General features: G+C 46.5%; 10 protein-coding genes and 1 long non-coding RNA gene across 13 annotated transcripts; 5 read left to right on the top strand and 6 right to left on the bottom strand.

Annotated features, from left to right (window-relative positions):
• Positions 1-34,642: 34,642 nt before the first annotated feature.
• THNSL2 (threonine synthase like 2) lies at positions 34,643-43,136 on the bottom strand. 2 transcript variants are annotated; one of them, XM_085223719.1, is made up of 9 exons: positions 42,985-43,136; positions 41,893-42,140; positions 41,018-41,212; positions 40,598-40,750; positions 39,874-40,104; positions 38,876-39,024; positions 36,410-36,535; positions 35,242-35,384; positions 34,643-35,114 (listed from the first exon to the last, which is right to left on the bottom strand). In XM_085223719.1, exons 2-9 carry the CDS (start codon positions 42,113-42,115, stop codon positions 34,859-34,861), a joined length of 1,476 nt encoding a protein of 491 aa, XP_085079845.1. In that variant the 5' UTR covers positions 42,116-42,140; positions 42,985-43,136; the 3' UTR covers positions 34,643-34,858. The 2 variants fall into 2 exon arrangements, with proteins under 2 accessions (XP_085079845.1, XP_085079846.1); XM_085223720.1 differs by having other exon boundaries at positions 41,893-42,131; positions 42,985-43,123.
• Positions 43,137-51,384: 8,248 nt separating this feature from the next.
• FABP1 (fatty acid binding protein 1) lies at positions 51,385-55,483 on the top strand. The gene is made up of 4 exons (XM_010710589.3): positions 51,385-51,517; positions 52,490-52,662; positions 54,339-54,431; positions 55,327-55,483. Exons 1-4 carry the CDS (start codon positions 51,451-51,453, stop codon positions 55,375-55,377), a joined length of 384 nt encoding a protein of 127 aa, XP_010708891.2. The 5' UTR covers positions 51,385-51,450; the 3' UTR covers positions 55,378-55,483.
• A 1,125-nt stretch (positions 55,484-56,608) lies between these two features.
• SMYD1 (SET and MYND domain containing 1) lies at positions 56,609-79,742 on the bottom strand. 2 transcript variants are annotated; one of them, XM_003206020.5, is made up of 10 exons: positions 79,364-79,742; positions 69,714-69,890; positions 68,818-69,031; positions 67,776-67,906; positions 65,792-65,830; positions 63,008-63,200; positions 60,703-60,795; positions 60,018-60,181; positions 59,109-59,277; positions 56,609-57,833 (listed from the first exon to the last, which is right to left on the bottom strand). In XM_003206020.5, the coding sequence occupies exons 1-10, from the start codon at positions 79,498-79,500 to the stop codon at positions 57,675-57,677; spliced, it is 1,476 nt and encodes a 491-aa protein (XP_003206068.2). In that variant the 5' UTR covers positions 79,501-79,742; the 3' UTR covers positions 56,609-57,674. The 2 variants fall into 2 exon arrangements, with proteins under 2 accessions (XP_003206068.2, XP_003206069.1); XM_003206021.5 differs by lacking the exon at positions 65,792-65,830.
• Positions 79,743-81,558: 1,816 nt separating this feature from the next.
• LOC104910895 (uncharacterized) lies at positions 81,559-96,775 on the top strand. The gene is made up of 7 exons (XM_085223718.1): positions 81,559-81,723; positions 88,788-88,903; positions 90,090-90,200; positions 90,290-90,461; positions 90,972-91,166; positions 93,375-93,489; positions 94,418-96,775. The coding sequence occupies exons 1-7, from the start codon at positions 81,603-81,605 to the stop codon at positions 95,166-95,168; spliced, it is 1,581 nt and encodes a 526-aa protein (XP_085079844.1). The 5' UTR covers positions 81,559-81,602; the 3' UTR covers positions 95,169-96,775.
• On the bottom strand, positions 83,700-99,705 carry LOC146544549 (uncharacterized). The gene is made up of 3 exons (XR_014883263.1): positions 99,570-99,705; positions 86,173-86,276; positions 83,700-84,638 (listed from the first exon to the last, which is right to left on the bottom strand). It is a non-coding gene; the product is annotated as an uncharacterized LOC146544549 (long non-coding RNA).
• A 1,716-nt stretch (positions 99,706-101,421) lies between these two features.
• LOC104910896 (uncharacterized) lies at positions 101,422-111,513 on the bottom strand. Its single transcript, XM_010710593.3, has 2 exons — positions 110,549-111,513; positions 101,422-104,877 (listed from the first exon to the last, which is right to left on the bottom strand). Exon 2 carries the CDS (start codon positions 104,865-104,867, stop codon positions 102,246-102,248), a length of 2,622 nt encoding a protein of 873 aa, XP_010708895.2. The 5' UTR covers positions 104,868-104,877; positions 110,549-111,513; the 3' UTR covers positions 101,422-102,245.
• LOC146544548 (protein NYNRIN-like) lies at positions 104,914-108,234 on the bottom strand. Its single transcript, XM_085223427.1, has one exon. The coding sequence runs from the start codon at positions 108,232-108,234 to the stop codon at positions 104,914-104,916; it is 3,321 nt and encodes a 1,106-aa protein (XP_085079553.1).
• LOC146544547 (uncharacterized) lies at positions 108,571-110,555 on the bottom strand. The gene has a single exon (XM_085223717.1). The coding sequence runs from the start codon at positions 110,272-110,274 to the stop codon at positions 108,577-108,579; it is 1,698 nt and encodes a 565-aa protein (XP_085079843.1). The 5' UTR covers positions 110,275-110,555; the 3' UTR covers positions 108,571-108,576.
• Positions 111,514-111,990: 477 nt separating the features above from the next.
• Positions 111,991-119,213, top strand: CD8B (CD8 subunit beta). Its single transcript, XM_010710592.4, has 5 exons — positions 111,991-114,563; positions 116,600-116,950; positions 118,198-118,293; positions 118,685-118,774; positions 118,869-119,213. Exons 1-5 carry the CDS (start codon positions 114,494-114,496, stop codon positions 118,907-118,909), a joined length of 648 nt encoding a protein of 215 aa, XP_010708894.1. The 5' UTR covers positions 111,991-114,493; the 3' UTR covers positions 118,910-119,213.
• A 7,482-nt stretch (positions 119,214-126,695) lies between these two features.
• On the top strand, positions 126,696-129,814 carry LOC146544546 (T-cell surface glycoprotein CD8 alpha chain-like). Its single transcript, XM_085223714.1, has 5 exons — positions 126,696-127,296; positions 127,758-128,126; positions 128,656-128,748; positions 128,903-129,022; positions 129,499-129,814. Exons 1-5 carry the CDS (start codon positions 127,251-127,253, stop codon positions 129,513-129,515), a joined length of 645 nt encoding a protein of 214 aa, XP_085079840.1. The 5' UTR covers positions 126,696-127,250; the 3' UTR covers positions 129,516-129,814.
• A 3,190-nt stretch (positions 129,815-133,004) lies between these two features.
• LOC100550742 (T-cell surface glycoprotein CD8 alpha chain-like) lies at positions 133,005-135,706 on the top strand. Its single transcript, XM_085223716.1, has 5 exons — positions 133,005-133,171; positions 133,637-133,999; positions 134,529-134,621; positions 134,779-134,895; positions 135,380-135,706. Exons 1-5 carry the CDS (start codon positions 133,126-133,128, stop codon positions 135,394-135,396), a joined length of 636 nt encoding a protein of 211 aa, XP_085079842.1. The 5' UTR covers positions 133,005-133,125; the 3' UTR covers positions 135,397-135,706.
• Positions 135,707-139,759: the final 4,053 nt, after the last annotated feature.

The raw sequence follows: 139,759 nt of genomic DNA, 5'->3' as shown, positions 1-139,759 counted from the left end.
AGAGGGACTCTGAGGTGCCTCCAGCCTCAGCCATGCTGTGGTTCTGTGAATGGATTGCATCACCTTGGAAAGATGTGAACTGTTTGTGGGGTGGATCTGAGTGTGGGTACCCTTCAAACCAGGGCTCTGCTTCAATAACAGCCCTCACAGCAAAGACTCACAAAGGATGTATGGGATAATTTGGAGAATCATAGAATCATAGAATGCCTTGGATTGAAAGAACCTTGAAAATCATCCAGTTCCAATCTTCTGCCAGAGGCTGGTTGACCCCTCACTAGACCAAGCAGTCCAGGGTGCCTTGAGCACCTCTGAGGATGGGACAACCACAACTCTCTGAGCACCCCGTGCCTGTGCCTCACTGACCTCCCATATTCTCTGAGCCTGGTGCTTTGGGGCTTTGCACTTCACAGCACTGCAGGCCATGCTCTGCATGGCTGTGCTCCACCCCATAATCTGGGGCCCTGGATTCACATGCTTACCCCCAGGGTTCCAACCGGGCCCAACATCAGGGGGTGGGCAGACTCATCCATATGCAAAGTTCAGCCGAGGCACCTCCACCACTCCTCCAGCCCCCCAGATTCTGCCACTCATCCCAAAGTTTATTTGCATTTTGGAGCCACTAAATCCATTTTAAAACACCTTTTAAGACACGTTCCCAAACACCAATTTTCTGTACCTTCTCCAGTTAGGCTCATTGGGAACACTTGTGACAAAAGGAACCCATGTGTGTTTGGCTTCTGGTGGAAACAATGAAGGATCCTAAAACACCACATCTCACAAGGGGACAGCAGCTCCCATGTAGTCAGAGAAAGGTGCCAACATACACCATGTCCCAGCACCAGGTTCTTCCCCATCACGATCAGCTCAGGACAACCCACCACAAAACAAGATGAGGCTTCAAGGTTTCTGGCCGAGAAAATGTGCTGCCCATCCTGTGAAAATCCCTTTTCCTGTAGCAGGGCTCTGGGCAGGTGCTCAGCCCCGTGCAGGGTGCAGGATGCAGCCTCTGGCTCCTCCAGCTGCTGCTGAGGTATGCACAGCTGGGACCACGCAGTATTGGGGAGTTCCCCGAGGTTCAAAGCACCGCTGCTCACTTTGTACCCCGCTGGAAGACGCTTCCCCTCACCGCCTTCCGGGTGTGATTTCATAGCTGCGGGAGAGAGAGCTTTTCATCCTCTGGCCTCAGCCTTCTTTTTCTTTCTTTCTTTCTTTTCTTTTTTTTTTTTTTTCTTTTTTTGGTAACAATATCCTATATAGAAAGGAAACAAACAAGTTAACCACTCAGTCTCCAGGCTTAGCAGCCTCATCCACACCCAGCAGCCATCTCCCTTGATCCCCCAAAGCACTCATCCCTTGCTGACATGCAAACATGCCTCTTTCCCACTCTCCTTCTGCACAGTTTCTCTTCTGAGCACAGAAAGTATCGGGTACTTTTACCAGCGAAAGGGAAGCAGCAATGCTAAGGTATATCCATATGGTTCTTTCGGTAATGGTCACGCCTCACGTCTGCCTTTGGTGCCTTCCATCTTTCTGCCCACCCTGTTCATCAGCAATCCATCCCACAAGGCTTTGCCAACACCACCTCCATTATCTTGAGAGCCCCCTGGGAGCCCTCAGCCCCTCTCCAGGCGTTGCCATGGTGTTGCCTTGGAAGTCCATCATCAGGGATCTTCCTGATGGCACCACAGAGGGCTCCAGTTAGGGTGTAAACCAGATGCTGTGAAGAAAAGGTGAGTCCTTAGGGAGAAATAATACTGCAGAAGATGGATGATCTGCTCCAGAAATGTGCCTTTCTGATTGATATCACCTGATGATACCTACCAGTGCATCCATTCCTTTGTGTCTGTCACCCCAGTAGGGCAATTGGACTTGGCCAGGATAGCGTCCTGGCTGGTGGGGCTCAGCAAATGCCCATGAACAAAGGTAAAGGCAGTGAGAAAGAGGAGGAAATCCGTGCAAGAATTTAAGCACTGGGATTTGGGAATTTGCCTATTTTTCTTCTTCATCAGCCACTGTAACATAAAGCCTTCAACAAAGCAGAAAATGTAGCTCAGCTCTGGAGAGGGGAGCAGAGGGGAAGCAATTGGTTCGGTATGACCAGAGCAGTGTAGGATCATGGACTGAGGAGTCAGTATGTTTTTAAAGGGGAAAATGAAGCAGTGCTGGCACTGATGCACTGGGTGTGAAGTAAGGCAAAGTCATTTGAACACCAAGTCTCCTTTGGGTACAGTTGCATTGACATTATTTCAAGATCATATTTTGGCAATTACACACTGGATGACCAAGATCCACTTCCTGATTTCCAAGCAATGTAAATCTAATATTGAACCAACAGCATGAAGCAGCCTAACTTTATCACAGGGCACACAGTCATGTGAACAGCTTACAGTAAATATGAAAGTCAGACAGCTGAGTGGATAACGATCACGTTCAGGGTCAGGGTATTGTTAGGAGCTGTTCTGCACAGATAAGATTTCTGACATCCATCATTGCTTCTGTCAGACCAGAGAGGCTGTGAGCTCGATAAGACGTGGTTTCACTTTGTTAGAAGGCTTTCCTGAGCATAGTGAAGAAGCTTTAGCAATGATTTGTTCTTCAGTGTTGGTAATTCTGTGCAAGCATGTAACAGGCCCTACAGCATCTTAAACTGCTGTCACACAACTACTTCAAGAGGCAGTTCTGAGAAATATTACACTACTTCTATAATCTATTTTTTATCTATTATCTATCTATTTTTATATAATTTATCCAAAACCACCTCTCAGCCCAGAAACTTGACCCAGGGAAATGGTGGAGTCACCGTTCTGGAGATGCTGAAGGAAAGGGTAAATATAGTGCTTAGGGACACGGCTTAGTGAGCAATATTGGTGGTAGGTGGATGGTTGAACTAGGTCTTAGTCCAACTTTTATGTTCCTATGATTCTTTTATAATTCAACTTGTTTATAATTCAACTTTTATAATTCTATGATTCATGGGCAGCAGCATTACAGGCATTTAACACATGACTGCTTGTCAGTCCAGCTGCATTGATTTGCCATAAACAGGGTTATTCACCCCAAATCTCCTTCACTGAGGTTTTCCCCTCATTGGGGCAGCTCTGCATGGCAGAGGAGCAAACCTCCCTATCCCAGCAGCTCAGACCACAGGAGAAAACCACAGAAAGGGATTTCAGTGTGTAGACATGCGGTGCATCTTCAAAGCCCCAGCATAGAATCTGTTTATACTGTAAATAAACAGACACAAATAGCGGGTGGAATCCTTTTCCTTCTCACTATCTCCTCTGGAGGAGAAGAGCAGCTCAAGAGCTGCTGTGTTTGAGTGCCACAGCAGTAAAACTCTCCTTATTCCTTTTTTTTTCTTGTGGGATAGAAGGGGACCTATAAAATGACTTGAGGCAAACAAGCTGAGATGGCTGGAAATGGTGAAATAGCAGGACCTTACTGTAAGGAGCATGTGGTGGTGGATTTGCTTCTATAACCCCAGATGGATGCTGGAGTTGCTCTCCAAGAACATCCTGCTCTTCCATAAACATGGTCTGCACTGGGAAACAGTGGAAATCTGAATCTGATCCCATCAATCCCTCCTGAAATGCAGGTCTGATGCTGGTTTCCAAGAGGGAAAAACAGGCTTTTGATGAGCAAGATGTGAATCATTCACTACAGTCTGATTATTAAAAGAAAACCTAGGATGACAGGTTTAGTGAGAAGGAGAGCTCCTGCCGATGGTACCACGGCACAGCTCAGGCATGGCATTCCTCTGGCATTGCTGCAGGCTGACAGGGTCCTGCATGTAGGAGCTACAGAAATGAGCCACAAAAGCAGCCGAGGGAGAGCTACAGTAAGGGGGGAGAGGGGGAGGAAAGGCTGGGTAGGGAGGGGAAAAAGGCTGGGAAGAAAAAGGCCATGGCACAAGACGGATGTGACATGAAGAGCCACAGGACATTTCTTGAGGCTTTCAGATCTATTGCTCCCTTTGGATTGGCCATGCAGCACCCTGACATCAGGCCTTGGAGGAAGAGAGCAGAGCAGGGTTGCTGTAAGCGTGGCCGTGCAAGAAGCATGTGATTTGATATAGCAGCCGTAAGAGCTCTGTGCCCAGAAGAAGGCGTTCTGCAGGGTCCTGGTGGATTGGGTAGCATTGGGTGGACCAGCAATTTTGCAGCACATCTTGGCTTTTGGCCACTAAACGCACTTTCTTCTCCTGTCTGGCCCTGTGGGATTAAACTTTCTTCACCAGGTGCTCTGTGGTTGGTACAGAACTTGGTTAGGCTGGGTAATGGTAGGCGAGAGAGCTTTAAAATAACATAGGGTGTGGACATCTTCCTGGCAGTTGTGTTCTTAAGGGCCTCACTTGCCCAAACAGGTCTAGCCCTGTGTCCTCAGCCCTCAGCAGTGGGCATCTCCACTACGGTGGAGTCAGCAGTGGGTTCACTCACAGTGGCCTGAGTGAACAGTTCCACTATTGGGAAGGATCAATAGTGTTCATGGTGCACACCAAAATCATCTTTTAGGGGTCTTCAAATAGCACAGCTTTGAGTCTGGTTGACTCAGGGCTTGCTTCCAAGCCTAGAAGAGCTGAGAATGGGCTAGATCATATTTGGAGGACCTGTTTCACCTGAATTATACTGCAGGAGAGGCTGCTCTGTGCTATGCGTACATTACATGCTCTGTGATGAAGTTATAGGTGAAATTTCTTCAGATATTTCTTGAGTCATACTGTCTCTTGTTATGATGGTGCTACCATCCCAACAAGGGCTACAGGAGCCTCTCATAACACGTTACATAATGGAGGTATGGGAAAGTGAATGCCCAGGTCCAGGGATGGGACTCCACCAGAAATCAGTCATTGTTGTCTGCAGGGTAAGAACCCAGTTCCATACATCCTGAGAGTGTACAGCCAAGCCAATAGAACACGTGCATGGTACCTGGTCTTCAAATGAAGCTCCAGCCATGGCCATCCCCCCTTTTGGGCGTTCATTTCCATCTTGACTCTTGTCACTTAATTTCCTACTCTTGTCCCAAACAATTTCTACCATGGAGTTGGTTCAAAGTATCTCATCTAGTCAGCCAAAATTGGTGAGAGCACGAGGTGAGCTGAAGCACCTGCTTCAGCTATGGGAAGAAGGGAGACAAGGCAGGAGGATACTGGGACAGCTGGAAGCCTGGGGCTGGCTGCTCCTGCTGTTCTGAATGGATGAGAGACGTAAGGATAGGAGATGAGAGCTGCTGATGGAGGGGGTCCCCAGCCTTCCTGCTGCCAGCACAGCACCACAGGCCCTGCAACTGCCTAATGGGGGCTTTTCAACATCCAACTCCTCACTGCACCAAGGTCCCTGCATCCCCAGTGCCATCTTTGCTGTTGATGAGAAAACACTAATGATGAGATCCCATGTGTTTGTATTTGTGCTGGATTTGCTGAGATAATTGACGGCAAACACTGTAGCTTGATAAGCAAAACATTGGCAAGCTGCAATTTCTAAAGCATCTTTAGCTAAATTTGTAGTGGTTGTCTCCAATTTGCAGTCCTGTTTGTGTCTGTGAAGAAGACACACACTTTCTCAGCTCCCGTCTCATGTTCTCACTTGCCTCTCACAGCCATGGAGGTAGAAGGAGGATTCCCCTTGCTTTATGCAGCTTGGCTTTGACTGAATAGCTTCCAGTTACCTTGAAACCTAATCTTCTTTTGAACTCATTTTAAGTCAGTTGCATTCTTGGAAGGAGATGAGCCTGCGAACTTGTATCATCAGATGAGAGAGATAACAACCCTGCAGAACCTACGCCCGGTGGCAGACACAAGCCAGAAAATATCTGCACCTGCTCACATGGAAAAAGCACTCAGGTATTAGAGGAGGCAATTTGCCTTTCATGAGTTTTGGGATGTTTATTCCATCAGGGAGCTTCTCATATGTGTCCTGGCTGCCTGCATTTGGGCAACCTCCCACCAGTCCTACGTGAGATTTGGGATGTGATGCAAGATGAACCTGAACTCCTCCAGATGAAGACGAGGTTCACAGTTTGGGTTCTTGGGGGCGGTTTGGTGCTGGTTCTCAGCTGGGAAAATCAGTATGGGACAAAGCTGAGAGCTCAGCCCTTCCTTAGATCTGGGTTTCATAGACTTTTCTGTTCCCAAAATAGGGATTGAGCAACAAGATATGTACAAAAGCAGACTGCTCCTTGACAGCAGTGAACCATGGCTACCAGCGACCATGGAGGGAGTCCAAGAACCATGTAATTTGTAACATTAATAGGCTGGTCACCCCTTTCCTTACTGAGTCTATGGAGATGCTCCCATGTTTTGTCCCAGCCCCTACTCCTTGGGTTAAGATATGACATTTGGGTAGTCAGTCTGGTTTCTTGCACCTAGGTGCTTCCCTCTAACATCCAAGATTCTCTGACACATATCTGAGCTTTCTCTTGCAGGAGCATGGGTTTGACATTCAGCAATTCTTCATGTGGAGACAGCCTTTCTGCCATCAACTTTGCATTGGTAAAGATATGACTGCTAAACAATGAACTTGAGGAAGCAAGGTATGAGAGGCAGTCTACATGAGAGAGGGAACCAGCTCTGTTTGTTTTTGCCCATTCCTCCAGCCAAACTGGTCGTGAGACAAAATGGCAGCCACAGTCTTTGGTCTCATTATGGAGCATCAAAAGAAAGGAGGGCTAGAGAGAGGGACAAAAGCTGCTGTGTTTAACATCAGGAGGCAAGGCTGGGCACTGAACACAAAGCAACCAACAGCCTATTGCAAGGCGAAGACCTGGGCCCTGGGGACTCCCTCAGGGAGTAGGGATTACACCATTTTTTGGTGTGCCTTTTGTATTCCTTCATGGCTCCTTGGATCCTCAGCTTCAAACACAGCTGCTTATCTTCCTACATTACTCAGTGTTTCCCTACCTGTGCTCTAATGTAGCTTCAAAGCACAGCACTTACCACAGTGAACAGACCGGTTGATTACATTAGAGCAACACCTTCTAATCATCAATGGTAGCGACTGCAAATCTGGAGAGATGTTTTGGGGTATCTGGAAATAAAGTCGCCCTAAAAGTGCTGATTTCATTCTGAGGCAAGACCCACACTGACTCAGGAGCAATGTGTAAGGTCTCACCCTTAGAGGAACCTTTGCAAGAGCAGACGTGCTCTGATGGGTTTTCCCTTTTTAGTAGTGTTATCCCCATCAGGACATTAAAGAGTTCCCAGAGCATCTGGGCAAAATGCTTCTTCCCCCAAAACCCAGGGCAGTTCACCAGCCCAATCCATTTGCTCTGAGTTGTTCTCAACACTTTGAATTACCAGTACAGGTTTCAAACTGTAACAAGTGAGAGGAGACAGCCGTGCCGTTTTCCTTCTTGGAATTCCTCTGTTCGTTAAAAAGAAAGTAAAAAAGATGTAAGTCTGAAGATTGGATCCAGGGTGTGTGTGAACCCTTGACAAAAGCTTTTGCTCCCAAGAACCTCCTGGCCATCCATGGTGTCAGGAAGGAGGATTTTCTTTTGACATATCTATAGTTTTTTGCCATGGCGTTGCTGTTTATTTTCAGTTTCCTCCAAGATGGCAGTGATTGCACTCTCCAACAAGATGGGACAATGTCGGTACTCCCCAGATAACTGGAGAGCACCTCATCTTCGGGTAACCCAGCTGGAGTCCTCCCAGTAGGTGATGGTCACATGATGGTTGTGAGGCTATGGGAAAGAAGGCAAGTGGGAGTGGGACCGCCGGCTGCCAGAACAGTTCATACAGCCCACAGCGTGCTCCTGCCCACATCTAAGGAGCTGTCGGGAAGGTGAGTGAGAAGGAGTGAGTTGTGGACCAGATGGATTGCTCTGGTGGGCCGTATCCAGCCTGCAGGCCATCGGGAAGGCACGCCTGCACCAACGCTCCTGGCAGCTCTTCTTTGATAGGTGCTGTGGAGAGAAATCGTGCATTGGAGGGAGCGGTGGAGTGATCCAGTCCGGGAAGTCTTGTCTATCTTTGTTCTCCTCCTACCTGATTGTGGGATGACTCATCCCCTTCAAACCAGCGAGGCTATTTCTGACACGAGGTGCTACTTGGCGTGAGTAAAGATGGAAAAGCCTGCCCCATAACTTGGATGATAAAAAGGATAATAATTATGCTTTATATAGCAGACTTACAAATAATGGCTTGCTTCTTTGGCTGTTCAAGACCACACACGCTTTTTTTTTTTTTTTTTTTTTTTCAGGGGGAGAGGTGTGGGGGGTTAATTTGGGACTTTTTTAGCTGGAACGGGAGATCTGTGTGGTCCCGTAGGCTCCTGTATAATAATTCTTTTAGCTTAATATCTTTTGATCTCCTCTAAGTTATTCATCAGCCCTGAATAACATACTGCTTGACAGTCAGAACATTTTATTGGTGAAATGGTGCTTCATTTCACCTTCAAACAAAAGCAGGCTCAATGCTGCACCTCCCCAGTTACTGCAGGAACCCATGGACAGGTGTCAGTGCTTTAGGAGAAATGGGATATTAAGTGGAGACAGGAAGGAAGGGCACGAAAAAAGGGAGTGAGGTCAACAAAGAAAAGTACAGCTTAAAGGAACAAAAGGAAAAGAAAGAATAGGCAAAAGCATAAGGGCTGCTGGAAAGGTAACAGCCAGTAGCAGTATTTGTTCATTCACTTTAATGAAAAGAGCAAAGGTCTGAAATGAGGGACAGGTAAAGAGGATGGTTCAAGACTTCACAGTCTTGCCAGACAGAGCAAGGAAGTTCCTGCAGAGGAGATGGGAGATACCATATGCAAGCAATCAGCAAGCTGTATGGAAAGTGATAGCTGAAGGGAAGGGAGATCATTAATGGGGATCCGCAAGTATCAGCTTTGAAACTCTTCTCACGTCCTCACTGGTGACTTCAACACAAAAAGCAGCAGTATGGAGATAAACCAACTGATGGCAAAAAATGAGGGAGGGAGGAAAAATATCATCATTCTGGAAAAGAATATGAAGTCCAGAAAAATTGTCTACCTCCGAGGACAGGGACAGGAGGAATAGGGTGGCAAGGAAAGAAAGGCACAGAAGGTAGGTCACACATTTAGAAGGGCATTCATTCTGACCTTGCATTGGCTGTCTGAAAGCAGACCAAGCCCATTCTACATCCAGTGCAGAGAGAAAGGCAGGTCCTGAGGATTGTTTGCCCCACCTAAGCTGTCTGACTTTTCTGTGGCTGAAATTAATGGCAGAAATGAAAGAAGAATGGCTGTTTTTCCATACATGCACCATGTATGAGAGCATCATGCAAGCCTAGATAGGAGGAAAAAAAATGGTGCTTGCTCTAATATGTGGTTTTCCCTATGGAGAGCCACACAGGACAAGGCGCAGGGCAGGGTGCAAACACAAAGACACTGAGCCCTGCAGTCACCACCAGTGTCACTGCAACATCTGCTTTAGGAAGTGATGGTCACACAACGGTGCTGGAAGATGGAAGTGGGAGACCACAGCAGTATGGAGAGCAGTTGGCTATCCCAGGTGGCTGCAAGGATGGCTAACCAGCTTGGGGTTGGCTGCTGGCACATCCCCAGCTCACAGTAGTAGGGATTTGAAGTTTCATCATCAACTCTAGTTGGGACAGTGATAATCCATCCTCAGATTTCTGGTAGTGCTGCTTTAAAGACGGGGCATTTGTTTCCTGGCAAATATGGAAGAGGGGATGACTCTTCCAAGGCCTTTGAAGCTCATGATTATTGTGGTACCCATTTCACCTGTCCCAGCCAGGAGAGATTTCAACATCATCAATTGCTGGAGGATGGTATTTCTCTTCCTTCCCCTCTAGCTATCTATCTCTATCTTTTTGGGTACAAAGAGTTCAAAAGAAAGTGAAATGGACAGCCTGGTCTAATGGAAGGTGCTCCTGCCCATGGAAGAGTGCTGGAATTAGATAGTCTTTAAGGTCCCTTTCAAACTAAGCCATATGATTGATTCTATGAAATGAAGGCCATCTCAAGACATCCATAACAGGGCTACCATGCTTCTGCGCTGGGAGACCTGCTACTGCTGGCAGCATATATTGGGAAGCACCTCTATGCTTTGGCACCCAACGTATGTTCCTGTGCTGCGACCACTCTCCAGATAGAGCCCTGGGCCAAGAGCAGAAAAGAGTTAGTAACTTCTAATGCCTGGGAATCAAGGGAATAGGTGCAGCGGTCAGTTTCTCTCTCCAGGTTTTAACTCCATCTTTCCAGCACAATAGACAGGTCAAAGCCTGCTTTAAAGCGAAACTCAGTCTGTAACCTGTATGCCCAGACAGGCGGACAGCCAGGTTCATACTGAGCATTAACCCAAGCTCACAGGGCTTGTGTGTGGACAGTCTGGGCTGAATGCTTTGGTGGTAGGGTCAAAGCTGCGTGGGAAGGGTTGTCCTCAGGAAAGGGGCCAGTGGTGCAAAGGCTGCAGTGTAGCTGGCTGTTGAATGGTAGTGATTGAATGGGTGAGAGTGAAAGCAGGGCTGCAGCTGCTCAAGAGATGAGAGATGCAGCTGAGGATGAGATCTTGCAACCTCAGAGACACCCGAAGCCTTTAGGAAAGGGCTGGGAGGGGGAATGCAGAAAGGCAGAGCTGCTAATGCACAGTCTGAATCTGGAAAACCTGCAACGTTGTGAGCAGTATTAATATTTTGGTTTGGTTTATTAAAGTCGAAGAGTAAAGCATGGTGTTTAGGCACAGATTAGAAAGGAACAGTAAATACTGGGCAAGAATAACCAGGAACTGGATAATTTACTGTGACAAAGGCAGGAGCTACAAGGTCAGGACTGAGCAGCAGAAGGAAGGATGCAAAGTAAACTGGAGCTTAGCAGGGTGCTGGTGAATGTGTTTGTGCCCCTCAAACACTGCAATCCTCAGCCGAGATCCTGGTGCTGGCTTTCTATGGGGAGCTGCTTGAGCATCGTGTTGGTGTACAGGAGGGTTGAGCTGGGCTTTTCTGCAGGTGGAAGTTGAAGTGAGTGATGGACTCATGTCAACTGTCCTGGCTAAGCATCCCTGAGTCTGCTCTAAATGGAGTAGACACAAGCACAGAGAAAGTTGAAGGTATGGGGCTGAAATCAGCTCCTCCTGTCATATCAAAGAAAGCAGGAAAGTCATTTTAGTCTTAGCTGAGAGGCAGGCTGGCTAAAAATCTCCTATATTAAGAGAAGTGTTGAGGTGCCATCAAATACATCCACAGCCACTGCTCCAGAAGAGCATCAGTCCTCCTGCAGACACATGAGACAGTCCTTGGGGATGTCCCAGACACCTCAGCACCTCTCAAATGGCCACAGGTGCCCACATGTGGTCGAACAAATTCAGCTCCTGGAGTCAGCTGGGGTGCCAGAAAGGCAGCTCACACGGCCCAGACAACTCTGCTCTAGAAATGTCTCAAAATTCAGGGATTTATTCTTCAGTTTGGAGTCTGGTCCTAAAGCAGGATCAGAGTAATCATAGATTCACCAAGATTGAAAAAGACCTACAAGTTCATCCAATCCAACCATCTACCTTATCACCAGTAGTTCTCACTAAACCATGTCCCTCAACACAATGTCTAACATTGAACACCCTCCAGAGTCGGTGACTGCAACACCTCCCTGGGCAGCCCATTCCAGTGCCTGACCACTCTTTCAGAGAAGTAGTATTTCCTAACGTCCAGCCTGAATCTCCTTTGATGCAACTTGAAGCCATTCCCTCTAGTCCTATCACTAATTGCACAAGAGAAGGGGCTGACCCTCAGCTCACTACAACCTCCCTTTATGCCCCACTTCAGCCAGGGAATTTCTTTCTTGCTCACTTCTGAGCTGCCAGCTTTCTTGGCTGTAACAACAGTTACCATCAACTGACTCTTGCAAAAGCAAGACTCAAGGAGTCTAAGCAAAGCAAAATTTGTACATGCAACACTGATAAACTCACTGATGAACAACAAAGTCAGTGTGCTAGGGACGTAGCTCAGTGGGTATGGTAGTGATGGGTCAATGGTTGGATGGATTATCTTAGCGGGCTTTTCCAACCTTAATGATTCTACCATTCTATGGATGGGTTTCATTTCCATAATGCTCAAATCATCTTTGCTATATGTAGATGAAGGTAGTCAGATCAATTTATACCTGCTGGAGATGTGGACCTAAGAAATTTGAGAGGAACTTCATCTATCATGACTCCACTTTGCAAAGCAGGTAGCGAGGCCACTGGTTGAGTGAAATGTTCAGATGCAATATGATAGGGCACTTCTATGCCCAGAAGAAAAACTTGTCTAGAAAGATTTTAATAATGAAAGGGTCGTACTGTTGGGCAGCAAACGTCCTCATTGAGTCTGTTGAAGAAGATCTGCTGTTCATCCTGGTGCGCAAGTTTTCCTGTTAAACCTGACTCCTAGGAAAGACTAATGCGGAAGGAGATGCAATCAAGGCAAGCCAGTGGAAAGATAACCCATCAATTACCCAGCGGCTTGGGATATTCCTTCAAAGGCCCATTCAATCAGACATCTGATTTGCATGTCTTTCCCATTTGCTGCAGGTACTCATTAGGAGCATTTAAATACAACCCTGACTGCAGCCCCACAAAGCTTTGGGTGGATACTTTCGAGAACCTCATTTTAGTTTATCAGGGTTGTCAGAAGTTGCAATTACTGTAGAGCATGAAACAAAGTCCTTTATCATCCCTTTGAATCTGCTGGGATTAACATCTCCCCCTTGCAAAAATAAGTGTCTTTGCAGTATTTAGAGATCCCAAAGATCAGCATCTCTTCCTTTAAGTCCTATCAGAAAAACAGCCACAGTGATCCCCAAACACTGGACTGATATGATGTTCAGCTCAATGGCACCATCTTTTCCTCATTTTTTTAATAGCTTTGTGCCCAAGAGATTGGTTGCCAACCTGGTCTGTATCTACTCATACCCATGTTCAGACTAAACCAGGGACAGCCTATTTCCCTTCAGCAAGAGACCAGAGCTGGGTCCTGCCTATCCTCAGTTGCAGTATCTTGTGTTTTTTTGGCCACGGGAATGGGACTGCCCTGCCACAGGTCAGGCCTGTCCGTCTTCCTCCTTGCCCCTCACTGCCCAGTCTCAGCCTTGCACACTATGTCCCCACTTCGCAATCTCAACTGCTATTTCAACATCTCCAGAGCTGGACTGGGACCACAGTGCCATTTGGACTTCTGTCCAGCTACAGATAGATGTTCAGCCAAGAGTTTGGATTCTTGGACATCTAATAAACTGTACCCCATCAAGCTTGAGCCATGGTTGGGATGTTTGTGCTGTCTCTCTCCTGTATGTGCAGGTGGTGATCTCTACCAAGGTCAAATCTACCTGGAAACTGCCCAGGAGTCTATTTTCATGTAAGATGTAGGAACTGAATGTCCTCCAGCCTGCCTTCCCCCTGAAAATTTGCTTGAAGTCAGCCCAAAGCTTCAAAGGTTACTGTGGAAGGAGAAGGTTGAGAGATGATAGACCCTTGAGGAAAACAGTTAAAAAATCACCCCTCCCTTTCTCCTTCCCCCCTTTGGCAGAGCAACACAAGCAGACGTGGTGTAGACACAGCTGTACCCGCACACGAGGGCTTCGGTCAGCATAGTGTATGTTATTGTGGGAGGCAGCACAGCAAAACACGCTCTGGCAGGAGAAATCCTTGCAGCATTGGCCCAGCCTTGGTCAATATTTGTCCTGAGTTTGCTTGGAGTCAATTCTGTGGTTGGCGAGGACAGCTGCACTGCCTCACGCATGTGTGAGTTGGTAGCCTCCAAATGCAGAGATGGTGCCAGATGGGCACTTCAGGAGGTACTGGAGAGGAACCAATAACCCCAACACCAAAATCCAAACCAACTTGGTCCCACTGAACCCTTTGTGCCCCTCTCCTGCACCAGCATCCCAAACACCAGCAAGAAAGATTTTAAACAAGAAAACCATGTTAGCCTTACGCCAGCCTTTGATTTCTCTCTTTGGATGCTCTTGTACAAAGTATAAAGGTAGTGTCTCTAATGAGATTACATATTATAGTCAGTTGGGAGCTGTTAAAAAGCTGTTTCTAATGGGATTAAAATGTATAGCACCCAGTTATAGCCGTAATTGCATTACACCCGTAAGGAGAGCCTGCAGTGTAAACCGAAGGCAGGTCAGGGATTCGGCGCGCTTCGCTTCAGCATCTCCCAAGATGCTTCCCTGTTTTCCCCTTTTTTCTCCCCCCTGTCTTGGATGAAGAACAAAGAGGGAGAAGATTTAGCAGAGTGTCAGGAAGTGACTGGAGGCTAATCCCTCGCTGACACTCCCCAGCACCAGGGGGAAGTAACTGAGATCAGCCAAATTGGCATATCAAAAGCCTTCTAATTATGTCACTGGTGGCTTGAGCCAATTCCTAACATTCTTATTCATGGAGTTTCCAGCACAAGAAAACCCTCCTTAATCCAAGCTGCTGTTGTGCAGAATGTAATGTCATGGATGGGGTTCCCTTTGTCAGTGCTGGAGGGCCACCGGCATGGCTCCTGCTCTATGCAGTGCTCTGAGTGCACCCAAAAAAACTCCCACTCTTCCTCACTTGCCCGTTGTTCATGGAGTGCTGTGGTGAGCTCGGCTCACTTTTTTTTCCAAAAATAGGATGGTGTGAGAGTAGAGATCCTGCCACCAACCACCATGCCACTAAGCCCCAAGTGTGCACAATGCCTGTGTGGTGATCTGATGCTGTTAAACCCACTGGGACAAGGATTTTAGTAGCTCCAGTCCTTAAAAAATTGTTCCATGCCAAGTTTGTGCTCCTTACTGCAACCCCAGCTAGCAATGTCCTCATATGGGATGGTGAGCAAGCGCATGATGCCATGGCCACTGAATACTCAGCGGTGAGGATGAGTCTCGGACCCAGTGCATATAATTATTGAATAATTTGAGTTGGAAGGGGCCCTTAAAGGCCGTCTAATCCAACTCCCATGCAGTGAAAAGGGACATCTGCACCTTGATCAGGGGGCTCATAGCCTGGTCTGATCTGACCTTGAGCGACTCCAAGGACATCCACCAAATGGGACAGGGCATCTTGGCAGCAGAAGTCAGTCCTACCTGTTGAGCCACACGCTCCCTTCCAACAGGGCTGGGCAGCTGGCTGGGAGGGTGTGAGTTAAGCAGTAACAGCGCCGGGTCTGTAGGTAGCACTTTTCATCTGCAGTCTCCAATCTCTTGACTAATATTGCTCGCAGTAGTGAAGATCTGAGAAGAACAAAAGGATTGGGTCTGTGCCCATCTTTCTTCTTTGTAATATGCAAAGAGGGCTTTGTTCATGTTAGATTTTGTTTTTTTGTTGTGTTATTTTTTTTTTCCTAAGGTATTAGAAATGCAGATCTTTATTGCTCAAGAGAAAACAGCACATTCATATTGTGAACATACACTGAGCAGGTGACACTCTAGCAAACAAGGAAGTGATTTGTTCTCAAGCTATTTAAATCTCCTATCTTTTGTGTCTTACTGTTGTTGTTGTTACAACTCAAGAGTCAGCAAAACACTTGGGAGCAAAGAGACTTCGGGCAGGACACTGTCATGATGCTCATTGCGTCTGCCAGCCTGGGCTTTGTGTCCACAATTGAACGTAGCTGGTTTAATTTTCTGGCAAACTCCTTTTTTTCTGTAGAGCCCAAGGGGCTAATTCCCAGGGGGAAAAGCCAAACGTGACCTGAATGACAGAAAATGGGGACAGGCACCTCACCCTGCCAACTCCCCTGGTAGTGCATCATTCCTATCCTAGAGCCACCCTCCTTCAGCACCCTCGAGACAACCCATTGTACAAACTACTTCTCCAGGCTCCCTCTGCGCTCCCCGGGACACAGAATCTCTCCCAGCCCACACAAGCCAAGGCAAAAATCTGACACCCACTCACCACCCCAAAGCTTTCCATCAAAGGGAAATGTGCAGAATGGAGTTGGGTGGCCAGGGGGCTCCTGGGGAGCGTGGGGTGAAGCAAGGTGTGCTGGTTGGTCTTCCATGGGATGTTTGGATTGAGAGGGTCCCCTCTTCCGCAGCAGTGGCAGAGCGGATGGAGTGGTTGGTTGCAGTGGCCAGAGCTCTCCTATGGGAGAGCAGTGGGAGACAAAGGTCTCCCAAAACTATTGTGAGGTGCTCAGTGCAAGGACCTGGACCCTGTTTTTAGCAGAGAAAAGCACTGTGGCCCCACACATTCACCTGTCTGCCATCTCTATGTCACCATCTCCAGGACAGAGAGAGCACCCCCCCCCCCCCAGCCCCAGCACAAGCCCTTTCTTGGCCCTGCACTGGAGATGCTCAGGGCTGGGGGACCCATTTCCAGCTTTCTTCCTGGCCAAACTGCAACAGAAAAGAGTCACCCAGCTGCCAAAACCCCACAGTGCTGATGGCAGAACGGGGCTAGGGGTGAGCGTGCCAGATGCATGCTCCATCCCCTACCTCAGGCGCCTGGTCCGACTCGCCTCCCCCAGCTCCAGCATCACCTGCCTGTTTATACGGGAGATTTGAAAGCTGTTACCTCCAACTCTTTTTATACCCTGGTCTAATCTAGATACTGCTAATGATATTTACTTTCAAGACGCTCACCTTAGATTGGCTTTTCAACATCTAAATTAAGTGTTCCATCTCAGTCTTTGATATCATGACGGCACTTCAGCTACCTTTGATCATATCTACTAAGTATTCTCATTAGTAATCAACATTACTTACTTAAAATAAACACATGTTTTCTTGAAGCTTTGTGGTTACGCTTAATCAGCCGCAAAAATTCCCCTTAAGACGGTTTGTATCATTCAAGGGCATTTGCGTCCATAACCCCATAAATAGCTGTTGTTTTCCGTGCGCTCTCCCAAACGCTGTCGTTGAGATCTGGCTTTCCACTAAAAGGACATGATAGTCGTAACATCCCCCCCTGCCTAACCCATCCAGAAATTACAGTGGATGTCCCCCTGACGTGCAGAAAATGATGAGAAATCATTGTGTTTTAGATTAGCTGTTTGTGATTGGAGTCACACCGCAGTTTGGTGTATCAGATCTATACTAAGTCCTGTCTTGGTCAGAGCTCTGCATACGGCACATATGAGCATCCCTGCATACATCCAAGGAAGCCACCAGGGGAGGCAAATAGGTGCCTCTCACCTTCCAGCCCTGAAAATGTCCCCGTACCCCCTTCTCTGAGCTCCTCCTCCCTTGTGATCTCCATGCTGGTGACCCACATCTCAGGATCTCAGACCACCCCAGCCTGGGGATGCCAGATGGCAGAGAGGAGGTGACCCTTTAGAAACAGTAGCAGTGATGCTGGGCTCCCACAGGGACTTCTCCGTCCAGTGGGACGGACCAAGGCACCTCCCTGCCTCCTGGCCATGGAGGGATTAGGGACACTAAGCCCCTGCCAGGGAGGGATTTGGCAGAGTTTAAGTCTTTCCTGCTGCTGATAACGTTTCCTCCAGCTTCACCCCATCTCCTCCGCCCTTTGATGTCAACTGGAGGCACCAGGTCTAAAACAGCCACTGCTGTTGATTAGACCTAATTAGTCCCTAATGCCCTCTTAAATCCCATTTAAAAAGGGAGCCATTCAGCATGCCCAGGGCCAAAGGAAACGGTAAGGTGTCCATGATCAAAAGCAGGGAGAGTGCTCTCCAGGTAATTTAAGATGAGCAGGGTGCTTACGGTGGGCACCAGCCCTTCTAGCAAAGGCTCATGCAGACTGAGGGCAGAGAGCATCCTCCAGTGCTGGGGACATCCCAAAGCCAAGTGTCCTCCTCCCCAAGCCAATGAGACCTTTCTGCTCAACCCAATATTCTCCACTGGGGCAAGAGGCTGATTTCCAATGCAAGAAGCTGCATCAGCGAGAGGAGGAGGAGGAAAAGGGATGAAGGCTCCAGGATTCCAAGAATAGTGGTTGTGTTCTCTTTTTTTTTTTTTCCTCTAGATGTCATTTTAGCAAGGAGTTACACCATCCAATCCTCTGAATTGATAATCCTTGGGGGCCTCCCCTTGGGTGGGGAGAGATGAGCAACCTCTCTTCACCCACCTCCTCCTTCACCAACACAGAAGATAACAATACAGCCAGGACTGAGAGATTAGGGCATCAGTTTAGGAAGACACAACAGGGATGAAGTCCCATTTATCACATGCTTGAGTCCCACTAACCTCAGCGGCTCCTTGCCGCTCCATTCTCATCCCGTCTCCTCCATGAGGCTCAAGAGCTGGGAATGAGATACTCCCCAGCCTGGGTCTTTGCCTCAGCCACACGACCAACCTCCCGCCTTTAGGTCCAACTTTCTCTAGAAACCAGGCCTGCATCCAAATTAATTTTCTGTATGTGTTGTTGGAGCGATTAGATCTGCAAATCAACATAGCCACAAACTGAATAATGCACCGGCGCTTAGCGCTGTCGGGGCAAAGCCCCAAGTTCCTCATCAAGTTCAGTCCTGCAGAGCCTGTAACTAATGATTTTTCTCTCTTGGCCAGGATTCAGCACAGTATCTCTCACATGCACATACAAACATTGTACGTGTGCCTTGTTAGCATAGAGTGATCTGCAGATAAAGGGCAGCAGAGTGGAGCACCATGGGCACTGGGACACTCACACGGCACCTCACCCCCAGCTCTGCTGGGCATGCTGAGCCTGGGAGCGCCAGCTGAGGGCAGGAGAAACATCTCACCACCCACAGCTCTTCGTGTTGGGATGGTTATCTCTTGCTGGGAAGTTCTGAATGTCTCTTTTTAGTCCCAGTACTAAGAGCTGGCACAAAGCCCACTGATGTCACTGAAAGCCAAGGATGAGTTCAGTCTTACACAGCAGAGTCATCGTGAACCCAAGCAAATTGCTGTTGGCCTGGCAGGCCCCACCTGCAGATACCACCACCCTGACCACACCAGCATGGAAGCAGACAGGGACTGCAGCTCCCAGGAACTCCCCAAGCATCACCTGTTTGGATCCAGAGAGAGAGGCAAGAGATGCAAAAGGCCTTCTCCCACGACCATGTGCTGGTCCCTAAGCATTCTTTGCTGGACATACTGGACCCCAATCTGATCCCTCCCACCAAGTTCAGGGAGTCCCTGGATGTGTTGGTAGGGCACAGGGAACGGGCAGAGGGCACGGGGCAGGAAGCTAACATCAGGCCCTGGCCTGCCCTGCCTCACAGTGGGCCTATGCTTATGAGCCTCCCAGCAGCCTGGTGGGAGGATGCTCCTCCCTGACCTACCTCCTAGAAACTATTTGTGGCATTTCTACAGCCTACAGCAGGAGACAGGCGAGCCCTGAGGAACACCCTGCTTCATATTCTGAGATGTCCAGGGCAAGGACACTGAATTGCCCTGGGGATGTGTGTATTTTGTTCCACTCACTACTGATGGAGCACCCAGATGGGACCAGGGTGCCATTCACATCACTCACCAGTCAGTCTCTGCAGTGCTAACTACTGGAGCTGAGCAGGTAACTCAGCAACCTCTGTAGCCACCAAAGGCCCTATAGAAGTGCAACTCACCCCACGTGCTTTCAATTGCTTTAAGACTGGCTGTACGCTGGCTGTACACATTAGATCTTCATCAGCTACAAAGGGAGTATATCAAGACCCCTATGCCTTTTACATACCTGCGTTTAGATATATCGTTCCCACTGTTGGTGATTGAAGCTGGGTGAGATAAAGATTTTCATTTCTGCATTAAAAACAAAGATAACTGAGGCCCAGATGGAACTAGGGTGAAAGTCCCATAAAATGAGTTTGAGGAGTGGAAAAAAAAAAAAAAAGATAATCACCATAGGGACATCCCTGCCTGTGCTGGTGACAGTTCAGGGCAGAAGGGACAGCAGTGGTGAATAACATCTCCCAGAACAAGGTGGGTGTTTAGTCTAAGTTCCTCACCCTAACCTAAAGCCCAAGAGAGATGTCACTTTTCAGAACTACCTCGATATTTTGTGGAGAAGCTTCTTTGTGACTGGCTTGATCTCCCAGCCTGGTACCTCTCTGTCTCGGTCATTATGTTTAATGCAAAGCACCACAGCAAACTTCACCCTTGTTGCTGAATAGGATGCATCTGGGCTCAACTAGAGCTTTATCCATGAGCATGGAAGAATAGAATAGAATAGAATAGAATAGAATAGAATAGAATAGAATAGAATAGAATAGAATAGAATAGAATAGAATAGAATAATAAAATCATTAAGGTTGGAAAAGACTTCTAACATCACCTAGTCCAACCATCAACCCATTCCCACCATGCCCACTGAACTATGTAATTGCAACAGTCATTTTCTTGAATCAGTTGGATTACCCTGTTACCCATTTAATTTCCTTATAATAAAATTGGTGTTTATCCAAATGATCATTTATGCTGTAAATCAACTGTGATACCTGTTATTCTTTGTATTGTACCTACTAAAAGCAATGGTGTTTCCAAACTGACAGCAGGACCCAATCTACCTCCATCAATCCCTTGCTCCTCTCCTACGAGTTGGCCAAAACTGAAAAGGAGGGGGGCATCTCTTAACTCTGCTGCTTGTTGTGCAGCACCTATAAACACACTCTTTCAAGGCTTGTTCAAAGGATATTGCCTTACCATGAGCACGGAGATTGATGGTGTTTGCTCACACCAAGCCTGTTTCTCAGAACTGATCTCTTGATGTAGCCCCAGCTCAAGCCAGCAGGAAGAGAAAGAAGTCCTGCTCATGGGGCTTGTGCTGGCTTGCCAAGCAAAAATCAGTGCAAAAGAATGTACCTACAATTATAACAACTTCATGCATTCACTATAGGGCCTCTGACATTGTAGAACTATCGGCCCAGCTCACAGATGTTGACAAAGCAAGGGCTTGGGGTGAAGTCATCCTCTGGAGAGAAGAAGCCAAGAGACTTCTGCCTTGGCCTGGTTTCGCACTGCTTGCATAGCCACAGGAGGGACAGCCATGGCTAACAGCAGACATCAGCCAGCCCACCCCAGGGCCTCTGTTGGACATGTTCTGGTGGAGATCTCTTTCCTTTCTTTTGGGATGGAGCAGGCCAGATGGGAACAGAATATCCCAGAGACCATGGCTTGCACCCACCATTCAGTTTGAGTGTGTTCACGGACAGTGGGGTGAAATCCAGCAGCTATGCTTGCACAGACAGCCATCGAGAGAAATGGTAACCCTATGTGGCTCTCATCTCCTCTTGGGTGGCACCTGAGTGGCAGTGGGCATGTGCTCATGATGTGGGATGGACACTAGGACAAGAGGACAAAGAGGACATAAAAATGATGCTTCCCATCTCTTCCATGGATTGGACCCAGCACAGGGATCTTGGCATGGGAAAAGCATCCTGGAGCTGGGCTAAGCCACCTACTCGTGGTGTGGTGGGAGCTCAGCATCTCCTGGTACCCCATCACCCCATCATGCGGCTTCTCCTCACAGTGCCTTTGCTCTGCAGTGAGATCAAAAGGCATCCAGCCCACTGATGGCTCCGTTTGTGTCGAAAGGCTCCCTGATTACCTCACCATTAGCTGCACCCATTAAACAAAATCTGAAAGGTTTTAGACAAAGCTGAGGTTTCAGATGAGAGGGCGAAGGAATGACTCAGTGCCTTTAAACGCCAAAGTCTTCTCCTCCGTCCTGTTTGTACAGCACCTAACACGAGGGGTCCAGGTGCATGCCTAGGGCTCTGAAACACCGCCACAATTAAATAATAAGTGTAATAGCAGCTGTACTCCCACCAGCAGGGTTTCGTTTCATTATTTAAATATTCAGTTGTGCTTGGTAGCACCTCTCAGAGATGCAGTCTGTTTCAATAAGGAGGAGGGTGACCCCCACCCAGCCATTGGCATGTAATAGGTAGGGCCAGAGCCCATGGGGCAGGAAGCAGTGACCCCAGGGTCCTGACCTTCCCCAAGGGCTGGACGATGAGTTTCCAACTGATATTAGCTACCCATAGAGTCTGTAAGGGTGGTGAGCCACAGCTTGGGTCATCTCCAAATAACCCATGGATGGAGGTATCTCTGCAGCCAAGAGCATCCGGGGGTGACAATCACAGAGATGTCAACGTGAAGCTGAGTGCAGGTGAAGAGAAGCAGGCAGAGGCACAGAAGCTGTTCTCTCCTCCATTTCCACCTGTAGAATTAGCAATAAACACCAAATTTCAATGCTAAAAAAAAAACTGATAGATAGAAAGCAAGCAGTGTCGTGGTTTGGAAGCAGTGCCTGAGGTTTGGGCTGGGGATTGTTCACTCCCCATTGGGCACCAAACCCAACATGAAAGCAGCCTTCAGGAGGACAGGTCTCTGCAGAAAATCCCGGAGACCCTCTGACTGGCTCCTGGCATTGGTTGACCATTGCCCACCCCAGATCCCACCACAAGGCTCTTCCCAGGGCTGAGGGGGCTCCTGGGAAGCAGACTGCCTCCAGCCTGGTCCTTCTCCTCAACATGGTGCAGGGCATTCTACTCTGGGTGGTCCTGCTTGAGCATGGGGCTGAACCAGACAGACCCCGAGGTCCCAGTTCTTCTCCTGCCAGGTCCAGCTCACGGTTCAGATTCCTGGTGGGAAACAGGAATAAACTGCATTTATCACAGAAGAAATAGTGCCATCTACTGACATTTATAACCTTATTCCTAGAAAGCAAAGGGTGGATCGTTATCTCTCTTATGCCAATGAACATTCAGCATTATTTCAGCTTGAGAAACACCCATGGAGTCAAAGTGGTGGTCATGTAAGTGACCCACATGCTAGGTTGGTATGCACTGGCAGCCTGAGACCCCCATAGACATCCAGGGTAACCCTGCTGGTTGCAGACTGCAGTTGGAGTGGCCACAGCACCAGGGACAGACCCCAAGCACCCCTGGGAAAAGGGCTGGAGGTGAACACACTGCCCAATGCCGAATTTAATTGATCCTTACTCTCTTCACTGCAATTAATGAACAGAGCTAAACCCTTCCAACAGGCTGCCCTTCAAGGTTTATCCCCTATGCCATTCGATTTCTTGATATAGTTTTTCAACCCTGATCTGTGGTCTGCTTCCTCTGATGCTGACAGCTGTTGGAGTTACTGGAGCACTCAGAGGATTATGGGAGAAAGTACCTTGGCCTGGGTGATAAGGGCTGAGATTATCTCTTAGTGGTCCTTCTTGACGTCATGAAAGCTTCAGTTCTCATGCAAATATCCAAGAGGTAACAGCACTCAGCATGATGCCTCCTATGTGAGCTCAGAAATGAAATAAAGCTCAACTTCCTGTTATGTTCTTTATTCTATACATTACATGTATTATATATGGTAAATACTTTATTATACTGTATTCTGTTACATTATCATATGAGACAACAGCCCCACCTGCTTGGTCCAGCACTGGAGCCACCTTCCTATGCAAGGACCATGATAGAAGACATCACAGGTCTCAGATTCTGGTAATGCAAAAAAAAGCACTCCACCAAAAATTGGTCCAAAACCACTGGGAGAAACCATCCAATCCTCCTGTCCCAGGAAAAGCCCAGCATCCCAGTTTGAGGAAGCCCCATGATGAGGAAATTGTCCCACCCCCAACCTGGGGACGTGTGAGTCACAGAGAACAGGTTGAGAGCAAGTCAACGTGAGAGTCAACAAAGCATGGTGGATCTCAGCTTGGGAACTGACCGTGGAAAGCAAAGCTCCTGATTTTCTGATTTTCCAAGCTGACCTACCAATAGTGAAACCATCAAAGCAGGAGGCGCATTCTTGAGGCTTGACCCAGCACAGCAAAGTCAATGAAAGGTTCCCACTCAACGGACACTGGACCACAGCCACAGAACTTACAGGTAGCCAAGATTTATTTATTTTTCTCTTCGAGGTTTTGTCCAAGGCTTCATCCTGCTAGGGCTCTGTCTCATCCTGCAACAAGGAAGTCGAGTTTCTCCTACAGAGGTATTTTAACACGGCAGATAACCAAATAAATACAGTTAGAAACATTACCAACTATGTATGTATAACTTATATTTTGTATATACATACAAATAACCTCCTAAGTGAGAGGCCAGCATAAAAGACAATCAGAGTAAACACTGTAATCATTCTAATTATGCAACATATTCTGCTTAACATATTTATTTTTAATGGTAGTCATTTTAATAACTCTAAGGCCCTGAATTAGTCCAATATGTTCTTAACTACGTTCACTTTAAATACAAATGATAATGACTTTTCCAGAGGGTCCAGCACCGTGGATGGGCTTGCTGCGCACCAGTCTATTCTGATTAACGTGCTTACTTTTAATAACAGGCTTAATGATGCACTCAGTGCCTAATAACCATGTTTAGTCACAAAGAAAAAAACCAACTACAAAATACTTTCTTTAAAAACCAGGCTAGAGGGGATCGTTGGCCACCCTTTAACGCACCTTGATATGTTTCAGCTCTGCCAGCACCCAGGCAGGGTGCTGGGATTTTCAGGGAGGGCTTTGGGGTGACCAAGAAGAATAGGGTGCTGCAGGGAACTCATGTTACCTAATCTGGCTTTGCTTCCTCCCACCCCCGGAGCTCAGTGGATGGCTCTGGGGAGATGAACGGGGAGGGCTTCAAAGGGAGGCTTTTGCGGGCATCATGGAGCTCTTGATGATGGAGATGCACCAGAGAAAAGTTTGCTTGAAAATCACACCCACTACACATTAAAAAAATAATAATAATAACACAAAACCAACACCACCAAAACCTCAACTCCTACCTTCAGCTTTAAGCAGATCCCCAAGAACTAGAAAGGCAATTAAAATCAAGCAGCAGCTGCTCTCTGCTCTCATGCCTGAATCAAGTAATCTTCCCCAGCCCAATTCTATGGACAGGTGGGACCTCTTGGGCACATCCAACCTGGCACAAAGCTTCTTTTCCTACCTGAGCACTAGATCTCCAAAATATGCTGCCAGGCTTCTCAGTGTGTTGTATCCAGACTTGTCCAAGCCCAGAGCCATGTCCAGACCTGTGCAATATCACACTGCAAGGAGATGCTTGGAGCCACATCCTGCATAGGATCATCCTTTCCTGTGCCTGATTTGACACCCATTGGGTATCACATAAATCCCCAGTGCATGGCAATGTTTTTATTTAGTCATGGAATCATCTAGGTTGGAAATGACCTTCAAGATCTCCAAGTCCAACCATCAATCTGACCTACTGAATGCCATCACTAACCGTGTCCCTTAGTGCCACATCCACACATCTTAAATACTTCTAGGGATGGGGACCCCACCACTTCTCTGGGCAGTCTGTTCCAATGCCTGTCCACCTGTTTAATTTAAGAAATCCTTTCTAATATCCACTCTAAACTTGCCCTGTTACAACCTGAGGCTGTTTTCTCACGTTCTGTAACTTGTCACTTTCTGGCAAAGCCAAAACTCCTCTGGACATCACGATTCTCTCCCCAGCCCTTGAGCATCCCATGGGACCCAACATGCACCAAAACACTTCCAAATGATCCTAAATATAACTGCCACAGATCTCACCAAACTTCAACCCTGGTTACATGAAAAACACTTGTAAGGCTTGAACCCGTTCTAATTTGTATGCCTTCTGCCCCAGGGCTCACGCAAAATGGGAGGGTGGAATCCAATAGAGTGTTGTGCATAAAAAGATGATGCAAAAGATAACCTTATTGCTAATAATAACTGTGGAATCCGTCCCTGTGAACAGGCCCCCATTCAATGCCCAAACATAAGCATTCCTTGGTTAGGTTTTTCTGCCTACAAATATTTCGTTGGAGTCTTTAAATACTAATCACAGAACTCGGGTGAATGCTTTTTATCTTCAAAGTGCTGCAGAAAAAAAAAAAAAAAAAAAAATTAATTCATTAATCAAAGATAATTATAGGGCACAAAATATGCCTTGCCAAGAGCGAGCGTCAGCCAGCAGCCCTACAGAACGCCATCGTGAGGACTCCAAGCACCGCTTCGATGCGGAGGTGATTTTCCCAGAGCACTGCCCGAGCCGGATCCCTCTTGTTACTGCTCAAGCTGTCCGCCTGACATGTGTTAGGCTGTGTGTCTGCCGTGCAGGAAATAGGGTTTGAAGCTCACAGCCAGGAGCAAAAGCTCCGATTGAGGCTTTAATGAAGCTGGGATTGAGTGGCGAGGGTGGTTCAGTGAAGCAGTAAATGCAAACACATTATCACCTGAGAACTTGCTCCAATTTCACACCAATTAAGTAGGAATGAGAGAGGGCTGGGGCTGGCTGCAGAGATGGCTGATAATCCCATGAATGGGCAGAAATGGCTCCTGCACAAGAGGCTGTGCCAAAATGAGTTTGTTAGATAACGGCAGGCCCGGCAATTTTGTCTTGGGGAGTAAGCATGTCGTTACTAGAGCTGCTTTTATTAGCAAATGCTACAGACGTGCTCAGAAATACAGATGCCTGTGAGGGAAACAGGGATAGAAGGCAATAAAGCATTAGCTGATTATCTCAGCCTCTGCCAATGCAATGTATGGCAGAAGAAAGCAAGGATGCATGGGGAACCGAGTTTGGGATGCGTGGGGAATGGCCTCTGGGATACCAGGAGTTGCTTTTGGGTGGGTTTGGGTCCAATAAATGCAGTCTGCAAGTGCTAAGTGGGTCTGTAGAACTTGACCAGGGGTCACAAATCTTCATCCCCTCTGCCTGCACCATTTTCATCATGTTTTAATGTTTGAGTAATTTCCCTGTTTTCCCACTGGGTTTACTTGCAGGTTAGGAGCTAGGGAGAGAAAAGGGAGGCAGTTGAAGGAAAGTGCTCTTTAAAGGAATTTTATGGGTTAAACACTAAACCAAATCACGCACTCAGTGTGCAGAGCCCTCCCTTACCCCTTCGTTAACTGCTGGGCTCAATGCCTGCAGCCAGCCTGACCCTCGCATGCCACGAGGTTTTCTGCAACCAGCAGCATGAATGAGAGCAAATTCTAGTCTTTGAATGAATATTTGAAGCTTCATCTTCATTTTAAAATACACAGTCTACTGCAAATGAACGTGCAAGGATCCCTTGCTGAGTATCACACTGGCTGTAGATCTCAAGAACAAGTGGATATTGGGGGTGGTTTCCATTTGGGCAGGAAATATTTCAGGCTTGATGGAGTTAGGGAAGGTGCTAGGATGATGAGGAGATTGCTCCTCATCTCCTGCTCCAGCTGCTCAATCCATCAGAGCAGCAGTCATGGGCTTCTCCCAGGTCCTTTAAGCATGAGCCATAGCCCACCACTGATCCTTCTGCTTTAGGAGGGACTGGGATGTCTGCTTAAAATTCAGGAAGATGTTTTCTCTGAATGTGGAGAATGAATAGCCAGAGACCAGGATATATCATAATTTCCTTAAAAAGCCCACAAGTATTATTCACTCTGATGAGTTCTGGGGTTGTGTGCTGGTGCCCTTGGCCCTTACCACAGCCCACCCTAACTGGTCAGTGGGCTGGGAAACAATAGATTGGATATCAGGAAAAAATTCTTCTCAGAAAGATTGGTCAGGTATTGGGATAGGTTACCTAGGGAATAGGTTACCTAGTAGTGAAGTCACTGTCCCTGGAGGTGTTCAAGAAATTGAAGAAACATGGCACTTAAGAACATGGTTAGTGGGCATGCTGGGAATGGGTTGGACTAGATGATTTTAGAGGTCTTTTTCAACTTGAATGACTCTGTGATTCTACGATAAAAGAGGGGAGATTTAGATTGGATATAAGAAAAGAAGCTTTTTACAATAAGGGTAAAAAAGCTCTGGAACAGGTTGTCTAGAGATATGGTGGAGATCCCATCCCTGGAGACACTCAAGGTGAGGCTGGAGGGGCTCTGAGCACCTGATGGAGCTGTAGGTTTCCCTGTTCATTGCAGGAGAGTTGGACCAGATGATCCTTAGTGGTCCCTTTCAACTCAAATGATTCTATGATTCTAACAGTTTGGGTTGGTGTCCAACCTGCTAAGCCATTTAACCCTACAGCCCCGGCCAGGAGATGCTCTCTGCAGGGTACCCCACTCACTCTGGGGTAAATCTCCTGTACTGTGCACAAGACCCAGTGTGAATCAGCAGGACTCTTCCTGCTCACTGCCCCTGGCCTGTAATTATCTTAAAGATAACAACTAAACCATCGAATGCATGTGAGGGGTTGAGGGAGCACAGTGCCTAATCCCTGCTAGCATCCCGGAGCTGGGATGGTTGCACTCCACAGGGAAGTGGGGATAGGGATGGGCTGAGGGTGAGCAGTGCCCACGGGCAGCAGGAGACCCTCAAAAGTCTGCAGCTGCAAAGGGTCCCATTCTGAGCAGCTGATGGAGCTGCAGGTGTCCCTGTTCATTGCACGGGAATTGGACTAGATGGCCTCTTCCAATTCAAATGATTATATGAATCTGTAATTCTATGATTTCTCCTCACATCACTTCCTCCTCCATTCAGACATTGCAAATTTGAGGAGGAGGGAATCCTTCACAGTAATGCACCATTTTCACTGGACGTGGTGCTTTAAAGAGTTTCAAATTTCCCAAATTTTTGTAATAATCCCTTTAGCTCCCTTTGTCCTACATTAAATACGATTTCAGCCATTTTGAGTAAAACTAAATCCTTTGGGTTTAAAAGTATGTATCTACATTTAACTCAAAATAGGTTTTGAAGTATCTGGTCAAAACCAGCTCATTATGGTGGAACAAATTATTTTATTATAACCCAAACAAGCCCAAATCCCTTTTCAATTAAGTATATAGTTTCCAAACACAGACAGCTTTTCTTTCTTTCCTTCTTTTTTTTTTTTCTTTTTTTTTTTTTTCTTCCCTTTTCTCTTTCCTTTCTAAAACAGAAATAATTGGGGAAAATCCCCACCTGGCACCTTTGTGCTGCTGGACCAGCCACTGCTCTAAATAATGCAGCATCCCTTTGTGCATATGTCAGTGGGCAGCAGCTTTTCAGGTAAGTGAAGCTAGGATATCTTTAAGTCAGGAGTAGCGTTGGGTGTAGGTGCCACTCTGCATCACAAAGAATTTCATTTAAGGGGTTGCTTTCCATCCTGTGAGCATCTGACTTTTTAATTTACATTTCTAGAGGGCGTTTGTGCTGAGTTTCTGTTGGAAGGCAGAGAGGTGAGGGCAGCTCACCCCACACCTTCAGTACTGACCGCAGGAGCAGCACTGGGATGGGCACTCACAGTACAGCCAGTTAGAAAAAGCCCAAAGAAGTGAGTAGGAGGGATGGACACTTATCTGTAGATCTTCACATCAAAACATTCACCAGCCAACAAGTTGCTGGGCTCGATGAACACGGCAGTGTTGTACACAACAGCCTGCCTCGCACTGGAGATCAAGCAAAGTAATCTCCTCCACCTTTAAAATGCATGAAGCTGAAAAATCTTAAGGGCATAGAAACTTACTTTGATTGCAGGGCTGGTATCTTGGAAGTTGCATTCCTTTAATTTCCTTTGGCTGCTTGCTCTCCCCATGAAGGACATGCACAGGGTGGTGAGTTTGCAGTGGAAACTGGTTTTGCCTCATTTTCCACTTCTCCTGCTACAAGGAAAGAAGAGCAGCGCTTCGGAGGCCTTCCTGCCTCTTTCTATGCAGACAGAAAGGGCTGGGTGTCTGTGTTTAATTACAGCCTGAAAGAACTGCATTTAAAAGACAACAGCAAGCTATTTAATTAATACTTATCATTAGCACACATAGGAATGCCTAGCAGCAAATTGCAACAACAAAGCAATTCCTTTTTGTTTTTTTTTTAACTTGCGCTTGGGATAAATTAATTAAAAAAAAAACAAAAAGTAAACAAACAATTTGAACCATATTTGGGATGACTTTTTGTGTAATGGGAGCATAGGGATAGTAGCTCTGACCCTAGCACAGCTCAGATCTATAGAAGCTTTCCAATCTCCAGCTCTACTGGCCAAAGAGCTTATCTCCATCTATCCAACTATCTATCTCTCTATCTCGGCATTCACACTGGTCTCATACCCATGTCTGAGCGCCTACTTGTCTTCATACCTGTCCATAAATTACACAGTGCCCCCGGGGCATTATAAATAATAATTCAACTCCAAACCTTCAGAACACTGTTTTAAAGAATTGGCTTTTAATTCACTGTGCTGTGGACTCCTCCTTCCGGCCCATAAAGGCAGTGCTGGAGGAGGACGTGACGCCATGGGCAGCTGATGAAATGCCCCAAAATCGTCCCTGTGCGTAGGAGAGACAGGGTAGGTGCCCATGGGGTAGATGGGTGAGGATGAAGGGAGGCTGAGCTGCTCTGCTGGAGGGAAATAGCATCCTCATCCTCAGCCTTTTTGAGATTTGTAGAACTGCCCATATTTCATTTCAGCTAGCCCTGCAAACATCCTGTTGTTCTATCCTTCCCTTTAATTAAGGGAAGCATTTTTAATGACACTATTAATGATTGGAGTGATGAATTGCAGTGTGGCACTGGTATCCACATCTCCATGGGGCACGGCATGAGGCAATGACCTCTAACTTGGAAACAGATGCTTAAAGGGCAGACCTCCATGTTTAGCTAGGCTGATTCAACCCATACTGGGACAGGTGTCCCAGATCGCAAATCCCAAATTTCTACACCAGAAATGCCCACAGGACAGCAAGATGTTGTGGAATGCATGAACTGTGGGGTAGAAAACTCCAGCTGAGCAATGTGAGACTGCACTGTGTCCCAACACATTGTATCTCCATCCCAATGCATCTTCTAAACACACTGTCTTCATCCCATCACACTGTATCTCCATCCCAACACACTACAGCTCCAACCCAAAATATTGTATCTCCATCCCAACACACTACAGTTGCATCCCAACACACAACAGTTCCATCCCAACACAATGTGTCTCCATCCCAATGCATCTTCTAAACACTTTGTCTTCATCCCATCACACTGTATCTCCATCCCAACACACTACAACTCCATCCCAACACATTGTATCTCCATCTTAACACACTACATCTTCATCCCAACACACTGTATCTTCATCCCAATACACTACAGCTCCAACCCAAAATATTGTATCTCCATCCCAACACACTACAGCTTCATCCCAACAAGCTACAGCTACATCCCAATACATTGTATCTCCATCTTAACACACTACATCTTCATCCCAACACGCTACAGCTACATCCCAATACATTGTATCTCCATCCCAACACACTACAACTCCATCCCAACACACTGTATCTCCATCTCAACACACTACAGCTACATCCTAACGCACTACAACTCCATCCCAACACGCTACAGCTACATCCCAATACATTGTATCTCCATCCCAACACACTACAACTCCATCCCAACACACTGTATCTCCATCTCAATACACTACAGCTACATCCTAACGCACTACAACTCCATCCCAACACATTGTATCTCCATCCCAACACACTACAGCTCCAACCCAACACCCTACATCTTCATCCCTACACAATGTGACTCCATCCCAACATGTTGCATCTCCATCCCCACACACCACAGCTCCATCCCAATATACTTTTTCTCATTAAATACATGGGGTAAGGAGTAGCTGCCCCAGCCATATTATCCCTTAGTGTGAAAAGTGTCCCAATCTCTAGGGAATATGCCTGGTGAGATACATGGTCCCCACGAAGGATGACTGGAGACTGTGGGCATCACCTGTTTCCTGGGATGCATCAGACCTACTCAGGGGAAGGAGACTGGAGTTTTTGCTGGAGAAAAGGGTAAGCAGCTGATGTTGAAATGAATTATTCATATGGCCTGGATGTGTGCGCATCTCTGGAAGGCACAGAAAAAATATTGCACGTTGATCTGCCAGAGCCCTCAGCCACCTGTTAAGGTGCCAGATTCAGAGGTACCACCAGCAACCCCCTTTCCACATGTCTTTCCTCCTCACATCTTCCATCTTCCCATCAAATAAAAGTTGTTCCTCTCCACTCAGCCTGTGTGGAAGCTCTGAGCACCCATTCTGGGGATGAATTGAGTCCCTGAGTCTCTCGTGGGACCTGCTGGGAGATGTCCCCAGGCCTGTCCCCACAGCAGGGCTGGGTTGTGTGGCAGTGCATTGCCCTCTGCAGGGCACAGCAATCCTACAGCATCTATGCCTTCCCCTCCATCCACCAGGAAACATGGAATCACAGAATATCCCAAGTTGGAAGGAACCCATAAGGATCACTGAGTCCAACTCCTGGCTCCACACAAACCAAACAGGCTTTTCCTGCCTGGAGAACACCAAAAGAGGTTTCATAGTGCCTTAGATTTGTCCACCTTATAGGATATTTAGGAATGTAACCCTCTTCTACCTCCTGCACAGGACGCCATCCCCAGCAGGATGCTTCAAGGGCGATATAGGAGCAAAGGGACCTGTTCAGCATTCATTGTTCCCTTTCTTTTTGCAAACAAAGCTCAGTGGAACCCCTCACCCATGCATCCTGCTGCTCCTGGCCAGCCGGATTTGCAACCTTTCTCTTGGATGTGGAACTGCCTGCAATTTCAGGCCTCTCCCCCCTCACAGGGTGGCTTCAGTTATGATTAAGAGCTAAATTACAGCAGGGCAGTTGGCCCTGTCTGAGAACCACAAGGTTTGGGGAGGCGGCTATTAGAGGTGGTGGAGTTCAACCCATATATAACATGCTGCAAAATGAAAGGACCTGCTGATGGTGGGATCAAATGGCATTGGAGGGTGGGAGGGGGGAAATCTCACCATCACTGCCATCATTAATTAAAAAAAGAAAGCCATCACAAAGAGGGTGGTGAAGCACTGGAACAGGTTGCCCAAGGAGGCTGTGGATGCCCCATCCCTGGAGGCATTCAAGGCCAGGCTGGATGTGGCTCTGGGCAGCCTGGTCTGCTGGTTGGCGACCCCGCACATAGTAGAGGATTGAAACTAGATGATCTTTGAGGTCCTTTTCAACCCAGGCCATTCTATGATTCTATGAAAAAGCCAGCTCTAGGAGCAAATTACTGCCAAGGAAAGGGCTGCACTGTTACTCCAATACGAGGCCTTTAGCTGCATTTGTTGCATCATTTTTCAACACCTCATTGTGGGGATGGAGGCTGCCTCGCTGGAGGCACAGTTCCGTTCTCTCCCACTGACTTTGGATGGGAAGCAAGCAGAGAGTGGTGAAGAGATGAGAGAAAGGCTGCCTGGGTGCTGGGCATGGCAGCTTGCAGCCCAGGCAATGCTCCGTGCTCTCCCTGCACACTCTGCAAACCCCCATGCTGATTTACTTCACAGCATTTTCTTTTACCCCGTTAAATGCCACAAAACCTTCACATTACCCTCCCATTTTTTACCGTTCCTTTGATGTCAATAGGGAATTTTTTTATTTTTATTTTTTTTTATGGCAAAAGGGGATTTTTCCCCCCCGGTGTAATTATTTCCATTTTTTTCTTTCCCTTTTTAGGCACAAAAGAATCCTGCCAGATGCATGGCTTGTGGAGGCAGCTCCCACATGAGGTATTTATGTATTTATATGTATATGATGGGAACGTGGTATTGAAAGTCCTGAAGTTTCAGTCTGAAGATAAGGGGAATTTCCCATTTCCTATTTCTTTCAGTGGAAATTGCCCTGGAAGAGCCTGCAGCAAGACTTGGACCAAAAGCTACGAGATACAGCACCACAACATAGTTCCAGAGGCTGGCACCCCTCTAATAACCATACCCAGGGGACACATCCACTATTTAATACTAACACTGAGCAAGTTTTAGTAGCTGGGATGATTCCTAAAAGCAGATTCACTCCAGCCCAGGGTTCATTTCCAGCAGTTATGGAACAGAGGCATTTACTGCTTTGAACATTCTGGGCTATTAAACATGACTTAACCCAAGGGCAGTACGTTGCTTTGAAAGGTGTGCACCGCTGTGAGGTCGATTCCAGCTCAGATCCCTGATCCCATATGCTGGTTTTTCTCATCCACTTTACAAAAGAAAAAAAAAAAAAACCACCCATTTCTGTCCTTCATGTTTGTAACGAGCATTTAAATCTTCGCGTGAGCTCTGGGAAGTGGAAAAGCTCTGTGAGCAGCACATGAACCTCCTCTCCAAAGTGCAAACAAGCACCTCGTAATCCAGCACAGCACAACTTTACTGGATACAGCTCCCACGTCCCCAAAGTGCCCAGTCCCTATCTTGGTACCCAAAGATGGGATGTCACAAGTCCTTGCAATGGCAATTCTGCTTCCCAGAATGCTTTCAGCCAGCCCTGAAGCTCCATCCTTGCCTGCACATGCACCACAGGCATCTCAATCCCCATCTGCGCATCCCCCAGAACCTAGTAGGCACCACAGACCTCTTGGGGTGATCCCATTCTCAGGGAGGTCTGGGAACCCCTTCTCCTCACACCGCCCTCATGCTGAGGCTGCTTTAAGATATATCTTCAACTGCTAACTGCCATCCATGCAGACAAAATAAAACCAAACACAGGAATCAATGCAACGGAATCATGGAATGGCTTGGCTTGGGAGGGACCTTAAAGCCCATGCAGTCCCAACCGCTGCCACAGGCTGGCTGCCACCCAACCAGCTCAGGCTGCCCATGGCCCCATTCAACCTGGCCTTGAGCACCTCCAGGGATGGGGCACCCACAAACCCTCAGGGCAGTGTTCCTATGTCTCAGCAACCTCTGAGCAAAGAATTTCCTCTTAATACCTAACCACAATGGCTCGACAGTGACACCCAGCATTACTCTTTCTGGTAGGTCTGGTACAAGATGCTCAGGGACAGAATCACTAAATGATGCACAGGTAGGTGATGACTGCGGATAATTTTAAGGGAGCTTTTTGTGACGGCTAACAATGATGAGACAAACATGTTCTTTCAGCATTTCTATCAGCATTCATAACTTTATAGGAAAAAAAATACAATTGCAGAGTTCTTTTGTGAAAAAATTATTAAAGAGTCTAATAATTCAGAGTCAAAATATGTTCCAACTAATAATTAATTGCACAGAAAGTGTAGGTTTCTATCCCAGTGTAACAAAGGGCTCTCTGGTAAAGGAAAACGAGCCCTGGGGGTATCATCCAGCCACATCCCTAAAGCTCAGGCCTTTCCATTGACACCCTGCAGTCCTGGGGAGGTCAGAGCAGCACCCCCTTTCCCCCACCGTTGCTCCACAGCAGTGATGTGGTCCCGGAGCACTCGTGCCCAATCCTCGCCTTGCTGTAGGACAGTGGACCGGGTCTCCATCGCTGTTAGGGCAGTGATTTCGGGAGGGATTTTGGGAACCAGGCCAGCTTGCAGCACAGCATCCTGAAATTTGGCAGCAGAGGCTGGAGCCAAGCAACACCGGGGTATGCTGAAAAGAAAAGCAAGAAATCTTTTTATGTCAGCTCCGAGCAGTAGGCAGAGAAGCAAGCTGGAAAGTGATGCTCTGGTCCCTTGACACAGCTGACCAGCACACCTGTCCCCATGCAGGTCCTTACCTGCTGTCCAGATGTGAGTAGTGATAGTGAGCAGCCACGGCTGAGTGTGGGCACAGCAGGTAATGATTCTCCTCCCAGCAGCGCTGCATGGCTTGCACGATGTCCTCATCAGATGCTGAGCACGAGTGAAGGGTCTCCGAGACCTGCAGCAAGAGAAACAGAGGTTTGCATTGGGCATCATCACCTCACGTGTTCCTTTCAATGGAGGTGATGCCATGGGCACCCAGCAAAACAGAAACAGGAAGGCTGGAAGTAGCAACTGGATGGGGGTTTCCCCCACATAATCAAGACAAAGGATGTCTGCTGCAGCTGGAGGAAGGTGCTGCTGGAAATGTACTCTTCCCCCAATTTTGTAATAATTCATTTTTACATTATCTTGTCTATATACTGCATCTTTATTTTAGTAATGTGAGGATTTTTTCTTATATTTCTGACATGCAAGCAGGCCTAGGTGCTGCAGAAATGACGTTCGTTTGGGACAGCACACGTTGGGTGGGATAAGGTAGAACTCTGCATTTCACCCAAAGAGCTTCGCAATTCAAACCTTCACTTCTCTCTTGTATTTCACTCTGCTTTGTACTCGTGGTACACCATATCAAGGCTGAATGGCAGTAGTGGACCCCACACCCATTCCCCAACACCACACTCAGTTCGTACCAGAATCCACTGCTCAGTCCATCCCGGCCTGACTCACTGCACAGCTAATGCAGGCACTGGAGTGGCCAAGAAGGAGTGATTTCATATCCTACCTAAAAAATTGTAGGTGTTTTTATCTAAAGGTTTTTTCTTTTTTTTTAAAAAAAAAAAAAAAAAAAAAAAAAAAACAAAAACAAAAACCCATCTCTATGCACATGCACTGACATAAAGCTCCTCTTAAATTTTAGTTTGGAAAGTCTCCAAAACGTGATTTTTTTAATTCTGAAAATGAGTAATAGAATCATAGAATGGCTTGGGTTGAAAAGGACCACAATGATCATCCAGTTACAACCCCCCTGCAATGTGCAGTTGCCAATCACCAGACCAGGCTGCCCAGAGCCACATCCAGCCTGGCCTTGAATGCTTCCAGGGATGGGGCATCCACAGCCTCCTTGGGCAAACTGTTCCAGTCAAAACCAACTGGAAATAGTAAATCTCCTTCCACACAGAGGAACAGGCATGAAGGACTGACCTTTCTGTGCAAACCCTCCGGCAGCTTCAGGCTTTTGGAAACAGTGAATTGTTCCATCAGCGTTTTTGTCAGGAGGCTGTCAGAGCCTGAGAGCAGCCAGAGGATCCTCTCCACATTGTACGGCTCCTGAGATGACAAGGGAACATGTGAGCAGCAGAAATGGGAGCATCTGTCTCAGGGTGAGAGCAGCTGTATGGATTCTCTGATGTCTAATTTGGGGTGAGGCCTTGTTGCACCTTCTTCTTGCTGGTAGGCTATGTGCCTTCTCCCTGCACACCTAGATCCCCAAGTTCTCTTTGGGAACTCAATGTCCTTCAGACTCCTGACCCGTCTGAGCAGTCTGGCAGTGACCATCAGATTAAAACAACTTACTGAGGGGACAACTGATAAATTGGCAGCGAGACCACATCTGCATAATCACCTTGAGGAAACCAGGCTAATAACACGCTATGTATTTAAGAAGCAGAAATATACAGCGGTTTACTGAGTGCTGCAGATGCTGCTATGAATCACACAGATCCCGTGTTACTTCATGAGACACTCAGCTCCCTGCAGGGCTGACCAATAATCTTTGTAAACATATAAGGAACATATAGGGCCTGACTGGACTGTATGGCTATGTAGCAATCGGTGTTACGACACTGCAGCAAAACTCAGTGCAATACCAGACAAAAGGGTCCCAAATGGATCTCACTGCTTGCTCGCTCATCCCCATGTGCTCAGAAGCACTGAGCAATGTTCAGCCAGGTGGTTTGACCAAGATATATTGTAGGAACAGACAGGACAAGGGACACCAGTTACAAAGTCCTCACCACATCTGTAGGATTCCTGCTCTGTTGCAGATAAGTGCTGCCTTTGAATGAGTTCTATATACCTGACAGTGCCTATGACCTCTTGTTTCTCCCATCCTGTCCTCCCCTGACAAGTCATCAGGACTTACTCAGCCTTTGATGTCCCTATCTGGGTGGTTTACCGCTCCATTCCTGTTCTACATCTTCCCACCACCATCTTCCACTGCCTTCAGCCTGTAATTTCATTGTAGTATGGGTGTTGCCTGCCCTTTGCTTTAGGCTGTCCCCTGGTTTAGGCTGTCCTGACCCAGGTGTCTTGAGAAACTACGTGTTAACACGCTTGGACTTTGATGACCTGCTACCAGAGATGCCTCCGGCACCATCCTCCTGATGCCTCTTCTGCTTCCCTTTCTGCTTTTTCCACTCCCAGAAGTTTCCCTTCTACCTCCATCTGTTTCAGCCTATTCTTTCCACTGCTATAGACTCAGTCAGTCTGGGATGGGCCACCAGTGGGAGCCTCGATCTTCACATTATTCACCTCTGTGGTCTGTTTTTGTCCCATGTGCTAGAGTTGTCCAGAAGGACACCTGGGCTCAGTCGGGAGGATGGATCACACTGAGAACTGCTCCTAAGGAAAGTTTTGGCTTGTGGACATGAGCTAAGTCTTGCTGCCTGAATTCAGGCCCAGAAAATAAATCCCCTGGCTGGCTTCTGATGCTGAAAGTCACAGCATGCACTCTGATTCTCCTGGAAGTTCTCTTTGAAAGGATCATCTACACTATAAGCTCTGCTTCACCTTCATCTTTCCAGTTAGTAACTAGCTGGAGACTGCAGAAAAGGCAACCAAAAGAGAGAGTGGGCCCCACATACTCATGTTACGGGAGGAACTTCAAGCTGCAGGCCACAGCAGCCCACTGATGGGAGCAAATAACTTATTCTCTGCAAAACGGTATTCCTCCATGCTCCCAAGTCCTCCCGCTGTGTTTGAACAGCTCTTGGAAAATTCTAGTAGCTTAAGGCCACGGTGATACAACACCAAGTATTTCAAACCTAGGCCACTTGTTTGGAAGCAGATCCAATCCCTGCGGATCACAGGGTAGGTATGAAAGAGTATTTGCTGTTATTATTTCCTGGTATTTGTCTCCAGGCACTTGCTTTCTGTCCCCCCATGACTTCATTTCTGATGCCTTTGCCTGCTGGGACTTGTTTTGCTCTGCACAAACTGCAGATGGCCACAGATGAGGCATTTCTTCAGGGCTACTCCAGCTTCTTCCCTTCTTCTCTTGCTCTTGGTGGAGCCTTCCAGAAGCACCAAGAGAAACCCTGGGACATGACATGATTTATACTTTTCTAAGTGTCACAGAGGTGTTGAGAAAATGGTCCTTTCTTTCCAAGCTTGCACATAGCAAATCTCCAGAAATCCACCATTTAGCAACAGAGATTACCAAGTCAAGCCTTGAAAAGTACGGGAGAAGGTGGTGTTTGATCTATCTTAGCTCAGCAGTCTGCAGCATAAATGCTCAGGATGACTCACACCTCCCAGTGCATCACTAAGAGGCACTGACAGTGGCAAAATTACAGTCTTATAAACCAGGTATAGCAAAAGTTCAAGGAAAAAAAAAATCTAAAAATATGCACGTTCATTATCTTCCATTTGTTCCAATTCATTACCTACCTGAATATCCATGGCTGATGCTAATGTAGCCTTCACACGACCTGAGAGTGAGAAATCTCCATCTTTAACAGTCCTGTGAATGATGTCGTTGCTGTTAACTGCAGCAACCAGCTGAATTGGAAGACCCATTTTCTGGGCAATACAGCCAGCTAGAAACAAAAGTGAAAAAACACATGCATACTTGAGAAAGAAACATTAAAAACAGATTCAACAAAGAAGTGTTTTGTAAGTTGATTGAGCATTCAAGTTCAGAAGTGAGCACAAATGACAACCTCTAATAAACCTCCAGATATCAATCTTAAATGCCTTGGTAGAGCCCCGTATTACAAAATCCTAGGACACAATGCATCTCCTGGCAAATCAGCCCACTGAACATCTCCGGATCTGAAGATGGACAGGCAGGAGATCGAGAGGTCAGACAGCTGCCACACAAGCAAAAGAGAAGAAGTTTGGAGGTTCTTGCAGATTATTAATACTGCCTCGGATGGGCAGCCTGGAAATACAGTGAAAGCAGCTGTGTGTATTAAATCCTTTTCATACTACTGCTGTGTGTCTAATTCAGGACGGAGGCAGTCAAGTATTCACACTGAAAGGGCCAGATTGGGCAGTTAGGAGTGGCTCTCTTGACAGCACACTATCTAAATCAGGTAAGACAAGGGAGAACTTCACACCTCTATTGAAGTCTTACTTGGGAAATCAGAGCCACAGTATTTTCGCTCTTTTCTGGATCAAACATGTTCTGTCCTTTTCCAATGTGTCCACCCTCAAGATAGCTACAGTCATCATTAAAGGGTGGTTTCAGATTTTCTGCACCTTGCAAATCATCAGAGACACTTGAATGAGTAATAACCAGATATGAGTAATAAAATATAAGTGGTTCTGAAGAAATCCTACCAGAGAGTGGGTGTTTTAATAAATAGCAATGCCCAGCATTTGCAAAACATTTTCAGGTCACAGAGCACTCATTCTCTTCCCTAACCCATCTTTCCTTCCTTCACCTGTGACATTTCCTCCCCCTCCTGTTGGCACAACAATTTCCACCACTGGCAGTGTGGTGCTATCCAGGGTCGGGGTGCACCGAAAGTAAGCATAGAAGTAGTGAGCAATCTGCACCATAATCCTCGACCAATTGACGGAATTCAGGCTCATCAGGTTGTTCCTTCTGGCAAAATCGACATCAGCAAACAGTTCCTTGATAGGCTCATCGATTTCATCGCTGTTCCCGTGAACTGTCAGAAAGAAAAAGGAAAGAGTAGATGTACTGACATCAGTGCCAAATCAGTGCCATCGGGCACAAAGTATTTCTGCTCAGAAATAGGGCCAGACTGAAGTCCTGGGGTTTGCTGCAGCCAGGATTGTCCTGAGCTGTCTATCTTGGGGGCTGTTTGAGTTGGGGTTACTTAAACCATAAAATTGAGAGGCAAAAGAAGTGGGGTCACCCCTTCATCCTTTTAGTTCCAAGAAATGGTGTTCAATTCAGTGCAGGTGAATGGAGACAGCTCTAATGTGAGGCCAGGAGACGAGGAAGTCTTGAACCACTCGGTCATCAAACTGGGAACACATGCTAAAAGCCTCTCCTTAGCAAGACAGCAGGGCATAGTCACTTTGATGGAAATGACTCAGATGGCTGCAGCAGCAAAAACAGCAGCCCCTGGAGACATTTGGGGTCACAATTTCAACACAGCAGGGCCACAACAAGGACAATCCTACAGTAATGCCAACCAACAAAGACGTGGACATTGTCTTCAATGACGGTGGTCATCTGAAGTTCCTGTATCTGGGTGCACAACCCTTTGGGTAGCAGAACAAAGATGTCCACATTCTTCTGCCCTCTCACACTCTCAATTGCTGAGCTCCCTGTGTCCCCTGAAGTCCCTGTTTCAAAGCAATGAAGAAACAAGAAATGCAAACATTGACACACCAATCAAAATTGCATCACCAGACTTTAAAAAAAAGATGTGGAGGTGCTCCACGAGATACTTTTGGTTAGAGGAGCCTCCTTGGCATTGACAGGATCCCTCATCAGTCACCCATGAGGCAACACCACTATTCTGGGGCACCTACATGGTGGGCTGTAGGATGACAGCTCTCAAGGTAAAAATCTTCCCAAAAGCTTTACTCCTTCCAAAGAGAAATACTCACCAACCAGAACATTGATGTGCTTCTGCTTTTTCTCCAAGAAATACTGTAAAAACTGCCCAGTGCAGGACAAGGACAGATCCTTGAAAGCGTAAGTAACCCCATGCCAGAGCTCCAAAACATTCAGCCCATCCTTCAACCTGGACAGATGAACAACATCCTTGTGTCTGAACTTGCTGAAAGCCCTGTCAATCAGATCTAGTGGAAAAACAATTAGAAGCGCTGTCAGAATAGATGCAGGACAACTTATCTGTGGTTGCCTGCATCTGTCCTCTGTGTGCTCCTGGGAAGCAAAGACAAAGACTCTCCATTGCTGGAGAGGTGACATATCCAAGAAGTTGTTTTTAGCTATTAGGAGGAAGCCAGCCAAGCTCCATTGCCTTCAATAGCTCCACAGTGAAGAACTCTAGAGGAAATCTGACACAACCAAAGCAAACTGTTAAATCACAAAATAAAGGAAACCCAAACTTTTATCATTAGCACACTGTTGAGACAGAGGTTGTAGCTGCCCTCTGGTGGAAAGGATGGTTTAAAAACATTACAAATGGAATCACAGAGAGCATGGAGTAGCTGAAAGCCATTGGCAGGAAGGTAAGGTCCGGTGCTAGCACTGCACTCCTCCAGCAGTCAGCAGGGCCACAGCACTAGCAATTGCTATTGCAGTCACCACAGGCCCCGTGTGCATGCAGGATACACATTTTCCAAAAGGTAACAAGCCCTAGCAAGGTGACAGAAGAGAAAGGGCAGAGGAAAGGTCAGGCAAGAGTGCAGCAGGCTCCATCTTCTGGGCGCTGTGAAGATGCTTAAGCTAAGGCAGCACCCAAACATCCCAAAATCCTCACAGGCATCTCTGCGAGCAGCTCCCACTTGAGACTCACCGCTAAGTGTGCTACGTGGGATCAGCTCAGGCTTGACAAAGAGGAAACATATCTCCTTTACTAGCTCAGGGTAGGAGAGGTGTCTCCATTGTTGCAGTGTGGGCCTGTCCAGCGAGGGGATGCAGCTGGGCATGAAGAGCCCACCATCAGGTGCATAGCCAGAGAAGAGGGCTCCCTCGAAGTCCACGGCCCCCGTGCCTCCCCGTGTGCTGATGTACTCCATCGGTGCTGGGTGGGCGCTGCGGTCACTGACAAAGTCATGGATTATCTGCTCTGCTGGGAGCACTCAAACTGACCCTAAAATATTTCCCATGTAGACACATGGGGCTGGAGGATGGTGTTGTGCGGGGTTTGCTCTGCCTGTGCCCTTCTCACCCTGTCCTGAACATGTCTCCTCTAGTCAGTCACTGTGTGGGCACCTGGTGTCTCCTGAGGGGTGGGTGCAAAAGCTGGAGCTTTAAAATAAAATTACTTAACATTTTTTTTTTTTTTTTAAAGGAAATGGGAAAGGAGACAGTAAGGGGAGAGAAGGAAAAGGGGGAGGAAAGAGAGGGGAAAGAGGGAAAGGGGGAAGGGAAGTGAAGGAAAGGAGGAGAAAGAGATGAAGAAAAGGGGGGAAGGGAGGAAAAGGAGGTAAAGAAAAGGAGGGGAAGGGATAAAGAGAAGGGAGGGAAGGGGTAGAAATGTGGGAAAAAAGAGGGGAAAGGGGGTAAAGAGGGAGTAAAAGGGGGAGGAGAAAAGGGGAAAAGTTAAGGGGGGAAAAGGGGAAGAAAAGTTAAGGGGAAAAGGAAAGAGGATAAGGGAGATTATGCTTCTATAGCAGCCTGATTTTTTTCCAGGATTTAACTCAAAGGGCGACGAGTACAGCAAACCTCCAGGATTTTTTTTTTTTTTTTTTTTTTTTTTTTTTTTTTTTTTTTTTTTTGCGGGGGAGGGGCGAAGCCTGCCGGCCTTCCTTAGCCAGAATACTTCTTTCCTTCTTCAGTCTTTTCCCACCACCCCTCCTTCCAACAACACCGCAGCGTTTTACCCATCCCGGTTCCCCTCCCCCCCGGCCCACTTCGCCCCGCTCTGCCCCGCGGCCCGCCCCACCTCGGCGCTGCGCCTCCGGCCCTTCGCGAAGCTCCGCAGCCCTTTGCTGGCTCCGCCCCGAGCTGTAGGGGCGGATCGGGGCGTCCTGCACAACCCTCGGGCAGCCCGTTCCAGTGCTTCACTGCCCTGTTTGTAAAAACCTTTTTCCTTATACCCAAAGTAAAAAGGTCCATTCACAGCAGGCTGGAATAAACAGTTGGCGGGGCATGGCGTTGCTCTTCAGGGGCAGCTCAGGCTTTAATCAGTGATGAAACCTCCCCAGGGCCATCCCCGGGGTCACCCAAAGCCCCGGGGTCACCCCAGGACCCGCCATGGGGACGTGGCCGCTCACCTCAGCCAGCTCCAGCACACAGGGCAAACCCAGCAGTGCCGCAGGGTGTAAGCAGGTGGTTTTGGGCCCGTGTGTTTTTAATTCTCTGTGTATTTTTGGAAGGCAAACGAGCCTTCCATACACCCTCAGGTTAGTTATTAATCCCTTGTTTACCAGCTTTCCTTCTCTCGTTGTGCTCCTTCAGCAGCTGACAGAAGACAACATCTCCAAGCAGGGCAGTGAAATCAGACCAATAAAGGAAAAACAGAGAGCTATACTAACGTCGTTTGCCTCCTCTACACTGATGTCTCCCTTCTCTCAGAGCAGCGTGATGAATTTGGGATTCATGCAGAGGCAGAGCACATTGTGAGCAGGAGGAAGAAACCCACACAAACTGATAGCTTTTATTAGCAATACAATGCAATTCAATTCTATCAATATGCATCTGATCATCTTGACAAGATGCTACAGCCCTGCAGAGTCACCCTGATGGGTCCTCACCTCTTCTACCACCACCAGATTTTTATGCCTCCATGCATTCTCTTCCCATGCGGGAATTAGCAGCATGAGATTAATTAATAATGAGATTAATAATCAGCTGTAGCAACGGATCAAGAGCTGGGAAATGAAACGGCCTGCTCATGCCAAGTGCCTCCGTGTTTTTGGACTTGGACTCTGTCTGTCCTGAGCACTTCATGGCTGCTCAGCTGCTCTTTGGACCTGACAGAGATCAGCTGTTTGCAGGCACCAGCTAAGGCTACTGTGTCACCTTTTTTAGTAACGTTGCATCAGTTTCCATCTCCCTGAACTGGATTTCCTCAGCCTCACAAGGGAAAGCAGAAAGGCATATGCAGCAGTGAGAGATGGGTTTGGGTGCCTTTTCCATACCTCCTGCAAAGCACCCCCAGGCCCGGCAGAGCTGCAGAGCACGGATGCATCACTGGATGGCAGCAAAGCCTCGCACACAAGGAGGAGATGCTCAAACGCAGCCTTGTCCTGGTTGTTCCCACCCTTCCTCAGTGCCCTTCACCCTCAGTGCACCCAAGCAGTGTGTGCTTAGCCGGGATTTCTGGCAGCAGAAAGGAACGCCTCTCCAAAGGGCTCTGTTTTACAGCCGAGGAAGAGGAGAACAGGAGATGTCCTGCAGCAGGAGGCCAAACTATGGAGCTGGGTGGCCAATACAGGGGCTCACTGTGGTGTAAGGATGTCCTATATCTTTACCCCATCTCCTTGAAGGTTCCAGGGGTTTATCACCCTCCATTCAGCACACTTCTCAGTGTGCTTCTTCTCAGTGGTCTCAGGAGCCTACACCCAGGGTGAGACTCAGAAAAGGACATATGGAAATACTCCAACTCACAACCAGGACCAGAAAGTGTTGAATTTATTAAAAAAAAAAATCAGTAAACCACAATGACACAATGCTTACTGCCCTGTACAGAGTATGTCCCCCCTCTCAGACACAGAATTGTGAACTGTCAGAGGAAGCAAGGAGTTTTCAGATAGAACCTGTAAGGTTTGGGCCAAAAATCAAAATAATTCATTTCTGCTATTCTCACTAATGTGTGTTGAGGTTTGGGTTCAATGGCAGGAAGGACAGAAAAGACTGCAGATTGTCTGCAACTGCATGGGTAAGTTTTATATTAGATGCATTTCTTCCAGCCTCAGGTCAAGGAGATATGAGACAAAAAAAGTACAATTACAAATGAATCATTGTGCAAGAAGCTGCTCCTTTCTTCATAGAATCATAGAATCATAGAATCATAGAATCATAGAATCATAGAAACACAGAATGCCTGGGTTGAAAAGGACCACAATGATCATCCAGTTCCAACCCCCTGCTATGTGCAGGGTCACCAACCAGCAGACCAGGCTGCCCAGAGCCACACCCAGCCTGGCCTTGAATGCCTCCAGGGATGGGGCATCCACAGCCTCCTTGGGCAACCTGTTCCAGTGCATCACCACCCTCTGGGGGAAAAACTTCCTCCTAATATCTAACCTAAACCTCCCCTGCCTAATTTTAAAACCATTCCCCCTTATCCTATCTCTATTCACCCTCGTTAATAGCCGTTCCCCCTCCTGTTTATATGCTCCCTTCAAGTATTGGAAGGTGTTGAGGTGAATTTAGTTCTTTTCCCCTTTTTCTACATCTGAAATTTACGACTCTATATTGTAGCTATCTCACCTGACATGAGATAGGAATTCTCCATGTAACAGCTTCTGTTCCAGCGTACAAATGTGTAAGCATACTTTTCCCCCACACCCATGGTGGTTTTACAGTGCAATGAGCTGCCAGCATGTCGACCCTTTCACCATGAGTAGGTGTGGCACTTCCCTGCCATGAAGTGTTTTACAATAGGCTCAAGGACGTCCATGTTGTGGTTTGGGTCTTGTGGATCAAAGTGCAGAACCCAACTGTAGCAATAGAACAGGAAGGGAATGTGAGGATGGGGTTGCGCAATGCTCAGTTCCATGAGGAGACACCGAAAATGCTCTTTCCTAGAGAAGGTTGTGCAACCCAGTCCAACTCAGCCAAAGGTTGCATTGAACATGCAGGCCAAATTTTCTCTCAAAAACTGCAGTCACGTAGGATGTTGGTTCTATCACTGCCCTCCAGGCAAGAAGAGGAATGAAGATAAGGAAAGTGCTGTGGTAGGTGCACAGCTACAGCGCTTTTTCTTTATCAGCTTTCCCAGGTGACTTTGGGAAAGTTTCTCAGTCTCAGTGCACTTCATCATGTATAAAGCATGGATACCTATGCTTATGGAGGTACTGTGAATAAAGTAAATGTGGCAGAAGCACAAAATAGGACTGCATGGTGGCAATTCACTGGAATAGGTTGTCCAGAGAGGTTGTGGATGCCCCATCCCTGGAGGCATTCAAGGCCAGGCTGGATGTGGCTCTGGGCAGCCTGGTCTGGTGGTTGGTGACCCTGCACGTAGCAGTGGCACTGAAACTAGATGATCATTGTGGTCCCTTTCAACCCAGGCCATTCTATGATTCTATGATTCTATGATTCTTTGAATTTTGGACTTTGCCTGAAGCTGTGACCTTGCGAGCACCATGGTTATTTCTCACGGAGTGTCCCCCTAGCCATGAACCTGCTGAAATTTGGATGCTGTCAGACCACACACAACCTCACAGCAGCGTCATGCTTCAGCCTCGTTTGTACATTATTTTTGTGTCTTTGCTTTCCTCATTTGAAGAGCACTATTTGCTAGGGGAGGTCATGGGGGTTTGTTTGTTTACATTTGTTTTAAATATATACTGTGGTTCTGTGTTTGGCTCAGAGCAAGACAGAAAAACCTTTACCATTGTGCATTCATTCTGCAGCGTGAAGACATAAGTGCAGATACCAGTGAGGATCACCACAGTGTGTGAAGCTCCTTTAGATATCATGGGTGTGGGACACAAAGTAAACTGCTCTGACAGAGCCATTTCAAGGACAGAGGCATCAATATAGTGCACACAGAATCATAAACTCATAGAAAAATTAAGGTTAGAAATGAGTTGTACATCAGGACTCACGTGCAATTGGCAGGGCACACAGACACACAGGTTCCTCCTCCTGACTGTACGGGCCTGAGAAACTCTGCCTGACTAATTTGCAGCCATTCACTGTGAGCAGTCATTAAATGTGCCATTCTCCTTGATAAATCAGGATCAAGGAAAGCATGAACCAGGTGGAGAGGTGAGCATCATCTCAAAGTGACAACCAGGTGTATCTCCAGGAGTTCACCCGATCACCTGTAGGCACTCTGATGTTGCCACTCTTTGCCTCCCAACATGCAATTCTCCACTTGGTCAGATGAAGGTTGGCTTATCCACACTGTGTTCTAGGGGCTATTCATACACTCAGATCATACAGAGACATATGCACTGCAAATGTGAGGTGGGATGAAATGAAAGGCATTTTCCTTCATTTAAATGCTCACTGGCTCTTCCAGATCATCATCCTCACTAATGGCTAATCACTCCATTTCTCTCTCAGTGTTTTCTTTTCATGACTGACGTAAAACTGCTCCATAAGCAGTGAGCATAATTTTCAGTTTCAGTCCCTTGGCACTCTATAAACTAAGAGGTGGGATGAAGGACAGCCCCATCCCTACAGGTACCAACAGCAGTAGTCAGCTCTTCTCTAAGCTATGCCACCCAGGTGACCATTGGCAAGCAAAGCTAAGATAGGTTTCATGCTATCCATGGAAATCTTTGCCTTACTCTTGAAGAAGAAATGCTGGGCCTTTGCTTCCTTTGGAGCAAAGGTCTGAAGAGGACATGGCTGATGACAAGGGCCAAAGGCTTCCTTCTCTTTACTTCAGCATTAATAGGAAGTTTTATCAAGCGGTGGTGCTTTGTGCAAACCATCACTTTCAGCAGTCTTATCGAGGCTCTGATACTGACTTATCTAATCTAAAACAATATGAACTGGTGCTTGCACCACTACAACTTGAAAGGTACAGCCTGGAGCCAGCCAGCCTGGTCCTGATTCCATTAGACCATCAAGACAACTTTAGAAAGAGAGAAAGCTGGGAAAGGTGCCACATTTAATCTTAGTGCTGTCTTGGTAATGCAACCCAATGAAAGCTTTGTGGATATAAGGACAGAGAATTAACTGCAGCAGAAGCATCTTTTCCTGTCCTGTCCAAACTTTTGAAGCAATGCAGCCATGTGGCCAACTTAAAGAAACCTTTGTTCTTGAAATAAAAAACAAGTGAACCAAAGATGAGAAAACTGAGCAGCAGATCAAGTTCCCAGGTGCAAGCACAACAGAAATAGAGATGATCAAAGGAATAATATGGCTTCAAATAGAGGGAAACCCACATGGGAAACCATAGCTGATGAGATTGTTACCAACCCCTTTGAATGGCTGTGGGTTTTGGGATACCCAACTGGGCTTGCATGACAGGAAGCTGTGATTCAATCAACAAAATCTTAAATTAGAACTATGGCTCAAACTGGAGTAGGCAGAGAAGGATTTTTCCTGCAGGATCCCTGAGATGCACCATAACGTCCAGGTCACCAAGAAGCAGTGCATTAAGAGGGGGTTTTTCCAGTGCCCTGGCAGACAACGTGTGAAAATGTTCACAGTTCATGGGAGCTGAGAATGGGAATCCGAGGAAGGGCTTGAAGGAAGGTGATAAAAGCTTGCAGCTGCTTCAAGGGCAGCTGTATGGTTATGGCAGATGATACAAGAGTCACCAGTCAACTGCACCCTGGGGTGAAGCAGGCCCAGCACTGCCAGGTGACAGAAAGGATTGTCCTGCTCTGCTTTGCCTGGTGCAGCCTCACTCAAGCAGTGTGTGCAGGTTTGGGCACCAGAACATAAGAAGGACAAAAAACTATTAGAGGGAATACAAAAGAGGACTACATAGGTGGTGGAGGGTCTAGAGGGCAAGACATGAGGAGTGGCTGAGGTCCCTTGTTTTGTTCCTTTTGGTGATGATCTTGCTTTGAGCAAGAGGTTAAAACAGAGCCTTTCGGAGGTTGCTCCCAACTGGCATTTCTGTGATTCATCACCTTGGGACACAGAGAATTTGGATACCTCCATGCCTAGGAGGGAGCTGAGAAGTTTTGCGTATCTTTATCTTTGATCCAGATGAGGAAAGGGAGATGAGACACTTGTGTCCTTTTTTCAGACAAGTTTCTAGAGTCTACGCATTATCTTCAAAGCAAGTTAAACAACTAAGTACCTGATGGCTTTCCACAAGACATAGCCTCCTCAATAATACTTGAAAATGGTCCTTGCTTTTTCTCTTTCTACAAACCAAATCCAAGATTTAGGCTATGAACTGAGTTTTAATGACATGCCTAATAGACTCAGCCTTGTGCTGATCAGGTGCTTTTCCACGTCTCTGGAAAATTAGAGATCTCATGTTTTAAAATATCCCATATTCTGGTGGAGAGATGTACAAATATTCTGAACTTTGCTACTGAGATTAAGTTTATCTCACCTGCCGTTTACTTAGCAAGCCTGCCTAGGTAATAATTACCCTGGCCAAATTTAATTCAGTAAAGGTTTCTTCTTTCTTCTTCTGCTTTTTTCTAAGAACTTTAGCATTTCTTTAGTAGGGGAAATAGAAAACCACAGGAAATTAAGTGATAAGTCCCCCTGGAAATTAATTCAGTTCATATAGTCTGGACATCTCCCACCAAATGAAAGAAAGAGAATGTAACTGTTCAAGATTCTGATGGTAGGTGGGAGAAATGGGCCACTTGTATGAGAATTCACCCCACTTCAAATGTAAGCTGTCTTCTACAGGTATCATCTCCTCCGTTAATATGAGATATGTCAATACGCTCCCAACTGCAGTCTTGGAGAGATGTGGACTATAGATTACTGCAGTCAAGGCTGGAAATGCAATCAGGAATACTTGTTATTATAATACTTGAATACTTGTTATTATAAATTACTTAAAATTATCAATGATCAAAAATAAAACCTCTTTATTTTGTCTACAAGTGTTCTGTTGGTCTTATGTTGTATACTTCTACGTAACTCAGCCACCCAGATTAGGCATGACAGTCATATAAAATTCTGTGGGACAAAACCTGGTGGGCTTTTCTAGATCCTTTCTTGAGCTCTGGTCCCATTTGCTGTTTTAGTCTTGGTGGTTCTGTTTCATTTCAAGCTGATGTGGGTCTTCCAGGGAAAGTATGGGTCTGGGACATCTGCACTGTCAAGCTTCCTTGGAGCTGGGGATATTAGATGCCCCTTCCAGCTCCTAAGGTTGGGTTCATCTTCCCTAAAATGAAATGTTTAGAAACACCCTGTTCACATAGGCTTCTTCTGAAGAGGCTGGAGAGAGATAAGCAGCCCTGGAATACTCCTCTTGTATTTCTCTCTTTTGGCTCAACTACACATCAGCTCAGATGCAGTCACTGCACTGCACATGGCTGGGGTTACCTGAGGAAGCTCCGTCTCCACAGACTTGGCAGACACACATTCACTCCAGCTTGCACATGTAAATAAGTGAGAACTGGGCATCTGGCAGCGTCACTCTCATACCACCACAAAAAGGCCAAACATGCAGTGAGAAGGCAGAATGAAAGACTCATGAAGAGGAGAAGGCATTTGGATGAAAAGTGGCAAAAAAATTGATAATTTTGGGAGATGTCAACAGGGACAGAAGACATGAGATGAAGAAGCTGAACCTTGGGTGTCTGAACTCTCAGAATAAGTGTTTGGAAGCTGTGCAGCAACCTGGGATGCTTGGCCATGCTTGGGGACGTTCCATGGGGACAGTGTTGGGATTGGAGCCCAAGCAATAAGCTCAGCCTTGAGGAGAGGAACTGAGCCCAGCGAAGGGCTGCTGCTGGTCTTGCTTCTGATGCAGGATTTGAGAGAAATGCAGCTCCAAGGGCTGAACTCATAAGTTCCTTCACAAGTTACTGTGTCTTCTCTAGGGAAAGGAGAGGAAAAGGATTTTAGTATTGGCCTCTGGTAACAGCTTTGGTTGATTGATCACTGGTGCCACCAATCCATCCATCTATGTGAAAGCTCTTTCTGAAGCCAAGGTCATAGTGATGGAGCATGAACTTCAGGCTGGGCTGCTAGAATTTAAATTTGAGTCCTGTTTTTCCTTAGGGGACAATGATGGTTTTGTGAATTGTGCTACATCTGGGTTACACCAAAAACCACACTTACAAAGAACCATGAAGCATCTGCAGGAGGGAGTGAGCTAATCCTGCCAGCACACAGCCATGACTATTCGTGCCCATGCTGAAGACCCAGCATGCACAAACCAGAAACCCCACTGGTACCGTTTCCAAGGGACATCATCATCTCTCCCCACTTTCTCCTCTTTCAGATGCACACGTTCAGACCGTAAGCTGATTAGATTAATTGTCTTGTTCCGTTTATAATTAACCTTTTTGCAATTCTTTGGGTTTTTTTACTGTTTGTTTATGGATGCCACGTTGCTCCCACCATAAAACATGGGACTTTCTCTGCCCCTGCATTGTAAATCGAGGTTTCTAAGTTGTAGAGCAATTTATCACTGACCATTGCCCAGTTTTATGTTAATGTTTGAACGTGGCAATAAAGGAATTACATCATCTTACCTCTGACCAACTTTAGGGCAAAAGGTCCTTATAAAACCAAGCTGTGCATACCAGCAAGGCATCTTCTCTTGTGTTGGGAGCAACAAAAGCCTTCCATCATGAGCTTCACTGGAAAGTACGAGCTCCAGTCCCACGAAAACTTCGAGCCTTTCATGAAAGCCCTTGGTAAGTGCCTGTGTGCATTCTGTGCTGCTTTGCCTCAGCAGTTTCCGCTGATATTTGGAATAGCCCAACTGTGTTGATGTGCTGCTGATGTAGACTGAAAGCAATCTGTCAGATTTCCTATTTCTGTCTGTTACTCTGCAGTTGTTGTTTTCTAAATAAGTGTGCATGGAGATATGGCCTCAAAATAGAAGAGAAAGCGTCACTCTCACTGATGGCCTGAGGTCAGGCAATGCTGGGTGTAATTTTACAGCTTGCAAGAGAGTTCCAGCAGTCCCAGCAGGCCGGGTGCTGCAACACGTGCTAAGCCAGCAGGACCTGGCTAGCTTCAGACAGTTGTAGATCTGTCCCATCAGATTGTGAAACATCAGAGTAAGCAGGACACTGCTCACCACTGCACAGCTCCAGATTCTACCATTCATCAGAAAAATAGTCAGGTTGTCTAAATGCTTAGTGATGAATGTGGCTGGCTCGATTTCCAGCAGGGATTTAGGAGGGGCTGCACCACCTCTGCATAGCTTTGTGCAGGAGGGGCTCTGTCTGCCAGATCAACTTCATGGTTTGGGGGAAGACTTTAGTGATCTGGTTCTGAGAGACCCTGAATCTCATGAAAAAGAAAAAAAAAAGTTTCCTCCTTCTTCCTTGATTTATCCCATTTTCTCTGCTTGCTTTTCAGTGAGGGAAGGAAAACTTCTTTCTTGGCTGGTGAGATAGCTATTCTACTTCTAGACAACTTCCTTGAACAAGGGAGAACTCTAGTTCCCACACAGAACCCAGGAGGACATTATATGTTATTACTCCTTCCCACTGAAGCCTTGTGGCCATTGAGGAACTGCCATCCTTGAGAGGCTGTTCCACAATAGAGTAGAAATCCTCCAAGCTGTGTGTCCTCAGATTCCATTGCGTTCATTAGGCAGCAGGAGTCCACCCAGTGATGGCTCCAATGTCCTTCTAACATCTCTTGTTTCTGCACAGGGCTTCCTGATGATCAGATCCAGAAGGGTAAGGACATCAAGAGTGTCTCAGAAATTGTGCAAAATGGGAATAAGTTCAAGATTACTGTGACTACTGGCTCCAAAGTAATGGTCAATGAGTTCACCATTGGGGAGGAATGTGAGATAGAAACGCTGACAGGAGAGAAGGCCAAGGTGAGACTTCAGATCCCGCTCTGTCCAAGCTGAGGGGTTGAGGGACATTGCATCTCATAGATGCATACATTTATGGAATCATTTGAGTCAGAAGGGATACTTAAAGGCTATCCAGCCCAACTCCCCTGCAATGAACAGGGACACCTACAGCCAGATCAGAGTGCTCAGAGCCCTGTCCAGCCTGACCTTAAATGTCTCCTAGGATAAGGCAACCACCACACCTCTGGGCAACCTGTTCCGTTACAGTCATGCCCCTTCACATGGGCCAAAGGGAATAACCACATCAAGGGTATTAAATCTAAAGTGTTAGATGAAGGGGGCAAGAGCTGGATAATTCCCCAGACCGATTCTGCCTCTTGCAGTTTGCATGTGTGATTTAATGCATACAAAGGGTTTAATTGCTGAAACCAAGCCTGCAGGTGTGACACTCACTGCCCTGCTCCTTGTAGACCCTCTGCAAATGTCTTAAAAATAAATTTCTGAAAGTGACAGTGCACTGCTGTGTGACCTTCTGACAAACTCAGAGCCTGGCTCTCTGGGTTTCCACCTCCCCTCTGCTTCTACAAGGCACCATACATCCTCCCCTCTCAGCATCTCTGCAGATGAAGCTCTGCATTTTTAAAGCTATTTTATTGGAAATATAGAAAGCCAATATTTTAATAGCCACTTTGGAAAAGGAGGATAGAGAGGCTTTGGTAAATTCTTCTGACTGCAAACCTTTCTGTCTGAAAAGTTTGAAGTGAAAAGAGGTTTACTTTGTTATGCTGCAAAAAAAACCATACTCCTCCTTCATTTTGTTGACTTAAAGGTAGCACAAGAAAGTCAACCAATGAATCATAAACCAATAAACCTGTCCTTTTAAGTCCCAGAGGCTGTTAGCTTGCCTGCCAGCCTTTTGTACTGCTGCTGTTTACGGTGGGTGAGATGATTTGACAAGGTGAGGATTTATGACTCTGGAAACTTGGTCAGCTCCAGTTCCTGGACAACACTTTTCAATGATTCATGAAATGTCAAGATGGCACCACTGGCAAATATTGCATCTCAGCTCCACACTGGGAGAAGATGACACTGCAGGGACTTTTGAAAGCAGGAGGAATGATAACTGAAGAAATGCCCCAGTGAGCTGGGCTCTGAGAGTAGTACTTGCCTTGTGTGGTTTCTAGCATCCCTGAAGACCCATGAACAGAAACCAGGGGTTACAAAAAGAGTTTTACCTTCCATAAATCAGCAGCTTGAGGGCAGATGAAGATGTTGTGCAGATGGACAAACAGGTGAACAGAAATTGATTTTGCTGTGTTATTTCTCTGAGTAATTTCAACAATCAATCAAGGCTGCCCTGAGGGTGTCAGTGCTGTCTGAAGCCTTTATAGACATGTAGTTCCTGGGGGGCAGAAACTCAACAGACATACCAATTCAGCTGAGACCTTTCCAGAAAAATTGTATCTCTTTCAAAGAGGCTTGCAGAGCCCAAAGTAAACACCCATACTCTTGCTGTGTTGCGGTCATCACCAGCACAACAATCCCTCCTCCTCTTGGGAAAGCAAAATCACCGGGGAGCAGCTTGCTCCCCACAGTTTCACAGGAGATAGTAGCATCTCAGTACAGAAGGAGAAGGACAAAATGCAGGAGGTGAGCAGTGCTAACATTAACGCCTTTGTCTCTTCCCTTCTTACCAGTGTATTGTTAACATGGAAGGTAACAACAAACTGGTTGCTAACTTGAAGGGTCTGAAATCCGTGACCGAACTCAATGGAGACACCATCATCCATGTAAGTGGAGAAGAGAAGGGCAATGGTCAGATTAACAGTGCAGACAGCTGCCTTCAGGGGTCCAAGGGGGCCCAGGCACTGCAAAGCCTCCAGTGATGCTAGAGACCTTAAACAGGTGCTGGAGATGAGCACATGCTTGCATTCGGCTCTGTAGCCAAAGCAGATCAGTTGACCAGGCAATGAAGGCATTGTTTTTGAAACAGTCTGATTCACTAAGTGCCCTCTTAGATCCTACTAGATCCTACTGGGCACTGCTGATCAAAGTTATATGTAATGAGGGCATATTTTCAGCCATATTTATAGGTTTAGGGTGGGGCCTGGCACCTGTAAAGAGGAAATGTGCAATTCTGATTCCAGTCAATGTCAGATTATCCTTCACAGAATCACAGAATGGCCAGGGTTGGAAGGGACCTCAAGGATCATGAATCTCCAACCCCCTGCCACATGCAGGGCCACCAACCTCCCCATTTAATACCAGACCAGGCTGCCCAGGGCCCCATCCAACCTGGCCTTGAACACCTCCAGGGATGGGGCATCCACAGCCTCTCTGGGCAGCTGTTCCAGCACCTCACCACTTTCTCTGTAAAGAATTTCCCTTTGACATCCAACCTAAATCCCCCCTCCCTCAACTTAAAACCATTTCCTCTTGTCCTGCAGTTATCAACCCTTTCAAAGAGTTGATTCCCCTCCTCTATGTAGGCTCCCTTTAAGTATTGAAATGCTGCAATCCTTATCTATGTTGGGGTAGTCATGAGTATATCTCAAGCTTTAATAATTTGATTTATAGATGATTAGATTGGAGATCAGTCCTGTACTGATTTGCAAGACCAGATCCTTTCCAAGTAGGTTTGGAGCAAAGTGCAATGCAAAGCTAACAATTTCTATTGTTTTTCAGACAATGACTAAAGGAGACCTCACCTACAAGAGAATTAGCAAGAGAATCTAGAGACCTAGCACGCACTTATCATTTTACCGTGTAAAATGAGTCCATTAAAGTAAAATTTGTATTAATACATCTTCATAATAAACCTCTTTGCTGTTGCTATAAAGAAGTGCAAGCCTCCAAAAGTCACAAAAATCCTGGAAAAAAACTGTGCAGCAGGCTGAGCCAAGCCATTATGAGACCCTCTGTGTTGCTTGCTTGTCAGCCCCATTCTGAGAGACTGGCACCACTGTCCTTCTTGGGATGTACTGCTGGGTTGTACACAGCTGGATGGATGGAAAAGTACTGTGCCAAGACCACAGAAAGGGTTCTGTCCCCTTTCCTTAAAGACTTGGCCAAAGTGACATCAAAGTAATTGGCAAGGCCAAAGGATGGGGTGGTTGAGGGTGGTAGATGTTGGTGAACCTGCCTGGAATGCTGCCTTGGGGCAGAGACCACCACTGGGGGAGTTGAGGCACCCAGCAGCCACCCCTATGCTCACTTATTCATAAGAGTAGCCAGCCCTACAGGCTCCAGCCACCCCATCACCATCTCTTCCCCATCCTTTCCAACCAGCAGAAGGGCACCAGACAGCCTTTAGGTGTTTTGCCACAAACTGTGCCTGATAATTGGGTTACTGGAAATAAACTCTGGGGTGAAATACAGGTTTTCTCTGCTGAGAGGAGGTTAACAATGATTATTCATAGCGTAGACATAGGAGAACCATGGTCAACTTCAGTGCTTGGTGCTGCAGGCTGGATGGAGACCTGGTTTTCTGAAATCACGAGAGAGGAAATTCTCCTTTCTTAGCTGACTTTTCCAAGCTCTATGCTTGAAAGCTAATTGGGATTTTTTGCTGGGAAATGAGTGTACTGCTTGTGTGATATACTTACCTAGAATGATGTTCTCACAACAATTCAAAGCTATAAGGATGTTAGGAAAACAACACCAATGCCACCCTATCTCCTTCTACAATCCCAATGTGTGCTGTTAAAGGACTTATTTGTCCTCATGTGCATCTCTGCCATAATTTCCCCATCAAAGAAGGCTTTCAAGCTGCAGATTGGTATTGATCTTCATGTTAGGAACAAAACCAATAGAGATTGTCACAGCTGAGGTCAGGTAGGTTCCTCCTTGACAAGTGGAAGGATCTAGTTCAACATCGCCTAAAGAGCTGAAGTTTGTGTCCAGCAAACCCATTTTAGATCTGGAGGATCACCACCAAAATCACTGAAAAATGTCAAGAGGAAAAGGCCTTGCTATTCTTGCTATTTTTGCTGAGGAGCTGGTAGGGGATTTTTGAATAATCAGTCCTTTTTCATCTCTTTGTTATCAATGAAGATCTGGAGCAAGTAATTTGGATTTACAAATGGGCAGACAGCAAAGATTTTTTTGTTATTTGGGAATTCATCCATTGCTATTAGACTTTTCCTTCTCTCCGTTCAGGCTCGGTGCAAAATTGATTAAGCACCTAAGATGAAGGACTGGTACAGGCAAGCATCAGAGCCCCCAGCTCTAAGCAAAGGGGGTTCCCCCTCCTGGAGGACTGCCTGTTCAATAAAAACAATCCACACAGCCACTGCACCACACTACTGCGAATGGCACCTGGCATGGACTTATCTCATGTCCATCTGCTGCCACCACTGTGGATATAGTGTGATTTTTAACAAACTAACTAACTTCTCTTAATTAATTTATCTTTAGACAGGAATCCCATTTAGGCACTCAGTCACTGTGGACAGAGTCCACACAGGTTGATATTACACCCATGTCACCTGCAGAACCATTGTTCATCAGTTTTTCATCAGAAAAAGATCACTTTACTCAAAATACCATCTGTATTTCTTAGTTGTTTTCCACTTGATGCCCAAAGGCATACAAGACTCTTCTTGGAACCAGCTTCCCACTTATACTGTCTATTGGTCAACCACACATAGGTATCACTGGCAAGAAGTGATGTCATCACAAGGAAGTGATGAAAAAAAATTAGGACAGAGCCAGTTAAAAATTTAACTGAGGACTGCAGGACTTGCCCAGAGAGAAACTGGCTTTCAGTAAGAATGTAAATAATTTTATAGAAGGTTTCTTGCTTTGATTTTTTAATGCTTGTGGTAGAAAATGATGTTGCTTTTGCCAAGAACTCTTCTGCTGTGAGCTCTCAGGAGATTTTCAGGACTCTCCCCACTGGTCCGTGCTCTCAGACTGGTGGCACTGGAAACAATCTTTGGGGATGTATCACATTCACATATTACATTCCCCATGTCTGGAGGTGCCACAGGTGGTGTTACCTAGCAGGCGTGACTCTGTGTCAAGATCAATATTTATTCCTTCTTGTGGAAGAGGCTGGGTGGGGCCTCATTGCTGGGTTCAGGCATGACTTGAATCTTTTGGTTTTTGAGGGCAGCTTCCCTCATCTTGTAGTACATGAACTCATTCTGCTGGAACATGCGCAGCTCCATCTCTGTCTGGACACGCATGACCTGAGGGACACAACAGATTAAAGACCTGTGATGCAGGAGATTTCAAAGCAAGTGAAAAACACGCTGCCTAAAAACGAGGACTGTCCATCAGGGATGTTCTAAGCCATGTAATGACTGATTCCTCTTGCTCCAGGTGTCCCAGCAGCAGAACCAAGGATGACTGAACAGAAGTAGCATTTACTTTCTCAGAGCTGGTTGCCTGTGACCTATGAAGGTGAATAAGGCATCAGCCCTTCCTGCACCCAGTCCTTCTGCAGGCTCCTGGAAAACATCATCCCTGGATTCACTATGAACAATCATTTGTAATGCTGTATTATGACAAAGGTTCAGAAGGGATTTAAGGAAATCTTTTTACACCTGTCTGTAAGTTCTTTCAACCTTTGGTTTAGTAGCACAGAGGTCAAAGATCCAGTATTTTCATCCTGAAGAAAGTGAAAAGGGAAATACAGAAATGAAGGTGCTGGAGTCTTACCCTATGAGATGTAAAGAGGCGAACAGTCAAGAGACTATTTTACTTTAGGCACAAGACAGTCATTTTTCTGATAATATAAAATTGCACTAAGATTATAGCTCCGCTGCTAGGGGGACAAACATCAATAAAGGATTGAATTTGACATTGTGTAAGTTTTTTGGCTACTAAAGGAGAATACTATAAAGCCAACAGGCCATTTGAGTGAGTTGAAGGATAAAGAAATGATCAGCCCTCAGATGCAGTCATATATAGTTCATCGCAGCTCAACATGTGTGATTCTCCTGGGATATGCAGCTCTTGACCTTAAGCTAAAAAATACACATATCAGTCATTGGAGAAAAAAATAAACTGCAGTCCAGAAGGGCTAGGGAGTGGTAAATAAAGAATGGTCATCAATAATAGACAAAGAATATTGGTTGGTAAGCCGGGAACAAGTTCACCGTGTGTAATTTGATACAGCCAAATTGAATGCCATCCATCTGAGAGCAATGAGGTCAGGCTGTTTGAAGAATGGGAGGCTCTGCCCTTGGGCTCAGTGTTTCAAAAAAAGATTCAGGGGCTCAATGGCTATTTTTAAGGCATGTACTGGTGCAGAATAAAAGATGTTTTTCAGGGATGAAAATTTCCCATAGGAAGGAATATGCACTATCCAGCAGACTAAAATGACCTAGAGAAAAGGACGGCACTAGTAAGAAGCAGCCATAACTTGACCTATCTCTCTTACAGATGGGTTGTTCCTGCAGACTGAATGCAACCTCATCCAGGCAGATAACAGAGGCAAGAAGGGAGATCGTGACACCTACCTCCAGGTCTTTGGTAATTGGGTGGGAAGGTCCATGGGTTATCAGGAGAATGGCATAGGCTTTACAGATCATGCTGTGTCCGGCTTCAATGAGGCCAGCATGCCAGTGGGTCACTCCTGCTCGCATCACAGCCATCCCCAGCTGTGCGTTGTTAGGATGGTATATTTTCCTGGAAAAGCATTGAGTAATTTTAGTTCAGGAAAGATCTCAATTCCCAAATGTTTGTCAATGATGTGACATGTTTTCCAAAGAGCAAACTGTTTACTCAGCTGAATATTCTATTGAATTTGTTGCCAGGAAATGTGCAGCCCCACTAGGGCCATGAGGACATGGGTTACACAAGGACATAAGGTGTTGTGAAAAAGAATGAACAACCTGCAGTCAGTGTGAGCTGAACACCTGGGTTGGAGACCTGATCATGCAGCCCAGATGTCACCAACTTCACAGATGTAATGATGTGCCTAAATTGAAAAGGCAACAATCATCAACATCTCATTAGCTGAGGCCACATACTACTCAAGAGTGAAGGGATATGTGTCATTTGACACAGCTCCTCTTTTCTCTGCAACTTATCTTTCCTGCAGGTTGCAGGAGAGCAGGCCAAGTCCTGCAGCAATGATCTCTCTGTCCCAGGCTCTGTGCTTTGCTACTAGGGCAGCCCTGAGATGCATCTGACCAAACCAAAGAGGCTAATGAAAGATGATCCAAATTACTTGGCATTTGCAGTTAGGTAATTCAAGGTGTTTGAAAGCATTTAGGAATGGGTTGCTCTCTGTCTGGTGACCAGATCAAAATCTGAATGCCAGCACTTCTGTTCCGATGGGAGCAGACAAAGAAAATAACTCCTATAACACATTGCCTAACACTGCATAACCAGAGAGAGCTGCCAAAAACAGAGCAGAGCCATACAGGTAGCCGTCCACCATCCTCTTGGCATATTCAGCTGCCTCCTCAAACATCTGGAGGTAGGAGAGGACCTCAGAGGCAATGCTCAGGATCCTCAGGAGGTAGATGTTTGTGTCTCCCAGCACAGGCTCCTGTTTCTTCAGGCACTCACGGCACAGCTTCACAACCTACATCCAGAAAGCAGGGAGAAGGAGGAGAAAGTCAGAGCACCACCGGCCCTGAAGCTGCCACTCCTGAGCCTTGTGTGGTCCATACCAGTCCTAGAGGCCAAGTCAGACTGCATGAAGGTTGGAGAAGATAGGATATGCTTTTATATGTCAAGAAGCATCAGTCTAACTAAATGATTCGTGCTCAAATCTTGCTCTACCAGGGTTACTTTCATAAAATAAGCACGGAAGAAGTGATTATGCCCCTCCTGCCATCCACCCAACCTCTTATAAGCACCTTGATGCAAAGAATGCTCCTAATCTCCCTGTGAAGGTGGAGATGGTGAACATTCCCATTCCCACTTGCTTGTCTGCATCAGCTTTTGTGATCTGAACTGCCAAGAGGATAGGATGCACGTGGAGACATTCAGATTACAGAGATGGAACTTCGTTTCACACATAAATCTTTGACTTAGGTGGGACAGGACCTAATTCCCCTGGCATCACATACACAGCAAGAGAGCAAGAGCACAGGGACTCACTTCATGGTAAGTTCCCTCCAGGCGGGCCTTGTTGATCTTCTCCAGCGTGTCCTTGGAGAACTGGATAACTTCCTTCACTGTCTCAGCAGAAGGCTGGGAACAAAATTAGGAAAATAGGTGAGAAATATCCATCACCTGACATCTAGGCACTATACAAATCCAAGCATGCCTGATGAAACACTAACCAGACCCTAATTAGCCACTTCCTCTTCCTCCATTTATTGCTGAAGTGTAATACAATTATATCCAGTATCATCACTTATCCTCTGCTTTTCCAAGCTGTTTGAATTTGCATTTTCAAACAGTTCTAGCTATCACAACCTTCCTTTTAATAAATGGAAAATCTGAAATCAGGCCACAACTGCCTGGTTCTGGGAACTTGCAGGAAGAGCCTGGCCAGGAGACACATGACCAAGACAGAATACAGGCAGGTGGCCAGCAGACAGAAAGCAGAGATACAAAGATGCAATGACGAAGGCAGAGATTTGGATTTATAGTGCAGGACAGCTCCACTGCCTTTTTGCCATATTTGGTTGATGGGCTTTTTGAGGAGTCTAAGATTTAACTAGTTCAGAAAAGCTCTTGAAAATTTAGTATGGAAGGAAAAACAGTTGCATTTCAGAGCTATATGTCCCATATGTACATGGTTGTGTATGTTATGAATTATTATTATATACTATTAGACTGAAACTATTACAGCTAGTCAGATTTCAGCAGCAAGAGGACATTCATTCAAAGGCAATGTTAATGTCACTGTGCTGAGAAAATACTCCCAGAACAGGCACTTCAGCAGCATTTCCACAGCAGCTTTATCTAATAAAATTCTCTCCTGCATTTACTAGACCCCTAATCCTGTTGCCATTAAAAACAACGGGAGCTCTGCTACTATTTGGAAGGGGCGATGGACCAGAGGCCAGAGCAGCTGTTGAGGATGTAATCTGTCCATCTCACGTTTATTCATAGAGCTTTTTCCACACAGCTGTGAGTGCTGCTGCTGTCAGGCAAGCGAGCCTGAATTTGGGGAATGCAATACAGCTGATGTGCTCTGAGGGTGAGGTCAGCCTGGATACTCATTGTCTGTGGATGGAGGGTATTTATAATAGCTGAAATCATATCTCGTGTAAAGATACCAGGAGGCTTCTTCTATGCCAGCAATTCAAACAGTGGAGCGTATTTTCCCCAAAGTGCACACTGAAGAACATATGGAGTGTTCACAATAAGGAGATGGTGCATGTCAATGCTTGATAGCAGGCTTTGAATGAGAGATGAGATTTTTTATGCAGCCCACTGCAGGAGAAATTTGAAAATACTTCTATAGGAAGTCAGATGAAAATGCTTCTGCATCTGAAGCAACTACTGGGAGCTTCAGTAGCCAGGATTAGTTTAAAATGAAGCTTCATAGTTTAGCAATGGAATTATTTAGCAATATCTTTTGCAACAATTTATCTTTTGTAGAGCTTACAGGAATAGAACCCCCCTTAGCTAACACTGACACAGAGGAAAAATAGATTTAAGCAATTATATCCTTGGGCACAGGAATAAAAAGGAGGAGATCTTAGAGCTATCAAGCTCTGAAAATAGGAGCTGCTGGCCAAGCAACACATCCTAATGCTGACAGCGAGACAGTCTTACATCCTTCTACTTGATAACTTGTCAGATTTCCCAGCAAAACACGGGCGATTGAAAAATGAATGGTCCAACACATTAATTCTTCCCACCCAAGCAACCAGGCACAAATGGCAGAGCATAGAACAAATTCACTCTCATCAGCCAGTGCAAGGAGGGTCTGATGACTGGATTCCCAGCTTCCCAGAGCCAACACGATGGTACATCTTTACAAACTGTACAGCTTACGTAGGGCCAGTTGGTCCTGTTCTCATGGACTATTATATATATATAATATCATATATATTATATATATATATATGATGTAGTATTTTCTGTTCTGCTGTTGTTCAAAACTTTGATTCCATTCAGTTCCTGTCAAAAAGTCCAATCTAAATACCTAGATTTTTCTCAGTTCTAGACCTCATTTTCTAATATTTTATCATTCTGCCTGTTGCTGGACTGTTAAAGGCAACTTTTGTGGGCTTTTTAAAAATGAAAACCTGTGTGCCTGTCACATAATAGGGATTAAACTATCCATGTTTGAGTTGGTGTTGGGCTCAATAATGTTTCAGTCCTGGTCTCATTTTTTGCATTGGCACCGTTCAGACTGCTGCAGTCTGACTCTGGCACTGTTGGGTGTCCCGAGGCTGTGGAGGACACACAGCCACCTCTGTTTGAGAGCACCACAGGACCATACCTTCTTGTCCCCCTCCTTCACTGCCAGCATCAGGTCATCTTTGATCTTTTTCTTGCAGTGCTCACAGGTGCAGTCAAAGTAATATTGCTTCTTCAGCTGCTTCTGCCGCTCCTCACTCACATTGAGGAAGTCCACATAGGACACAGTCAGCTCATCTCCTGGGGAGATCTTGCTTAGTGCCCGCAGCTCAATCCTGGGTACAAAGAAGACAAGATATGGAATTGGAGAACCAAATGCAGCCATAGATACAACAGGGACAAATCCTGCTATCAGAATCAGCCCTTGCCCTAAGGTAGTGCTTTAGCAATGCAGAGATGTGCAGCAGCCTGGTTAACTGAACAGTCACATCAGTTTGTCCTGCCCCCCTGCCAGTCCCTGGCTGGGATATGCTGAAAAGCAGAGAGAGTCCTAAGCTGGGTGAATAATGGGATGAACCCAGACATAAAATCTTATTATGCTAGAGAGAATCTCACTACAAGAAAACCCCTCGATCAGAAGTACACGACAGGGCTTGTAAAATGCTGAGTTTGGACTTTGGGTCTTTTTTAAGCACAGCTTTCATACTGCTTGTAGAGCTCTGGCTAGACTCCCAGATCCTGAGCTGGGCTGCTTTCAGTATCATTTTCACTCTGAAAAGTTGAGATGTGCCCTTTGGGTGTAGGATAAGAGATGCCCCAATCCGTTTCATGCATCTCTACATAAAGCCTTAGAAACAGTTGACCAGGAATAGTTTATTTTTTCTACATAGACCATCTGAGCTGATGCCTAATGCCAATATCAAACACAGGGAAATTACCAGTCTGTTACTAACCCAAAACCCAGGGTAAATGCTTGCACTGACGACAGGCCTCTGGAAAGCCTGGTTTTTGTACCTACCTTTACTTCAGGCCTTTCTCTGTAAGACATTTTAAATGATGTGGACACACAAATTCCCTTGCTGTTTAACTCCAGCAAGATAAATATCTTAGTTCCTCTGGGCTGGATAGCAGGGTCTGGATAGGGTCTGGATAAGCACCATGGCATGCTGCCTCCTTTAGGTCTCACCGTGAAGCCAGGACGTTTGTATCAGGTCAACTCTGTGTTTTAAAAGAAAGCTCCTGGGAGATGCTCCTGGGTGATGAGGCACTGGCACAGGCTGCCCAGGGACCTGTGGGTGTCCCATTCCTGGAGGTGCTCAAGGCTGGGTTGGATGGGGCCCTGGGCAGCCTAATGTGGTGGGGTCAATCAGCTCACAGCAAGGGGTTGGAACTGGACAGGCTTTAAGGTCACTTCCAATCAAGCCATTCTGTGATTCTATGCCAAAATGTCTCACCAGGAGAGGGAGCTGATGACCGGAGCACTATAGGCAGGCTGGTAGCTAAAAGCTCTCTAGGTCCTTAGCTTTGCTAAAGCTGCTGTGAAAACTACACACTGAGGTTGGTCTTGACTTTCTCTGGGCATTAGATCATATCAACAGCATATTTCATACTAAATTTATCACTGAACATGTCATCATAATGAAGGGCAGCTATTGGACCTGTCAGAACCATAGAAAAATGCCAACCAGAGAAAGGTGCAACCAGCTACTCCAGGAAAGAGCACACAAAAAGGAGTAATTTCCATCAGAAAGGTTTATGCATAGAAACATTCCTCTTCACACTTAACGGGATCCTCATTAAAATGAGTCATGCAACCAAAAAAGCAAGCCTTTGACTTTTATGATGCCCCTGATAGCCTAAGTACCATAGGTATATTTTAAGCAGTCATCTGTGGTGACGAGGGGATTGATAACATTTCAAACAAGCCTGCACACACGTGGTATATTTTAAATCTACAGTTAGAGAGACACTGTCAGCTGATAACCTCCCCAAGCTCGTCCTGTGCTCTTTCCCTCCCTAGTGTCTGCCCCAGGCTCTAAGGACCTTGAGAGACATGCACAGAAAGCACTGGGAAGCTCAAAACTCAAATGATCCAGAAACAGGAACTCTAATCAGGAGTAAAACCCAGTTGCTCACTTTTATGGTACTATCTGTAATGCTATGAGTCAATGGTAAAGAAGTATTTCATCTCTTATTTCAGGAAATTGCCTGGTTTTTTTTTTGGAAATGAAGTTTGAAAACAACAGTGTCCCTGTAACTGGACTGCATATAACATACCAAGTGTATGAGCTGATTTTCCTTCTTTTTTTGGCATACTTTTCATGGATTTTTCAAGCAAAAGAGAATGCTCGCATCAGGTAACAGTGGCATCATTAAAAAGTAAAACATTAATCATGTACTATGATAAAAAAAGGATGAAACCTACATCTCGCAGTGTTGCTATTGTAGACAATGCATTCACAGGGCACTGTTTGTTGCAGAAGAGACATGGACTATTTAGTATGTCAGTAATGCGACCATTTCTCATCTCGTAGTATGCAAGGTTTTATTTTGGGCTGTGTAAGATTAGCAAGACCTTGTTCTGACTTTCATGCTCTAGCTGCACTTGGGGGGGAGAAATGAGAAGTGGAGGGGAAATACTGAAACAGAGGAAGCCACAGGAGAGGGCAGAAAGGAAGGGAGGGAATTTGCAATCAGGGAGACATTACTGCTATTGTTTTAATTTCCTACAAAATGCAGAGTTAAGTGAGGTTTGGGTTTAGTGGGGCTTTACACAGGGAGGAGTAGAAGTTCAGAAAACAGAAAGTGAAGTTTTCTGCAAACAGAGGGTTTTTGGAACCCCTCGGTGCTGTTTGCAGCTGTGTCATTAATGGAGCTTGAGGGGTACATGGCAAGGGGAAGGACAACGCTTTCAAGAGTGACCCACCTCATCTGTGTGTGGAACATTGATCTTACAGCCTCATGACTGAAAGACAAAACAGACATCTGCAGTTTACACCGGTACAAGCACAACAAAAGAAACTGGGTGAACTGGGATCATTTGGTTGGGGGCACTGGAGCTCCCGATGCCTGTCACATATCAGTCAGCATAAAGGTACAAAGAGCTCTGCTGTCCCTGTACAGCTGCTGTAACCAAAGCACGCATCACTGGCTCACAGTGGTTTCAGGGACAGCTGTCCTGGCACTGTGATTTTAAGAGTGCTGTCAGCCAGTGGATGAGTAAAATCCTCTGCTGACATTTTGCAGGGCTGGTTTTGTGCTGACCAGAAACATCTCTCTGACATCAGTAGTCATGCTCTCCAAAATGCAGCTTGAAATGGGAATTAGACTGGGATATCAGCAACTGTGCTCTGTAAACGAGTTTAGTGAGTCCTCAAGCCCAGCATTGTGCCTCAAGTGCTGAGAGCTCAGTTCCTGCAACAGTAGCTGCTCTTATCTCCATGTTTCCTAGAAAAGAAACCTTGATAATTTACCTGGCCAATTAGCTAATGTAAGCAGATTTATACTCATGGTCATGGTTTAAAGCCAGCAAGAGGATTCATGCAGGAAATTCATCAGGCTGCCACACAAGCAAAATGTCATTCCTCTACTTACCACCCAGAAACTCAGGTTTGGGGGCTACTACCCCTTCCAGCTACCTTCTCCAGCACCCAGGCTGGTCTGATAGGCTCCTCGTCACCCTGTGTATGACCTATAGCAACTGGCTATAGAGCCCAGGCTCCAGCTGGCTCTGGATCACAAAGGTAACCATCCTGAAGCACTTATCTTTTCTCTTTGCTCATTCCTGAGCTGCTTGATAATACTAGTATCATTTTAGCGGGTAAAAATGGCAGTGAGAATTGGAGTGCACAAGCAATGTTAGTTAAAGGAGAGGAGGCTGTGGGCTTACCTTAGGCTCAGCACTGATGTTTGCTGAACATAGGAATGTATAAAATCTTAAGATTGAGCAGAAAACATTAATAAAACACTGAGGCTGTGGAGGTTTTGGCAAGCAGTTTACTTCAGTTAATGTCTTGCACATAATGCTGCTTGCTGGATCAGCAGCAGTTTAGGCTCCTCCTGGCTTAGGATGTGGAGGGCAGAACATCCCTCCAGCAGCTGTGCTACACACTGAGAGCAGCTGCCTCCACTGCCTGCTCTGCTGGGACATCCCTGCAATCCCACTGTGCCTTTCAACCTCTTCCTATCTCACACATCCTGCAGATATTTTCTTGCAGGATTTGGGTGGGAAATTGGAATGCACAGCACTTTAGGGCATCCAGCACTTGCATGTGACTCTGTTTGCCAGATAACAGTCACATTTCTCATTAAGAACCTATTGCTAAAGAGTTTATCAGTAATTAACAGAGACTGCAGGTTCCCAAAGAGATCAGCATTTGTGTTAAGGTTGGCCATAAACACATCAGTGATAGTGATACATGTCTGATTGCAAGCTTCAGTTATGAGAAACTCTTGGACTGTGGACTCATTTTAATCTTTAATAATTCATTAACTGTAAGTACCCCTTAACTGCTTATGAAGCCTTAAGTGAAGCTATCTAGGTAGCTACTTGCCACCCTATCTGTCTATTTTGAGTCTTATTTCAAAACTCACAAGGGAAAATTACATGCTGGTTCATTGGATTTGAGGTCATAGAATCATAGAATCAGAGTATCATAGAATCAAACCCTGCTGAAAAGCTCTGTGCATTTGTTTGGTCTATCAGACTGAATTTATTTAAATAACAAGAGAAAAAAACAGCTCTTCTTTAAAAAGAAAGCCCTAACTTTTTGTTTCTGGACTAGAGAAGGAAATGAGAATCGATTTTCTGGGACAGGGATCTGACACTCTGAGGTCAGCAATCTGTTATGTGCATTGGCTGCTAGGATAGATCCCCACTGTGCTTGAGGAGAGGAACGCACTGCACTCACTTGCCATTGTTGAAGATGACAGTACAGTTGGGCCAGCAATCGTGGTTGGCCTGGCAGAGGTTGGGGAAGATTCCCACACCAACAGCTTGCAGTCCTCTTTGGTCACTGAGGGTAAAGGCATTGCAGTTGATCTAGTCCCAAAAACACAGGCAGGAAGAAGCACAAAAGGAGAAAAAGTTGAATTCAGCTACATTCAGGATTTCTCAGCTGCTTCTGATTGTTTAGGAGAGGCACACCTTAGTATCCCACCTCCAAACTTTAAGGAGAAAGGAGAAGTGCCTACAGGATTATTGTAGAAGGTAATTCTAGAAATGATACATGGTGAAGATGCACTGGTCTCTTGTATGGATGACTCCCCGTGCCCAGTGAATTTGCTCTGCTGGGATGCTGTGTGTCTCTGGGGGAAATTGATGTTCCATGGGTTAACGAAGCCTGACATGCGCTGACTCACAGCAGGGCTGGGCACAGAGCTGCTCAGCCTCACAGACTTTCTCTCTCTGCACCACAAAAATTTGTAGTTAACATTTTAGGAACGGGTATTATGAAATTTCAGTATACTTTACCTATTATGTGTATATATATGTATACATGCAAAAATGTAATGCATGTAATATTGTAACAGAATAATGCATATACTAAAATAGATCTGCTACATTCTCATATATTCTATTTGAAATATGTTTACTAAAAATATTTTTATATATTTTTTCTTAGCTCCTCTAGGTGCAGAGTGATGCCCAATGTGACTCGTGGTGACAACACAGCACCTGAGATTGAGAGAGCCATTTGCCTGCACGTTTAGACAGACTGCAGACCTTGACCTGGCTGTGCCTCAGATTTCTCTGTGTCAGTGCAGAAGCAATGTGTATGGCAAATGTGGCAGTATTCAAACTACTTGTAGAAAATGCTTGTCTTGGCTATCTCAAGGATGAAGTCAGGAATCGTCAACTCATTCATTTTGGTTTGAGACTTCCCTTGGGCACCTGGCATAATCCACAGCATTAAAAGAAGCCCTCTTTGCTTTCTCACCCATTTGACATACCACTCCAAATATGTGGGAGATGTACTGCATGCCAAACTGCTGGCTCTGGGCCGGCCAGAACTCCAAGAAGCTTTCCACATCGATACGGAGGTCCTTCTTCTCCTCCTCATCAAAGTTCTCCACGTGGTTTTGCAGGTCATCAATAGACACCAGGCAGTTCTCCGACAGCCCACTGCCTTCTCTCTCTATCCTCCACAGGATCCGGGCTGCCAGCCTGGCCAGGAGAGATCCCAAGGTGCTAACACCATGCAACACCAGAACCTACTCAGGTTCTCGTGCTCCTCCACCCAGCACAAGGACAGGGACTGAGGGGCCACCAAAATTCATTTATCAGTGGGACACTGTGTGCAGCCAGGCCATACAAGACAAGTTCAGCATCAACTGGCTTATGGCTGGTCCCCACCCAAGAGTTTTGAAGGGAAGGAAGACACAGGGGTTTCCCATGGCATGTAGTTCTTTTCTGGAGAAGTCATACAGAACCCCAGCCCTGGACAGCTTCTTCCATTTCTGTGGGGAATCCTATCATTTTCTTACTATGGAGCCAGGACATGAATCAAAATCAGTATATACTGGAGCATCCCTGCTTTTCCCACTGAAACTGTGAAAGGTGGCTTTTCTTCATCTCATTCTGCTGCTGTAGGATTTTGGGTGTCTAGCACCAAACAAAAGCAGGAACACAACCCCCTCACACTGGGCGTTCTTCCAAGCCCCAGCCCATGAGCTCAGGGATGTTTGTGGCCTTCCCCAAACCAGTTCCCACCATCACACATCTAACTCAGGACACCCAGCTCTTTCTCACCATCTCCAGAGGGATTTCCTATCCTCCCCCATCATTCCCCAGCCTGGTGGTGCAAACAGCCAGGCTGTGGGCCCAGTTCCTTGGGACCCACTCTCACCTGATGTTCTCAGTGGGTGCCTTGCCATGCTTCTTGATGGCAGAGCACTCATTTTTGTGGTTCAGCCAGGCATCTCTCTGGCAGGTTCGGTCACAGTAGTAGGCGAACTTGCACTGGCCGCAGCGATGGAGCTTCTCCTGCCGTTTGAAGCAGGTATGGCAGACTACGTGTGTCAGGCTGGAAGGACAGAAAGTAGGCTTATGCCTCAGTGATAGAATCACAGAGTCATAGAATCGTTAAGGAACGGACTTTTAAGATTACCAAGTGCAACTTCAACCCATCCCCACCATGCCCACTAACCCATGTCCCTCAGTGCCACATTTACACAGTTCTTGAACTCCTTCAGGAACAGTGACTCCACCATCTCCATGGGCAGCCTGTGCAAATGCATTACCACTCTTTCAGAGAATAAATGTTTTCTAATAACCAACCTGAACCTCCCCTGGCACTACTTGAGGCCAGTACCCCTCACCCTATTGCTGTTACCTGAGAGAAAAGGCCAACCCCCACCTCGTCAACCTACTTTCAGGGAATTGCAGAGAGCAATACCATCTCCCCTGATCCTCCTCTTCTCCAGACTGAACCATCCCAGTTCCTTCAGCTGCTCCCCATAAGACTTATACTTCAGATCTCTCACAGTTTCATTGCCTTTCTATGGACACACATATCTTTTAGTAGGGAGGGGCCCAAAACTGAAGTAAACTTGAGATGTGGCCTTACCAGGGCCATATACCAGGGGACGATCACCTCCCTGCTCTAGCTGGCTACACTACTTCTGATACAAACCAGCATACCATTGACCATCTTGGCCACATGGATACACTGCTGGCTCATGTTCAGACAGCTGTCAACCAGCACACTCAGGTTCTTCTCCTTCGCGCAGCCTTCCAGCCACTCTGCCCCAAGCCTGTAGCATTCCATGGGGCTCTTGTGACCAAAGGGCAGGACCCAGCACTTGGTCTTTTTGAACCTCATACAGGCTGGCCTCAGCCAAGTGATCCAGCCTACCCAGATTCCCCTGGAGGGCCTTCCTACCCTCAGGCAGACTGACTCTTCCTCTAAACTTGGTGTCATCTGCAAACTTAGGGTAATGGCTCAACTTCTTCAGGCAAGGGTCCTTTCAGTTTTCTGTCCATGGGCTCCTCCTACAAAGTGTGATGGAACCTCAAACATTCTGGGAGGATGGACAAACATCCCACCTAGCTTAATCCTCATACACTTGTCTGATGCTGTTGCTTCCCTATTTGGCTATGCCAAAGAGACAAATATTTTGTTTAAGGGAGGAAAGCAATAAACCATTCCCCAGCTCTCAGCCCTCTTTTCTGCAGCTTGTCTGCTCCTTCTCAGCACCACTGCTGTTAACAGGATTTTCAGTCTGGTTTTGTTTTCTGTCTGGCCCATGCTGAGCAGAAAGCAGACGTCTAATGGGTCTGTCACTCAGTAGAATAAGAGCAATGTGAAGGCAATGAGCCAGCCAGTGCTTCACTTGCTTGCAAAGTCTCTGAATTTGGCTGAATTGAAATCCCTCCAGAAGGGTTCTGCATAGGGCCTGGCACAAAAAAAGGAGCAGCGACTACCACAACACCTGACAGGAGAAAACGGTTGAGAGGGGTGAGTATGGTTCTGTGTGGTCCTGGCTGCTATCTCAATATTTATTTAGGCACAGTCATACTGTAGGGATAAAAATACACACAAGAAATGCTCTGATAATCAGCAGACTAGAGGTGTATCATAGTAAAGAGGACTGATGGATGGAGGTGGTTATATAGGGAAAACCTGCATTTGTGCTGCTTGAAACAAAGTTATTTTTCTGTGAAGTAAAAGCAGCTTTGCTTGACACTTCTTTCTGCCTCTGGACCTGAACTGCATCTATATGGGCAGACCTGCATTTGGTATTATGTTGGAAATGACATAGGAAAGCCAAGAAAACGTCCTCCTTCAAGGTAGATCTCCTCATCATGAAGTCTTCTCTTGTATGTCTTCTCCTCCCTTCATCAGCCACAGCATGTATCTCGGCTGTCTAACACTAGGTGACACCAGACTGGGTGGCTTTGGGGCTCTGCTGGTCCCGGGGATTCCAGAAAGATGGTTAGGATGGACGAAGGGCTGAGGAACCTATTCAGCCAACCCCAAGCACAACTGTCCAGGGTTGAATGAAATTTCAGCTGCCTCAGGGACAGACAAGCAACACCATACCATTAAGAACAGAAGAAAGCTGAACTCAGAAGTGCTCATGGAGCACCGTCTGGGATAGGACATGGGGCAGACTGACTGTAATACCAAGTTTAGGAGCTTTAATTGTGTTTATGAAGATGAAGATTTTATTAAGAAATCCAAGAGGGTTTTTATATTCAAAAGGGCAATATGGTGCTGAGCTGAGAATACCGATGATTTACTGCTTGTTCCAGAATATGGCACCCGTGGGGGTGCTGTTAAACAGCAAAGTAACAAGGGCAGTGCCTGATGTGGGGATATGCTCTGCTCTGTTTATTCTGACATTAGCTTTAGCACTGTGCTCTTAAGGTCACTTAAAGCTGTCCAGCAGATAGGCTACCAGTGCAAATTCCTCCTTCCAGTCTAAAGGTCTGATCAGCTATTCCTGTTCCTCACTCTGTGGTTTACTGTGAGCTGGATGAGCACAGCACAGCAGGGAAACAGCTTTCAAAAGCATGTTTTCTCTTTGGGGACTTCAGAAAAAGATTTCCAAAAAGCATCCTACCATTGCATATACATAACTATAATCAATGGTGAGGAATATATCAGAGGATACTGATGAAGCCCAATTTGATATCCTCCTTTCAGGAGTGCCCAGGGTCTTGGACCTAACGTGCCTTGTCTCACATGTCCAGTTGCTTGCTTCTGTGACTCATTTCAATGGGGAGGAGAGGGAGACCTTTTGGGATTTTCTCCTTGCTGCACCAGCAGGCTTTTTTCCCCATCAGTTTTCTTCTCCAGGCAGCTGCACACTCCTCTGCCTCCAGCCAGGCTCAACAGCAAGAGAGAATTAAAATTCCTACTGCTCAGACACCGCTGTGTTTGGGGGAAGTTCTCCTCATTGCAGAAATCTCACTGACCCCATGGAACATTATCATTGCTCACAGCACGGAAACAGGCATGGGGAAGAAAAAAATGTGTTGACAGTCACAAGAAAAGACTGTGCCACAAGTAGGAATCACACCCATAGTCACAGGACTGTCTTGCCTCTTCCCCCCTACATAAATACATATATATATATATATATATATAAACGTGTGCATGTTTATTTCTATCCCAGTACATTTAAAATGCTTTTTCATTCCTCTGGCACTACTGCTTGAGCTACTGAAACCACCCACCCTGTGTGTTGGCTCAGGCAGGATGGAGAGGCCCACTGATGTAAAGCAGGTTGATTTGCAGAAGGCAACACCACGTGCAAAAAATGAGGTTTGGAAAATGACAGCAAGCAGTGCTGGTGCAGGGAAGCGAGCCCAATGCAAGGCAAGCAGTCAGCATGGAGAAAGAGGGAGTGCATGTACATGGAGGGGGATGCAGCCAGCTCTATTAATGCAGATGAATAGCTGGGAGGTGGTGAAAAATGCAACACTGCGCTCTATCAGCTGTCAAGTCAGGGGGGCAGAGAGGTGCAAGAGAGATTACATTCCTTGTAAGGCAGAGGAGAGACACAGAGCTGATAAAACCCACATGCTTGTGTTGTGCAGTGAAGCACAGAGAGATATCTCGCACAGGGAATGGGGCACCCTTCTGCTGCTTGCCTGTTTTAAGGACAGACAGAAAGGTGAATGGGAAGGTAAAGAAGCTTCCCTGCACTGAGGAATGATAGGGTAGGTGTGAATACAGTGCAGCAGAACACCAGTACTGAAGCAGTTCATCTTGCCAGCTCCCTCAGAACAAAAAAAAAAAAAAAAAAGCTGGCTGCAGATAGAATTATTCAGTAATTTGAGTAGGTTGACAGGCATAAAAAAAACCTTGTTTCTCACAAAACTCTTATGGGATCCTCAGAAATGGTTAAAAAAAAAGAATGGATGTACTAATAATACACCAGGCCTTCAAAGGCCTGCGCTTAACTGTTGATGCTATAAAGAAAAATTGAAAGACACGAGTATTTCAGATCAATTGCCCAAATCTTCAACAAACAGCACTCAAGCACTGACTGCAAGTCTGACTGCAAGCCCTTAAATTGCCCAAGAATCCTGCAAGCTCCTGTCCTGCAGAGAGCCAAATGCCCCAAATGGGGATGGAAAACTGAGTTTCCCCTTGGCCCAGGAATGAACATTATGACAGGTTCTGATACCTGTACGTTTGCAGGTAGACAACACCAAAGACTTGCAGTGGTCCACAGTCTATCCTGCAATCACCTCTGCAATAGTTAAGATCCTCCAAGGACACAGGGTTAAACCCAAATCTCTCAGCCTGTGGAAACCATTGGTTTATAAGAGCTTGTCTGTGTCAATGCTGTGTCAATGTACACTGCAGTTCCTGGGGTGACCTCTGGCCATTCATCCACCACCTCTGTGCGTTCATGTGGTGCGAACTGCAAGTCTATCTATTTTTTTTTTCTTAATCCTGGCCAAAAGCAAGATCTTCACTAGCACAGTGATTTCTTCAGCCCATCTCAGCCTTGCCAGGTCAGGGATTTAGAACTGATTTCAGGGGTAGATGCCACTGATTGACTCACTAAATGACTCTATGAGGAGCCTCAGGTTTCCTTGGCCTCTCCTCCAAGTGTCAGCTGAGTTGGTCTCTGAGGGGCTCATGAACTCCGCTGTTACGTGGATGAGATGTACAACCACTGCTATTCCTGGACATAGCTACTGTCACGAAAGCAATGATTCAATATGCCAGCCAACTAATGCAAGAGGTGACAGTGCTGTCAGCTTAACCATGACTCCCACAAGTACAGCTCTCAGTGAAAGCAAAAGAAGCAAATAGCCCTAGCGACTGTTTGGACTGGATTCAGATCTGTAGGACCTGCCAAGACAGAAGGCTGAGTACTGCCACAGGAAATACACTCACCTCATCTTTGAGACATGCACAACCTAAACATCTGCCAACCATTTCCCACCCAGCCCCCAGAGCACCTCATTCACTGATTTGAAAAAGCAAGCTGAGATGGCTGTACTGCAAACAAATAGAGGAGGGTTTCACTGAATAGCTAATGGAAGTGGTAAAATGATCGAAAGTCATTTGATGTGAGTTTATTCAATTCTGTACAAGATAAATGTCACACACAGATGATACAAAGTACACCTAAGTTCACCTGCTTCATTTCTGTTCCTGGCTGGCTTGGCATCCCTCTTCACAACAGCGGACAGAGGATGATAGAATAGCCTAAGAAGCAGGCAAAGTAAATGTATTTGGGTCCCACTTCATACATCACTCATCAAGCAAATCTTCAAGTGATCTTAGCTTTCTACCACATGATACTGTTTGCTTTGACTGCTCTCTTTCAAATCCTATTAGTTAAAGAGCAAGCTCATAGAGAGAAGGTTGACAGAAATATATCAGGCTTCCCTGTGCCTGTAGGAAATGTAAACTCTTACGAACTTGAGAGCTGACGTACATGAGAAGGTCACATACTGTACATTGAGCCCAGGTGAAGGGAATGTCATCATTCTGAAGGTAGCTGTGAGGAAAGGAGACCTGAGATCTTCAAAGAGAAAGTGAAGAGGGAGGGAAGGATTAAACATTAGTATATAAGCAGAGCATGACAGCATGCTTTAACTAGAGGTAATGGCCAGCCAGCTATGCACAGTGGCTTTGCAAATTGTAAAAAGATCCAACAGGGGCAAATAATTCCTTGAGAAAATCTGTTATTTCCAACCTTCTGCGTCTATTTGGGGGAAAGAGAAGTTGATGCTGATTGGCATTTTCTGAGTGCTATTTGAGCTGATTACAGCAAGGCTGATTCAAACACGGATCAGAAAGTTTGTTCACAAACCTGAATAGCAAAACACAGGAGATCACACTGAGATCTGCCCCTGCTTTCAATGAGTATTCACCATTTCTCCCAACAGGCAGTTCTAGTTTGGGTAGAAGCAATGGGCTTGATGCATTAGTCAATGCCAGGAAACCACAGCGTCAAGTAACATGTTAGCTTCAATATGAGCTGGCTGATGTCTTTAGAAACCTTCTTTAGCTTCTCTTTGAGTTTCCTGTACTATTGGGTCAGAGGTCTCTGGCACTATTTAAAAGCTGCTGCTCAGATGACCTTCACTGGGTTGAAAAATACGCGTCCCCATTAACCTAAATGACTTCAGTGACTTTCAGGGGTTTGTTTCCCAAGTGGGATGCAGTCTGCATGTTTGGACACCTCATCTGCACCCTGGGTTAACTAGAGCTCCAGTCTAAACACTCAGTATGGTCTGGAAAGCAGTTCTGCTCTCCGTGGTGGTGTCAGCCTTCCATGCGCATTATTGAGCTCCATTGACTGTAATGGGCACTTGGGTCTGGATTCACTTGCCTGGACATAGGAGCCTGATGTTATTTTAAGCTCTGCAGGGACTCTCATCTGCCCTGTAATGTTGTTCCAGAGGAGCCTGATTCTCATAAATCCCCATTTGTACCTGTCAGCCCTAAGAGGATGTCTCAGACAACCCAAACTGAACTGCTAGACAAGGCTCCACATTGCCCTGTAGGAGGATCCACTTAAATTGACTGGTCTTATTTGCTCAGAGTATAATGGCTGGTTATAGAGTTTTTTCAAAGAAGATATTTTTCCTTTTGCTTTCAAAACAAAATTCTCAAACTCAAACTCACTCTCCAAATAGCAGACATTCATGCAGTGCAATTGGTGACAGCCTCAGGTTAAAACTGCTTCTGCAATTTCTTGCATCAATATGTAATTCCACAGTTTACAGCAGGTGGCTTTCCCCACTGTGTGACAGAGTAGGCCCTCTGCATAACTTAAGTCCAAGTGTAATTTATCCTCACTTTCTTCTGTGAAGTATTGCATTTAACACTTTCTGTTCTTCACCAGGTCGAATGGTCATCAGCTTTTCTGGGTCTCCAGCACTTCTTCAGCGCCTCCTGTCGCAAACCAGTTTCATACCTGTGCACAAACACAAGCTGCTTTCCACCCTATGGTATTGCCACACGAAGAAAACAGTGTTGTACCTCTGAAGAGCTGCTCCAATTAATCTAGAAAAGATGCCTTCACTTTGCCTGCTGTTGCCACAACACATGCAGTCACATAGAAGATCACAGTGTGGTCATTATAGTATTATAGCCATCGATATAAATCACAGCACAGCCAGGTGCAGGTTTTCAGGGGTTCAACATCTACACCATGACCAGACTTCCCATAGAACAGAGTTTCTAAAATCGTTGCAAGGTACAGACCAAATTTTCAAATTACTCTGCACTCCTGTGCTTCCATGTTCTCCTTAATAGATGCAAAAAGTTGAGCTCTGTGGAAAATCACTTATTTGGTAAGACCTGAGCTGAAAAATTAAAGCTACCAGTCACTCATATTTGAATTCCCTTTCCATAATTCACATACTCACTGCTTTTAGCAAGAAACTAAGATGCTGAGTATTAGAAGGATCCAGGCTATCCTTCAAGAGCAGTCAGCTCAATGGAGTTATGTGCAACAGTTACATACCACTTGGACTGTGGTAAAAGGTACCTTCAAAACCAAAGCCCCGTAAGTGTGTAACAAACATCAGAGCAGTTTTCACAAGCAAAATGCATGTTTACATTCTATATCAGGCTAGGATACTCCTGCTGAGCACTAACTGCAAACATTTAGCTGGCAACATCTGCCTCAGAGAGTTTGGGAATTTCACCACTGACACACATAAAGTACTTTGGGATGAAACATGCCACAGGAGGGTAAGAATCAACTACTATTGCACGGGAGCGTGAAGAAGCAGCAGAGAGATAAGAATGACTGAACCCATTCTCATCCTCTGCAGTCCCACAGATGTGTTTATTTAACCACTTTGATGCTCTGGGAGTTAAACAAACACAGCCTGGGGAGGGAGGGAAGCACAGCTCTGCCCGCCCAATGTCTCTTGGAAATCTACACTGACTGCAGTCTGGATTGCTCTCCTATATGCACGATGCTCACAGCATTTTGTGTAGAAGAAAAAAAGCCAACCAGCAAACAAAAGGCAAAATGTTTTCAATGCTCAAATTAATATTTTTAATAAGGTGTATGAGAGAAGTCATTATCCGTAGGAACTTCTGAATAAAACACAGAATCCAGCAAGTGACACAAATGAAACTAAACTATGAGAGCTAAGAGGGCACATCAAGGAGAGGTGGTTTTGTTACTAACCACTGTCATTGAATACAAGGTTAAGAATTCAAGAACTTAACATTAAAAAAGAAAAAAAAAAAGACCACAAACATGACAAACATGTTCACAAACAAAAAATTCACAAACATGTTCATTCATAAGGGCAAGGAAAAAGTGAGTGAAAGACATAAAAAATCTTATTCCTTGCTCTGTCTGTTTATCCTCAATTCTCTGCTGTTGCCAGATTGCATATGAGCACAAATCAGCTTCAATTGCAGCACTTAACAGGGAGGATGACAAGCATTAAAACAAAAATGTTTTGGTTTAATCTGTTTGAATCCTAGACTTTGTTAGCAGAACTGATTCAATCAGAGAAAGCTCAGCTAGTGAAGCTCTGCCCTGTTTAATTCACTAAAGGCACTGGCAGCTTGGGGCAAAACTCAGCGTCAGAGCTGGTGCCTTCAAGGAATGCTCACAAATTTCCTAAGCCGAGAATGTCAGCTGACATCTAGCTCTTCAGCTAAAATGTTTGGGACAAATTCTATTCTCAGATACTGCATTGTAGGGCTGGACAAATCCCATTTATATCAGAGGCTCTAGACTAGGTTTATTCCACAGGAGATTAACATAGAAATTGGTTCTTTGTGTCTTTTAGCTTTCAGGCTATTTAAGTGAATCTTCCACTAATATGAAGGGCTGAAGTAGCACCCACAGGCTGCTCTGGCAGCACAGGCTGATCAAGTGTTCTTCACCCTTGAAATAAGCAGCAGAAAAGAAGAAGGCATCTGCACCAAAATTCAGTTTCTGGCTGTATCAGTATGAACAAAAGTTCGAATTGCTCCTGTCTAAGAGTGAAAGTAGAAACTCGACTTCTGTTAACTTAGCTAGTTATAAAATTACTTAAGGAGAAATAACACCACTTGCAGATCTTCCAGTTTGAAGACAGCTGCCTGTGGAGCTACACATACAGCTGGGTGGTGGCACACATGAGCAAAACACAGTGTAACTCACTGTTATCACATATTATACGTTGGAGATTTCAGCAAAGTGTCTCTCACTGAATTACATTTACTCCTGCAACTCAGTGGAATGTAGCATGGGTCCAGTTTTGTGAGGCACTGAACACACGCAACTTTCATTTCATTTGGCAAAAGCAGGCAGCATCGAGCACCTTGCAAGTTCACATCCTGAAAACAGATTGTGCCATGTATATAAAGTGAAAAAACAGCTCTGAGCCCTGGGAATGATATCACTGTAAGCTGGGAGTGCATCAGTACGAAAGTGTTTCTAACTTCCCTTTGCACCCCTCTCTGATGCTGTCCAGACACTTTCAAGCTTTTTCCCACCCAGTCAGATGAATTTTGCAGTGAGACAACTTCTGAACTCTGTTTTATGAGTCCTTTTCTCTTACCTATCAAAAACCACAGCAGCGTAGGCTGGCTCTGCAAAGATGACATCTCCGGGCAAGAATTCCTTCTGTGCTTTCAAGCCCCTGCCTTTGCCTTCAGTCGTGAACACTTCAACTGACTCCATTCCCCCTCTGGTCATTCCCAGGTATGAGCAGTGAGCCAAATCTTCCGTCACCCTTGTCAACTTCTCCTTGCCACAAGACCACGTTTATAAAAGGGCCAGCCTACCCCCACCCCCAGCTGCACCGTATCCCATAGGAGGGAGAGGGGGTGGGAGCATGAAAGGCAGGAGGAGATCTTCCACGCAATATTGCCGACCTACACAGGGCCGGGTCTTCTGCTTCTTAGGAAACCCCCTCCAAAAAACACGTTTGGAATTGTTTCTCCCAGCCACAAGCAGTTGTATATGTTAGGACTCAGACTAATTTATACTCTCCCATTGGAGAGGGAATGTATTCTCTTTGCAAGGGTATTTTTAGCAACCACATGCTTCTGTCTCTCAGGAAGCAACAGCTGAGACAGTGGGATAGGAGTGCTGGTATGTGTATTTTTGACCCCTTCCACTGTCATCTGGCTTTTTCCAGAAATTAAACAATGCTGCTTTATTTTTACCCTCTAAGAGATGGACAGTGTGTTTAGAGGCAGGGAGAGCAGCAAAACACGTGTCCTGCAATCCTCTGCCTCTTCCATCACCACTGGAGCCTGGAAAAGGAGCGTCACTTCCTAAACATTAGCAACAAGCACACAGAGCAGCGTGGAAGGAGCTGGAAGAGCAGCAGTGGTTTGGCACGAGCTGCAGAAATAAGAAGGACATCTTAGATATGTGCACACTTCTGGACGCACTAAATTCTTTGAGATTACAAAACATTTGAGGGCTTCCTACCTCCAACCCTGGAAGAGATGACTCAAGGCCAGGCTGGATGTGGCTCTGGGCAGTCTGGTCTAGTGGTTGGCGACCCTGCACGTGGCAGGGGTTTGTAACTAGATGATCATTGTGGACCTTTTCAACCCAGGTCATTCTATGATTCTATGAGAGAATTTTGCCCACTCTAATGTAAAAGGAGGATGTAGGACAACCAAAGAGAACCCAGTCCCTTCTTTGTCTTCTGACTCCAGCAGACAGTGTATGTAAAAAGGAAGGTTTCCACATACAGCAGTTGATCTCACTATAGAAATTGATCCCAGTTTAGATTTTCATTTAGCTTTTATGTTTTTTCCTCTAGTAGCATTTTGTGAGGCTGGTTCTTGGCCATCTCAACCTCCCACTGCTGGGAAACCTAATTCTATGTCCTTCTGGAAAAGGAAGCAGATACAGATGCACCACACAAATGTCATTATTTGCTCTTCTAACACCTCCTTGCTGTACAGAAAAACAGAATGGATTTAAGGGAAAGTAAGGCACAGAGAGGTAAGGAGGATAACTCCTGTGCATCGCTTGGCTGTAAAAGAAATGTTTTGTCTGGCCAAGGCCATGGGAACTATTATTGTCCACTTCAAGACAGTCTCAGAACTGCTTCGCATCTCTGAAAAGCCTCTGGCAAATTTCCTTTCCTGCAAATGAGGTACTGCACTTCAGTTCCATTATCCTGTGTTACAGTCTGCCTGAGCGTGCCAAGCACAAACAGTATCAATCCACAACTCTATAGATTCAGAATCACTCATGTGATTATTAGCAACATTTCCTTAGAACCACACGTCTCCAGCTCCCACTGAGGCTGACAGAGCTGACTGCATGAACCTCCTCATATTTATTCTGTGCAGTGCATAAAAAATCAGCAGAAGCAATCAGCCACTGAAAGCAGTTTGACTTCTAATTGCAGCAGTCTTTTGGTGTCACATCCAGATCCTCAGTGCCACAGAGCCAACGTTTTGGACCCAAGATGTCATACCCACACCCATCTGGTTTACCCACCAGATACGGTGGTAAAACTTAAATTACTGCGGTAAAAACTGTGGAAAAAAAAAAAAATCGCGGGAAGGCTGGACCTCTCCCGAGAGGCTGGGTGGCGGCTCTCCTTTCAGCCCCGTGGAACCAGGACGTTTCAAAGCCTGCTGGAGAGCACATTTCGGAGGGCTGAGGAAGGCTGAGCAGTGAGACTGAGGGCGATGGACCATGCACGGAGCGTTGGGCGGCGATGCGGGCGCTCTGGGCGGGGCGCGGGGCGGGCTACGCGCCCTGAGGGGAGGCGGAGGGCGGTCCGGGCCCTGCGGGGGGTTTAACCGGCCCTTCCAGCCTTCAGGATGAAGCGGCGCTGGGCTGGGCCGTGGGAGGGGGCCGCTGAGATGTACTGGCCCTCAGAGCTCAATTATAGCCGGCCCTGGCCCGCAAAGAGGCTCCGAAGGCGGCAGCCCCAAGGGCGAGGTGAGCGGCGGCGGCGGGGTCCGTGTGAGCGCAACTGCCGTCCCAGGGTCTGTAAGTGAGGGTGCAAAGCTCCGTGTGGAAAAGGCGAGGCTCTGAGCCAGCTGTCACCCACAGGACCTCCGTGTGGAGGCTGCCTGACATGTTGGGGTGCCCATCAGTGTGTTACCCCCTTGTGTATTTCATTTCCAGCCTCAAATCTCTGCCCTTTGTAAGCTAGATGTGTAAAATACCGCTCTCTAAAGCTCCTCCTGGAGGAGAAGCGGCTGTTTCCTGTCCTCCCTGCAATACACATCGTGATGGTGGAAGTGACAGGAATGCACTGGTGCTGTTCCCTCTGTGAAATGGTTTTGTGTGATGCCCGTAGCTAAAAGTAATGAAAATTTCAACCCCAAGCAGAAATTAATGAGCAAAGTGCAGTGGGAGATTTGTCTGTGTCCCAGGTGTGTAAGAGCAGGTAAGATGTCTGACAAGTTTAAAGTCGTTCTGAGCTCTTAAAAGTTCGCCTTCAGTTCTTCAGAAAGTTTCTTCTAGCTTCATAACGTCATACTTCTGGGAGTAAGCTGCCCAACAGGGTACTTTTGTACATCGGATCTGTGACACAGAGCTCTGAAAATCAATCTTGTAGTTGGAAAGTTTCTGTCACGTCTCAGTTCCATGTCCTCTCCTTCCCAGAAAATCTGTGGGATGTCATCCTGCTAAAGATCTAGCAAGTGGGGTGAAAAAAGTGCTGAGCTTCCAGGATTGTCAAATCATTCATAATGGGTATACAGTATTTGTGTTTTGAAAGGCGTTGGTTCATGCTTTTAAGCACTGACTGTTCAGTTCATAGAATCGTTTGAGTTGGGAAGGACTCTTAAAGGCATCAAATCCAGCTCCCCTGCAATGAACAGAGACACCTACAGCTAGATCACAGTGCTCAGATCCCCATTCAGCCTGACCTTGAGTGTCTCCAGGGATGGGGAATTCACCACCTCTCTCGGCAACCTGTGCCAATGCTTCACCACCTTTACAGTAAAAATCTTCTTCTTCATATCCGATGAAGAATCTCTCATCCAATCTCTTCTCTTTTAGTTTGAAACAATTTCCCCTTGTCCTGTCACAACAGACCCTGCTAAAGAGTCTGTCTCCTTCTTTCTTATAGTCCCCCCACCCTTTAGATACTGAAAAACACCAAGCCAGCCTCACATAACAATGCATAAACATGGCCTTTTATGAAATATTTGAAACATCCATTAACAACAGATTTCCCCACTGTCAGTTAAATTTAGTAGTACTCTGTTGAACAGAAATAACTCAAGAATTAATCACTCTTAGCTTAAAAACTGACAGCTATTTTAAGCAGACGGCTTTTGGGGGGAAAAAAGCTGCACAAGTATGTATACTCAAAGGGACAAGTTATGAACATGCTCATGTTATGGTTAGGTTTAAATTCATTTTTTCGCTCACGCTTTTTGAACTGAGTTGTCATGCTTCTGAACTTCAGAATATTTTGAGCCAGACATAGCAAGGATCCCTGGTTATATACATACATATTTCATTAATGGCCAGGCAAGATGTGGCTCTGGGCAACCTGGTCTAGTGGTTGGTGATCCTGCACATAGCAGGGAGTTGAAACTAGATGGTCATTGTGGTCCTTTTCAATCCAGGATGTTTTATGATTCTGTGATATGATTCTATGATTATATGGTTGTCACTTCATAGAATCATGGAATCATAGAATCACTCAGGTTGGAAAAGACCTTAAGGATCATCGGGTCCAAACACAACCTAACCACACTACCCTAACTCTAATAACTCTCCGCTAAATCATGTCCCTGAGCACCACATCCAAATGGTTTTTAAACACATCCAGGGATGGTGACTCAACCACCTCCCTGGGGAGCCTATTCCAGTGCTTAACAACCCTTTCTGTAAGGAAGTTTTTCCTGATATCCAATGTAAACATCCCCTGGCCCAATTTGAGGCCATTTCCCCTCGTCCTGTCACCAGTGAGAAGAGACCAACCCCTCTCTCACTGTAAGCGCCTTTCAGATATTGGAAGAGATCAATAAGATCTCCCCGCAGCCTCCTCTTCCCTATATTAAATAGCCCCAGTTCCTTCAGTCTCTCATCATAGGCCGTATTCTCCAAGCCGTTCACAAGCCTTGTTGACCTTCTTTGGACCTGCTCCAGCACCTCCATGTCCTTTCTGTACTGAGGTGCCCAAAACTGAACACAGTACTTGAGCTGTGGCCTCGCCAATGCCGAGTACAGGGCAAGATGACTTCCCTAGTCCTGCTCACCGCTCCATTCCTGATACAAGCCAGGATGCCATTGGCCTTCTTGGCCAGCTGGGCACACTACTGGCTCGTATTCAGCTGACTGTCCATCAGTACACCAACGTCCCTTTCCGTCAGGCAGCTTTCCAGCCACTCTTCCCCAAGCCTGTAGGGTTGCCTGGGGTTGTTGTGACCAAAATGCAGGATGCAAATAGGGAAATGAGTCTGCTGTCTTGTGGAAATAAGTTAATACCTGGCAAGGAAACTAACAGCTTCTCCTGCAGTAGTTAGTCTAATGCTAATGTTACTTTAAGAGGAACCATCCTGCCCCCATAGACTTCAGTCACCTTTCTGTCGTGCCCAGTTAACATCTTGATTGCCTTTGAATAGGTGCAGCTGGATTTAAATATGCCCATGGAAATTTTTAAAAGTAATAGTAACATCAGTATGTTTTCTGAAATTTTAAGCTTTTGTTTTTGTTTGTTTTGAAATATCAACTTACTTTTACTGCAATAAGTTGCAAACTCTGTTCAAAAAGCAGAATGGCTGATTTCAGTCTGCTTCAGCTGTGCTGATCTGGTTCTGCTGGGTGTTTTGAGATGTAGGGAGCAGAAGTCCTTGAGGTGGTCAGAGAGGGAGGGCAGTGGGAACAGGAGGCTGTGGGCCAACAGGGAGAAAAAGGAAGAGAAGCAAGGAACCGGGTGATTGATTTACTGTATTTCTATCTTAATACTTTCAAACAGTTTCTGTTTCATCCACAGCACTGTCTAAGGCAGCCAGTGAAGTGTCTTTGTTCATGTTTCACCCTGGGCAAAAAGGTGAGCATTGTGCTTTCCATCAATTGTAAGCTCCTCTTGTTGTGTGTCAGGCAGGTCATGGGTCTCTCCAGTGCTAAAAAGTGGTTAGCACTGTTTTGAGTTTAGTTTTGCAATGTGTGGGCAATGCTATATTTAACCCTTATTGGGATGGTGTAGTTGTATCCTCCATAGGCCTGTGCTTGTGTGCAGGGTGAGGCATGTGTCCTTGTCAGCTTTGTGGTAGAATGTGGCATATGAAGATGCCTATAAATGTTTTTATGTTATCTTTCTATGCTATTCCATGGGGGAAAAAATCATAACTGTATGCTTTGGATGGTGAAGCTAGTTTTAGAAGTGGCAGTTCAGTTTTTCAGCATTTGTTTTCAAAGAACAGAGTCCAATTTGGTATTTGTTTGTTTTGCAGTCCCCTGAGCTTTGACAGGGGAATAATAAAAATACAAATACAACACTGACTAAACTCACTTGAGAAAATAAAAATGTAGTACTACTATATTGTTTCATTAGATGAATGTCTTTCACTCAGCTGCAGAAATGAAAATCCATCTGGTTCATCCAGGAATTCAGTTCTGTAATTCCACACTTCAGTGGGTTTGATGAGGGTTTTAGAGCCTGTTACATTTGTCTGCTCTCCCTGAGTTGGATGTCTGCGGATATCCATTCCCATTTACTTCCAAGGTTGCTTTCTGACTTCCATTGCATAGCAACCACATCTGCATGCTCTATCGTGACCAAAAGGAACTGGATTTCAGCAGTGCTGTCTGCCTCCAGTTTTGTTCAGCGGCTACTCTAAGTATTCAAGCTTTTGTTCATCTTTCATGCTGTTATTTAGGAGGAGTACAGTCACCTAATGACAAGCAGTAGAGTTTGCAGCCAAATAAAATTACTGCTGGACAGCTGAGATGAGGAGATGCACTGTGTGCAGGCTCCTGCCCTTCCTGCTTGTAGACTAAGGCGAGGTAGTGCGGTGCACATGATTTGAATTAAATTACTTTACTTTGTGACTGGGACAGGCTTCAGCATGGGCTGTCAGGTGCTGGCCTGAGACTGACAGCTTGGTAAGATGCAGTGACCCCACTGCTTGAGGCTATGCCTTGGAGAGAATAACGTGGGTCAGAAGTCATCTGTTGATGAGTTGTAATTGTTGAACTTGACTCCATCTATTTCTCATTGAAATGCTATGTTTGCTGCTGGCACTTGAGGGCAGAACTTGGTTATGTCATCTTCTGGGTTTAATACTTTGAATTTGAAATTTCATGTCTTTGCCTTTAGGGATTTTTCTAGCCTGTACTCTTTCCTTACTACATTATTCTGCTCTCAGTCTTCTGTGTCCTCAAGAATTGGGAAAGAAAAATTAATAACAGACAGAGGCTTACCTGGGATCAGGAACATTTGGCACCTCACTCAGGAGCCCAGGGAAGGAGATGGTTGTTTTGATATTTGTAGAGGTTCTGCATACGTTAAGGAACCTTCTGGCTGCCTGGAAAAGAACCTGGAGCTGAAACAGGCTGAGATTCCTGGTGTGGTGATGCAGCTATTAATAATATTAAAGATTTGAGAGGCCTGGTAAGAAGTTTATCTACCTGATCTCTGTCACCCAGGGCCAGCCCTCGCTGTGAGTGAGGTGTCACTGAGAACATGGCCACTTCCTACAAAGGTACCAGTCTGGTCAGTGGGAATTATGAACCTAGAAGCCAGAGAAAATTCTTACATTTCTTTGTGCTGCCCTGGAAGACGTCTACCAACCTACCAGTTGACTTTATCATGTAGCATGATGGTTAAAAAAAAATACAAATATATATATATATACATATAAAATCTTGACTCTTCTTTTTTAAACGTTCTTATTTCTATCTTTTTATTAAGGAGCAGTCCCTCTGTGACAAGCAGTAGCTGGTCTGTTTTGCAGTGAACCAACTTTTTAATGATACAAAGCTGACCTGAATAGTTCTGAATTGATGATAGCTGTAGCTTTATTTAAAAATTTCTGAAGCTTAGAAATGACAGGGTCAAAATAGCAGTCCTGCAAGGCCTCTGCTTGAATCTCTGACAGGTTTCTGATGGTGTGGTTGTGAACTGCAAGGTAAGCTGGTTTTTAAGTTTCTCTCAGTTGCCAGGAAAAATGTCTTGTGCATCTGAAAGCTGAAGACCTTAAGTTCAACTTACTATTCATAGAAGTAGCTGTGAGCAGACAGTGGTAGCATAAATCTCCCCATGCTCTGTCATTTTTGTGTGTGTCACAAATGGTCTGGAAGCACAGTGAAAAGGAGAAGGGACGAACTTGTTCTTAACCCTTCATTGGAAGTGAGCAGCGTGATTTAGTGAAGGGGACTGTTGATGTGTGTGGGAAGGGGACTGCAGTTACCCGGGTCACACTGAAGATCATCTACAACTTGGAGCCTGGTTAGGATTTAAGTGGGAGTTGCACTGGTTTATTCCTGAATGCAAATTCATCCCCTAACCTGGGGGATGAAAGGATTGAGTGCAGCCATGCCAAAAAAGACCTGGGGTTACTGGTGGATGGCAAGTTGGATACGAACCGGCACTGTGCCCTCGCAGCCCAGAAAACCAACTGTATCCTAGGTTGCATCAAAAGAAGTGTGGCCAGCAGGGTGAGGGAGGTGATCCTGCCCCTCTGCTCTGTGCTGGTGAGGCTCTGAGATGACCTGATAATGGCATGTCAGTATCTAAAGGGAGCTACAGAAAAGGACAGACTCTTAGCAGGGTCTGTTGTGATACAACAAGGGGAAATGGTCTCAAGCTCAAAGAGGGTCGATTTATGTTAGATATAAGGTAGATAAAGATAATGCACTGGCACAGGTTGCCCAGAGATGTGCTGGATGCCTGGAGACTTCCAAGGCAAGGCTGGATCAGACCCTGAGCAACATGCTTTAGCTGTGGTGTCCCTGTTCATTGCAGGGGAGCTGGACTGGGTGGCCTTTAAATGTTCTTTCCAACTCTAAGGATTCTCTGATCCTATGCAGTTTGTTGTAAGACAGAAGAGGAATGCAAAGTGCAGGACAAATGTTTGCCAGAAAATCAGCTGAGACTACAGAGAATAATAAGAATACGTTTATATGTACTGATTTTTTCATATGGTTTGTGTCTGAAGTTATGAGATCACGAGTTTTATGGTAATTCATGCATTTCAGGGGCAAGATAAGTTTTCAACTAATGCCAGGAACCAAGTAATTAGGTTTTCTTTTGTGGACCAAATCCTGTTATTGTGTCCATCTTTCACTGCTGTGCTTGAAGGGGTAACCTGTATAAATCAGTAACTGTGGAATATTGAATATGGCTGGATGATTCACTACAGAAAACAACTTTCAAGGAGTAGTTACCTGGCCATTGTAACTCCTGAAAATAAAGTTTTTATTAGGAAACGCATTCATATATCAAGGAGCAATGGTAAACCATGCCCAGACAGAGGCATTTCGATACCCATTTCAATACTCACTGGAGCAGTTTTTCTCCATATAACTAAAAGAAATAAATCAGTATATGGGAAATGGGTGCAATCTTTGCAAGCTTCTGAGACCTCTTCGCCTTATCTCATGCACTGAGCTGCTCCCTGACTTTCTTTACGTCTCTTCTTTAAAATGTATTCCCATATTTGAGTGTGTAACCTAGTCTAACTAAAATACTTCCTGTATTTTAGGCCATTAGTTTAGTGTATCTGAGAGTATGACCAGAAAACCTAATGAAGAAGCTTCATCTTCCTTGATTTCAAGGTACCTGAAGTCCAAGTACATGTACAGTAATATTCTCTCAGTCCACGAGAGCAATACCTCTGTATGTAGGAAGGTGGAGATGGCTTTACAGCCTTGCTCTGAAGCTACAACAAGGCATGGTGTGATTTAGTGGATGAACATTGGTTCCCTCATCTGCTGTGTATGAATATTCAGGCGGTCAATATTTTGTAAGCAAAGTCGTGCATGTGTATCTTGTCCTGTCTCCTAACTGGTTTTTGTTGTTTTGTTTTTTTTTCCAGGATGTTCAGATGAAATATTAGATGAGGCAACAAGGCACCACCTGTTCACAGACACTTTCTGTAGGGTTTGCTGGGCGGTGCTGCCATTTGAATCCCAAAGGATGTCACACTATGAGGTAGCCTGGAAGAGAGGATTTCTCCTAGCAAGTACTGGGGCTTTGGTTTGTTTGAGGTTTCTGAATGGTGTTAGAAAAGACTGCTCTAAAGCCTTTCTTGAAGCTTATGCTGGGCTTAGACATTAGCCAGACTCGAGGGTTGTGAATGATGTGGGTTCCGTGGCAGTGAAGAGCAACCACCTGCATACTGCAGGATGGTCATAGAAGGAACTGGGTAGGTTCAGGCCATGCTGTATATGGGATGGAAGCAGATTTGCACCATGTGACCCAGGACATAAGTGTGGCATGGGGCAGTGCTAACTATAGAGAGTAGGGGTCGTGCCTCCTGATGCCTTACCCAGCAATACACACATGCTGCTATGTCGGCAGTGTCTTCATGAGGCAAGTTGTATGAGTCATGCTGCAGGCATTTCTTGGAACAAGTGTATGCCTTGGGATAATGCTATAGACATAGGAAAGTGAGCTTTATTTTGAAACTTAATCCTGAAAATTTGCAGGTACGGACATTTCATTTTCTTGCTGAAGTTAAAATGTCAGTTGCTCTCAGGAGTCTTTTTTGCAATTCTCATCAATTGATATTCAGGTCTTGTAAGGTATAATACTTCCTTACTTTGATTTATGTTAAGCAACACTTGTACTGTCAGAAGTACAGAGTTCAGACCCTCAGTTGGAATTTCTGTTTCCAGGATCCAAGTCCAGTTGAGCATAACAGAAGCAATTGTAATGGTGAAATCAGAACTTCAGAATGAATTGATATGAAAATAAGACTCTTTTTTTCCAGGTTTGCTGATGTTGTCTAGTCAAGCATGGTAGCACCTCTCTCTCTTGGTAATATTGTCAAGATTTCCTAATGCTGCTTCTCATAATCCTTAACAGACTCTTGGAAATCATCAGATTAGATTAGAGAAGACAAGTCACTTGTTTGGCTTTGTGGGTTGCCTGTGTATAGTGTGACATGTGGGTAAGTACACTATAAAAGTGCAAGAGATGGAAGGTTATGTGTTGAGAGAGCATCTAAGAATTAAAAAGTAATCACAGATGAAGGAGTTATGCATAACACCCAATTTTAGATACTTAGGCTATCGAATCCTGAGACCTGTTTTGGATGAATGAAGTTCCTGTTGCTGGATATACCACTTCTTGGCCTCTTATTAATAGAGCAGGAATAATTCTAGTTTCTTTTCAGAGCAGAAAGCATGCTCAGAATGTTTATCTTTATGTCCAAAGTCATGGTAGGAAGGATGAGAGAATGAGGCATGACAAAAAGAAAGAAATAATGGATTGTACCAGTTTTCAGGTGACTATTCTTCTTCATGGCTATCTGAAGTGCTTTCTTGTCCTTCAGTGAATGCTAGTGTAACTGGGCTTGCCTTTGCTTAATTTCAGATGGATGGAACGAGAATAGTAGAGAATAAGTACTGTAGTATCTGCAACATAATTTTAGTTTCCCCAGGTGTTGCATTGTCTCACCTCCGGGGGAAGATCCATGCTAAAAAGCTGAGGCAGTTAGCAGAAAGGAGCGGCCTGATGGAAGCACAGAGCATGCAACCTGTTTCTGGTACGAACTAAATTTTCACTGCATGTATTTTCCTGTCACTCTCTGCAACAGATATAAAGAGGTGTTGTCCTACACCTGCATGTCTGTATGCCTCTCTGTTCTGCCTAAGTCACAGAGCTGTCACATGGTAACTCCTTAGGTGACAAAAATGTAGTGACTACCCTGTACAACTTTGAAGCTAGGGACGCCTGCCTTCAAATTTCTTATCTTTCTAACTAAAGGCAAATATTTCTGCTTACTAATGAACATGTTTACTGTTGCTCTGAATATTAACTGCGGTCCAAACTCAGTTTGATAAATTAGCATATTTAATTAAAAAAAAAATAATTAGTCCACAAGCAACAATGAAGTGGTGTGAGTGCTGTGCAAGTTGCTTTCAGGACTGAGCATAGCAAATGTGTTCTGAATCACCTTCTGTAGGGTAAAGCTTTCTTCTTGGATCTTAGAATGACCAGCAGTCAAACACATAGATATTTATATAGGTATCTAATACTGAGTTTTCTCCTTCAGAAACTGAGATGCCTTCATCATCTCCAAAAGCAAGCTTGGATCTGAACTACTGCTGGCTCTGCTGTGTTCCTCTCAATAGTCCATTTTCAGCCCAGGAACATTATGTTGGTAAAAAACATGGAAAAAATGCAGCACGGAAGAAGATAATGGAGGAGCTGGGAATCAAACCTGTCCCTAGAGAATCCAGAACAGCTGGTAAGCAGAACGTGAAAAAGTGAGGGCAGTTTGAGTGTTCAAGGGGCAGCTCTGATATTTGCAAGGAAATGTTAGCCTTCTCCTTTGCTACAGAACAAGTTCACTTCCTCCTTTCTGTTTAGTTTGCCATCCTGATATTCTTTGTCTCTGGCAATTTTAGATGGGAAGATATTTCCTATTGACTTTGAGACACTAATCCAGTTATCTCTGGAGTCAAATCAAAGAGATTATAAAAAATAGCTCAGTTTCTTAACTCCAAGGCCAGGATCAAATCAATCTTAAGACTTTCTGTGCTTAAAACTCCACAACAACCTCCACAGGAAACATTTCCCAAGAATTCTTGAGCTTTACCTTCTTAATCTTAAAACCCTTTACTGACACTGAAATCAACACCCTCTGACTGCAGTGTCTCTCTTCACTCTGTGCAGAACAAGAAGCAGACATAAAAATTGAATAATTTGTTTCCTTTTTGTTGCATTCATGCTTTCCCTTAATCTTTTGTTCACCAAACTGATAGCTGAAATTATTTCAGTCTTGCCCCACAAGGAAACTTGTTTCCTAAATGGTCGTTATTCTCAAGCCTTCAAAGGCTCCATTACTGACTTCTAGTTTACAATGTATGCACTAACAGATTGCATGATAAATAGAGCTATTACACACACTATTGTGCCAACATTATTACCTCTGAGAGAGAGAAAAATTAAACAAAAGATGAAAAATAGAAAAGATATCATGTAACAGACTGAAGATAATACAATACATTTGGTATAAAGTTGTATAACAGAAGACAGTGAATGTGACACTTGAATAAAGAACTGAACCAAATTAATCGTTTAGTTTCAGTTCTTTGTAATTGTGACTGAAATAATCATTTCTGCCTATGTGCTGAAGCACAGTTTTGAAAGCAGAAAAAGCAACTTCTCAAAAACCATTCTTTCAGAGAATGTTTCTGAGGATTAAGGAAGATCTTTTACACCTTTTCTATACCAATTCCTTTTGAGTTCTTTCTGTGACCTACCAGTGACAATCATGAGGTCAGGAAACTAGATTTTCATTTTAATTTTATGTTTAGCAGTATTATTGACTAACCAGGCAGCAAAATAAAAATATATCTATATCCTTGGTAACAATCAACTTTTTTTTTTTTTTTTTTTTTTTTTAAGCTTTAATATTAAGGACTCTTCTTGAATGCTATTAAACAACAGATTTAAATGGAAAGTAGGACCTACAGCCTTTTCTTTTTTTAAGATAACTTAGAGGCATGTTAATCTATTTCTATCAATCTACCATGATGACATTAAAGGATATAACAAATGAGATAATTCAATAGCTTACAAAATGGCAAATAATTCTGTTTGAGAGTCCTTCAAAAATCGCCCCTGGATTCCATGCATCTCAACAAGAAGGATAAAATTCTCTTCTGTGACACATATAATGCAGTGGGTAATATGAGTTAGGTTAGAGTTAGGGTAATATGGTTAAGTTGTGGTTGGACTTGATGATCTTGAAAGTCCTTTCCAACCTGAGCAATTCTATGACTCCGTGACTTCTAAGCCTTCCATCAGCTACATTCCAACAGCTCTACATCCTTCCTGTGCTGGGGCCATTAAGCCTGGACTCAGAGCTCCAGATGGTGCCTTAAAATGGCCATCCCTTTTTTGATGTAGCCCAGGGTTCTGTTGGACATCCAGGCTGCAAGTGCACACTGCTGGTTCCTGTCCAGCTTTTTGTCCACCAGACAAAAAAAAAATAAATATCTATTTTGTTCAATGCAACAGTCCATTGGAATCTGTGCTGCATTTTGCTAATGTGTAAAGCTCTTGGGTTTGTGTTGGGGAAAAACATTATTTGCTGTTTTGTTTGTTTAATACATTTAAATCTGTAGTGACATAGCTTTGCAGCTTGTAGGAGAGGAGAACATGAAAATCTGGAAAGCATAAGATTTTCCTCATCTGACCTTAACTTAGATTTGTCAAAGCCTTGTATGGTGTATTCATAACATAGTGTTGACCACTTCCTCTGCATCTAAAGAATGGTTGCACTGCAGCAGTACAGCTCCATTTATAAATACTGTTGGGATGTAAAACTGAGTTACCTTGCAGCAGAGTCTTTGTATCTCTTCTGGTGCTGGTTTGGGGAACATTATATTACATGTTATTGTGATATGCTTTGGATTTTGCCTTCATTTGTAGTCTTTCTAACCTACAGGTTCCTTCTTTTCTGTGATTGGGCTTGGCCATTACATATGCCCTGTTTGCAATGTTGTACTTACAACTATACTTGAGTACCAGTCCCACATGCAAGGAAAAAAGCACAAGACCAGGTAAGTCAGGAAGTCTTTTGTTACCCTGTAGCATATACTTTCAAGTTACTATGAAAGACTTTGCTTCTTCATTTGCCTTGTTGTGTGCTGTCAGAGACCTTCATGTTACTGTTTTTTATCATTATTTTGTTGGTTTTTTTTCATTTGATTCTGTTTAGTTTTACTGTCTTTAAGAGTGACTGTCCATTTAAATTTCCTGCTTATGTCTGATGTTCTGTCTTGGAGTTGCCACACTTGCATCTTCAATGGCAGCTCACAGGAAAGGTTTTGGAGGTTGTGGGTTTTTCACATACTTTGCTATCCCCAAATATTTGCTTCTTTGGAAACAGTAGCACCTATTTTGGCACAGTGTCTTCTGTGCTTAGTCAGTCTTTTGGGAAATGGTCTGAACTCTAAGATTCCTATTGACAGCAAATAAGGCTCTGCACTGGAAAGTGCAGGTCTCCATAGACTCTGTCACCTTAAGGGTTCATCATGCATTTTATGTTTGCTGTAAGATGTTGTTTGGGATAAGTGATAGCTCTTCCTTTCCCTTTAGCCTAAAGAAGAGATTGTAGCTTTTCTTAACTGCGGGATGGCAATTGCACACATTTTATCACTACCTTTTTGAGATTGCTCTTCAGTTAGGGCCAAATATCAAAATTTCATTCATATTAGATGTGTCTGGGAAGACATATTTTATGTGAAGGTGCAATATAGTATAACAGCAGTAGTGTGATTGAATGTATTCCCTGTAACTTCAGCTGATTTTTGCAGACAGAATCTTGTGTTAGAGGTTTCATGTAGATACACAGAACAGCACACTTGGAATAGGTCCTTTCTTGTAGCTCTGGAATTAGTTTTATTATGCATGTCTCTCTGCCTTCGTGACTAACTCAACAGATCCTAAGCAAGTTGATCAATATTAATAACTGATTTTTCTATCCAGTTTATGCAGAGCGACAAAGATTCGCAGTCTCACAAAGAGATCAAAGAAAACTTACTACTCCTTTCAAGTTCAGGAAGCTACATGTCTTGAGGAAAGAATGGATTTGAGAATAGCAGAAGTGTTTCAAGATGGAAACCTTGATGAGGCTAAGCCTTCAGCCTTTATCTGTGAACAAGACCAGCATTCCAGCCTTTTCTCAGAAACCCAAACACCTACAAATACTGGGAAAAAGAGATCACCGAGTTGCTCATCAGCTTGTGAGCATGCACAAGAAAATACACCAAACTGTCAGTATAACACAGCACACTGTATAGAAGGGCAAGCATTTGAGGCGGCTGCCATCACAGATGGCCTTGGTCTGTCAGCTGTAGAATCTAAAGAGTATTGCAAACTTGTGCTCGCTGAAACGTTTAGCATCTCCTACGGTAAAGAACAGAACCTTCAGGTAGAATATACTGAGGGAAAAAAATACATCAGTGAAGAGTTGAAGTGTAAGAAAGAAGACTCAATACTGAAAAGAAAGGAAGATAGTGAAGGTGCAGATTTGGAGAAAGAAAGAAAGAAACAAAAGCGAATTAAACTTGATGTAGACTTAGTAAATGAGAAGAAATCAAGACCTAATAAAGATGAAAGGCTTAAAAAAAAAACTGCTAAGAAACAGAGGAAAAAGCGCATAAAGAATCAACAGATGTCCCAGATAGAGATCAAAACAGAGGCATTTTGGGAGGACTCTGACTTTATGTTCTGGTGAGGGTTTTGATTAGCTTCATGAGCCTGCTCAATTTGTAGATTACCTTTACTATTTTGTATCATACCATGGCTGTTGTGGTTTTTGTTGGTTTATTTGTGGTTGTTGTTGTTTTTTAAGCAAAGTTGGGGTTTTCTTGGAAGTGAGAAAAAGTCTGTCTTCTGAAAATGGTTGGTAATAGGCATGCATCAGTTTTTAATTATGTTACCCGTACAACAGTCATTGTAGTGATGCAAAATTGAAAGTATGAAGGCTCTTCTTGAAAATACCTCAAACCAAGGGTCAGCAGCTTAAGATATGTAAGGGCACTGCATTGTTCCCAGCAAAGCCATATCTGTAACCTTTCCACTGAGTGCTTTTAAAGGAGAGTGAGGAAGGCTTTTGATCCCAGAATGAAGCTAGATTTGTGACTCAGTGCTCTGAAGAACCAGCAACGCTTTGCATTTGAAATAGTGTCACCAGACCTTCCTTCATAATACAGGTTTGCATTGTTGTGGCGTGTAGAACATATGTAGGACATCAGTTCATGTATTTAAAAGCAATGTCACAAGACACCATTTAGTAACACTCAGTGCCTTCAGGTTGCAGAAAAGCTTTTCCGTAGCCTTGATGTGGGTCTGAAAGCCATTATGTTGTCAGGTTGCACCACTGGGTAGTCTGTTTGTAGAGGCACCTGTGCTGAGCTGCTGCTTTCAGCAGCTCTGCCCAACTGAAACTTTTTGTTGTGGCTTGTTGTAGTGTGGGATGGGGTAAAGACCAAGGCCCTCAAGCCTTGAATTGTCTGGTTTGTTTTAGTCTTGCATTAAAAAGTTGTTTCAAAAGCCTTGAGAAGAATATAGTGTGGGCTTTTGGTGTGTTATTTCTTATAAATTTGTTTTATGGTTGGTTGCAATCTTGGATTTAGGTTTCTGGTTATGAAGTTATAAATCTGAGTGGTCAAGTAAGGCCATGATGTGGTATATTCTGCATATACAAAAGAAAAAGCTCTGTTGAAGGGGAATAAGTGTCAGTTTACTTTTCAGATTTTCAGATAAGACGTGCGGTGTTGGAAGTCAGGAGGAGATTAGCAGCTCTGATAATATAGCAAAAGCATCATTTGGGAGTTGATTTCTATCGGTGATCGCTTCCAAATCTGTATTTGAACTCCACGCTGCCCTACCTGGAAAAAAGTACAAGCTACGTAGGACACATGCACATGCTACTCTAAACGTAACTCTACAACTTTCTTGGCATCAAAGATAATAATAAGATCCTGAAAGAAGTACTCTTGCTGTATTTTGGTGAAACATGATTAATCTGTTATGTAAATGCTGCAAACAGGACGTAGCAGATTCTCATCTAGCAGAAGCATACAAAAATACAGCCCGAATTTAGATAAGTAATGTTCATTTTTCTGAAGTCATCTGGTTATGTGTTTCCTCACTGTCTTGTTCTTAGCCTTTAACGTTAGTTGATGATAATTATTTTCAAGCCTAGACATTTAAAAATTCTAGGCATATATGTTGATGGCTTTATTTGCCCTTTACTGTAAATGTCTTTTCTTTTTCCTCTTCTTAGCAGCAGAGGAATCTGCATTGGAAGCTGATTCTGTTCATCTCTTATTAAATTTATCTGTTCTGATTTGAGAAACAAACTGAGTCATGGATCTTTGTCACACGCAGACAGATACAGCGGCAGATCTATCTGGTGACCCCTTGGAGTTTTGAGAGCATGTACAGGTGTTTCTCCCTGAAAGCCCAACGTGTTCTTCTGAAATATCTCACTTTTTAATAGTTTGTTTTCCCTTTTATGTCTGCAGCAGTATGGGAAAACATTTCTTTTGAGATCCTAATGTGTTTAAAGAATACCAGAACTCAATAAGACATCTTGTAAAGCATGCCAGAAGTCACTTTCACTTCTCATTTGAAGCCTTAAGGTAATAGGAAGGACTGCTGAATTCATTTTGCATGCCCCAAGTGGGGCTGTGGTTTCAGGGGGGCACCTGGCAAGTTAACCCTACCCTTGGCCTCTGAGACACACCCTTACTGTACCTAACCTGCTGAATTGTTTGAGCAGAGATGAGAGCCATGGGCTCTCTGTAATCCATGCGGGCTACAGCAGGTCTGACTGTGCACTTAAACTGGTGAAAAATGTGGGTACTGCAAAAATGGGTCCCTCAAAAAGAGTAAATGAGAGAAGTAGGTACAGTGCTGTGAATCGTTCCGTAGGGAACGAGAAATATAACCAAGAGTATTTCCCCATCTCCAAATAAACTGTCTTTTATTGCAGAGAATTTGATTTCCAGCTGGAAGCAACGAAGTGCTATTTCAACAGTTATTTCTAGCAGAGCAAAGGTTTAGGCATAAACTTCTACTGAACTTTCTGAAATAAGAAAACAGTCGTCTTAGAGCTGCAGGAAAATGCCTACCCAGGTTTGCTGCTATGTGCATGTTGGCATACCCTGCTGCTCAGGCATCAATATCTATTTCCACTAGTGATGGATGTTTTGGGTTCCCAAGTCCTGAACACCTGAAGCAGTCTGCTTTGCTCAGCGTGCTGAGTACCACTTGCATTGTAGTCAGATTTTACTCTATGCTAGCTGCAGAGCAACACCAGGCAGAAGTACAGGCTCTCCATTTACAGTCCTTGAGCTTGTGGGTGCAGATCCCAGCTATTTCTCTACTTGAGGCATCAATGTTTGCAACAAAACCAAAATTTCAGCAAGGATAAGGTGAAAGGATTGATGCACAGTGGCTTTTTTTCCTCTAAGATCTGAGGGGAAAACTGAAAAGTGTCTGTGGGTGGGAGAGGGGATTTAAAAGAAATCTTTGAAAGGAAGTAAGATTTCTTAGAATTAACAGTGAAACTGATCAAAGTAGTGTTCTGACACTGCTGCTGCTGTTGCACTACACTTCTTTTGATATTTAAGAGTTTAAATACAGTTGTCTTCCTCACAGCTTAGTGCGTTTTCAAACCATCTGCTTTATAGATTCTAGTTCCTTGGTCGGAACCACACACACTGTCAATAGGATACTGTGAGAAATAGATTTATGTGATACCTTTTCTTTATAGTGAAGCTTTTTTTTCCAAAATATTTGTTCTTTAAGTCCAAGCTTTAAGAACATGATGGAGAAGTTGTGGTGAATTTACATATGCTTGGTTCCTTCCTACCCTGCCTTTGGCCTTTTTCAAATCCATCTATTGTGCTTAAAGAATCGTTCTGCCTTGCTCAGCTTCCCCTCCAGCACTGATCTGTCTCATGCTTTGTGTTTCCCAAGTTGCCACAGTAACACTTCACAGTTGCACAGTGCACTTCTATCTGTCTGGTCAAGTCAGCTACCTGGATGAAGTGTAGTGGGACCACTACAGAGATGTCAGAATTCTCAGCGTCTTGAAAGATTTGGCTCTTTGGTTCAGTTCTTAGAGGTCACTAAAGGTGTTGCTACAACTTAATGCAAGTCTAAGACCAAAAGACTCTGGAGGATGCCTTCAACTCACACTGGCTTTTCTCAGACAACACCTAGGCTGACTTCAGCAGCAATGTCTGCTTATGCCCTGAAATTCCTGGGCCAAATAGCTCATGGCAGTGGTGACCCTGATGTAATTTTCAGGGCTCTGTATGAAGACACCTTTTTTACCTCTGATGCATACTGTGTTTGAATGTGCATCAGCAATTCCCTCACACTTGATCCTTTTCACTCCTCCCCATTGTCACAGAACACTCCAGTGGGAAGGAACCCACAAGGGCCCTGGAGTCCAACTCCACACAGGACTGCTCAAAATACAAACCCATATCTGAAAGCAGTGTTCAAACAGTCCTTGAGCTCCAGCAGCTCAGCGCTGTGCCCACTGCCCTGGACAGCCTGTTCCATGCCCCGTGTTCCATCCCTCTGGTTCAGACCCTTTCCCTAACCCCACCTGCTCCCTGTGAGGAGCTGTAGCTGCCCTGAGCTTTCCCCTCAGTTTCCTCTGCTTTTGGCTGAATAAACAGAGGAACCTCAACTGTTCATGATATGGGGCACCCACAGCTTCTCTGGGCAACCTGTGCCAGTGCCCCATCAACCCCTGAGTGATGAACTTCTTCCTAGCATTTAACCTAAATCTCTCGTCTTGGATTTTAAAGCCATTCCCCCTTTTTCTATCACTCTCAGACCACATAAAAAGTCAATCCCCTCCTGCTTGTAAGCTCCCTTCAAGTCTGCAAGCCTTCCAGCTTGGCAGGGCAAGACCTCAGGCCACGCTCACTGCATGCTGACCCAAGCACGGTGCCTGTGGTGAAGGTGTGGCACCACCCAGCCCAGGCTGAGCATCGCACAGCAGCAAGCTTGCCAGGTGCCAGGGCACACACAGCCTTTCATCATCCCACCCTGCATATGGTGTAGCAAAAAGCGTCAGTGAGCAAGAGAGAGAGAGACGAGCGCATACCCGAGAGCTGGTGTCCACCTCAGCCTCTGCAGTGCAGGCTCACCCGGCCTCGCCTCGTATCTGCGTCATCTTTCGTTATGATTCAGCATAATGGGGTTCCGTGCTATCTCTAGCAGCTGACTGAGTTAAGGTTATCAGTCAGCTTTATGAACAAGCATGAAGGAAGTGAGGACAGACACCACAACAGTGCTGTGGCCATGCTTTTCCACAGCGTATCAGTGTGCTGTGGAGGTCTTTTTCTTTTCTATTTTAATAATATTTTTTTGTAAGCTGTCGCTGTGTAGGCCAACGTCAGCAAGCATGTATCTTTGTAACTACTGCAATATTTGCTGACAGAATGGGATCCTGGGCACTCTGATCTAGTGTTGGCAGCCCTGTCCATGGCAGGGCATTGAAACTCAATGAAGGTTCCTTTCAACCCAAGCCCTTCTGTGATAAAGCAATGGGAGCCCCCCAGCAGGACTGACTTGTGTCTATGTTTCAGACAGTGCTCATGTATTACCATCAGCCAGGTCCTTCATCACCATGCTGGACAAACTGAGACATGGAAAGGGCAATCCCATACCCAGGTGGCTGCAGCCACAACTTGTGCCCCTGCACTGTTGTTGGCTGTACATGGAGCATTGCAGCAACTACAGGCGTGCAGGGAACAGCTTTATCTCCAACAATCCCGTGCTTCTCTATTGAATAAAGCACTGCATTATTTCTAGAGATGCTGGGAAGAAGGTGAACTGTACTTGTAAATGTGTTGGTTTATTTTTTTTCTCCTTTTTCTTCTAGCTTGTGCAATTCCAAATAATCTCCTGCCTTTCTGTTCTCTTTCAGGAGAGGTTCAGGTATGATGTTAGGAAAAAATAATCAGAAAACATGGTGAGGCATTGGCACAGGATGCCCAGGGGGGTGGTGGAGTCACTGTCCATGGAGAGGCTCAAGAGATGTGTAGGTGTGGCACTAAGGGATGTGGGTTAGTGAGCATGATGGGGATGGGTTGCTGATTGGAGTGGGTGATCTTAGAGGATTTTTCAACCTCAATTCTATGATTGTTTTCAGGTTCCTGTGACTCCTGCCCTCTGCTCAAACTGCTGAGAGCAGCTGCAACAACAAAGTCATTTTGATTGTCCTGTGATTTAGTTCTTAATTACACCATCTTGTGTTAGTTTCACCAGTGGATGGAGGTATGAAAACTGTCCCTTGGATTGATGCAGAGGGCAGCAGCTTTCTGCAGCTGCAAAGGATGCTGCTGCTGCATCCAGGAGCCACATAGGGACTCTGCTGATGGTGAAAAGACAGGTGTAGATGTAGGAAGCCCTTTTCCTATGGCTGTACCATAATCTCTGGACTAATCCTTGCATTTCTGCTCTTTCCTGGTGCAAGTTTGGGACTGAAGAAGGTGTTATATGTGAATATGTGGAGAGGGCTTTTTGTCTGTGTCATCCCAACCCAGAGAGAGCAGCACCTCTCAGATGAGATAGGACACATGGGCTGGAAATGAGGCGGTTGATTTATTTTTTGAAATTGGCAATGTTATAAAGTTGTTTGAGACCCCCCTGTATACATTTTAAAGCTCCTTTCCATTTTAGAGATAGAGCTTGCAGGATAGGACACGCAGAGTAAAGAGGAGACTGTGTGTGTACATGGGCTGTAATGTCAACTCAGAGCCCCACTCTTCAACGCAGAATTCCCTGTGTTTCAGTGAGTATTCTGCAGAAAAATAGCAAGGGAGTGAGTTTGGTTTGGAAAAAGGAGAAAAAGAGCACATCTTTTCTTTTTACCAGAATTTCTCTTCTACAGGATACCTAAAGCTATAAATGTGGGTGGGTTGTGAACAGGAAATGATGAAATAGACAGTCCATCCTCTAACAGACAGATTTTATTGGTTACACGCACAACTAAGCAAAGCAAAGCAGTGATGTCCAGGCTCCAAGAACAAGACCTCACCAATCCATTGGCCAGACGTCTTGGGAGTCTTGGGAACCCAGAGAAGGTTGCTGCAAAGGTCCATGTGGATTCAGCTCCTTTAAGTCCAAGGTGATCACACGATCTTTGGTTTTGCTCTTCTATCAGCTTTCCAAGTCTCTGAGGCTGATAACACCTTTACCACCTTCTGATTCTGCTTTTCTGCACTCAGGTGTTACATTCCCTTCTGTATCCTTCCAGAAGCACTGTCCTTGGCTTTCCCTAACCTCTTCTCCTCCTCTTCTCCTCTGCTTAAGGAGTCTTAAATCACACAAAAGCAGCTTTTTGTCATTAGCATTTGGGAGTGAGATATTCAGAGAGAAGTTACTCTTACTTTCTTACTGGGAGGGTAATCAAGCACTGGAACAGGTTGCCCAGAGAAGTTGTAGAGTCTCCACTGTAGGGACAGTCAAAACCCAGCTGGACACAGTCCTAGACAATCTGCTCTAGGTAACCTTGCCTGAACAGGCAGATTGGGCCAGATACCTCAAGAGGCCCCTTCCAACCTCAACCATTCTGTGGTTCACACCTACTGGTGGCTGCACGGCTTGCCCTCTGCTCCTGGATGGCCCTCTTGTAACAGCAGAGGTAACCCCCTCACATCAAGGTCTGGTATGGCTTGTGTCCCCACCGCTCAACGCCTACTGGGTTGCAACCAACAGCGGAGCTAAAGGTTCTTCTTGGTGGCAAACACAGAGGCCAACCCAGTCTTGCCCTTGACTATGGTAGGAGGCGCTTGGCCAGCTCCAGTCCTTTCATCTGGTTCTCAATGCAGAGCCTCACCTGCCTTATCCAGTAACAAGTAGCAACCATGGCAAAGCACACACAGATTTGCATTAGCAGTATGATTACAACAGGATGCAGGAGTGCATTGAAGATGCCGGTCGCTGTTGGGGACCAGCCAAAGAAAATTTCCCACCAGTGGTGCTCTCCCACCCTCTTAATCCGTTCCACTACCTGCTTTATAACATTACCATCATGATGTACAGTTATTAGGATCTTTTTAGCTTCTGCCTTAGCATTTTCTAAAAGCTGTTGTAAATTTGCATGCTCTAACATTTCTTTTACTAGCGACAAATCCATACCGATTGGGGTTGGGGTTATACTACGATAAAGGCTATAGTTTCTAATTAGCAATTGGTTAGTAAAAACTGGTGGCTTATACACGAAATCACAGCCTCTAATAATAGCTACATTGCAAGCACACGTATTTGAATCATTGAATATGGTCTGATTGTAGATGTCATTAATTTGCACGTACTTACACACTGTTCTAAAGCATACACACCCTTTCCCTACGTAAACTAACACGGTTTTGTTATTGCTGCCAGGATTGATCTCAAAATGGCACACCCCCTCACTGGTATCAAAGCAAACATCGCTCGCCTTAAGGGCATCATCTTCGCATATGAATCCCAGCCCCCGTTCCAAAATGCAGGCTTCCAAATCTACAGATTGCCATTTTCTGTCTGACACTCTTGCCCACATCCGGTGGTCCAGGGGATAGACCACGGACCCGTTTGTGTTAATCCCCAGAGCCACGATGGGGTAGACCTTTTCGATGCGGGCTTCCACCACGGTGAGGACGTAGGCGATGACTGAGTTGAGGACCTGGTCGTGGGTGAAGTTCACCAGCCTCCACCAGGCTTGGAGCTGCCGCTCCTTCTCCGTGGCTGAGTCCCACACGATCTTTCGGATCTCGGTGGGGAGGATGCCATTGTCACCATCCCTCAGGATACCTGCAACGACACTCTGCACCCACATCTGGGCCTGGATGCAACTAAGAGCAAGGGAGACATTATTTTGCTCGATTCCCAGTGCTTGCAACAACACCTGGTGGTCTTTCTCACTTATGTGTTCCCAGGTAGGCAGCACCTCAGACACAAGCCACTGACCCATCCCTAGGCTGACCAGGGATGAATTCAGGGGGTTGAGGAGGCCCTGCACACCTGAAGTGACAGCCTCCAACTTGTTGGCCAAGACCTCAACGTTCATGCTGTTGAGCACTCCCATCCCAGCTCCTCCTCCTCCCAGGGCTGTGGCCAGAAGGTCTCTCCTGGCACGGGCCTCTTGCATGGAGCGGCTGTGAAGCCAGGCCTGCCAGCCGGTGTAGAGGGTGGACAGAAAGGGAGCACAGCGCGGTCTGATGGATGAAATATTGGCAGTGGACAGGGACAGCACCACCTTCTTCAGTGATCGTACAGGGCTGGTCAGTAGCTCTTGGATGTGATTTTGCTTGACTACGTATGGGCCTATTTTGGAAACAAAGGGACGCAGGACAGCAATGATGGGAAACTCTTTTTGAAATCCTTCGGGGCCTCCTATCAACCACTTTCCTCCAAGCTCGGGAGACATTTCTATACTCAGCTTTCCTTGACACCACACTTGGAGGTTTTTCAGTGGACGTGAACAGTATCCATAATCCTGGCTATACCATGATGTCTCTGCATTTAATTCAAATCTACTAAGAGTTTTGCTCTCAGGGGAGCAATCTACTGACACAACCCACTTACGGTGGTTAGGAGCAGTGAGAGTCACAGTGGTGCCATTAATTTGTTTTGCATCGGTTACACTTTCTTGAGAGTATCTAATTTCTAATTTTACTTGGTTCCCCACTTCAGCGTATTGGGCTGCACGCCAGGCCAAAAAGTGGCACCTCAGGACCTTAAGGGCAGCAAGTGAATGCATCATGGTGACAATCTTGAATTTAAATGACAACCCCACACTGTTTTGGGCCCAGAGACAGACCACAAAGACTGGCTGGACTAATGTAAAGTTGCACCAACAATCCAATTTTTCCAGGGCACAGTTTTTTTTCTGACTCTTCTTGGTTTTTATTTCAGTTACGGAGATTTGAGTTGCCTGCTGATGAGTGGAACCATTAATTACCCTGCATCCTACTTTAATTTCTTGCCCCACCTTCCCCAGCAGCTGCGGAAGCCTGCTTGTGCTATCCCAGCTCCACTCATTTTCCAAATACACTTCAGTCCCATGCATAACTACTGTTGACAAATTTAAGCCTCTGTTAGAATTTAATCCCATACTACCTGAATATTTCACATGCGCTTGAGACCAAGGCCAATCTGTGCCAATTTTTACATACCGCCTGACCCTGTGCTGGGCTGTGGCCCTTTTGCTGGGTTGTGTGTCTAAGTTGGAACTGACTTTTTCTTGGAGGTGCTGGTGAGTTGGTTGGGCATGTTGCATGCTCAGCACTATAGACATACCAGAAATCAAAGCAAATCCTGCAACCACAAATTTGAAAGCATTTTCCCTGCAGCACACATAGGGATGGTGATGCCACGAAGTTCGCCTTTCCCGCTGGTCACAATCACCTTCCATTTTCCTTCATCTGCAAAACATAAGCAAAGCGGGCTCTCCAGCCCCGTTAATTTCCCTTCCATGCTTTTAACTGTGAAGAATGGAACCATTTTTCCTGTCTTTTCGCCCCCTTTCTGATTTCTACTTGGTACATGGAGGAGCTGGCCTTGTTCACAACCCTAACCGGTCCCATCCACTGAGGTCCCAGCTCCTGGTTTTTCTCTCTAACCCCCCGATATGTTACCAGGTCCCCTGTGTTCCACTCCATGGGGCGCAGCAGCACTCCTAGCTGCTTATCCATCTTGTGGATGTTGGCCTCCTGCACTGAGGCGAGTTGATGGTACGTATCTGACACTGTCCTCAGCATGTCCTGAACCCACCTGTCTGTCAGCACGCGGGGCTGCAGTTCGTCTGGCGGTGCCCCTCTCTGACACCAGTGCTCCAGCATCTTTGGGTCTCTTGCAGGAGCCATTTTTGGGGGAGAATGTACGTGAGATGCTACAGCTCCCCGTAATGCCAGGAGGACAAGTGGAAGTTTCTGATCCCAGTCCTTCCTTTGTTGGTTTATGATCTTCCTCAGTGCTATCTTCAGTGTTTGGTTGGGCCCTTCCATCAAGCCAGGCTTGTGGAAATGCCCCATGATGTGAAGCTTTTGCTTAATGCCCAGTACCTGGCACACACCTTTTGAGACTTCTCCGACAAAGCGTTGCCCATGATCAGAGTCAACCTCCTTTGGGATGCCCCACCGTGAGAAGATGTGCTCTACCAGGATCTTGGCAGTTGTGTTGGCTGTGTTGTTTCGAGCTGGAAATGCTTCCACCCACTTGGTGAAGTTATCACTGATCACCAGGCAGTACTTGTTCCCTAGGGCCGTTTGGGGCAAAGGACCAATAAACTCCATCTGTAGCTTGCTCCATGGGCCAGAAATCCTCTGGTGGCCCAGGAGGGCTTTTGCTGTTTTTGCATCGGGATTGTTGGCTGCACAGGTGAGGCAGTTGTTGACATACCTCTCTACATCCTCTCTCATCTCAGGCCACCAACCAGCACCCTGTAGCCTTGCCAAGGTCTTATCTATTCCCAAATGCCCCTGCTCATGAGCCAAAGCCACCAGCTCTGTCCGAACAAGTTCAGGTACCACCCAAACTGGGAAATCTACCCCCTCTCTCCGTGCCAGGACCAGACCCGAGACATCCTTCCAGACCTTGCACCCTTTGTACTCCCTGCCCTGCGCTAGCTCCCGGACACTTGGGTCTTGTGCCTGCAATCCCAGCAAGTCCACATTCTCCCAGTTCCTGCCTGCAGCCACCAACAAGGGGCCATTCTCAGCGGGCCTACTGGCCTTCCACATCTGCCCTTCCTTAGCTCCTTGTTTGGCTTTGGCATCTGCCTCTTTGTTCCACTTAGCCTCCTCTGTTCCCTTCTTGTGGGCCCTGACCTTAATTATCTGGGCTGGGTGCGCCCTTTGCTCTGCCAGTTTGGCGAGGTACTGCAGCTTTTTGGCATAGGTGACAGGCTTGCCATCAGCTGACTGCATGTCCCTCTCCCTCCAGAGTGGCAGCCACTCCAATGCCACCCTCACCACCCAGCCTGAGTCTGAAAATATGGCCAGCGGCTGGTCTGCTGGAGTGTTCTCAAGGGCAACTGTCACAGCCACCAGCTCGGCAGCCTGGATGGAGTGCGGCAGGCACTTCCCTTTGACCACCTCCCCAGTGCATCGGTTGATGGCAGCATAGCCTGTGTAGGGCACCCCATTCTCATGGTAGTTGGAGCCATCTACAAACCATACCACATAGCCTCTGTCCTTGGCATCCACCAAGCTGATGCTGCTCTCAAACAGGGGTGCCCGCTGTGGCTTCGGCTCCCCCACCTCCTCCCCATCCCTCTCGCTGCTGATGACCACCCCATAGGTGCTGGGTGAGGGCTCTTGAGCCTCTCCGGAGGTGTCCTTGTTGGGCAGTGCCAGCACCCAGTTGGCCATCCTGGGACTGCGTATGGGTCTGTTCCCTCCCTTCCCTGACAAGAGGTACCTCACTGGGGCACGGGATGTCCTTAGCAGCACTGGGGCAGACCCTACCAAATACTCCCAGTGCTGCAGGGCCCAGATCAATGCCAAAACCTCCTTTTCATATGCAGTGAACTGCTGCTCAGTTGGCGTCAGGAGCCGTGAGGCGTGGGCAATGGGTTGGAGGAGGGCACCACGATGTTGGCTGAGGGTGGCCCTCAGCCCTGTCCCCATGCTGGCCAGCTGCAGCACATAGGGTCTATCCCCACAGGGCCACACCAGCATGGGGGCTCGGGCCACGCTCTCCTTTAGAGTTTTAACTGCCTCATCCTGCTCTGGACCCCACTCCCACAAAGCATCCTTTCTGAGGAGCTTGCAGAGTGGGGCGGCCTTCTCTGCAAAGCCCTCAATGAATTCTCGGGAGAACTTCACAAGAGCCATAAAGGACCGTAAGGTGGTAACATCGGCTGGTGCTGACAATTTCTGTATCAACTCAACCCGCTGCTTCTCCAGCGAGCGCCCTTCCTCCCTTAGGGTCACCCCTAAATATGACACCTCCTTCCAGCACAGCTGGGCCTTCGTTGGGCTGACCCTGAACCCTGTCTTCTGGATGGCCTCCAGCACCTCTGCCAGAACCTTCAGGTTCTCCTCCTTGGTCCGAGTGTGGATGAGAATGTCACCAGCACAGGATAACACGCTCTCTTTGTGGCTGAGCTTCTCCCACATCTTCAACACATGTGTGTGGCAAATGGCGGGGGTGCTGTGAAAGCCTGGAGGGAGCCTGGTAAAGGTGAACTGCCGTCCCTGGAGAGTGAAGGCGAATTTGTGCCAGGACTCAGGGTGCAGGGGGATGGCGAAGGACACGCTGGTCAGGCTGAGCACTGAAAACCACTCTGATCCCCGGAAGATGGCTTCCATGACATCAGGGTATTTGGCCACTGTGGATGCCTTCAGTGGGGTGACCTGGTTGAGGGTGCTGTAGTTGACTGTCAGTCTCCAGGTTTTCCTGTCAGCTTTCCGCAGGGGCCACAACATAGCATTGCTGGTGCTCTGCTGCTCCACCAGCACCCCCTGGTCCAGCAGGGTTTTGATTGTATCCCATAAGCCCTCCTCAGCCTCAACTGGGTATTGGGGCTGCTGCTGAGGAGGGGGGTCTGGCCCTCTTATCACAACTACGGCATCGATCCGCCCGCAGTCCAGCTTGTTCCTTGCCCAGACCTGTGGGAACTGCTCCGTTACCCGTTTCACTCGGGGCTCCCATTCAGGGTGGATCAGGAGCTCAGGAGCTTTGATTGACATGACTCTGTGGCTTGCTGGGATGATGGGCACATCACTTTGAGGGCAACGTAACAATGTTTGGTTTGCCAGGTCCACTACCACCCCCATCTTTGTAAGGGTGGAGATGGCCAAAATTCCTGGCTTTCCTTTCATTTCCATTTTCCCAAATTTTTCTGACCCCTTGGCAGTTCCAATTTCAAAGGGTATGGGCTCTGTGAATGGCACTGAGGATTTCTGGCCATTTGGCCCAGTTACTTCAATAATTTCGCGTGTTTGGAAGAGCCCAGTTTCACCAGGGGTCATATTCAGAATTGAATAAGAGGCACCAGTATCAATTAACATCACTTGTCCAAGCACCCCTCCTCCAATAGTTATATCAACTATCAGGCGCCCCCACAAATCGGTCTTAATCGGTGCCACAAAAAGGGGCGATGCAGGTGCCTGGCAGCCCTATTGCTGAGCCTTAGACCCCGGGTCAATGGGGTTGGAGCTGCTGTGCTTCTTGGCCTCGTGCAGCGCCAGCTTTCTAAACAGCTCTGCGTCTGGCAAGCCATCAATGTCCTCCTGCTTCTCATATTTGATCAAGCGCTTCCTCAGCTCAGCCCGCCAAGGGTTGGACTTCTGAAACCTCAGCCCTTGCTGGTTTTCCTTCCCCGAGCTGTTCTTGCCATCGGGATCTTTCCTGTTGTCCCCTTGCATTTTCCTCATCCCCCCGTTTTGGAAGGACATGGCTGAGGGTTTCCCCTTTTTCCCCCCCAGCATGTACCCCGGGAACGCCTGCTTTTGTAGCTCAAAATTCTGGGTCAAGATCTGTTCTAGCTCTGACAGCGGCTTTCTTGCCGCATCCCCACCCGCAATCACCCGCAAAGGGGGGGTCAGCCCCACCACCAGCGGCTCCTTGAATTCAGGCCTGTCAAAATCGAGGGGGGACTCCTTAGAACCAGGCAGCCCTGCCATCTGGTAGAGCATCTTTTTACGGTTGACATAGGCATCTGGCCGCTCCTCAGGGTTCTGCTTCTCCTGGTGGAAGAGCACCAAGGGGTTGACCTCTGGGAAAAACACCTTTAGCACAGCCGATTGGACGTCTCCGATATCCTGGACATTGCCCATTTGCACATCCCCTGGCAGGGCCGCGAAATCATCAGGTTTCATGCACTTCCTCACCACGTCTATCAGGTCACTGACCGCACTGCCGCTCTGGCACCGGGGCAGCCTCTGGGCCCTGGACAGCCAGTTGACCGCTGTCTCTTTGGTCAGCGGCCCCAGCATCTTTCCCACCGTCTTGAGCTGCTCGGGGGTGAACCAAAGCATGGCCCGGTTGGTATCGATGGCCTGCAGTGGGCCATGGCTGACTGGCTCATCGGAAGGACTTTTCTTAGTTTTAGCAGCCTCTGCTTCGTTGCCCTGCAGCTGGCACACCTCCTCCCGCAGAGGAGCATATGGGGATGGCCTGGTGGGGCCATTGGCCCCCCACACATCATCCTCATAGTCATAGTGGGGTGGGTGTGGATCGAGACAGTCATCCCCCTCGCCGTTCCCGAACCGACTCCTCTTGCCCTGGATGGCAGCCACAATGCCCCGCGACACCCCCAGCTCAGCCTGCAGCTCTTGGATCTTGGCATGACACACCTTGTGATCAGGGCCAGTGCCGCGGTCCCGCTGGGCGTCCTGCAAGACAGCCCGCACCGCGCTCTGCGCATCATGTGTCTCCCCAATCCATTTGCCCACCTCCTTCTCTAACTCCTCTGTTTTCAACTTCTCATAGCCCAGCTTACTCTCCAGCCGGGTTATCTCCACCGCGCTCCTCAGCGAGTCCCCACACAGACCCTGAACCTCTGCCCGCAGGTTATCCACCTGCATTTTGAGCTCACCCTTGGCCTGCTCCAGTGTCTGCACACTCTCAAGAGCCTCCTTAAGCAACTTCGACAACTCCCTGCCCACCATCAGCAAACCCTGCAAGGCCGCTCTCTTTTTGCACTTGTTAGTGGGTTTGGGCTTTTTGTTCTCCTCAGACCAGCTCTCCCACTGCTGACACAGCTGCTGGTACGCCTCGGGGCCCTGAAAGGCCCCAGGGGACCAAATCGGAGGGAGACACTTCTGGAGCACAAATTGCTCCAGCTTCCAGTTGCTAACAATATCGGACATCATAGCGAGAGTTGGGGTGACGAGCTGAGAGACGACTGTGTTTCACAGCACAACTACCATAACACCGGAACCCCACGGACACACAAACCAACCCTCCAAAAAGCCCCACGACCTCCCTGGGACACCAAACCCAGCAGCAAGGGAAGGGGCGGGGGGGGACAAAGGGACAGTGGAGGACGGGGGACCGAGGCCTAGCAGACGGCTGCTGCGGCCCGCCGGCACCCGGGGTGTGGGCAAAGAGGAGGAAAAGAGGAGGACCCCGATAATAAGATCTCACCAATCCTCGTCCAGATGCACTGGGAGTCCCGGGGACCTGGGGATGGATGCTGCAGAGCTCCGCTGGATTCGGCACCTTTAGGGTCAAGGTGCTGGCAGGGTCTCGGACCCGACAGCTCTTTATAGTCATGGCAGACTGTTGTTTGGGGATGATATCTCCTGTTTGCTTCCTCGGTGCCTTTCCCTCCCTCAGGTGCAGCATCTCCACCACTATCTTCCCAAGGACAGTTTATTTGGTTTCTCTTATCCTCTCCGGCGCTGATAACCACAGAGCAGGTGCTCTGCTCATTATTTTTTTTAGGGGGGCTGGATTAGTCACCACTCCATCTGGAGAAGCTCTGCCTGCACCAAGTGCCCTCAAGAGGGAGATCTGGAGCAGCCACTGCCGCCTGTCCCTGACCACCCATACCCCAAGATTCCCCTCATGGCCCACTTGCTTCTGCACCCCTCTGCTAGTCCCTCAGCCTGAGGGACATCACACCTGGGCCCCAAACCATCTGAACCTGTAACACTTGTTGCCCCCTCAATTTACACAATGAATATTTCACATCCATTTTATCTCCCAAACTTCCGCTGCAGAATTTCAATGCTGGAAACCATCGTGTTGCACACCGGTGGGCAGTTGGGGGTGAAAACCTGCTCCCCCACAGCATGGAGTGGGGCTAAGCCCTGCTGCTGCATCAGCTGAACTGCAGCTGGAGGTCTGCAGCTGCAGCAACAAACAAAGCCCCGGCTTCACCCCACAAACCACACTGCAGCTTAGAGCCCTGCATAACCACTCGGCCCACTTCGTTTTCCTCTGCCATTACACAGAAAAGGGCATTACTCATTCTCCTGTCATTCTCAGTGCTGCTTCTCTCCCACCCTTCCCCCAAGTACTAACTAATTAAAAGTAAGAAAAAAAAAAACAAAAATGCTCCCACGAAGCTACTTGAGCCCTGGGGATTACCCACTGGGGACCCCACCACCCTATGTTCCTCTATCTCCAGTAACCGCATTCCTGGCTGTGCTTAATTGGGCTCAAGGCTGAGCAGCATTCTCCAGTTGCAAAAATCCTGTAGCCCAGAAAGCACAGAGGGTGCAGCTTTGTCCTTGTTTTTTATGCCCAATGTTTGCATTTGTGGCTACTGAGGGCAGCTCAGCCCTCTGGATCCTACCATCCCCAGTGGGCAGTTCCCCTCTCCAGCCCCTGCATGCTCAGTGCAGCCTGGCTCATGGCTCTGCTGCAAAATGGGATTTCAGCAGAGCTGGGGACCCCGTTGAGCCATGCTTCTTCACTGCAGACCTCTTCTTTCCCGATGCTTTGCTCTAGTTCCCCAAAGCAACACATTTTGTTGGAAAAAGACACCATGGAAGGGGGGTGAAATAGAGTTGGAAACGTAACAGAGCTGGCAAAGGACTGGGAAATTGGTGCTGGGAAGGTGAGATGAGGGGATGGGCAAGGAGCAGATTTGCAGGGAGACTGTGGAGATGGGGCAGGGATGAGCCTAGGCAGAGGATCAAGAAGGTTGGCTTTCACCATATATATTAAAGACTTAAATCCCACTAGAAACTATGAGGCAAGTAGCATAAACACACGAAAATTCAAAGATTCCCCTCCATCTTGCCCCAGCCACCAGCAAGGCTCATGATTAGGATCCCACGGGAGCCGCTGTACCCCGGCAAGGTCACAAACACCTCTTGTTTGTGTGAACAGATGGGTTCAGCTCACCCCCCCTGTGCTCTTCCCAGACAGCAGCCCCAAACAAAGCTGGGATGTGATAAGCACCACCTGGCTGCCTGCACGCTCCCACGGCACTGGGGCTGTTGTTGGAGACAAGCTGCCAGATACAGGCGTCCCACCTCTGGTGTGTTTACTGGGAGCAGCACCCAGCCTGGATAACCGTGTTGTTTTGAACAAAAAGAGAAAAAGAAAGCCACAAAACTGTTCCAGAGTTAAGCTTTTACATTGTTAATATTCTTTTTTTCTTTCAATTGGACAAATGTAGGTTAAAATGCTACAGGGAAGTATCTCTAAAACTGCTATAGCATAAAATCATTTGAGTTGGAAGGGACCCTTAAAGGCCATCTAGTTCAATCCCCCTGCAATGAACAGGGACACTTACAGCTCCATCAGGTGCTCAGAGCCCGGGGAACCCTCAAAACTCAAAGTGTCTGCTTCAACAAGCCACTGTCACCAACCTTCTGGCAGCATTTGAAGCCCACAGTAATGTGACCTGTGCCCAAGGCTGTAACAGTGCTTACTCCACCTCTGGGAGCACTCTGGTCCTGGCCAGGAGGTCAGAAGATGGGCAGGGGTCGGCAGACAGAGAGGTGGAAAAGGGGGGGCCCAGCTGTAGCAGCAGGCAGGACAACTCATGTGCAGTGGAAAAGCTCTCTTGCAGTTGCACTTCTTAAATGAGGGCCTTTGATAAAAAAGATTCCCACAGCCTCTATGGGTCCTCATATGAGAGCGCTGGAAAGGGGAAATCCGACCAGGTGCTAATGAAGGGAGCCAGCCCCAGTGGGGTACAACCTTTTGAGTTCACTGCAGCCTTAATGAGAATACTGCACTCCGTCACTCCCTGAAAATGCAATTAAAATCTGCCTGCCTTGTCTGAGTCACTGTATTGCAATTCCGCTCCCCTCGCCTGCGGCCAGGTGCTCTGCCTTCCCTTTATGTGCAGCTTGGAGTTGGGGTCACTCTCCTTTGGGGCCATCCTAAATCTCCCACCACCCCAAAACCTCTCAGTGCCCCCCTGGTGGCCTCCACCCAAACAAAGGCACCAGCAACGTGCAGAAACCATAGAGAATGAGATGCTGCCAGCACAGCTCTGATGGATGACTGCACCCTGTGAGAAAGGCTGTGCACTTAAAGGAATGAAACAAGCTGGAAAGCACTGAAATGACCTTTGGGCTGTTCCTGCCAGGAAAGAGTTAAGGAATGATTCAGCCGACTCTACATTTTACTCTTCACCACAAGGCTCTGGGTGGTTGTAGCAGGAAATTGTATTAAACAGAAGGGTGGAGGGGAATCATGTTAGAGCAACATAGAAAAATCTGGTGAAAAGGTAAAAAAAAACAACTACACCAGACGAGATGGAAAATCCTTTTTTCCCATTCATCTGACAACTCACAACTCCAGGGGGTCCAGGGTCACTCCAAGTGAGCTGCCTGGGAGTGGAGGGAGGGGGAACCCCAGAGCCCCCCCAGAGACCCTGTGGGGATAAGACGATAGGGAACCCCAGCAAAAGGAGAGAAGATAATGACAGCACACAAGACATTTCTTCCCAAAGATGGAAATACTGAGGGCTTGCAACCCCTGCACCCCACCGCTCCCTGTACTTTTACACCATGCATTTCGCTGTTCAAATCCCAAACCATTCCTACTTCAAATCCTTCACCTATAACTTCAATATTTCTGCAAATGAGGCACTTGGTGTCAAAGCTCAGGGCCAGGTGGGGAGCCTGAGAAGAATTTCCTTATTTTTGCGGTTTGTCAGCCACTAAATTTGTTTGAGGTTTCTTGTTGTCGTCTTCAAAGCGTTCTGCGATGCTTCTCTCGTATGTTTCATGGAGAGCTTTCAGCATTTTCCAGGCTCAGGACGGAATGCCTCCTGCACAAGGACGATTTGCTACGCAGTGAATCCTGGTGGCTGCAGTTAATTTTGCTGCCTTCTGCTGAAGCAAACAGCGGAGTGCCTGAACTTACATCTTCTCATTTTGAGAGCAAATTGATTTCGACAGAAAACAGCCAAAGGGTGTTGTTTTATTTAGGGCCCTCCGAGCCAGCTTGCTGCTCTCTGATACCTAAAGGCCAGATTTTACAACAGCAAGAGATGCTAGATGGTGAAATAGGAGGAAATCATTAAATAGCAGCAAGCCCAACCCGTCGCCCTGACACCTGATTGTGAGAGTGGGGACCTCTCACCAGCCAACAGCAGCAGCACCTGCACACAGCTGGATCATGTTGGACATGGCCACCATGGCCAGGCCGTGGCTCTGGGTCTGGCTCTGGCTCTGCCTGCAGCTCCCAGGTAAGAGGGATATCTCTGGATGAGGGCAATTTAAATTGCTAGTCCCGGGTAACAGCGATAGAATGAGAGGGAATGGCCTCAAGTTGTACCAGCGGAGGCTCGGATTGGGTATTAGGGAGCACTTCTCTTCTCAAGGAAGAGTGGTGAGGCATTGGAACACAAATGCCAGGGAGGAGTGGAGTCACTGTCCGTGGAGGTGGTCAGGAACTGTAGAGATGTGGCACTCAGGAACATGGATAGTGGGCATGGTGGTGGTAGGTGGTTGGTTGGACTGGGTGATCTTAGACATCTTTTCGAACCTTAGTGATTCTATGGTTCCGTAATTCATGATTGCAGGGGGCTTGCAGGGGATATGGACTGAATGTACAGTCAGTGTACTTATACTACATATATATAGTGTATATAAGAGTTGCCCCAGTGCAGTGGTGAGGTCACCCCAGGCTCCCCAAAACCCCAGCAGTTGTACCAAAAGTCCCAGATGGGAAAAATTAAATAACTAATTAGAGACATACAAGAAGGTGCCTTTGGGGAGAAAAGCACCACAGTATGGTGGGGTTGGCTAGCTTCCCTCTGGACAAGATTGCAATAAATCCCAGTTTGCCCCACATGGGTAAAGGATAACCTATTGGCCCCCATGGCTCCATTCCTGAGCTGCTGCCCCATTCCCACCTGACCCCCTGCTTGCAGCCGGACCCCTCACCATGATGGGGCAGCCAGGGCCAAGCACACGCTGCGCGGATGGGCTTGCAGGGCTGGAGCTGCATGGGGCAGTTTGCAACAGTGGCCATGGAGTTTTGAAGGAATACATAAATTTTAAGACAAATAAAAAGGGGGAAAAGGGCTCTGTTCAGCTTTCTGCATGGTTCTAAATCTCGCCTGGGAAGCAGGCAGGGGAAGGGAGAGCATCCTTATCTCCTGAGGCTATTTTTCACAGGAGCCGTGCAGCTGCACAGGATTATTTGCTGAACACAAAGCACTGCTACAGCTCCTGTTTTTCTTCCCCAAGGCCGTGCCAGCTCGCTCCTCACACACACAAACACCACTCCTATCTGCCCAGACCTGAGATAATTTTTCCACTGTACCTGCACAGCCCAAACAAGGCGATGCAATGCCAAACTGAAGCTTTCAAATCCTTTTGCTACCTTTGAGTTATTCTCCTTATCCAAACCACAAAATTCTTATGAAAAAAAGCCATCCAAAAATAAATATCAAATAAAATGAAATTTCATTATTTTTATATTCATTTTCCCAATCTTTCCAAATTTTTTCTGCCATTTCTAGAGATGTGTCTTAGGAAGAGACCAACATATCCCACAGCAACAGCTATGGAGATGTTCAGGTTTCTAGCTACAAAACAACAGAAATAATCTAAAAGTTTTAGCAAATAAAATAAGGGAGTGAAGGGGCTCAAAAGAGTCTCTGGATTCCAAAACAGAGAATACAAAAAATACAGCACTCTTAAAATTCTTAAAATCATTCCTCCATTCCTCTCTGTCACTGAGCTCCGTCTCTAGATGAGTGGTTGTGGGGTGATGTATGTGGTTTTACCAAAATAGATATAATAATAATAATTATTATTATTTTTCCAAAAAGTAGCTGGGAACCCAAAAAGGCCTCTGAAGGAATATCACAGAACCATAGACCAGGCTCTGAGCACCTGATGAAGCTGCAGGTGTCCCTGTTCATTGCGGGGAAGTTGGACTAGATGACCACTTACGGTCCCTTTCAACTCAAATGATTCTATGATAGAATCATAGAACATCAAAGTTGGAAGGAACCCATGAGGATTACTGTGTCCAGCTTGTAACACAGGCTGATGCTTCTGCTAGAGGGGCTCTGGTCTGATATTAGCATAGAAGGAGAAGTTAGGCTGGTATTTAAGAGACAAGTGGACGTGGCACTAAAGGACATGGTTCAGTGGTGGGACCCAGTAGGTCAGGTCAGTGGTTGGACTTGGGGATCTTGAAGATCTTTTCCAACCTATGGTTCTAACGAAGGTAAAATACACAGCTTTGTATTCCTGCTTCTTTTTGTAGGTTTCTGTACAAATCTACTTTCATCCCGGACTCCAGGGCATATTTTAGCCCAAACAGACAACAGCATAGAAATCGTCTGCCTGATGAAGAGGGAGCACACTGGGCTCTACTGGTACCGCTGGAACCAGGGCAGGCAACACTTTGAGTTCTTGCTATTTTTCAGTCCTCTGGGAAAAGCCACTTATGGCAGAAATATCAGCCAGGAGAAGTTCAGCATCCACGGGACGAGTTCCCACCCCTTGTACAAGCTGCACATCAGCCGGCTGCACGGCTCCGACAACGGCACCTACTACTGCTGCACCATCCAGTCCTCCGAGCTCATCCTGGGCACTGGGACCCAGCTCAGCGTGGGTGAGCATCACTTCTGGGGCTCCAAACCGTGCAGCAGTGGGCTGGGATGAGGGGGAGCATGTTGGCGTATGAGCCTTCCCAGTCTGGAGGTGTAAGGTTGGGGCTTTGGGGTCAATGAGATGGGATAAGTCAGAAAATGCAGCAAAGAGCTACAATGCATTTCTTGGTGGGCTTCTGGGGAGACAAACAACATACCGAACTGAGATGCAGCTATAGATGCTGGCTCTAAAACACCCCTTCTTGCTTTTTGCAGGCATACCTCACATCTCACTTTCATTGTGCTGTCTCAAAATTCCCTTTGGGATTTTTGCTTCAAAGAGAAGCTGATTTCAGATAAAGGAGAACTGTTTTGTTTTTTTTTTTAATCAACTAAGCACCTATCTATGTCCCAAAAGCAAGGCATGAAAAACATGGCTGAAATTCAGCACCATCAAGGACACTCCAATTTAAAACTAAGCCCCAGCAGGTGGCTGGAAAAGACTCAACTCTGCTGAACATGTTTTTTTTTTCCCTTCAATAACCAGGATAAAACAAATCATCTCTCGGTTCCCTTAGATCTATCATTTTATTAGAAAAAATAATGCAGTTTTGAGCAACAACTGCAGTAACGTGAATACGGAAGAGACCCAGAGACCCCTGAAAACCCCCTGTGCTGCTGCAATCCCTGTGCTCCTGTGTATAGGGGGCTTGGGGTTGTAAACCAACAAGCAGTGATGTAAAGCCTTAAAATAAATGATGAGGCTGTGCCTGGCTGTAAGCATGGCTTGGGGATTTTTTCTTTTTTTCTGCTTTAATCCTGCCTATGTTTGCTCACTTAGCTTTTTATTAAGACTAGGGACTTTCTCACCACTGAGGGGCTCAGGATGCTCCTGACACCCAACCCGTGCAATCTCAAATGGTCTCAAGATGTTTTTTTTTTTTGTTTATTAAGAGATCCAAAGAGCTCTCAATTGTAATTAACATCAGCGTTTGCAACAGTGCAACCTGACAGGCTGCCCAGAGAATCTGTGGGTGCCCCATTCCTGGAGGTGCTCAAGGCTGGGTTGGACAGAGCTTTGGGCACACTGGTCCAGTGGGAGGTGTCCCTGTCCATGGCAGTGGGTTGGAAGCAGATGGGCTGCAAGGTCCCTTCCACCAAATTATTCTGTGATTCTGTGCTGGGTGTAGTTTTAAAAACTGCCATTTCAGCCACCTCCTGCTTGCTGTGCTCAGTGACAGTAACACTCTTCTACCTCTCTCCTAAACAGTTGATGTTTTGCCTCTGCCTTCAATGTCCACGCTGGCCCCATTCACCAAGAAACCCATGCGATGCAAACCCAAAAGCGAAGCCATCAACAAGAAAGGTACAGGAACGTGTTGGCTCTGTCTGCCTCATGGGGAGCTTTGCCCCAGAAGCAATGCCCCAGGTTCTACATGGGTGTAGGGGCCAGGAAGGATTTCCTTTTAGCTCTAGTGCTCCCCAGGGATGTAGCTCACCTGGATGCAGCATCAGGTGGATCCCTGCACCAGCAAGAATGACACAAAAAAGGTTATAAAAACCCAGAGCTAAGCTCCCCATGATGCTTTTGATTTAGTGCATTCTCAAGGGATATTCCGGGGTAATGCTCATGGCCTCACCCTCCCAAGAACAAGATCTGCTTTCCTCCTTCCTCACCCCATGCTCCTCCATCTGGGTAGGACAGTGCTGCAGTGCTGAGCTGAAGGGGCAGCTCCTCACCCTGACCCCCATTGCAGGTGCCTGCAGCCTCCTGGTCTGGGTCCCACTGGTTGCCGCTGCCCTGCTGCTCCTGCTGAGCCTGATCCCCACCATCCGCCGCTTCTATCGTAAGCATCGTACCTTGGCACAGCCTGGGATTGGGGTGGGGAGTGTGTGGGCAGCTGGGGGGACCCAAAGCTGATTGGCACCATTTCCCCACAGGACTGCGGAGGAGACTGTGGCTTCGAGTCCACAGAAAGTAAATCCTGCTGGGAAAAGCTATGGAGAATCGCCTGCGTGGTGCTGAGCCCTGCTGGGATGTAAGCCAGGGAGGACATTGCAGAGTACCGGATCAGATACTGCACTGTGCTGAGCCTTTCTCAAGAAGAATTTGGGAGCACAGCAGCTGGCTCTGCACTGGGACTGGGGTATCAAATGGATGCAGCCAGGCTGTAAAGATGCTCTGGACTCTGTGCTGGTTGATGACTTTGGTAAGGAATACTTTGAGAGGTGGCGGCACACCTCGTAAAGATGTTAGAAAGTGTAAATATATCATTCAGCTCTGCAGGCTGGTGCCTTGTGGCCCTGATTTGGGTTGGATTTGGTCAACAAGGGACTATGAATGTGGTGAGGAGCTGGAGGGCGAGCAAGGGCCTGCAAAAAGCTGGGGGGAAGCTTAGGCTGCAGACAGACACAGCCCGTCCCAAGGCCAAGCAACCGGTGGAGCAGCAGCTGATAACAGGCAGAGGAGCCCATCCAGCCATGGATGCTTAGCCCTTGTGGCACCAGGGTGCTGAGCATAGGGCGGCTTTCCTCTCCTTTTAACACAGCAGCCAGCACACCTCTCCTCAGCTCCACCATGCCCGTGACAGCACTAACCTCATCACCCCCCCAAAACCCTTTTATTTTTGATTTTAAGGAGAAAAGTCAGCCCTGAGTGGCAGTGCCACGCTCCTGTTGCACAGTGGCCATGGTAGCTGGGGCACAGGGATGGTCCCCACGTCACCAGGCACATGCATAGTACTGGCTGTACTCTCAGCATACAGAACAGGCAAATGTTAGGAGTTTTATGTCATGCATTTTTTATGCAATTGCTGTGAAGAAACACCTTGAAGCTTTCTGTGTGCAGAAGTCCATTCTGGCAAAAAAATCCACAAACTCAGTGATGGGCATTCACCTGTGGTTCCCTTTCCATGAGAAAACCTGCAGCTCAGCTGTGTGCAATCACAGGAGAGGACAGGCAGCAGCAGCCCAGGGCTCCGCACCTCCTTTAGAAACGCAGCTTTGTGCACTTCACCAAAGGAAACTATGAACAAAATCTGATAATGCCTCATCTCATCAGTGGGGGGTTTTTGGGCAGTGAGCTTCAGAGATCTGAGCGGGTGGTTTCACAAATGCAAGAGCTGGTGGAAAAATCACTCCCCTTTCATAGACTTCTTCCAGAGCGTATGTAAGAAAGAAACAGGACCACTGATGAAAAGAAGCTTTCACATCTGAGAAAATGAGCCCCCAAATGTGTTTTTTTTTTGTCATTGTTCTTAACCTGACAGAAGTCGAAAGCTCAACAACAGGCAAAGGTCAGGGATGCTGCACTGCAGGGTGAGCGGGAAAGGGGTGTTTGTGGTAAAACCACATGGAAAAACACGTGTGTGTGACTGCTGAAGGCAGCGAGCAGAAAGGCCTTGTGGTCACAGTGTCACCCAATGATGTCCTCCAGGTGGTTCTCCCCTATTTCTTCCTCATTTCACATGTCCTCCCAGAAACCCTCCAGCCTTCTACCCCCTCCTCCCTGCATGGAAGCAGGCTCACAGCAGCCAGAGCTGCTGAATGGCCACTTATACGTGCAGTTATATACATATTATTTCATACATCTTGACATTTATATATATTCTGGCAGATACTTATAGAAAAAAAATCACTCTGCTCCTGTATTATGTTTCCCTGTAGCTCTTCTGCACTATTTGCCCTCCAGCACTCCTGCAATGAACAAATCTCAGGCACCAGCACTTGGACACATATGGCACAGCTGCAGGAACACGAAAATCACTCCCAGGCAGCCCACGCACTTCCCTGGACTTTACAACACTTCACACCAGAAATGCTGAGGCTGCACAGAATTAGATCTGAGCAGCAGTGGAAAAGCCATTGCAGAAATACACACCTTCCCTCTGGACAGTTTGTTTTCAGTTGGCTCACTCATCACTGATGTTCTAAGGATCACTGTGCTGTAACTTAGAAATGCCTCTCTTTGGATACACACTCAGTTTTCCTAGGCAAACCACGCCCTGCTGGCACTCCAAGGAGAGTGGCCCAGGAGGCAATGGTGGGTCCCATCTCACTGTGCAGAGCCCAGGCTGTCACCCCAAGGAGATGCTCTCCTGGTCCCCAACCCCATGTCCCTCCTCTCTACCATTATTGGGCTCACAAACCAAGGTAGTTTGCCAGATCCAACACCCTTTTTTTTTTTTGAGATCCAATGGGTCAACAGGCTGCAGGGTTTTACAGCTGAACTTGTGTATACATCTCCTTTATACTGAATGTATACACTCTGAAAATGAGTTCATTCTCCATGCAGTGGTGACTACATGGAAGAGATGGACCCTGTCCTTCTTCTGTGGTTGAGAGGACAGTGATGCTGGGAGGGCCATGCAGTGCTGCAGGGTTCATTCCTGGAGATAAATGCCCTTGTGAGACCAACAGCTAAGAAAGATTCAGATGCTCAGCATTAAAGAATGAGATAATTGGAAAATTAATAGTGTTTCAGACGAAATGGATGTGGAGTTTTGTAGCAAATGGCTTCTTTAAAATGACACATTGTAATGAGAACGTATAATTAAGAGCATTAAAAAGACAGGTTTGATTCGGAGCACATTCAGGTACATCCAGACCACTGTTCTTTCTTCACACAGATGGCTAAGGAATAATGACAGACAATCATCCCCTTAGTATTCCAACCTTTTTCACTGAAAATGATTTCCTGAGCGTGGTGCCATCTATGGAGTAATTCACAACAGACCTCTTTTCCAAATGCTTGTTCAGGCTCTGCATACTCAGAACTCTTCAGCAAGGATATCTGAGAGTGATGGATGACTTCTTTAGATTTAATCCTGACCATCAGCAGCTTCATCTGCTGCCCCTTACTTTCTGTATTGATAGGAAGAGACAGTGGGGACTCAAGCCCCTTCCACACCCTCCTGCTGGTCAGAAATCTGGAGACCTCAAGTGAATACTCATTTAGACCATGTATTTTCAAGCTAACAAGTCTGAGCCTGCATCCTCCAAATCCATCTCAGACAGCCAATCCTCCTTTTTGCCCTTTTCTGAACTTTTTCTGATCCTACTACTTCTTCAAGTCTCTTTGAGACAGCGTGAGATCATCCCAGAGCATTCAAATATGTTTGGTGCATTGGAACATGGATTGGACTGACCATGGATTGGACCACTGGAGCATATGATGTCAGCACTGGATTCTCTCTGGTAGAAAGATTCATAGAATCATAGAATCACCAAGGTTGGAAAAGACTTCCAACATCACCCAGTCCAACCACCTACCTACCACCAGTATTTCCCCAGTAAACCACATCCCTCAGTAGAACATCTAAACATTCCTTGAACATCTCCAGGGGTGGTGACTTTACCACCTCCCTGGGCAGCCTGTGCAAATGTCTGACCACACTTTTGTAGAAGAAATTTTTCCTAACATCCAACCTGCATCTCTCTTGGTGCAAGTGGAAGCCTTCTTACCTGCAAACATCTAATTTGCTTCTGATTTCCAAGTATATTTGCTGCTGAGTGTTGAGTTGATGTTTACCAGTCTTAACCCAGATTTTTTCTCCTGAGTGGCAATGTTTGGCTCCTTGTCTTATGGCAAAACCAGGACTGACTTTGCTTGTATGTATCACTTCACATTCATCTATTCTGAATTTCACACGATCCTTCATCATCCAGTGTCTGATAGATTCTTTTACAATTCTGTATTTACAAGGCATAAATGTAAGTAAATTAATTGCATGAAAGTAAAGTTCGCAGGTTATGTCTTAAACATGAATTACTATATGACAAGTAAAGTCCAATGCTCACAAGCACAGGGCAGCAATTCTAGGGGACCCAGTATGGAAAGCAGCAGTCAAACATTCCTCTTCACAGCAGTGGTGAGCACCAGGCTGCTAAAAGTGAAACCTCGCACAGAATTTAGTTTGTTTTGTTGATGCCGAAGGGGCGCATTAAGGCAGCCTCTTTTGAATAAGATATCCTGTTTGAGGGTTGTTCACAGCTTTCATTCTACAGTGAGGGTTGTTGGTTTTTTGTTGTTGTTTTTTTTTTTTTTTTTTTTTTTTTTTTTTTTTTTTTTTTGTTCCAAGTTAATGCAAAATCTAGAAGAAATAACAAGGCAGCCAACACCACAAAACAGATGAAGTAGAGCCATAGGTTTCCATACAGCCAGCACTGTTGGCAGAAGGATGGCCAATCAGAATTGGGTCCAATTCCATTCCCTGAGCTTTAACCAACCATAGAAATTGAAGTTCCCTCCTAAGGTGTTACCACTGAGGTTGCATAGCAGTACCCTGCCCTGGGAAAGTTATCTTCCACTGCACAAATGGCCCCAGAAACCCCCTGGGCAATCTCCAGCTGGTTTTCCTCGTCCAAAGCTTTTAGGGAGGGCTGTATACTTCCTTGAGGCACACTGTCAAGATGTGACAGGACTCTGAATTGATGGAGGTGGGAGTAGGGCTATGGGGATAACACCATGGCTACGAGAACCCAACAGAAACCTGACTGTGGGAATGGGGGGCTGCAACAGAAGGTGGGAATTGTAAGTGAGCCCATATCACCAATTAAAGACTGGAACTGCACTTCAGACAAAAATGGAAGCATTGGAACAATATACATCATCATCATTTTCCTGAGGAAAGCCCATAGGTGGTGCTGGAAGACATACAGCCTTGAGATTCAGTGCAGAACTACAGAAAGTCTCTGCAGGGTGCAGGAGATCAGAGCTGCAGAACAACTTACTGTTTGCTCCTGCCTCCAGCTGCAGCTGTGCTGTAGGAGTGAATTATCATCGGCTCCCAAAAGGTGGCAGCATTGGTGCTGATTTACCGACTGGCTGCACTTCCCTGTAAGGCATACAGAGATGAGGTGCACAAAGCCTGTGCAAAGCAACCTGCTTGTGCAAAGCTATCTTCTTGCACGAAGCAAACCCTTTCACATTCGGCCCTGGTATCAAAATCTCAGCCCAGGTATCAACAAGCCATGTGTGTGTGGTGATATCTGACCTAGTGATCGGGTTGTAGGGCAGCACCATGGGAGGATGAGCACGCAGGAGCAGTTGTGGTTTGCAAACTGTATTTTAAGGCATGTGAGGTTTATAGTAGGAATATCCAGCGTGTAGTGTGGGTGCTGTACTGGAAACATGCAGTGGAAAAATGTGTGAGTGGTGTGTGAGGACTGCACTTGAGATTTTCCAAAGTCCTTCAGAGCTACAGCTCTGCAAAGAAAATGGGGCAGCAAGTTGCTCAGAAACCACAGCTCCATTTCACACCGGAAAAGCTGTATGTTGGAGTCTGGTTGGTTTTGGACCCCTCAATTTGAAACAAAAACTTGTGATTTGAGACTACAGCTTGAAAACTTCATTAAAGATTACAATGCCTTCTTACTAAAGAGATCAGATATTCTTATGTTAACAGGTGGAAGCATCAGCAGTGCTGAAATAAACACAGCCACGCGTCACACGCGCTCACCACAAGCCGATCACTTGCAGGACCAAGCTCAGCGTAAGCAAGCAGTGCTGCGTCGCTGCTCAGCAGAAGGCACACAGGCGTCCTCCTCAAGCACCGCACGGATCCCAGCAGCAACACACACAGCTGCCCTGATGCAGCGCGGGCATTTGGCTGCTCCTCCTGTGCTGCCCACCAGCACTGCACACCTCCCGCGCCCTGACCTGTGCTCCTGCCCCACACTGCTGGCACACACCCAGACCGCGGGGACACTGCTGACCCTAAGAAGCCGGGCAGCTCCGTGCTGCTGGGGAAAAGACACCGCTGTGCTGGACAGCTGAGCCTTCCATGAGATGACCAATAAACCAGTCCTTTCAATACTCAGTTCTAATGCCCCAGTCTCATTCTATTTTCCAATATCTTCCCCACCGTAATTTTTTATTTCTTTCTGCAAGTTGTTTGTTTTAAATGACAATTTCCATGAGGGCAGGGAGACTCAACATGCTTTTCCATCTCTGCATGCCCAGACAGCATTTCTTTATTCTCCCCACATCTCGGGCCACTACCTATATAAGTCCTTCTTATCCCTCAGTTTGCTCTTGTGCTCTCAGAAAGGCATCCTTAAAGGGCTGCCAGTTCTGCTACACTCCTTTGTGTGTAAGGACAGCTTCCCAGGGGATCTCAGGCAGCAAATCCTTGAAGATCCTGAAGTTCACTCTCCTGAACTTCAGGATCCCAACTTTGTTTTTTACAGGTCCTTTTTCCTCAAGATCACAAACTCCAGCAGAGCATGGCCGCTGCAGCCCACAGAGCCTCCAATCTTAACCTCTTCAGTGAGCTCCTCTGAGAAACAGAGGAACAGGTCCAGGAACAGTACACATGCGGTCAGTTTGTCCAATACCTGGACCAGAAGGCTATCTTCAGCACAGGAGTCTCCAGGATTGCTTGCAGCACACTGTGTTGCTTTCTCAGTAGAACATCTGGGTGTTTGAAATCCCCCATCAGGATGAGAATGTGAGATTGTGACAATTCCTGCAACCGAAACAAGAAGGTCTACCGGCTCCCCCTGAACACATGGCCTGTAGTAGACCCAGACCACAAGACATTCTTTATTGATTTGGAATAACTCATAGAAAAGTGGAAAGTAAGATACCCCTACTAAGAAAGGCAATAGGTCTTCCTGGTCTTTCCTGCAAAGTCTTCCTGGACATTCCTGTACTCCACTTGTAGAGGTTCATCTAACACACCTCTAATGACGAGATGCTGTACTTAGGCAACCATGCTCCGTGGCAGGATGAGAATCCAGTCCCAAGAAACATTCAGCATAATGCATTTGCCAACAGGTTCTCTTCCAATTCATAGTGAACCACGACAATGAGGCATTTTCCTACTTTGGTCATAATGCTGGTGTAAGGCAGGAGCAGCTCAATGCAGCACCTCACAAAACATGGGACAGCTTCAGCCATCCACGAGGCATGGCCATAGGTTCAGCTCCTGCCCCACCTTCCTCCAGCAGGCAGTGAAGTCAGGCACTCCTCAGAGATCCTGATCCCTCTGCAAATGTAGAATGGATTCTAACTAAATTGAGAATTACAGCAAACACAAACAGCATAACTTAGATGTCATGATAGGAGATGGACAGATGTCTTAAGGCCCACTGTTCACATTTCCTTAGTGGGATTCCAAGACACTTGGAATCCTGTGATATTATTTAATGGATGGATGAACCAAATTTACTCATTATATTGTAACGAAAAAGCTGCTTTAATTTATGCAGACATCACAAGTCTTAGCACCTCAACAAAAGCCTAGGATAACAGATTCTAGAAGGCTTCACAACAGCTTTCCCTGCTCACCAAAATGTGTTGAGGCCTAACGAAATGAGCGCAGGCATAACCAAACAATTTTGGCCCAATTTCTCACCAAACAGCACTTTCATCAGACAGCGGTGCCTGGTTTCTGGCATCCAGGAACAGGGGGCACATTTGCAAAAGAGGAATACAACAACACATCGTAAATAACAGCAGAGCCAGGAAACAACAACAGAAGGCACAACACTAGCCAAAGGAAACTGTCGCTACTGTGTGGGCAAAGCTGCAGCACTTACCAGTGTGTGAGTGGTCACCTGGAGACAGCATCAAAGGCAATGAATGTTGACACATATATTTGTTAGGGTGGAGGTCCTTGTGGTTGTAGAATAAAACCACAAAAAGTCTGCTTTGAAAAATAAAGTAAAAATTTGCATGCCACTGGGACATGGGGCTTTTTTGATGGGTTTCACATCACAGACCTGCTTTGCACAAAGCAGAATTTGCAGAACAATGACAAAGAAGAACAGGGCTGGAGAAGACAGCTACATGTCAGCAATACGTGGACTTGGAAATCAGAACTGCAGATGAATACATGCTGTACACCATTCCCACTTCCTGTTTGCTTTGTAAGAAAACAGCATGCCTTGACATCCATACCGGACCACTTCTGCATGGGCAAGTGAAGGTGGCAGAATCTTGGTCTAGAAATGTAGCCTGAGGCCGGAGTCCACATCATGGAACTTGTCCCATTTTGTGTAGGTGTAGATGTTTTGTGAGTGCTCCAAATGGCTGAGAGACACTAGTCTATAACGGATGATTTAATTTCAAGAAGGACTATTGTCAGTCTGAAGGTCAACTGAAGTCACAGCTGCAAAATCCAGTAAAAACAATGTCATGACCAAACACAGCCCGAGTTCTGGATCCTTACTGGAATTCATCAGAAATCATTCTTTACTGAACCATGAATCTTCACAGAAGAGGATCCTGATGACATCACATCCTCTCCTATAAATTACGCTGCCTCCAAAGTTCAGTGAGAAACATCACCCGCGCTCCGCTGCACCGCCCCGAGGACAATGGCCGGGTCTCCTGCACTGCTCCTCCTGCTCAGCCTGGGACTCTGTGAGTATGGAAGCGGGCTTACGGGGCACCTGGGCAGGGAGGAAGGAGGACAATGGGCGAAGTGAGAGTGATGGGACTGCAGTGTGATACATAGCAGGAACAGAGACTGTTCAGACAAGTGTGGCTGGAGGGGGTGAGGAAGGGAAGAGAGAGGGCATGAAGCAGTTGTTAGGGGGAGAAATGTCTGGAGAAGCTGGGAAATGGCAGCAGCCCTGAGAAGGCAGCTGAAGGGCTGCTCTGAAGGGCAGCATCCATCTCGAGAGCCTGGCGCTCTCAACGCTGACTCCCCAGGGACACACACCGAAGTGTGCTGGACACCAAGTCCCTCTCTCCACATTCACCCTCACAGCCCGGCTGCCTGCCAGCCACGCACCACACCAGTGGGGAAGAGCTTTGCCCAAAGGCCCCAGGAGCTCTTCCTGAGCAGCACCTGAGGGGACATGGACGACTTCTGCCCACAGGCTGCACCGGTACCCAGGCACAGAGGAACACGATGGAGGCCAGGTTCTTCAACAGGAATATGGAGCACCCCCAGGAGGGACAGCGGCTGGAGCTGGAGTGCCTGCATTACAACAAGAACAGCGGTGTTTCCTGGGTCCGACAGGACAAGGATGGGAAACTTCACTTCATCGTCTACATTTCCATGCTTTCCCAGACCACCTACCCAGGGAATGAGAAAACATCTTCACAATTTGAGGTATCAGGGGGAGACTACATCTGCATGCTTGTGGTGAAGTCCTTCAGGGCACAGGACCAGGGGACCTATTTCTGCGTCAACTACATCAACCAGGTGCTGTACTTCAGCTCTGGACAACCCGCCTTCTTCCCAGGTCAGCAACAGCTTCACCCACCTCGCTTACACCCACCACCCCTGCCCATGTCTTCTCAATCCAGCCCACCGCCCACACTCCCCACATCCCTGCTTCTTTGCCCAGCTGTCTCATCACACAGGCACTGCTCCTCCTCATAGAGGCTCCCTGCTCACCAGCTCTGCTCTGACGGAGGAGACTTACAAAGTCCACAGCCACCACCTTCCTCACCTCACACTAATCCTGAGTGTCCTGACAGCCTCCCTATGTTTACAGCACCTCAGAAAGTAACTTGTAGTTGAGGTGGAGGTTGGATGTGGAAAGAAAAGGTTCCCAAGTCTCTCAAAATATTGTTCCTAATAAGAAAGATCTCTGAGTGTGCAGCCAAGGAATTAGGAACCCAAAGACTTCTCTTTCCATCCTTGGGCATTGTTAATTACAGTGTATCACTTTTCAAAATGGACCTACAAATTCTCCCTGTGTTGCCTGTGGCCTGGTAGGTGTGGCAGAAGGCAGATTTATTGCTGAATTCATCCATTTCTCCTTCCAGTCACAACAACAGCAGCACCCACCACATCCACTGCCACCCCCCAGAGCAGCCAGGTCACCACAAAGGACAACTCGCAACAGAGCCCACATGCAGGTAACCCAGCTGTGGGGAGGCGGGGGCTCTGCCAGCAGGGCTGCTTTGATCAAAAGTGACCAAATCACAGTCTGTGCTGAATACAGGACGATCAAGACACAGGGAGATGTTTGCAGCTGGGCCTTTCCTCTTTCCTCTCTGCCCTTTATTCCAGAAGGAACAAGCAATGAGAACACACCAAGATTCTACTGTAAATCAGTCATGTGGGTTAACCTGGCTTGTGCCTGTCTCCTGCTCCTCACTGCCATAACCATCACCATCACGCACTGCCAAAGTAAGTTGCCAGTGAAAGTAAGTGCCACTGAAGGTCCATGAGCTGCATTAATATCTGCAGCAAGCAGCACTAATGCAGAAGGAAAGTCTGTAACACAACATGTGCATTTGCTGCTCAATTTCTGGCTCCACATTGTAATTCACTGAAAATAAACCACAATAGTGACAGAGAAGCAAAATGGGGAGGAGTATCATAAAGGCCGGTCGATCCTGAAGGGCTCTAAGTCAGCTTATAGGCACTGCAGTGGTGCTCTGCTTTTAGTTACAACTGGGTATTTTTCTTCATTGTAGTCAAACCTCTATTTCAAAGGCAAGATTGTGATTTAAGTGTAAATTCAGAAAGCTTCACTAATAATTTTGATTCCTCTTTGGTAAATTGGTCAGATGCTCCCATGCTAAGAGCTGGAAGCATCAGCAGTGCTGAAATAAACACAGCCAACGCGTCACACGCGCTCACCACAAGCCGATCACTTGCAGGACCAAGCTCAGCGTAAGCAAGCAGTGCTGCGTCGCTGCTCAGCAGAAGGCACACAGGCGTCCTCCTCAAGCACCGCACGGATCCCAGCAGCAACACACACAGCTGCCCTGATGCAGCGCGGGCATTTGGCTGCTCCTCCTGTGCTGCCCACCAGCACTGCACACCTCCCGCGCCCTGACCTGTGCTCCTGCCCCACACTGCTGGCACACACCCAGACCGCGGGGACACTGCTGACCCTAAGAAGCCGGGCAGCTCCGTGCCGCTGGGCAAAAGGCACCGCTGTGCTGGACAGCTGAGCCTTCCATGAGATGACCAATAAACCAGTCGTATCAATACTCAGCTCTGATGTCCCAGTCTCCTTCTATTTTCTGATATCTTCCCCACTGTAATTTTATCTCTTTCTGCAAGTTGTTTGTTTTAAATGACAATTTCCATGAGGGCAGGGAGACTCAACATGCTACATCCCACCCCTCTAATGTCCCAAAGGAAGAAAAGCACCCATTGAAAAGACACTCCAAACTATGTTGAGATAACTTTGTGTCAGACCTGTGTCCATGGGCAAAGGAATTCACTCCTAGCAATTTTTCTATCTGAAATCTCCTCGTTAAGCGTGAACACAGGTAGATGACATCAGTTGCCCTTCCTTTGTCCACCAATGCCATCACTCCATCATAAGAGGCCGCTAGATTGGTCAGGCACAATCTGCCCTTGGTGAATACACGCTGGCTGTTTCAGATCACCTCCTCATTTTGCATGTGCCTTCCAGGAGGATCTGCTCCACGATCTTCCCAGGCACGGTGTAAAAGCTCACTGCTCTGTAGTTCCCCAGGTCTTCTCTTCCCCCACTCTTAAAAATGGGAATGATGTTTCCCTTTCTCCAGTCACCGGCAACTTCACCTGACAGCCATGGCTTTTTAACTATGATGGAGAGAATCTTGGCAACCACCTCAGACATCTCCTTCATGACATGAGGTGCATGGCCTCATGAACCATAGACTGATACTCACTGAGTCTCATCAGGGAGTCTCAGACTTGCTCTTTTCTTATAGTGGGAGGTATTGTGTTCCCCCAGTCTCCAGCTAAAGATACAGAGATGTGAGAGACACAAGAAGCCTGGCTGCCAGTGAAGACAGAGGGAAAGAACTCGCTGAGTACCTCAGTCTTCTCCATGTCTCTTGTAGCCAATTTTCCACATCTCATTTAGCACAGGGGGTACTCTCTCTTTGGTCTGCCTCTTCTGATCAGTGTACCTGTAGAATCCCTTCTTCTTTTTCACATCCCTTGCCAAACACAGATCCATCTGCACCTTGGCTTTCCTTTCCCATCTCTGCATGTCCAGACAGCATTTCTTTATTCTCCCCACATCTCTGGCCGCACATCTCTGCTTCCACAACCTGCACAAATTCCTCTTATCCCACAGTTTGCTCTTGTGCTCTCAGAAAGGCATCCTTAAAGGGCTGCCAGTTCTGCTACACTCCTTTGTCTGTAAGCACAGCTTCCCAGGGAATCTCAGGCAGTAAATCCTTGAACAACCTGGATCCTTGAGATCCTCAAGATCACAAACTCCACCAGACCATGGTCGCTGCAGCCCAGAGTGCCTCCAATCTTAGCCTCTTTAATGAGCTCCTCTGAGCGGGTGAGGAACAGGTCCAGAAACATTACTGCTCTGGACAGTTTGTCCAATACCTGGACCAGAAGGCCATCCTCAACATATGACAGGAGTCTCTGGGATAGCTTGCAGTCCACCGTTTTGCTTTCTCAGTAGACATCTGTGTTTGAAATCACCCATCAGGATGAGAATGTGAGATTGTGACAATTCCTGCAACCGAAACAAGAAGGTCTCATCTACAGGCTCCCTCTGACCACATGACCTGTAGTAGACCCAGACCACAAGATGTCATTTATTGATTTGGCATGACTCATAGAAAAGTGGAAAGTAAGACGCCCCTACAAAGAAAAGCAAAGTTTTCCTGGACATTCCTGTACTCCACTTGTAGAGGTTCATCCAACACACCTCTAATGACGAGATGCTGTACTTAGGCAACCATGCTCCGTGGCAGGATGAGAATCCAGTCCCAAGAAACATTCAGCATAATGCATTTGCCAACAGGTTCTCTTCCAATCCATAGTGAACCACGACAATGAGGAATTTTCCTACTTTGGTCATAATGCTGGTGTAAGGCAGGAGCAGCTCAATGCAGCACCTCACAAAACATGGGACAGCTTCAGCCATCCACGAGGCATGGCCATAGGTTCAGCTCCTGCCCCACCTTCCTCCAGCAGGCAGTGAAGTCAGGCACTCCTCAAAGCTCCTGATCCCACTGCAAATGTAGAATGGATTCTAATTAAATTGAGAAGAATATATTTACAGCAGACACAAACAGCATAACTTAGATGTCATGACAGGAGATGGACAGAGATCTTAAGGCCCACTGTTCACATTTCCTTAGTGGGATTCCGAGACATGGAATCTTGTGATGTTATTTGAACCAAATTTTCTCATTATATCGTAAGGAAAAAGCTGCTTTAATTTATGCAGACATCACAAGTCTTAACACCTCAACAAAAGCCCAGGATAACAGATTCTAGAAGGCTTCACAGCAGCTTTCCTTACTCACCCAAATGCTTTCAGAACAAATGAAATGAGCATAGGCATAACCAGACAATTTCGGCCCAATTTCACTCCAAACAACACTTTCATTAGACACCGGGGCCAGGATTCTGGCATCCAGGAACAGGGGACACATTTACAAAACAGTAACACAACACATCACAAATAACTGTACAGCCAGGAAATAACAACAGAAGACACAAATAACACCAGCCCAGCTAAACTGTCAGTACTGTGTGTGCAAAGCTGCAGGAAGCCCAGCACTTACCAATGTGTGAGTGGTCACCTGTAGGCAGCAGCAAGGGCCCTCAGTGCCAAGGCATATAAGGGTTGTTTTGTTTTTTTTTGGCAGGGAGGAAGCGGTTGTAGAACAAAAACACAAGAATTTAAATTAAAAGAAGAATTGGTCTGCCTGAGTCTGGGACATGGGGCTGTAGTGATGGCTACCACATCACAGACCTCCTGCCCTGCACACAGAGGCTGCCGCACAGAAAGTATAAAGAAGAAACGCGGAGAACAACTGAGCTGAAGCACTCAGCTACATGTCAGCAATGCATGGAAACCCTGAGAAGTGCGCATGGATCAATCTGAAAATAGAATATAATAAAATCTATTAAAATAAAATACATAAAACACAACTTGCAGACTATGCCAATGAGATGGGACTTATTCTAGATATCAGCAAATGTGGACATGATGAGAGTGCCCCAAATGGCTGAGAGACAGCAGTCGGTGGCAGCTGATTTGATTTCAAGCACGAACCTAGTCAATGTCTGAATCTCAACTGAAAATGCAGAAGCAAAATCCCTGAGGCACCATTAAAAACCACCCTGTAACAATGAACCAGCCCATGCTCTGGATCACAACTGAAGTGCTGCAGAAATCATTCTTTTCTGAATGCCACCTCTTCACAGAAGAGGGTCCTGATGACATCACATCCTCTCCTATAAATTACGCTGCCTCCAAAGTTCAGTGAGAAACATCACCCGCGCTCCGCTGCACCGCCCCGAGGACGATGGCCGGGTCTCCTGCACTGCTCCTCCTGCTCAGCCTGGGGCTCTGTGAGTATGGAAGGGGAAGGATGCAATTCAGGGCTGCTCAGTGACTGAGCAGGGAAATGCGAGAGGTGGGACTGCAGTGGGATACAAGCATGAACAGAGTCTGTTCAGACAGGTTTTGCTGTAGGGGATGGGGATGGGGAGAGACGGGGCAGTTTATTTAGCAGTTGTAAGAGGGAAAAACTCTGGAGAAGCTGGGAAATGGCAGCAGCCCCGAGCAGGCAGCTGAAGGGCTGCTCTGAAGGGCAGCATCCATCTCGAGAGCCTGGCGCTCTCAACGCTGAGTCCCAGGGACTCCAGCACAGCACCCAAGTGTGCTGGATGCTGAGGCCCTCCCTCCACATTCACCCTCACAGCCCGGCTGCCTGCTTGCCACGCACCGCATCAGCGGGGAAAAGCCCTGCCCAAAGGCCCCGGGAGCTCTTCCCGAGCAGCACCTGAGGGGACATGGCTGACTTCTGCCCACAGGCTGCACCAAAGCCCAGGGACAGAGGATGGAGGCCAGGTTCCTCAACAGGACTATAAAGCACCCCCAGGAGGGACAGCGGCTGGAGCTGGAGTGCCTGCGTAACGAGAGGAACAGAACCCCATTCTGGATCCGCCTGGACAAGAGCAGGAACCTTCACTTCATTCTCTCCAGTACACAGTCTCATCCTCCTGCCGTGCAGGAGGATGAGAAAACAGCTACAAACTTTGAGGAACTATGGAGAGGAAACTCCTTTCGGCTGGTGGTGAAGTCCTTCAGGGCACAGGACCAGGGGACCTATTTCTGCGTCAACTACATCAACCCGGTGCTGCACTTCAGCTCTGGACAACCCGCCTTCTTCCCAGGTCAGCAACAGCTTCACCCACCTCGCTTACACTCACCACCCCTGCCCATGTCTTCTCAATCTGGCCCAGCGCCCACACTCCCCACATCCCTGCTTCTTTGCCCAGCTGTCTCATCACACAGGCACTGCTCCTCCTCATAGAGGCTCCCTGCTCACCAGCTCTGCTCTGACGGAGGAGACTTACAAAGTCCACAGCCACCACCTTCCTCACCTCACACTAATCCTGAGTGTCCTGACAGCCTCCCTATGTTTACAGCACCTCAGAAAGTAACTTGTAGTTGAGGTGGAGGTTGGATGTGGAAAGAAAAGGTTCCCAAGTCTCTCAAAATATTGTTCCTAATAAGAAAGATCTCTGACTGTGCAGCCAAGGAATTAGGAACCCAAAGACTTCTCTTTCCATCCTTGGGCATTGTTAATTACAGTGTATCACTTTTCAAAATGGACCTACAAATTCTCCCTGTGTTGCCTGTGGCCTGGTAGGTGTGGCAGAAGGCAGATTTATTGCTGAATTCATCCATTTCTCCTTCCAGTCACAACAACAGCAGCACCCACCACATCCACTGCCACCCCCCAGAGCAGCCAGGTCACCACAAAGGACAACTCGCAACAGAGCCCACATGCAGGTAACCCAGCTGTGGGGAGACGGGGGCTCTGCCAGCAGGGCTGCTTTGATCAAAAGTAGCCAAATCACAGTCTGTGCTGAATACAGGACGATCAAGACACAGGGAGATGTTTGCAGCTGGGCCTTTCCTCTTTCCTCTCTGCCCTTTATTCCAGAAGGAACAAGCAATGAGAACACACCAAGATTCTACTGTAAATCAGTCATGTGGGTTAACTTGGCTTGTGCCTGTCTCCTGCTCCTCACTGCCATAACCATCACCATCACGCACTGCCAAAGTAAGTTGCCAGTGAAAGTAAGTGCCACTGAAGGTCCATGAGCTGCATTAATATCTGCAGCAAGCAGCACTAATGCAGAAGGAAAGTCTGTAACACAACATGTGCATTTGCTGCTCAATTTCTGATTCCACATTGTAATTCACTGAAAATAAACCACAATAGTGACAGAGAAGCAAAATGGGGAGGAGTATCATAAAGGCAGGTCGATCCTGAAGGGCTCTAAATCAGCTTATAGGCACCGCAGTGCCTTTAAAAAACTCTGCTTTTAGTTACAACTGGGTATTTTTCTTCATTGTAGTCAAACCTTTATTTCAAACGCAAGATTGTGATTTAAGTGTAAATTCAGAAAGCTTCAATAATAATTTTGATTCCTTTTTGGTAAATTGGTCAGATGCTCCCATGCTAAGAGCTGGAAGCATCAGCAGTGCTGAAATAAACACAGCCAACGCGTCACACGCGCTCACCACAAGCCGATCACTTGCAGGACCAAGCTCAGCATAAGCAAGCAGTGCTGCGTCGCTGCTCAGCAGAAGGCACACAGGCGTCCTCCTCAAGCACCGCACGGATCCCAGCAGCAACACACACAGCTGCCCTGATGCAGCGCGGGCATTTGGCTGCTCCTCCTGTGCTGCCCACCAGCACTGCACACCTCCCGCGCCCTGACCTGTGCTCCTGCCCCACACTGCTGGCACACACCCAGACCGCGGGGACACTGCTGACCCTAAGAAGCCGGGCAGCTCCGTGCCGCTGGGGAAAAGGCACCGCTGTGCTGGACAGCTGAGCCTTCCATGAGATGACCAATAAACCAGTCATATCAACACTCAGTTCTAATGCCTCATTCTGTCAATTCCGAAGTCTTCCCTACAAGTTAGATATAACTTCTACTTCTATCATTGTGGAATTTAGTTTAATTCAATATTGACATAGGTGACAGAGAGATTTATAACGTAACATGCTTTCCCACTAATGTTGACAAAACCAAAATTCCACAATGAAGTCCCACTCCAAGTCGTGTTGGAAGAAATGAGTGTCTGACTTGGGTCCATGACAGAAACTCTCTCCTAGCTTGTGCAACTCCAGTCTCCTCAGCAGGCATAGAGAAAAGTCATCCATGCTGCTGATCTACATTGCCTTCACAGGTGAAGGTTTTGGAGTAAATATTCCCCTGGAGGTCCTTCTACTGTCTGAAGCTTTTCAGAATAAAGTAACTGCCACTGGGACAGTCTTATTTGTTCATATTTGTTACTAGGACTAGAAGGACTGCCAGGGAAGATTCAGGTTAGACATTAGGAAATACTGCTTCACCGAGAGAGTGGAAAGGGACAGGAACAGGCTGCCCAGGGAAGTGGTGGAGCCACTGAAACTGGAGGCATTCAAGAAAGGTTCAGATGTTGTATTGAGGGAGGTGGTTTAGTGAGAATATTGGTGATAGTGGAACGGTTGAATTGGATGATCCTCGAGCTCTCCTCCAACCTTGGTAAATCTTACGATTTTACAGAAAGGAGAAACTGCTTTGTGCTAAGAGATATAAACACAGAACCCAGGAAATGAAGAACCCTGCCCCAGTTAATTTGTTACTTAGGAGATGAAAGATGGAGACTCAGGAGTACAGTGGCTTCATCTGATCACACACAGATGTCTCCGGTAGAGCTAAACTTGCCTGGGTCCCTCTCTGGCCAGTAGAGTGTTTTCCTGCTAGGAAGGGATGCATGACAGCTCCCTTACTGTCCTCTCTCCACTGACAACATGATTTCATCTTGCCTTAAAGTCAAATATTCACTGACAGATTCTTAAAGGCAGCAGAAAGGAGCGATTCCCCCAAAAGCAGCCCCTACGACTCAGCAACATTGCCCTCGTCCTGCATGGCACTCACAATTCACATCAGAAGAGGCCGGGGCGGGATGTATCTGGTGTAGGAGGGACTCACAAATATATCCAACAAATCAAAACCTGAATATGAAGAGGAAAAGGAGTCCTCTGAACAGTGACATGGCACCCAGTTCTGAACACAACACAGGAAGCGGTGGCCTCATGTGGAAAGAACTCCATTGGTGAGTCGCAGGAACACTTCTGTACTTAGGAGGCAAACATCTCAGTTCCTGTTTGGTATCTGGGATTATTTCATAGTGAAATAACACTGTCAGTAGGGCAGAGGAAGGAAGTAAGATGTCCCTTCTAAGAAAGACAAGTGCTCTTCATGGCTTACCCTGTTCGCCACTTGCAGAGGTTCTCCTAACACATCTCTGAACATGAGGTGCTGTGGGTAGGCTACCGTGCTCCACGGCAGGGTGAGAATCCAGTCCCAAGATACACTGCAAAGGCATAGTGGATTCAGCTTAGCTTGAGGAGAATAAACTGACACCAGGAGGAGCCCACACAAACAGCACAGCTCAGATGTCTCAATGGCAGACGAACTATTCGCATTTCCTTGATGGGATTTCAAGACATAGATGCTTGCAGTGGTATTTGATAGATCCAACAGATTCTCTGTTGGTTTTGTTAAGCTCTGCTCTAGCTCATGCAGGCGTCACCAGGCTCACAGCCTCGTACCACCACAAGCCTCTCAGAGCTCAGCAGGCTTCACTCCAGCTTCCCTCACTCACCAAAGTGCTGTGAGGCCCAAAGAAATGAGCCCAGTTCCCAGGTCGCTTCGGCTCACTTTCTCACAAAACAGCACTTCCATCACTCAGCAGTGCCCGTTTTCTGGCTCCCAGAACAACAGCAACGCTGGCACAGGAGCCATACAGGCATGCCCACCCCGCAGGCCAGACGCTCCCCCGCCCAGCCCTCCCACGGCCGCCCCCTGCCTCGCGCCATCATGGCGGCGGCTGCGCCCCAGCCGTGCAGCCATCGCTCACAGCCGCACAGCCCTACTGTTCAGTGTGTGCAGTGAGAGCAGGGCGTGGGACAGGGCCGGCTCCGGGGATGGCAAACAACTCTTTGCATTTGGAGCCATTGGCTGAACGCGGCCTTGTCAACTGCCAACAGTGGGCAGCGGTGCTCTGCGGTTTCGTACAGGAATGTAAGAACAGAGGGCAGGATGGACAAAAGCATCATCAGCTTCACATCCACACCGTATTCGTGACATCAGGTTTTGGCACTATCCACATTTGGGAACAATGTGGGTAGTCAAGGATGAAGTACAGGAAGAGTAAAATTTCATCAGAATTCTCTTTATCATTCTTTTTGCACATATTTTTAACATTTTAATAAAGACATTGAAAATGAAATTGATTTCTTATTTACATATTAAGGATATTATTTACATGTTAAGGATATAGTCTATTTAGAAAGGACTGCTCTGAAAGTAACGTGTCCCATTTCATTCAGCTGGCCCATATGTTCAAAGGCAGATGTTGGTGGCATGGCTGTAGAAGCAGAACCTTCCCTCCAGTTTTCCATCACGTTTTGTTGCCACGTGACAGACAGCAGCAGAGGGGCAGTCAGACAAAACAGCTTCCAACACAGAAATGAGCACTGAATTCATCCGTGCAGAACAAATGGCACCCACTCACACTCAATGATGTTTGTCGGATGTTTCTGGAGACCAAACAGTGGGTGTGAGCACAGTGAGGTTCTGGGAGGAGAATTTCAGCAGTGGCAACAATGACAGCGGTCAGCTGTGCTGGTGCCTAACACTGCTCCTCATGACTCAATGCTGCCCAGGCAAGACAGATTGTTGCACACCCATGGAGTCATAGAAAAACTCCTAAGTGAAAAGGAAGAAAAAATAACAAACAAACAGGATAACCAGGAAATACCCAAGAAGAAGCAAATAACACCAGGATAGGGAAACAGTCACTAATTCATGAGCACAGCTGCAGGAAGTCCAAAACCACTACCAACGTGTGAGTGGTCAACGAGAGGCAGCAGCCCTGGCAGGGCCCTGAATGTAGAAGCACACAAGGGTTATTTGGCAGATCGGAAGTCCTCATGGTTGCAGAAGAAAGTCACGAGACGTAAAAAAATGAAAGTAAAAAAATAATCTGTATGGCACTGGGGCATAAGGCTTTCTTCATGGGTATCACACCAGAGACCTCCTGCCTTGCGCACAGCAGCTTCTGCATAGAAATTACAAAGAACAGTTGCAGAGAACAACTAACATATGGAACTCAGCTACATGCTCACAACGTATGGACTCTGAGATGAAAAATGCACATGGATCAAACTCTAAACAGAACAGAAAAAATAAAATAATATACAAAAAATATATATATATATAAAAAAATAAAATACAACTTGCAGTCCATGTGCATTGACGAGGACTTGACCCGGTTTCCTGTAGCTCTGGTCATGATCCAAGCAACCAAAAAATCTAGGAGATAGCAGTAGGTGGCAACAGAACAGACTTCCAAAAGGACCACTAAAAGCCTGAATCTCAGCTCAAGACATTGCTGCAAAATTCTGGAAGCATCATTGAAAACATTGCTATAACAATAAGTGAGACCCACTTCTGGATCACAAATGAAGTGACGCAGAGATCTTTCCTCACTCTGTTTCACCTCAGAGGCTGAACACAGACTCTTCACAGAAGAGCGTGGGCATTTGGCTGAACCTTCTCTGCCTACGCTTCAATCACACCCAAAACTCAGCTCTCATACCCCAACCTCCCTCTCACTTCTCAAGTATTCTCATTAAACACATCTAATTCTCAATGCTCTCAGTGTGTTCCTTAGATTCATTCACAGTTCTCACAGGGACAGAGGGACTGAACAGGACTGAATGCTACAATCAACAGCACTAATGTTCAAAGTAAAAGAAATCCACTCACAACTATTATGAAATATACATGCCTGCCTGAGCAGGGATCCATGGTACGAAATCTCTCCCAGCTTTTCCAACTGAATTCCCCTCTGCAAAGAGT

Source organism: Meleagris gallopavo, chromosome 4, assembly GCF_905368555.1.
Source record: "Meleagris gallopavo chromosome 4, MGAL_WU_HG_1.1, whole genome shotgun sequence".
Taxonomy (NCBI): Eukaryota; Metazoa; Chordata; class Aves; order Galliformes; family Phasianidae; genus Meleagris; species Meleagris gallopavo.
The sequence above is the reverse complement of the archived record's forward strand: the minus strand, read 5'-3'. Positions and strand labels throughout refer to the sequence as shown.

What these genes read in the sequence shown, in the direction of transcription:
- LOC100550742 (XM_085223716.1), top strand. Translation starts at nt 133,126, where the DNA reads ATGGCCGGGTCTCCTGCACTGCTCCTCCTGCTCAGCCTGGGGCTCT. An exon ending in CCTGCTCAGCCTGGGGCTCT is followed by an intron (nt 133,172 to 133,636) that starts GTGAGTATGGAA and finishes TTCTGCCCACAG; the next exon opens with GCTGCACCAAAGCCCAGGGA. An exon ending in ACAACCCGCCTTCTTCCCAG is followed by an intron (nt 134,000 to 134,528) that starts GTCAGCAACAGC and finishes TTCTCCTTCCAG; the next exon opens with TCACAACAACAGCAGCACCC.
- LOC146544546 (XM_085223714.1), top strand. Translation starts at nt 127,251, where the DNA reads ATGGCCGGGTCTCCTGCACTGCTCCTCCTGCTCAGCCTGGGACTCT. An exon ending in CCTGCTCAGCCTGGGACTCT is followed by an intron (nt 127,297 to 127,757) that starts GTGAGTATGGAA and finishes TTCTGCCCACAG; the next exon opens with GCTGCACCGGTACCCAGGCA. An exon ending in GCAACAGAGCCCACATGCAG is followed by an intron (nt 128,749 to 128,902) that starts GTAACCCAGCTG and finishes CCTTTATTCCAG; the next exon opens with AAGGAACAAGCAATGAGAAC.
- CD8B (XM_010710592.4), top strand. Translation starts at nt 114,494, where the DNA reads ATGTTGGACATGGCCACCATGGCCAGGCCGTGGCTCTGGGTCTGGCTC. An exon ending in GCTCTGCCTGCAGCTCCCAG is followed by an intron (nt 114,564 to 116,599) that starts GTAAGAGGGATA and finishes TTCTTTTTGTAG; the next exon opens with GTTTCTGTACAAATCTACTT. An exon ending in CGAAGCCATCAACAAGAAAG is followed by an intron (nt 118,294 to 118,684) that starts GTACAGGAACGT and finishes CCCCCATTGCAG; the next exon opens with GTGCCTGCAGCCTCCTGGTC.
- LOC146544548 (XM_085223427.1), bottom strand. Translation starts at nt 108,234, where the DNA reads ATGGGGGTGGTAGTGGACCTGGCAAACCAAACATTGTTACGTTGCCCT.
- LOC146544547 (XM_085223717.1), bottom strand. Translation starts at nt 110,274, where the DNA reads ATGATGTCCGATATTGTTAGCAACTGGAAGCTGGAGCAATTTGTGCTC.
- THNSL2 (XM_085223719.1), bottom strand. Translation starts at nt 42,115, where the DNA reads ATGGAGTACATCAGCACACGGGGAGGCACGGGGGCCGTGGACTTCGAG. An exon ending in GCACATCAATGTTCTGGTTG is followed by an intron (nt 40,751 to 41,017) that starts GTGAGTATTTCT and finishes GCTTTGAAACAG; the next exon opens with GGACTTCAGGGGACACAGGG. An exon ending in CATCAGCCATGGATATTCAG is followed by an intron (nt 36,536 to 38,875) that starts GTAGGTAATGAA and finishes TTGTCATCTCAG; the next exon opens with GAGCCGTACAATGTGGAGAG.
- LOC104910896 (XM_010710593.3), bottom strand. Translation starts at nt 104,867, where the DNA reads ATGGAAGGTGATTGTGACCAGCGGGAAAGGCGAACTTCGTGGCATCAC.
- FABP1 (XM_010710589.3), top strand. Translation starts at nt 51,451, where the DNA reads ATGAGCTTCACTGGAAAGTACGAGCTCCAGTCCCACGAAAACTTCGAG. An exon ending in TGACAGGAGAGAAGGCCAAG is followed by an intron (nt 52,663 to 54,338) that starts GTGAGACTTCAG and finishes CCTTCTTACCAG; the next exon opens with TGTATTGTTAACATGGAAGG. An exon ending in ATGGAGACACCATCATCCAT is followed by an intron (nt 54,432 to 55,326) that starts GTAAGTGGAGAA and finishes ATTGTTTTTCAG; the next exon opens with ACAATGACTAAAGGAGACCT.
- SMYD1 (XM_003206020.5), bottom strand. Translation starts at nt 79,500, where the DNA reads ATGACCAGAGGGGGAATGGAGTCAGTTGAAGTGTTCACGACTGAAGGC. An exon ending in GTCATCTTCAACAATGGCAA is followed by an intron (nt 65,831 to 67,775) that starts GTGAGTGCAGTG and finishes TTTGTCTTTCAG; the next exon opens with TCATGAGGCTGTAAGATCAA. An exon ending in CAATTACCAAAGACCTGGAG is followed by an intron (nt 57,834 to 59,108) that starts GTAGGTGTCACG and finishes TGTGTCCCTCAG; the next exon opens with GTCATGCGTGTCCAGACAGA.
- LOC104910895 (XM_085223718.1), top strand. Translation starts at nt 81,603, where the DNA reads ATGAAGCGGCGCTGGGCTGGGCCGTGGGAGGGGGCCGCTGAGATGTAC. An exon ending in TGGATTGTACCAGTTTTCAG is followed by an intron (nt 90,201 to 90,289) that starts GTGACTATTCTT and finishes GCTTAATTTCAG; the next exon opens with ATGGATGGAACGAGAATAGT. An exon ending in GAGCATGCAACCTGTTTCTG is followed by an intron (nt 90,462 to 90,971) that starts GTACGAACTAAA and finishes TTTCTCCTTCAG; the next exon opens with AAACTGAGATGCCTTCATCA.